The sequence below is a fragment of the Pararge aegeria genome, chromosome 8, assembly GCF_905163445.1.
Source record: "Pararge aegeria chromosome 8, ilParAegt1.1, whole genome shotgun sequence".
Lineage (NCBI taxonomy): Eukaryota > Metazoa > Arthropoda > Insecta > Lepidoptera > Nymphalidae > Pararge > Pararge aegeria.
The window spans coordinates 15479354-15623532 of NC_053187.1; the positions used below are offsets into that span (position 1 = coordinate 15479354).

A 144179-nucleotide genomic window follows, 5' to 3' on the forward strand; every position below is an offset into this window, starting at 1 on the left:
CTAAACAATCTATAGTATAGGTGTCCAACAATTGAGATATATTGGTATATTCCGTTCATAGTAAGACTAATAATAATAATTGTTTATTACTCTATAAAATAGGTAAGCTTATATATAATAGTGTTCAATTAATGATTTTAAACTAAGATATTCGTGGTTAATCAACATTCCCGTCGTGACCAAGATCCATGCAACTGGGTCGAAATATCGACTAATCCAGAAATATTATCGTAGTATGTACCCGTTGAACTATATTTAAGAAAATTTGTGTTCTATAATTTGTAATCTGGATATCATATCCATGTTATCATACCCATAAGCTTCTGAAGCGAGCTCGGCTGGCTGGAGTGATCCAGCTGGGAGCCGCATCAGTGGCCATACGTACAACGGACGGTCCCAGACCAACCAAGTGCGGAAAAGACCCAGGAACAGAAGAAGAAGAAGATCATACCCATCGAGAGCATGGACGTCGGTTTCGGCTGTGATTTCCATGCAAAATTCCGAGTTTCGCTTTTTGGAAGTAATGTAACATTAAATATGGCTTATTGGACACCCAGAAACTGTCTAAAACAAATAAAAAATGCTAAACAGATAAACAGACTTTACAAATTCAGTATAACTTGAATTCACATTCGTTTAGAAAGTAGACCTTGTCGTGATATTACAGTATTCATGTCGTGCATGTGTAATAGCATATTATTTATTTATTATTTACCTTTATTTCATTAATTGCGTTAGCCTGCGAACTCGTGTTTTAGCGTGTTCATTACAAATGCTACAATTTCTATTTGCTAGAACCAATAAAATATAATAATGTGGACTATAATTAACTGAATACTTCAAAATTAAATGTACCAATTTAATAGGTATATTATTTTTGCTCTTAGTTAGTTATAGACCACTCGTAAATATATTATGACGCGTACTAGTGTAAAGCTAAAGCCAAACCAAGGTGTCCAACTCGCGTCCGGCGGCGTGCAAATTACGACCAACTACAACTTGCGCCTGTTTGAGCAAGAACTTTGCGATCGGTCGTGCAATCAGGACGCAAATTCGCCCGCATTGGTTTAGCCTTGCCTTATGGAGCCCTGAATTGTAGCCTTCATATTTCATAATATTACGAATACATTAAATTTGCTATGCTAAAGAAGATTTCGCAAGCTAAGTTTTTTTAGCAACAACTTTATAGCTACGGGATAGGGTCTGGTCTGCAAACACAGCCCGACTCGACTAGCACGTAGTCTTGCCCCGTCAGTGTCACCGGACCCAATGGCAGGACCAGGAACAAATAAGGCACGTACGTTTGTGTACACGAACCGCGTACCACAGAACACTCGCTTGACCTAGAAATAATAAAAAAGAAATGTTTTATTTATGGTAAGATATCTTGCTCTATACATCATCATCTTTATATTAATAAACCAAAGGGCATCCTGTGTTTTAGCCATTGACTGCAAGCTTTCCTGGTGGTAAGTGTTGAAGCAATCTAACTTGGCAGGTATATTACACAACCCCCCCCCCCCCCCCCCCATCGGTTTCCACGCGTCTGGTAACATCTTCAAAAGATCTTCGACTGCATCATCGCTTTGACCAGGTAAGATAGCAGTCAAATGCTAAAGTTTTAGTGGAATAAAAAAAACCTGTAACCAATCACACGGCGCTTCCTCGAACGCGCTCTTGTGATTGGTCGATCGCTAGACGCAAACTTGAAAGCCGCTAAAGAAGCGAGTTCGACGCCACCAATGACCTTGATTTAGAGCTTTATGATAAACAAATACCTAGGTTAATGTGTGTACATCCAGACGGAAAGAAAAAAAAGAAATGCCACATTTTTTAAAATAGGAACATATTTCGTTTTCAGAATATTATATGAGAAACCGTAGTGGTTTAGTAGTAGTATAGCTTTCTGTGGCAAACCTCGGCCGGGTAAGGTCTACCGCCCGCTATGCTTATTTTTGCTACATGGCAGCATTGTTGCAATGCTGTATTTCGGTCTTAAGGACGTGGTTGCTAGGAATTAGTGTGCGTCATAACCGCGGGTAATAAGTATTGAAATCAAATTAAACATGATCTACCTATGCAAAATATTTAGTAGTTCAACGTAACAAAAATAAGGCTGAAAATAAAGTGCACCGCCAATCTGACGGCAGGTTGGCGGGTGGCATCTAGATTTTAGAAGTCTTTTGATACCTGAAAGAATTAACATTCAATCTTATCATTAAGACTGAAAGATACTAAAGTTTAATTTGTGTAATCGGAATTCCTTATGTTGAACAACTAAATATTTTTCCATAGGTATATAATACAACTAGAGCACTTCTTAATAATAGATCATGTTTTATTTCATTTCATTTCACTACTCAGGTACCTCCCGCGATTATGAAGTACGGAATTACGGCCACTAGGGCTTAACGCCTAGGTTGATTAACACAGGGCGGCACTTTGTAGGACGTAGATATTCCTGATGCCCTACTTGATATTTTTGACTTTGACTTTGACTTTGAAGTTTTACTCTGTTCACACGAACTGTCAGGTGAGCTATCTGCTATGTCCTTCAATTCAAACTATAAAAGAAAAAAAGATACGGTTCGGAACGTTTCTTGAAACACATTACGAGACACATTATGAGAGTATAAACAGCGTGCACTGGCAGCGCCTTGAAAGTATACAGCGCGCTTTTACTTGGTACCTGGCTTTTGATGTCAGTGGCCTTTCACACAAACAGCCATAAAATCAGCTATTGGCTGTGTTCAAAATGACATCTCTTCGACATAGGCGGGATATTCTTGATCTGTGTTTTTTACTTACAATATTAAAAAACAAAAATAAATGTACATTTATATGCAATGTGTATGTATGTAACCACTTTCTCAATAAAAATATCTTTGTCTGTCCCGCAACGGTACACAAGAAGTTTCAAATCCACTAAATTCTTTCTATAGTAGATACTATAATAGTGTACGATATCTCTGAAAACAAGCGCCTATTATACGTTAGATTATAATATGTGAGAAATACATCGAGTTATCCAAAAAGATACCGGGCATCGATATCTTTCATGACTCATCCACGCAAATCACCAAAAACTTATCAGTGAGTTTTTCTCCAAAATAGCAGTATTTATTAATACAGTTATTTAAGTACGTTACTTATTTGCTCTAGGCTTTCTTCAAAAGCATGCTTCTGAAGAAAGTTTAAACGTTAATATTATACCTATCGTATCGTAATGTGTTATATTTGTTTTTTTTTTTCTAATTTTTTTTTTTGTCAAATTAAGTTAACATGCTTTGTCAATGCAATGTGCACGTATGCTATATTTACAAACGTGTAATATATATGTTGTTAGTGCTCTTAATGAATAAATTTAAATAAAATTTAAAAAAAAAATTACACTTACTCGCAAACTTCGAACACGACCTGCTGCAGGAGGTCAGGGAACTTCTGCACAATGGTGACCGGCTGACCCGACGTCAGCGACACCCCGTACATAGGCGCCGTGGTGTTGTAGCGCGTGCGACACAACCGGGTCCCGCCGCATGAATTGGTATTGCCCGGAGTCAACCCTGGGAGGTTTGCTGAAGCGCGTGCTGGGAAACAATTGAAGGTTTTAGCGTAAATTCAACAAGCGGCAATAGCGACTTCGACTTTGCTTTCGAGGGTCGATTTGACATCGACGGAACCTGCATGTCTGATAGTTCTTCGCAACGTTCTAAAAGTGAAGTCTAATATAATCTGCAATTAGCCAGCGTGGTGGACTTCGGCCTTAAACCTTTCTCATTGTGGAAGAGGTCTCCTTCTGACCTCTACTGGATTGGTGATAAGTTGATATGCAGCACCTCAATGCAGATTAAACTCCTGTGCCTAACCACACAGCACAGATATGATTTGGAGTTGACACCGCGTGGTGATAGATTTTATTGAATTCAAGTACAGTCACGTTGTGAAAAGATTCGTCGATTTTCGAATTGATTCGTTCAACATATCACTTTTGTAAACTATTTCATCATTGCAAAATATCATAATTTCTCCTAAATAACTATTTTATAATGCCAAGACCTTTAAGTGAAGAAAGAGCAGCAATTATTTCCGAACATGAAGCTGGCTACCACATATCAGAGATATCACGACGCCTAAATGTGACCAGAGAGATTCTGGATAAGAAGACATGGCGAAGAAGGTGCACTAGTCGATCATCGACACAATAATTCTTGTTGACTTTGACGTTTGTCACTTAGCAGGTTCAACTACGGGTCACGAGGTACTAGGCTCGTCTCCTGGTTCGCTTCAAAAATTGTTAGGTATTGTGTTTTTCTCTTAAAGAATTTTCGGTAGCAGCACGCGTTAGGAAATTGGCGGGGTCAACCTTGCCTGAGACACGGTATCGGCATCGTCCGTCTCTCTAATGAGAGATGAGAGTTTATATTTTATTTGCTCGAATTAAAATCGCACATAACTCAGGAAAGAAAGGGAAGCGGAAGCCTTATGCTCTTAACTATCACTGCTAGTATGGTTATTACAAAAGAATCTAAAGCAATAAAAACGGTTGCCACGTAAAGTGAAGTAAATGCAGCTGCAATGAAATGAGGAACTTTAACGACACACATATTCCCGGCTTGTCGGGGTAATGATCCTCGGGTCTCCATTCTCCGAGCCGGTTTGAAATCAGCGGAACGTGGCTACTTAGTCCGTCAACAGAGGAACATGACGTTATGTAGAGACACTTTATTAAATACTGGCTAGAGACTTCGTCCAGTCGTCTTTATCGTTTTTTAATACCTCTGAATGTTTTCCTATGTTCAATAAGTATAAAGTATTCGATCTCTTTCTTTAGGATGTAGGTAAGTTTAAAAAAAATATATTTTTAAATGTCAAGCACAAGAGCGATCTTGAGAAAATATTCACACCTATATATAACTTACATCCTGGAGATAGACATCGCATAAGTTTTTTAAAACCCTAAACTAACGCAGACGAAGTTGCGGTCATCAGCTATTATTATATATATGATGTTCTATAAGGTTATGTTTTGAATTAATTTGACGATTGAAAAAAACAGAGCCAATAAATAGAATTATAACTTACCAGTTCTATTATTGCTGGGCGCTTTGACGACACCTTCGGAATACCCCGCGTGCGCGTCCAGCAGAGCCCTTCGCATCAGAGCGGGGTCAAGGGTCCGGGCCGCCCTGCCCTGTCGCGTCTGACCCCATGATGACTTCAGCACCCGGTTCACCAGGTGTCTAAAAAACAAGGACATCCTTGGTATCGCAAAATATCAAAATATTAATCTATCAAAATTCAGCTTCAATTAGTTAGTATCCATAAAATTCAAGAAGTACTTGAAATTGGCGTGTCATTTATACGACGGATAATTACGTGTTTTAAATATAATTTGTATGCCAAGTGAACAGAAATTAAACGATTTCATCCACATTTGTATTTTCCAATTTCATGATCATCATCCTCCGCCGATTCATAGAAACAACGATTCATAAAAAGAAATAAAATAAAAAGCCTTTTATTATTCCTTGATTGAAAATATAAACAATAAATATAAAAATAGATAAGAAGTATAATAAAATAAAAATAGATAGAAAATAGATATAAGCTTTTGCAAAATTTTTACGTTAAATAAAAAATAAAAAAATACCAATGATTTAACGTTAGTAACGTATAAATAAGGAACGGACCTCTTCTCTTTTAGAACGGGGGACTCCGGGGAGGATAGGGGTTTGGTTTTCCACATCATGGCCTTGACAATGGCTCAAGGCATGCCATAATAAATTACAAAGTAGCCCTTACGTACAAATGATAGTATCACGTAGTAGTAATACAAAATACAATATTAGAAATCAAAACAAAAAGGTCATTTTAGAATTAAAAATAAACAACGTATAACGGAATTACGAAATACCGTTGAAGGAAGGGAAATCAAAAGAAGCATATTTATTTTTCCATTTAAACTAATTCAAAACATTCTAAGTGTATACTTATAATAATCCTTTTGAAGATAAAATACCGGCACGTGCATAGTACCAACGCTACGCGACGCGTACCTAACAAAGTGACAGGAGTCACTTGATTTTACTTTTACATGTGATGTTAGGGCTGTATCTGATTTCTTTCAGTAAAAACTATGGCAATGGTTTACTGTAAAACTATTAGCGTTTCGGTTTCACAGATAAGTTTCAGAGACAATTTCGGTTTTCATTGACACGTTGTATTTTTCGTTTTTATGATATTGTATGAGTTTTTTCCGGGCTGTTTATTGTTTTACTATGATAAATATCTTTTCACAACCTACCTATGCCAAAACTACTAAATTTGCATCGAGTAAGAAAATTATGTGCTTTCCTACTACTCAGTCCCTTTTCTGACATTCCATAATCGGTGGGTAACTGTCATCGTCATACAAAACTTCCGATGAGTTTGTATGATGATGATGTTGTGATGATGAACTACCTATGTGAGGAAGACCGGTGTTGGTATATTTGCTGAAGGGGCAAGCTGTACCTACGAAGAAGACTAGTTGCCAACTATAAATTACACAATACAGGCACCAAATAAGGCTTGTTAAAGCCTAATTTTGTTAAAAATGCAGTTAACATTTCAACGCTGATGGACAATTTTCTGTAATCGCATATAGATGGCATAATGCTCTTCCCACGGTCGAACAATGGCGGCACAGAGATAATTTTGATATCACATTAAGTTAAAGTACTCGTGAGCGTAAAATAATCTACCCAAAGCAATACAAGATAACGGTGCAATGAGAACTTTTCTTAGGTACCTGTGAGACAGTGAATATTTCCGTGGAGGTTAACGGGATAAAATAGCTTTATAACCGAACTTATTAACAGATTACACGTTTTCACTAACGACGAACAAGTCGATGCCTAAGTAAATAACGCCTAATCAAAGAAGATTCCTAGGCGTACATTCACCAATGGATTTCACTAAGCAACTCATATAACTTGACTTGTCTATGATTCTTGCAACGATGTTGTATTTTGTGTTTGTGTTTATCATATTTTCCATTTTTCGTTTGGATTTAAGGTTTAAAAACTAATTTAATTTTTTTTGTCTATGAAGTTTATGAGTCCCCTAAATATTACGATCGGCAAAATCGGCGTAATTGCCGTAGCTTTAAACGGCGCCTAATATGTATCTGCCGCCAAGCAGCATGTGTTCCGGTCTGAAGGACGTGGGTTCCGGTGTGGCTAAAGGCAAATGAGGCTTAAAACCTACGCCTCGTGTTAATGGACACAGGGCAGCCCGATGCAGGATTCCGTGTTCCGTGTTCCGTTCCGAGTTCCTTGCATGCCCTCCGAAATTACCATCAGGCGGGAAGCTGCTTTGTCAGTCAATTGTTACCTGGTTTTGGTATCTCGTAATCAATCATGGTTGCTATCATTTAGTCGAGGGTTTGGGGCATTTTAGTTTAACGTATACTTAAAATTTTTTGGGCATAGACAAGATTTATTTTTTAAATTTATTCCTGCACAAGTTAGCACTAGATAACAATTTTAACTGGTTTTAAGTGTTGATGCAGTGTGAGCTGATAGCGGTGGACACTTACCTTTTTGGGGTTATGGCATTCATATCGTACCTTAACGCTAAATCGCTTGCACGTCTTTGTCGGTAGTAACTAGTCACGGCCGAAACCTCCCACTAGACCACACAAGAGAGCATTCAGAAATTATAAATTCCCAAATTGCCTCTGCTGGATTCAGACGACCTCCCTGACGCCGTGGTGAGCGCTTTAGTCTTAAGTGGAAGGTCCTTGGTTCGTCCCTCGGCAGAGACAATCAGTGGCGTGCACTTCATACATGCAGAAAAGCACTGCATACCCTAACATTTTCATATAATTTGCAATGGAGGAGGATTTTGCCATTTTATGCCATTTTACTTCTTTATGGTCTTCTTTTACCCTGGTCCAAATTTCTGATCACGCCACTGGGGGCAATATGGGAATTTATAATTTCTGAACTTTCTCTAGTCTGGTCTGGTGGGAAACTTTGGTCGTGGCTAGTTACCACTCTACCGACAAAAACCGAAATATAGGTATACAGGTTTAATATACCTGCCACACCAATAACAGGTTAGCCCGTTACTATCTTAGACTGACTCATCACATATCATCAGGTGAGATTGCAGTCAAGGGCGAAATTTTAATGAAATTACATGAAAAAAAAACCAGTGGGCGTATCAATACAAATGCGTAAAAGATAGGTATATCAAATGCGTGACCACATCGTGTGTATATCATCGTGATATAGACACGATATTGTGGTCACGCATTTGTATTGACGGTTAGGTCTACTGCGCTTCTCACGCATATTGCATTATACAATTTACCGATACTCGCGAAAATCTAAACCCATTTCAAGACCACATGGTAAAAGGCATGGTAAAAGCGCGTTAGCAATTTTAAAGTTGGTCCTACTTTATAATTGCAATAGCGCTTTTACTACAACCAATAAAATGATTTTTTTCTTAATTGTCTTATTTATGATTGTAAGCTTCAGTGGGGTACCCATATAGATACACTAGCAGGTAAACTAAGCTCGGCTGCCTACGCCGTCAGGAAAATTAGACAGATTACTGACGTAGAAACAGCAAGACTTGTTTACTTCGCGTACTTTCATAGTGTGATGTCTTACGGGATCTTATTATGGGGCAAAGCTGCTGATATTGAAACTATATTCATATTGCAGAAAAGAGCTGTACGGTCAATATATAAACTTAAATCACGTGAATCCCTCCGTGAAAAATTTAAAGAAATTGGTATACTTACGGTAGCCTCACAATACATTTATAACAATATAGTATTTGTAAGACAACATATTAGTCTTTATAAACAAAAAGTGGATATAAACAGTCGACTTACAAGAAATGGTCATAAATTAGTGACATCTGCATATCGTCTGCGAAAGGTGCAGAAGTCATTTGTGGGATTGAGTATACGCTTTTATAATATGATTCCTAAGGTAATTTTGGACCTACCAATCCATAAGTTTAAAGAATGTGTTAAAACCACATTTATTGCAGCGAGGTTATTATACAATTGATGAGTTTCTTAATGACAAGGTTGCTTGGAAGCATCCGGCTCCGCTTTCATCTCTCACAAGATAGAAAAATGAATGTTAAAATATAAAATGTAAATTTTTGATGTTGGAAAAGAGCAACTGCTGAGTTTCTTGCCGGCTTCTTCTCGGTAGAATCTGCCTTCCGAACCGGTGGTAGAGTCACTACACACGGACAGACTTGACGTTTCAAAAGTGCTTGTATTAGGCCAACTTGAAATAAATGAATTTTGAATTTTGAATTTTTTGAATTTTATGAGTGTAAAGTTTATGTTATAAAATAAATATAAAATAGTACCTAAAGTTTAAAGTAGGACCCTAATTTAAAATTGCAAACGCGCTTTTACTTTTTACGCTTTTAACCAATAAAATGATTTTTTTCTTAGTTGTCTTAGTTTAGAGTATAAATTATATGTTATAAAAATAAATATAAAATAGTACCTAAAGTTTAAAGTATGCATAAACAAAGCAAAATCACTTTTTATTTTATTTCTATAAATGTTTTTTACAATAAGTATAAACACAAAAATGTATCTAATAAAAAGATTGTTGACAACACAAATTATATATAAGTCAGTATATAATCTACCAATCTGCACTGGGGCCAGCGTGATGGATTACCGCCTTAACCCCTTCTCATTGTGGAAGGAGACCCATGCCCTGTAGTGGGCCGGTAATAGGTTGATATGAAGATGATGATGATGAAGTACAAAAAAAAAAATAGTACAGTAAAATAAAAGCTGTACTTAAAGTCACCATAACATAAAATCGTTATAGTCAAGCCTATCTATGTAGGTCAATAAAGAAGAAATAAATCTTTTTTGGTTTTTATTATTGTATTCCCAAATCGCAATCCACCATTTAAAGTCTCTCTGCGAATAATAGTTAATTAATAGTTCTGAATTGTTCATCATTCGAAGATATTGTAATTGGCATTAAACTCCAAAACTAAAAGAAACATCACTTCTTTATAAAGTTCTGTGGAACTATAAATAATATCCCTTTATTCTGAAAGCTCTGGTTCATAAATATCATTAGCTTTTCCGTCACAGAGGCCATTGTCAGCATTGTCCGGCTCTGATTTGATAAAGCTACAAGATGGTATGAGAGATTCTTCCAACATTAGTTGCTCAGAATTTTTCCCCGATTCCTTCTCTTCTAGAGCTAATTTTAAATCAGTTTCAGTGTGAAGATGGTTGTACTCAATTCTAGTCATGAATGTTGCCACACCTCTCTTTGGATTATAACCAAAAACGGCCTCGCTGGGCGTTCTCCGGAGATTAATATTGAATGTACTGTTTAAAACATATTGGACATACTTAACTCCTTGATACCATTTCATTGAACCATTTTCTTTTAGCCAATCGCCTAGCATTCTTAGTATATCTTCATTATTTTGTCCTTTGTAACTCGTTGTACTCTCCTTACGATCTGCACTGACCACTTTTATTTCTGGGAAAGCGGTATACATTCGTCGACAAATTTGTTTCGTTACAGATATACCATTTTTTGATTGTAAAACATTTGGCGCGCCAAAGACGAGGAATATTTCTAATAGAGCTTCGACAGTTTCGTCAACATTAATACTTTTCAAAGGCTTCAGGTGGATGTACTTTGTAACGAGATCTCTATACACCATTAGATATTTATAAGATTCTCCTTTTGCTGCTGTAACATCAAGTATGTCCATTTGGCCGCGGGAGTACAGTTCTGGATATAACTTGTCGTCTTCGTCAAAGCTTCCTCGTAGGTCACAATTTGATATGTCATCTCTGACACTATTTCCCAGGGGATCAATTTTTAGCTCTATTTTAAAAATATTCCCTGTTTCAGACGAATTAAACACTTCTTCCGTTCCTTGTTTATCGCTTCGCATAATCTTGCTGCGTTTAGGTACTTTATTTTTGCAACCTTCGCAAAGGGAGAGATAAAGCATGACGATGGCAGTTGTAATGTTTTTATACTTCAACTTAATTGCGTTCATTAACCGCGTTCTGCCTGCGTGGTTCAATCTCAAGTGGTAATCGCGTATGATGTCATAAATTTCCTCTAATTTGACAAAAACCATTTGAGATTTATGGCCAGGGGTTCGCGCCGTAACAAGTCTCTCGCCGTTAGACGAGTCGACGATATCGTATCTTTTGATTCGACGGTAGTCGGCTGGTGTCTTCTTTATTTTCGTTTTAGCGTTTTTCACCTGCTCAATGAGTCGCGTGTACTTTGCCGCTGTGAGTAGGAACGTGTTCGGCGCAGTCACGCTAAGAAGCGTCTCGTTAACTCGCTGATAGAATAAATCTCGATCAACGTCCTCCGACATCGTGATAAAGCGATAATCAAGTTATTCAACTATGCGAACATAACTATAAATTATTCGTGTTTTTACACTATAACACAGTTTTTAGCCACTGATAATATATTAATAATCTTTCCACATGAAAAACACTCGTTACGTTATTACGCGTAATAACCTTAGCGAGCGGGGACTACACAGCTCTGTCGACTCGGCAGTCGCTATCGTGACATTGTTGAGTGAAAACGAGAATACCCGATATCGCACGAACTGGCGGGCCGGGCGCGCCGGATAAAGACGCATATTGCCAGTCAAAGCGTCTCTCTCGCCCGTATCTCAGCTTGAACGCGTTCTATCCATTGAACTATCGAACCGGTTGACGCAATGTTGACTGTGTAGCGAAACGGCAAGATGACTCTTATTTGTATACAGGTAAGTCAGAGAATGGTATTAGTGAAAACGGTCAAACCAATTAAACTGATTAAACGCTATTAATTGTGGAGTGTGCTATCCATTTTGTACGCGTAAAGGTGAACCGTGAATTTAGAGTATTCTTCTTCTGACCTCATCAACATCATCATCATCATCACATCAGCCCATTACTGGCCCACTACAGAGCACGGGCTCCTCCCACAAGAGAAGGGGTTAAAACCGTAGTCCACCACGCTGGCCCAGTGCGAGTTGGTGGACTCTACACACCTTTGAGAACATTATGAAGAACTCTCAGGCATGCATGTTTCCCCACGATGACACCAATTGTCATCTTGGAGATGTCTCTTAAAAAGTTCAAAGTTTGTATTAAACGTAAGCTTATAGAAAAGTCCTATTATAGTATAAAGGACTACGTAATCGATAAAAAAGCTTGGCTGTAAATTATTGCTCTAACCAGGTTGCTCTTCTAATAATTTAAAATGACATTGTGAGATGGTGATAACGAAAAAAATAAAAATAAGACAACCGGCTAAGTTTGTTGTGGGCTTCTTCTTAGACCAGGACGCATTTGGAACCCTCGTAGCTTTAGTTTTAAGTTTACGAATGTGGTTATCGCCATCATCTCACTACCGTGTAATTCTTATGTACGCATCAAAAGTGCCACCTATGGGCCTACTTGAATAAAGATATTTTTGACTTTGACTTTTGACTTTGATGTTTTTCTTCACCGTTGAAGCAAGTGATATTTTAATTACTTAAAACGCACATAACTCAGAAAAGTAAGAGGTGCGTGCTGGGATTCCAGCTCGGCCCCCAAGAAGTGAAGTCAAGCGCTACCAAATGCGCTATCACCGCTTATGACATATACATACATAAAATTTTACACTGATGATTATGGTAAGTGATGATGCAGTCTAAGATTGTAGCCAGATTGTAGCGAACTAACCTAATTGGGGTATGGCAGTATACAAAAACCGATACCCAAAATCGGTTTTTTTCTTATTACGCTCTTATTATGATAATTCGAGCGAGCTGACGCAACGGACGATTGGGGGAGTGGGGAGCGACCCTTTCTGAGTCCAAGGCCGTGGGTTCGATTCCCACAACTGGAAAATGAAAATGTTTGTGTGATGGATATGAATGTTCTTCAGTGTTTTTATATATACTATAAGTATTTATGTACCTATACATATAATTCATAAAAATATTTATGAGTCATTTTACTACACATAACACAAGCAACGCTTACTTTGGGGCTAGATGTGTGTACTGTCGAAGAATATTTATTTATGTGTCTTATGTGTTCCAGATGCATTGAAGCAGAGTGGAAGCTAAGCTTTGGCCATACTTCAGTGTACCTCAACGCTTTATCCCCTGGGCCCTGACTGGAGTTTAAAATAAGCCAAAAATTCTAATTAATTAAGTGAAGTAAGTAAGTTTTTAAGTTTTGAAGGGATAGATCGTCAAGATTGTTTCGCAACAGACCAATCTTCCTCTGTATAGGGCGCATAAAGATAAGACTAAATAAATACCTAGGGTATGGCGTTCCATCTGGTCCCGGACAATCGGTACCTTGAAGTGCGTCTCCCCAGGCGTACTTGAGTCGTGGCCCGCAGTCGCCGACAACGCAAACCGTTACCGCAGCCTGGAAACAAACGAAAGAGTACTTTATAACACAGTATATAGAAAAGATGCAGTAGTTTGATGCCTTTAAGCATTGATATAATTGTAGTCGTTGGTAAAGAGGAGATAAACACAGTGTTTTTTGTCGCCGAACAACGATAGCCCCTAGATCAAATAAGTAATATTCAAAGTATTCAGTTTAGGCTTTGCATTATAAAATTAAATTTCTGGTGCATGAAACGACCGAAGTTGATTGAATTCTCACCGCTGCCGCACCACGTCGCTTATACTCGACATAGGTAGGATGCTTCTTAGACACCAATTTATTTTATCAGAAATATAATTATATTTTTCTAAGTAGCATAGTAATTTTTTTTTAAAGTAGGTATTTGTGATATGTTGCATTAGATGCAGAAATTCATTTATTTCAAGTAACCCTAGTTTGAAGCACGACATCAAATGTCATGTTAATACATAATTATCTTTATTTACCCAACCCCTTTCGATGTTAGAAGTAAATCTTTTAAATATAGGTGTGCAATCAATCCGTACTAGTTATACCTATATCCTAACACAGCTTTTCTAATTGTTAATAAACAATCAAATCGTAAACGTTGGGCACGCGAAGCGACACGGACGATCGTGACCAAGCTAAAATACGTACCTACCTACTACTAGTTGGATATGTGAGGTGGCCCAGTGGCACACTTAATAGGCACAGCTAGCCCTTGACTACAATATCTCACCTACCATCTTCACTTACTCCATAGAGTAAGTGATGATGGTAGCGGGTTAACCAGTTAGGGGTATGGCAGTTTTATTCAATCCATCTAATTGGTCTCTACACGGCATCGTATCTGAACGCTTATTCTTTACGTGGCACGTCTTTGTCTTGTTATGGCGGTGACTAGACACGACTAAGCCCCCATCATACGAGAGAAAATTCAGAAATTATAAATTCCAAAATTGCTTCTATCGGGAATCAAACCCGGGACCTCGTGCGTATAAGACCGTAGCGCCCACCACAGCGCCAAGAAGGTCTTCAAACCTTGTGTTAGGTTAAGGTATGAAAGCAGATCGACATCATCATGATAGTAACAATAGATGGACGTCGACTGTGTTTCCTGTGATGATTTCTAAATGTTAAAGTCTTGTGTCGCTTCCGACTAGCCACTCTTGCCATTCCAGCACTTTGCTTAGATCCCAACGTCCATCTGTTCACTGATCTAAATAATAATAATACATTTTATTTTATTACTATTTAATTCATATCATAATTACGCTGAGATCTCCTTAATAAATTAATATAATTGTACCAGGAGCTTTTGTTTTCTCTAACAAAATGGTTAGGGAAAGTAATTGAATCCAACATTATATTTGCCCTGCCCATTTCCACTTCAGTTTCGCAAGTCGCTGATTAACTACGGGTCCCCTAATCTTTGATTTATTAACTGAGGGCCTTAATTATAAACGTGTCATAACACCGGAATAGCAGTGTTCTTCTCTAAATTGTGACACACTTAATCTAATGACAATGAATTACTGCATATTCATTAAACATTTATTTGATTAATATACTTTATTGTACACCAAAAATAATATAAAGTTTAACTAGGATAACATAACAAATATTACGTACAATAGGCGTCCTTATCGCTAACAAGCGATCTTTACTATACACGACATTGATCATTAGCAACCCTTCACTTGTCCACTACAAGGCACCACGGGTCTCCACTTAGAATTGCAGGGTTTTGGCCGTGATCAACCACACTGTCCAAATACGGATTGGTGGACCTAAACAATATTATTTACTCTGGTTTCTCACGATGTTTTCATTTACCGTTAAAGCAAGTATGATTTTAATTATTACTTTAATTAAAAATGCATACAGCTCAGAAAAGTCGGGGGTGCGTGCCCGCTCTTGAACTTGATCCCCGTAAAAGGGAGGCCAAAGCTCTAGCCACTAGGCTTTTACCGCTTCAGTTCTGACATTATGCCACCATAGAACGGCCAATTGGCGCAGTTTGCAGCGATCCTGCTTTCTGAGTCCAAGGCCGTGGGTTCGATTCCCACAACTGGAAAATGTTCGTGTGATGAGCATGAATGTTTATCAGTGTCTGGGTGTTTATATGTATATTCTAAGTATTTATGTATATTATTTATAAAAAATATTCAACAGTCATCGTAGTACCCATAACACAAGCTACGCTTACTTTGGGGCTAGATGGCGATGTGTGCATTGTCGTAATATATTTATTTATTTATAGAGACAAGGGGATCTCCGAGCACAGCCCTCTTCATCGCCCGTTGAGAAATTCTAGGCTTTCTTATCGTGCCCATAGTAAGCGACCACGTTTCGGAGCCATAAGTCGTAACGTTATTCACGCGAAGCAAAGCAGACGATTGCGGGCTAGCTGAGATATAAAGTGTGCCGTGACCCAGTGGCACACTTTGAAGTCAACAATACCAGACCTTTCATGGACCTTGTGTCTGGTCAGAAACCAGTCCGACACATAATGTGTATATTATCTATCTATCCAACCTAACCTTTTAATAATAAAGTCAAAGAGTTTTTTTTTATTTGTCTGTTTGTTTGTTCAAAGGCGCTCATGTCTGGCACAGTAAATAGGTTACATATTTAGGTACTGTGCCTCTGAGATCAGTGTAATTTTAAGCATTCGTTAGCCCAAAATCAAATCTTGTAGAAGGTTATTTAATTTAACATCGAGCCTGTCTGTCATTTTTAAATAACTGTTTGTAATAATTATTTTATTTTATTAGCCGAAATCACTATTTCTAAAAAGATTGAGGGAATTTTCACAAATAAAATAAGAATACTAATTTGCTTGCGACAAAACTTCCTTGTTTGCAAATGTGATAAGGCCTTAACCTCCGAAACTACATAATCAATTTATAAAATATGGCTTGTAAAAAGGTAGGTAGGTACTCTAGTCTCTATCGCTGATACCTGATAAATTAATAGTAAAGGCTTTTTCTTGATCGTTATAGATGCGTGTATAATGGTTAGCATAATTATTTGAATTGGTAGGCTTAGAAGGTTCAGTGATTTCACTTGAATACGTAATTTGAAAAAATACCACGAGGCGCGAAATAAAAAAAATATAATGAAATAGTGATGTGCGATGAATCGTAAAAAGCCTTCAAGAAGAAAGTGCCAACTGCCAGTGTAACATTTCTAGGTCAAGTGTACCTACATGACATGTCAATGAACTGTTGGAAACGCCAGATGGGTGTCAAGTGTGTACAGTGAATATATTCACGTTTCATGACTGTCACACTGGATTGTGATAAAAAAATAGTTTTAAAAAGGTTTTAATTTTAAGACTCGTCACTATGAACTTCATTGTCTGTTGCCTACATTTTCTACGCAGCTTTGTAGGGAGAAAAGAAATAAACATATAATACCTAGTAGCTTTTGCAACTTAGCTCACTATTGAGGCATAAATTAAAATGTAGGTACCGCCAGCAGCTTACCATTTTTTTTATTTATAGTCTGCAATGATTGAATTGAAAAAAAATGCGATTTCTATAAACCGAAATCAATACAAATTACCTAATAATCCATTACAATGCCAATAAGAATAGAGGATGGCATAAACCCTGTCAAGGGAATTAGTATCTCATCACTATTCTGATCAGATAGTCTTAACGCAATGAAGTTATCGATTAATACAAAAGTGAAAATACGTACGTAGGTACCTCCATAGTATATACAAATAAAATGCAGTGAAAGTGACTAGCGGTCTCTTAGGCAAATTATATGGAGGGCACGTACCATACCTGTACCAATAAGTATTTGTAGTCCTTCCAAATTATAAGATTATGCATTTCTCGCTTTTACAAGTGTCGCAATTTACAATAGTAGTATGAGAAACTAGCCGAAATGCGCAGGTTTTTAAATTCACTTGGTCATGGATGATAAATGATTATAATATACATTATAATAAACATTTAATTTTATCTTAATATTTGACTCATACATAGAGATTCTGAGATAAAATGATAAATTAATGGATTGATCTGGATGAACTGGAACTCATTGGAGTTACTGGTTAAGAAATGGTGAACGATTTTATTTATCTGGGCTAAAACATTAGTGACAAAGGTTGTTGAAAAGCAAAAGTCTTCAGTGCCAGCTTTCTAAATTAAGGGTAAATCGGTCTCAAGTCTCACCACGTTGGTACTAGAGCAGATACATGGTCGATAAAGGCTGCAACCGCTAGAGAACCGATGCTTTAAAGATGTGTTGCTCATAACAAATGCGGAGCATCCCCAACTCGGCTAGCATGGGCAGGAGGTAAACGGCGGTAAACTTCTCCCATGCCATGTTCCTGTGCTTAAGCAGGTGGACACGTTAATTATATCCCTTGTCAGGGGATATAATCGGGGGATATAATTTTTCTCCTGTCTATGTTTCATCAGACTTGCTAGGTCTGATCACAAAACCAACTTTACACCACCACCACCACTAAACACTATCTACAATTTGTCTGTGAAAAACACTCGAGTGCTTCGGTCATATGGCACTGGTGAAGAAAAGCTGATGCACACAGAAAATATCGAAAAAAAAGTGACCGTGCGGACGTAGCCCGAAGCCTTGGAAGAACAGGTGTAGAATGCACCCTATTGTCCCTGTATGCAAAATATGAGGAAGTGGATAGTTAAGCAAGTTATGTCCGTTAGGTGCCACAAACCTTGATTATTAGGGTAAGGTTCAGGAAGGGATTTAGAAATTAATTATTCAGGATAAATTGTTTTACACTCTTCAATGTATTGAAATATTTCGTATGATACACGTATGTGTTGATAATAATTTATTGAAGTTATTGCGGTGTAATCGGTGATAATAATCAACTTTGCAAAAATGTACTTAATTTATCTATCGTCTTGTAGTTATCTTTGTCTATATACTATGTTATTAAAATCAAAAGCGCGAGACACACCCAGGGTCTCGCAAAAACTCTTAAATGGTAGGTAAAAAAATAGGAGAAACCCAATGAATCAGCTGAAACGTAAAAAAAATAGAAATAGTGATTTTTATAGCAATTGCAACTTCGGATGGCGTTCAGATAAATATCCTTTTAAGAATTGATACAATCAAACAAATTTAGATTTTAAGGCAATGCGAAGTTTAAGAGAGATATGAAATTTTCTGTTGTTCTCGACTTTGAAAATCATCAATCTACTCAGATTACTTTTCACGTTTTAGACTTTGAAACAGTGAAAGTATCATCCGATCGATTTAGTTTACGTGACAAGTATGTGTAAATAAAAGATTTCTCGGTTTTCCTGTGTAATACGAATTGCATTATCCTGTTATATTACCCGCATGGTGTGTAACATTCATTGATAACTACCGAATTTCAATTTGTGAATTTCGGTCAGCCACTTTAGAAGTTACTGCTAACGTGCGTGTCAAATTAGAGCACGTGTTAAAAATATAATAAAACCTGAAAATTTTGTCTGCCAAGCAAGTGATTGGTCTATGCCCTTTTAAGGTTTAAAAAGATTTATAAAAAGTATAGTTATATATTAATATGTATAATGTTTATTTTTGATACAATCACCTTTGTGGATCTTCCAAGTATACCTTCGTGACATTGGCGAAACACAGCGTGCCGATTTGGCTTAAAAGCCAAAAAAAGCAAAAGAAGAAGAAGAAATCTCCTTACCTTATCTGTTCAATTAGTGCATTGTGTTCCTATATTTTAAATTGAAGAATTATTTACTTGTGTGAACTAGTGAATAATTATTTAACTTACTTGGTACATAATAAGTTTATCGGTTTACAATAGGTACGTAGGTAGGTACTTTATGAAAGCGCTTATCTCACGAACTTTATTTTTGGGATAGATAGCCTGGTTTATAAAAATTTTAAACGTACAAAAGATACTAATTAAGAACTTTCACCAATATAAAATGTGGTAAAATAAATACATTCCGCAGATTTGAGAAGAATGGCAAGATATTATGATACCCAGGTACATAAAACTTGCGATTTATCAGGTATCGGTCAGCCACCTTTGACTAATGACATGTTAATGCGCTAAGAAAACGAAGAGCTTGTTCGTAACAGTAAACCGATGATAACTTCGCCCATAGTTTCATATTTTTTACCTATCTCCCTGAACGGTCCGCTCCGAATGCATGGGCAATGAGTCAGTCGACCATGTAGTAGGTATAATAGGTATTAAACTTAGATAGGTAGCTACTTACAAGCGGTTTATAATTTAACTTGTTAATATCGAGCTTACATTTCTTGATTATAGGTTGTTTAATAAGAAGGAATAATGTTTGGCACACATTTAAAACGGATTCATTATTTTTAAATTAAAATCTAAACAAATAATGTTGGAATATGTCTACAGTACAAAAAAGTATTTTTTGTGTTACAGAAAGCTTTTTATTTATAAATAAGCTAATATCTTACATAAAATAAATATTTTATGTAAGATAGAAAGTGTGGTAAATAATCATTTTAAAAACACCCTAGAATAACTTTTTTATTTGCTGCCATTCCATTAAAAATACAGAATACCTCAAAATTTTTAATTAAAACTTTTGATGCCATAATTATGAATTAATTTATGACATAACATACGTAATTATTGTTTTATTATTTAGGAGTAGAGAAATATTAAATCCAAATAGGATCTTATTAGAATTTAATTTTCAGCATAACTTACCAAATAAATATAGACCGATATATTTTTAAGACACATTTTGTTTATTTATTAGTTGCACAGTTGGAAAAAATATTAATGTATTGTTTCGGCACACAGTTTTTATGCAAAAATTTGTACAAGTATGAAAATTATACATTCGCGTTAGTAGAAGGGCGTGCGATCGGCGCACTGCCCGCGCAGTCAACAAGTGGTGTTCATTATAACGGGAGTTCATGCCATGCCGGGCCGGGAGTCCTACGAGCGGGCGGTGGGCGCCTACTTAACGTAGTCTGCCGCAAGCTCTCTCTTTGAAATTTAAAATTAGCGCCATCTATTCAACCATGACGTAGTGCTTAAAACCTCCAGGCTTCTCCAGTTATACCGGTTTTGAGGTATACCGATTAAAATGACAGCTACTAGCACAAAGATAAACGTCAAACAAGTCATTGAAAAAACATGGCCGCATGGCTTGATGACAGCGGCTCTTCCGAAATCGCGACGCAAAACAATTTGGAAAGCTTACTGTCGGAAACTTTTACACCTGACGATAATAGTGATGAAGCATGTGACTCGTTAATTAAAGAATTCGGAAGTTTAACTCATCACTTTCACGTGAAAAACGAAGCGATAAGCGTGACGTCGGAAAGTAAAGTAATCCAGGATAGTACCGAAAATTTATGTGCAGGAGATTCGTAAGTAGATAAATTAAGTACACGCTCTTTAATCTAGTTCGGATAATGATGTTTATTCCGGATAGTTTTTAGTAATTTTTTATCAACAGAACAAGCAGTCAGCTGTTTGTCAATACAACTGTCTTTCTCTTTCACTCGTATAAACTTTCATATATGTGTCCTCTTTCCCTATTTGACTTTTGAACATTCTATTTTGGTACATTACCATCAACGATGCGGTTTGAATATACTAAATTTGTGTTCTGTTATGACTTGTGTACATTCTTAAATAATGATTCGAAGGTAACTGATACCTTAGAGCCTAAAGAGAAAAATATTTTTTGTAGCTACATAATGTTTGGCTTATAAATAATGCACTGACTACAGTACTTAGCAGCTTATGCTTATAACATTATTGCTTGCTTTTTGCATTACATTTTACATTACATGTTGTTCTTAGGTCTGATTATTAATCATACTAATATTGGAGTTGTATTAGTTAGTTTTTTGAATAGAGGGCTTTTACTCCTGGTTACACAAATTCATGCAGACAAAGTTATGAGTAAAAGCTAATATTTTGTAGAAAAACATGTAAGTTGCTGTATCTGTATAATGTTGATTATTTATTTCTTTACATATTTTGTTTCAAGCAACAGGCTTGACTGTTTCTGTAACTGTCTCTTTAAACACTTGACGTATTATGTTAATCCAAACTAATAAACAAATTATGACTAGTCTCCCAATTCTTAAATGTTAGGCAGGGCTCTAATTCAACACTTATCTTAAAAAACCTACCTTGAATAATTGTGGCAATAAAATGGTTTTTAATAGAATTAGCATTCATAGTATAGTAGTTATTGTGAATTTGATGTCTCCAAGCCCATTGGAACAATAAGGAGGGACTGCGCTCAAAACTTCATATATAAGAAGTTAGCTTGTGCTCTTTCTTGGGACATATTCATGGGCTGGGTATGAGTATGACAAGTAGAGCGGTACAACATTGATATTGCCATAATGGTGGTGCCATAATAAAATTAGTAAGACGCTTTAATAAGTTACATTAACAATTTTTAGTATTCAAAGGAATAATATTATGTTGACTTAAACCTATTTCAAATTAATGGAATACAGTTCTTGTTGCTTTATAGTTAGATTTGAATACAGAGCAGTGGATACTACCAGTAGTGACAGTTTTGTATATAAGCAGGACAGAATCGGATAGAAGCAGGCACAACCTACCACGATGCAATGCATATTTGCCTGGTTTTCGTAGTTTATATAAAAAGAAGTTCATTAATGTTTTGTTTGTGTAAGGAGGTTCAGCCACACATCAGGCAATGGTGAGAGCCATAGTTGGAGTATCATCAAATCAGAATCACATGATCAAATCAGAAATGAAGAGATCCATAGAAGAACCAGATCTTTTTTGACAATTGACTGCTTCCTCTAATGAAAACTATAGTTTTATTTGGCATGTGTGTACAATTATGCCATCTTGATGCTTGGGCTATGGCTAAATAAAAATACCTAAACAATTGACTATTTTGTAACTTAAGCTTAACACTGAACTCTACATGAAAGCAATTTGCAAGAGAGTTACAAGAGCTACCGAAATGGCTTAATAATTTGCAAAGCTGCAGGGCATATCGCTCATTGAACCCAGTGATTTTGGGTTCCAAGGGTGCTGAGTTGCTACTCCAACAACCCAAACAAGGTGATGCAGATGACATAAAACAAGTCGCAGGGGCTTGCTGGACACAAGCAGTACGGGCCCATAGTGTGTGGAGAGTTCTCACATATAACCTATCTACAACAGTGGACACGTTGTGGTAGAGATGATCATGATAGTTATATCTTAAATATTTTAGTGCACAGCCAATATAATTACAACTGTTTAAACATTTATTAAATAACATGTATATGCAAAATGTACCAACAAGGCACACTGTACTGGTAATGTACAGTAGTATTTTACTTTATATCCAATTTTTATCTTAAAACCTTTTGCCTTTTCTAGCAGTAGCAGTGAGAAATTCCAAGATGGTTCAAACCCTGATGTTGAATCAAAAGCAGCCAGTGATACTAACACAAGGAAAGGGGACTATAATAATTCCAGATATAACTGTGAATATGAAGGTTGCCAAAGGACATATAGCACATCGGGAAACTTACGCACCCACATGAAGACACATAAAGGTATGTTTTAAGCAGGCTAAAATAGGGATTGTTAGTTTTTCAAGTTACAGCAATGAAAACCTGCTGTTCGGGTAATCTATATTCCATACATATAGTATCAATATAATAAATAGTATCAATAATAAGTTCAATAGTGACTCTGATAACTTTTCATGCCTGAAATTATGATCTGGATATGATAAGGAGATAGATAGCATTCTAGGAAAGGGCATAGGATCATAGCCGGGGAAAACAGAATGTTAAAGCCTTAGGAATGTGAACCTCAAAAAAATCTTGGATGAAAATTAAATGTAACTTGTAACTTAGGTAGGGGATTACATCGCTTAAAGCAGTAAGTAGATCTTAACATCCTAAAATTAGGATTCTAAATCCAGCACATAATTTCAACAATATTAAAATAATACTGGTCCAATTGATCCTAGCTGGTAGTTAAATAACTGTATCCCGAATTGGTTTGTTATTGTATACAGTATTATTTGGTTTCCATGCAGGTCTTTTACAGGATATAATCTGGTGAGTGCATTCAGAACTTGATCAATAGTCTTGTTATAGCTATACAACAATAGCAATTTTTGCGGTTGATGATCAGTCCCTATGTTTTCACACATTTCTAATACGAACCGCGTAAATGGAATACTATTTCAACTTTACTTTAATGATATCGAAAACGCCTCCTCGATTGCGAGCGAGAAAATATTGTACTAAGGCTACTTATCTAATAGTTGGAAAATCCAAAAGTGCACGCCTCATAATCTCATTCATTACAATAAAATTGTGATTATTTGTACATTTTTAAAAGTATTTATTAAATAATAATTAAACTACATCTAATTATACCGTGAAAAGTAATTCTTCTATTCCTCAAAATACTGAAGCCTATAAAAAAAAAAACAACTTGATAAGTGAAGTATTTCGCTCGTTATCGTGACCACAAGATACGTGATCCGCACATACATTTTTTAAATTAGTTTAAATAATAGTAAAAAGAGTTTTAAAAATATCATGAGTGTTAAAAATGTGTTTTTTCTCAACATTTGTCTATATATAATCACTTATAAAAGCAATAAAGAAAAAAAAAGTAACATTTTGAGTTGGAGAATCACTCGGTGTGCGTAAACTGACAGTAATACCCACCTCAACGCTTCGCTTATGAGGCGTGCAAAAGTAATTCGTTAATGGCATGTTCGCTCGAACCTAGTAGTAGTACAGAATTTATTATGCAAATCCAAGCCAAGTATGGCTTTGTTTACTATACAGGGTGGCAACAAGAGCTGAAGCCTCTTACCTCTTACTAGATTGTTAGTTTTCAATTGAATCTACCTATTTTTTTTATTGATATAGTAGTAGTTGACGGACCCAGCAGATGAACCTGATGGTAAGTGAAAAACCATTGCCTATAAACGTCACGCCTGCAACATGACGCCCTGTGTCCATCAATTAGAGGCGCTGTTGTTAAGCCTCATGTGACTGTAATTACACCAGCAACCGTGCCCTTCATACCAGAACACAGCATTGCAACAAAGCATTGCAACAATGCTGCTGAAATAAACATGGCGACAGTAGGTACATCCCCCGACGAGGTCACAAAAAGCTCTACTCTACTATACTATAGATAGGGTTGAATGAAAAATTTCAGAAAGCTCTCGGACTTTTGTTCTACGACTTTCTGAAATTCAATATTAATTTATGTCATAAAAAAAAGAATCATGTTATTTATGTAAAGTGGCATTACTTACCCTGTGGAACCAAATACATGTGATTCGACAACTACGCGTAGTCAGGTCACTGAGTGCACGATACAGTCATGGATCGCGCGCTGTTGCCGATGTTACATTACAGAGCAGTAATAAATAGAGTTGTTTTATAATATTTTATATTTTACAAACTATCGAGTTGAAAAAAGCCGTAGAACAAAGGTTATTAGTTTTAACGTGAACAACTAGAGGCCAGGAGCTTTCAAGAATTTTTTATTTAACCCTGTACATGAGAATCATGTCATTCTACATATACACAAAAAGCATACAAACTAATAGATTTTAAAAACAAACTCTTATTGCGAGATTGTTTACTCGAGAATCTAAACTCAAGGTGAAGGTGACCCAATTTAGAAAATACAAATTGATAGCCAGGGTTTAATCCCAGAAACTTTTATTATTTCAGGTGAATACAGGTTCATATGCCCTATGGAATCGTGCGGCAAAGCGTTTCTCACATCATATAGTCTCAAAATACATGTGCGGGCACATACTAAGACGAAACCTTTTGCGTGTGATATTGCGCCGTGTAATAAAGCTTTCAATACACTTTATAGGTATGTATATATGTGTTTTAAATATTACTTAAGTTTATAGTTAACACAAGATTACAATAAATAAATAAATATACTACACACATCGCCATCTAGCCCCCAAAGTAAGCGTAGCTTGGTACCAAGATAACTGTTGAATAGTTTTATGAATAATATTCACAGACACTTATAGTATACATGTAGTGGCGTGCATAGAGGGTATGCGCAGATGATATAAAATGATGAAAATCTCTAGTTCGTGTTAAAAATACTTGTGGGTAGGCTTTTTATAACACAATGGCTATTCTTAAGTTTTTTATAATTTGTACTGGAGTTTTTTTTTCATTTTATATCATCTGCATACCCTGTGCATACCCTCTATGCACGTCACTGTATACATATAAACACCCAGTCACTGAACAACATTAATGTTCATCACACAAATATTTGCCAGTTCTGGGCAATACAGATGTTTTGTTACATAACTTAATGTTCTCACCACCATAACAACAACTAAGCTATGGAGCTTAGTTGTTGCCCTGATTTTTATTGTATACAAAATTTTAACGGTCGTTGAAATAACACAATAGTTCATCCATTTCTGATGAGCAAAATCCCCAACGAGGACAAGATCGGATCGCCATTTCTTAGGCCAATTAAATTTTAAATAGCTTTAATAATCAAATACTAAATTCTTATTATAGGATTTAAGCAAAACGAAAGAGCTTTTTAGAATATTTTACGTAGATTACAGAATAAAATATTTGCTTATTTTTCACTGTTATGACCTACTAAATTTGCTTTTGGAGTTAAGAGATATAAAAGTTGAATTTCTGCGTCGTGCTCAGAATAGATGCTGAAATAAAAAGGCCTCGCTGAGCTGAGTTGATCGCTAACTGTTGGCCTATAACAAAACTCAGTCAGTTAGGAAATGTCCGAAAAACAGTCAAATCGGAAATGAGGAGATGTATAAAAGAACCGACACAGCTCGATGAGTCGCACATGGCACGGTGAGCCGAGGCTCGTTGAAGTCCCAAAGTGCTGGATTGGACAATCCCCAACTCGGTGGGTGGAGAGACGACATCAAACGAGTCCCAAAGAGCGCAATACCGTGGAACCCTACTAAATACCTATTTCCAGCAGCGGATGTCCTGCGTTTGATATGGGCTCCGTCCATCTCTAGATTAGTGTACGCCACGCTATAACCTTGGGCTGGGTCAGTTTTCACTAATTTACTACAAAATAACAACCTGCCGCCCACGCGTCTAGAGTCATAAAAAAAATACTCCAAGGTCTGTACAGTGCACTTGACCTTTTTTTTTTTTCATTCATACACATTTTATTATGCAATACGTAAAGGCTGAATTGTTTCTAAAACCCAAATATCTAAACAGTACAACGTGTTTAAGTAACTATCTGATTTATGTGTGCCTGGAGATCTGCCAATACAAGTTTTCGACAGTGGCTTTAGAGTTGCCACTCGATTTTGAACTCTATGTTTATATCAGAGTAACTGTCTACTTTTTATTAATGTTTTTGTATATGTATTCGATTTCTGTTATAAAGAACTAGAGACTTATTACTTTCAATGTGAATAGCTATTTGGAAATTGTTTATCTATTTTTTGTGACTCTATTTTAGTTCAATATTCTATTATAGACACAACATATAAATTAGACGGATGTTCTCAGATTTTGTTTCATTTTAGGTACGATTGTTTTTCGGGTGTACGTATATTATAATATTTCACAATATTAATCACCCCTGTCGCGAAAGACGATCTTTATGACATTTATTTATGTCTTATGTCAGAACTCACAATATAGTTTGACACGTGCAACAGTTTTCACTTGTTCATTTTGGACAAAGGTTATTTTGGCAAATATTAGTCTTTGCCAATTTCTTAATGGCCGTTTGTGAAACTGTCAACTTTTTATTGAACGACCTACGTCTGACGAGCTCCTTAAAATTCATGTTTAAAGAATGATCCACTTACTTCTTGGTCTTCGGTTACGTAAATAGTATCATCTAGTTATTCAGTTGCTTTGGTAATGTTACTGAGGTATTCAGTAGACGAAACGTTTTGGCAATCGGTTATTTAGAAAATAATTTCTTCAAACTTCAAAAGTTTGTATCAGTCTTAATTTGGAGGTCCTATTCGAGATGCTTCAATTAACCAAATGTTTGAAATGTTTGTTTGATGAACCTATCTTTACAGTTCTAAGAGCACAGGTCAATAGGGCTCTACGATACATATCTAATAACTAGTCTGTAACTGACTTAGTATATGTTTTGGCTAGCTGTAAGTATACTAAGGATATTCATAAATAAAAAAATAAATAAATACCTTGAATTCTGCAAAGGTTTGACCTTGTTCATAAGTTGTATAATAAATAGGCTTTTTCATTGGACTAAACCTTAGAATTGTTGTCACCAGCCTTCATCTGGCTGGAGGTGACAAAGGGAATATAACACGAAACGGGCAGTGATTATGGGCGAATCCCTTGGAATAGGCCTTTAGTCCAGCAGTGGAAAATTATAGGCTTTTGAACCATGATGTAAAGTAAATGTTTCTGTTTCAGATTAAGAGCTCATCAAAGGTTACATAGCGGTGATACGTTTAATTGTAAAGAGGGCGGCTGCACGAAATTCTTTACTACACTTAGTGATCTGAAGAAACACATTCGCACTCATACACAAGAGAGGCCGTACAAGTGAGTTTTTCGCTTCCGCGCATCATTTTTAAGCTCCTCCTTAGATGGTCGTTTCATTCGCTAGCCATTCCAACCATTAAAAAATGGAAAAATGTTTTCCAATATCAGTAATTACTAGTTGACATCAGACAGGTCAGTTGTAAAAAATATGCCAAAAACAAAAGCTTAACATAACATAATGTCTCCTTCAAATCAAAAGACACTGCCTCAAGCTTAAAGAAGAAGGGGTGTTGGGCTGACCCCACATAATTGATAAAGGCAAAAAGAAAAATTTTGTGTAATATTTCGCTGATTGATTTTAATAAATGGCGCTGTTTGTCATATCTGTTGTGCCAGTAAAGAGTACAATTGTATTCTCATGTACCATTGTACAACTGTATTTGTATATGTAGTTACTCGTTTGAATGTTAGTATTGTATATGTTTTTGTTGCACAATAAACACTTACAAAACTTACATACACTACACTCTAGCTTTCTTTCTGTTCCTATAAAATTTGATGACAATCTGATATAGAACATTGAGAAGCGAACTCTTCAAAGGACAACCCATTTGGTTTTTATGTAGATTGGGTTCATATAACTGTAGACTGTAGTGTACTTATTCTCAACCCCACCTCATCCAAGGGTTCCTGTATTTATTGCCGATGATATGTACGATTTTTGTAGCAGCATCAGTGTACTACAGATTGCTTCATTAGTCTAGTGGTCTATTGGTCATGATCGATCGTGGATCACGAGGTACTGGGTCTGATTTCCCAAATTTGGGCCAAATTTTTAGGTATTGCCTTTTTAACGCCAAAACATGGTCAGTACCAGCTCAAAGCTAGGACATTGGCGTTGTCCTGTGCCCCGAAGGACACGAAAGGGCGGAATAAGTTTATTCCCAACATGCAATATTAATCTATTATTATTATTAGAGCAGCGTGGTAGTTTCAGCAGTGGAACGTTAATAGCCTGCAGGTGATGATAACTTTTCCAGATGCATCACAGATGGGTGCGGTAAATCGTTCACTGCGTCCCATCACCTAAAAGCGCACGCACGCACACACTCTGGTTCGCGACCGCACGCGTGCGCTGCGTCCGGGTGCGGAAAACTTTTCTCCACAGCGACCAGTTTGCGGGCACACGTCCGAAAACATCAGGTAAGTGTACAAATAAATATCCGTACTTTTAAGGGCAGATATTTCAATATTTAAATAATAGTTGGTTCGGATTAGATCAAATGATCTGAACCCGACTTAAAATTGCATCGAAAAACTGTGCTCATAGTTCGGAGCGGCTGTCAATATTGATGGGCTAGTAACACCCATAAAAACTTGATACCGCAAATATCTTTAAAGTAACGTTCCATTATCATAATCATCATTATCAACAAATTACCGTCATTATTTGAGGATTTTATGGAGAACTCTCTGGCATGCAGATACCCTCAGGATGTTTTCTGTTTAAAACACAGATTACACGAAAAGTTATAGATGCGCGTAACTCAGTCCTCTCGAACGGTAAGCTGAAGTCTCACCCACTTAGATGTCACCGCTTTACGTATATTACTTCCACATTTGTTAACAAACAGATCTATTCCATTCTGAATATTTAGGGAAAAAAACCTTGCACACAAAAAACGCGGGAATAAATATGCTCGATGGCTAACTGGTGATCACATTTGTTAAATGTTGCGAAGGACACAATTGATACAATTGTCCTAACACTACATGTACTCACCCTCATATAAAAATGATACTTTGCAGATCGAAGCTGAGACACCGACTGTAGAGGTTATTGAGAATGAACCGACGAAACCCGTTAATGACGTCATGATCTGGGACAGCCTCCTCGAGTCATTTGGTAGGATCACCACAGAGTCCAACTCCACTGATGGCAGTTTAGAAGACATCACCAGTGTCAACCCACTCTCTAACAATAACATGGACATAACAGAATTGCTTTTCGATAACGCCACTAACAATACTAAATTCGATAACACTAACAACATAAATGTAGATTACGATTTGAGTAACCTTGAAGTTCTTTCACCCTTTAACGTGGATAAAATCGCTAAAAAGGACAATAACGATAATGCATGGGAGGTCGATAATGTTGAAAACATACAACCGATTCCATTGTCCACACCTAAGATGGAAATCGAGTCAAAAGCCATGCAATTAGCATTGGCCAATGAAATCGAAATAGAAGCACCTTGGATTGATGTCACTGCCCTTGCGTCTTCCATATTAGAAACGCCAGTAAGCATAAAAGAAAACGTCCCAGAAAGCATATTTACTCTCGCGACATTTGTACCGACACATATGCAAAGTTACATTGATTTAAACACCGAAGCTGTACCAACAGCTAATCTCATGACCCAAAGTTCTTTCCAACTAGATACACCGAATATTCTAGATGTAAGCGACAAAGTTTTCAACGACAGTGAACTTGTAACGAATCATGAAACGACTAAAATCGATTCAGATATTGATTTCCTAAAGAATACAGTCGAAATAATTGACGATAGATCATTAAATACACCGTCTCCGAGTAGAGTTCAGCAAAACATTGAAATCAATCCAGTTAATTCTGTTCTGTTTAACACAGATTTGGCTCTTGAAGACACCTTGCTATTTGATAACGAACCCCCCTCTGATATGTATGTTGTAAAAACCGAGAACGTTTTTGGTAAGAAGGCCAAAAATCCTCTAGAACAGTTGGCAGCAGATGCCGGTATATGCTCTTGCAACGATTGTAAATGTGGGCCGAATAGTGGCGAATGTAGAAATTGCCAAAATCACCAGCCTCCAGAACCTGTTGGCTGCGGAGACGACAAATGTTCCTGCGGCGCGGATTGCGAGTGCGATCACGCAGAGATGAAATGCGCTGTCGGCTGCGGACGTGCCACTGACACAAACCACAACACGTTCTTGCATTACCACAAAAGGCACAACAGCTCTAACCTCGAGGATTTCGGCGTTTATACCCACGAATGTGACGAGTCATTGCTCGGTATTATAGACAATATTAAATGTCCGTGCAGCGGTTCAGGCGATGGCAAATGTTCTTCGGAGTGTTCCGGCGACAAGAGCTGCTCGAAAGCAGACAGTCATAGTTCCCAGAAAAAATCTTGCTGCGTTACGATATGCTTCAAAAAATTGGACGCATTCAAACAGTTTTTGAACGACCCCAGTGTTATGAATGCCATAAAAGTTAAAAATTTTAATCTGACAACTAGCTTCTAGTGTCACTTGCCATTTTTTTTTGCATTTATACGAAGTGCCTGCCTGCTGATTTTTTGACTTCAATGCTGTTCCCACGCAAGTCAGTAGCCTAAAGCAGTATAATTTTAACACGACAGTTTTACATGACCTTTCCAAAAATAAGGATGATAAATTTGATACATAAGCGTCAACAGTTATATAATAATACTGCTTTAACGATGGTAGTAAGCCCCTACTTGTATAAGAAGCCAGGTTTGATTGCTAAACTTGTGGTATAACATGGGGACTTTCGCAATTGATTGGTTAAATTCAATCTCCTAGGAAAATCTGAGAAATGGGATACAGCATTACCTGGGCGACAAGACATTGTCTTGAACTTCATATTTAGGTTATAAGAAATTGTTAGAAGATTTTTGTCTTTATACCATCACAAGTAAATAAGAAATGAAATTTACGGGCAAAGAAGAATTAGCTAAAAGCACAATAATAAATAAAGGAGTATAAAATGCTCGTGAACGTAAGTTCATAAAACATCAGCATTTTCAAAGTTTCATCTTTTATATGCTTAGCATTCTCTACTCCAAATATGTTTTCTGAGCCATATCATTTAATGATTTTTCTATATTGTATTAAATACAAATAGTATTTCAAGAGTTATTATGCGTCCAGTGCATTATCCAAACAGCAAGGTGACGATTGTCTTTCTTAGCCTATTATTGTTTTTATTTTATTATAGTACCTATTGGAGCTTTTTGCCAACCAAGCCAAAATAGACAATAGTCAAAAGTGATATTACAAGCAACAAAACTGTTATAATTTTAATATAACATCAAGTTAATTTAGGTGTATTGTATTTTTTCTGTCGGATATAAACTTATGAATTTAAAAACCTAGTAACTTAAAATTTGCAAATATTGAGTTGATCTATATGTATTTCCTAAAGCCGAAAATTAAACTATAAGGTGAAAATTTATTTAAGAACTCTCCTATTTGAGGTGGTATTTAGTTACACTATATAATATAAATATTTCAAAATGATAGTTTCTTTTGTTATAGCTTGAAAGAAATGAATGTATGGGTAAAATGTCAGTTGTTTACAATGAAATGTGCCAGTACTTAGGAGAAGTGGTACCTTAAGGGTATGCGAGAGGGGCGACTTGCTTTTTCTACCCATACTATAGTACAAAGCATGTAAGTACTATTAAACATGTCAGTTCATTACAATGAAATATGCCAGTACCAAAACTAGTATAATATAGATATTTCAAAATACAGCGGTAACATGTGAGTTGTTATGAAATGTGCCAGTGCTTAGGAAAAGTGGTACCTTAGTGGCGTGCATAGTGGGTATGCACAGGGTATGCAGATGATATAAAATGAAGAAAATCTCCAGTACGAGTTACAAATACTTAAGGGTAGGCTTTTTTATAACTATTACAATGCCTATCCTGAAGTTTTTATAACTTACTGAAGATTTTCTTCATTTTATATCATCTTTATACCCTGTGCATACCCTCTATGCACGCCACTTTAAGCGTGAGGGGTGACTTGCTTTCTACCCATACTATAGTACAAAACATGTAAGTACTATAAGACGTGAAATTGTTCACAGTGAAATATGATGTGCTCAAATGAGCTAAAAGTGAGGAATCGCTTATTGATTAATGAATGATATGATATAAATTTGTTATTAATATAAATTTTTTTAACAACATGTTAACACTCAGTTGATTGTAAAGTTGTAAAATTATTTAATAATATTATTATCTATGAAATGTTCTTATAAATAATATTACCTACCAATACGATACAGTATGCCATATATTGTGCAATATTATTTTTTGTTGTAATTATAATAAAAAAATGTTATCTACATTCTATTGTATAGTTCGAGTCAAACTTTATTTAGATAGTAAACTGTACTGTCTCGCTTATTAGTTGATACTGTATATTTAATTCTGCACATCGAAACGCATGAAGTTTGGGAAATAATAAAGTTCGATTCGAATTATAGTTTTTTTTATACGTAATGATGATGTACAAAGATTCTCATAACTGTCAGAAAGAATCTGTGCCCATAGAATAAGTATTTTGATTATTGAGGTTCATTGTTAGTCTTTCTGTGTGGTTTCGTTTTTTTAACGGTTTTAATTACGAAGCCGCAACCGCATGGCAAAGATCGGCAACAAGCCTAGCTAAAAATATGGAACCCGCGAATGTTTTCTTGTTATAGTTGAGGGTTTTATAACAGGGCTCGTCATCGTCAAGGAAGTACTACAGCTATGATTATTGGAAATTTTCTGTTTCTACTTCGGAGAAAAAATTAAAGTCGAAACCATGCCTCATGGATCGGGATGGTCGCAATATGTTTGTCTATGCTTCAAGCATGGCCATGGATGTAAATAATAAAGACGATGTTGCCATAGTTGCCAGCCCAATCGTTAGGACTTGGGCTCCACTTACAGGTGGCCGAGTTGGAATCCCAGCACGCACCCCTAACTTTTTTATGTAATTAAAATATCTCTGCCTTTAACTGTGAAAGAAAACATTGAAAGGAACCTGCTTACCTGAGTATTCGCAAAGATGTGTGAATTCCACCAATCCGCAATGGGCCAGTGTGGTGGACTACGGCCTAAGTACTTCTCATTGTGGGAGGAGACCCGTGCTCTGTAGTGATGTATTCCTAGAAATCTACTTGGATTCGTTACTTATTAAAGCATTGCCTTGTTCGTCGTTTGTGAAAACGGGCTTAAACCTAACTTTCTTACAAGGTGGGATCAACTTACATTCTGGCAAAACTTTGATAGTCTAGATTTTATAGAATGTTATCCATGTTGAATATTAATATTTATTTACAAATAATACTTTGGTGCTATATTTTATAATCCCTAATTATTATTAATACAAAGAAAAAGTGCCTTAAGTGTCTGTAATTGTAGGTACTTTAGAATTTTTGAGCTTGTACAAAATGTTAAACAATGAGATTTTACTTATTTATATTGAGTACTACCTATCTACTATAATATTGTAATATTACGATAATAAAATGCTGTAATTTCTAGTCTGTGTAACAAATAAAAAAAGCTTTGTAGTTATTTATTTGTTCTTTATTGCGATCAGTTTCACCTTTTTACTTTAAGTTAGCATTAGCTTAACGCTATGTTGAGCGGTGAATTAACTAAAAAGTATAAGCACCGCAGTGGCTGGGCTTGAAAGTGGCTAAACCGTCTCATTGTTTGGGGACGGGAACGAGACCGAGAACGGATATATCAAACCGCTCTTTAACCGGTTTTCTGCAAGTGTGCAATGATCATAGAAGTTCAGAAAAATCGTTATTAAACGCTAGTGGTAAAGTGACTCAGCCAACGATCAAGGCCCCATGAGGAATCCGGTTAATAAGTTTGATCTCCAATCATCAATCCACCAGCATACAACGGTCCACTGCTGTGCTAAAGGCTTCGCCCAAGGGCAGGGTTTGCTCTTAATCACCACGCTGGGAAAACAGATTGTCGATCGTAGAGCAGAGAACACTGCTGCCCGTTTTGCGTTACATTCCCTTAATCGCCTCGTACGACACCCAGGGGAAGAGGGGTGACAACTGTATTCTGATCTGCCGTCAACACGGCGGATCTCCAATGCAGTTAGCAAATTATTGGCCAGTCAAAGCCAACGTTATAAGAACGCGATTAATTTTTATTAGCAAAATTTTCTTCACCCGATATGAAAAAATTTAGCGCTTTCCAAGCCCCGCCGCTGTGTTTACCGTGACACTAGTCAACTGCGTCGAATTTTTTACAGAGTTTTCGCCCTCATGCTAATATTTAAAAAGTTAGTCTGAGATCAGTTAAAAGGTGATATATTATATACTCGCGTAAGTAGCTAGTGGATTCTGTTTTCCTGGCAGAACTACATTTAATTTTCAAAATAAAAGACTTTTCATAGATGAATTGGTATGATTTATATTTTGCACCACCCCTGAAAAAATTGTAGATTGACAATCTTTAATAATGTTTAAGTTTTTATCATGATCCTGCGAAATGCAATAATCCAGTCCATCATCCTAATACATATCTGTAAAGGCCTTAACAAAGCCCCTAATACCATATTAATCTAGTCATTAATAGAATTACTTAGGGCATATTTCACCACCTTCGGACAAGTTTTGGACAGCCTAAACAAAAGTTTTGTCACTCTCTAATTTTATTTCAGGTAACAAGGATAAAATATGTGAATGAGCTATTCAACATTTAAAAGAAGGTGGTGAAACTGGCCCTAAGCGTACAAAATTCAAGATCATACATAATATACATAGAATAGAAGTAATATACATATCATTTGTATATATACATTATTTCCACATGGAATGGACAAAATATTTATCTTCTCCAGCCTCTCTCCAAGTATGCAAAATTAAACCTATGCAGGTTTAATATCTCCTTTTCCCTTTTACTACACTTTGGCAGGTGGACAAATAAATTTTATCCCTTGTCAGTGGATATAATCAAGTGTATCCTCCCTGCTAGCCATGCAGCTGAGAAGAGTTAACAATCCTAAAACAGCTGAATGATATAACAATCTGCATTCAAATCAGTCAATACATTTTACCAATACACAGACAGTAAAAGGTTGTCCTTATAATTAAGAATAGCAATAATACTTAATGTCATGTCTAATAATATTATAGCTAAGACAAAATTAAACTTAACTACAGAAGAGTATTAGATAGCAACTCAAATACATAATTAATAGGTTTTATAATTGCTACATTTAAAAATAATATTTAACTACAAAATACTGAGTGGAAGGATTTTAGGCAAGAACTCTGCACTTTTTTCATTGAAATGAGTGTAATATCACTTGGAACATAAGTATATTAATTATAGGATTTTTCACCTTTCATATTATCTCTACATGATAAATAATGATTGTTAAATTTTTAAATATTGGTGTTGGAAAAGAGCAACTGCTGAGTTATTTGCCTTCCAAAGTTGTAGTAGTTACTAACAGATTATTAAAAGTGTTTATAAAGTGTTTTTACTTGAAATAAATAATTAAAGTTGTTAATAAACAAATTTTCCTAAAATTTACTACAGCTCATCATGTTAAATGGATGATGTCTGTAATACATGTTGGAAATTTCAATCCTTGCTTGCAACTTAACGACGCTTCTTCTTATCATGTCTTCTAGCACGAGAGATAGTTGCTCTGTGGCCTGGTGATGACTGTTCTGAACTGCATTCATCACTATCAGTGTATGCCTGGAAACAGAAATATTAAGTCAAATTACCAATTCAATTAGTTATTTTTCTATATAACATTTAACATGTAAAATAAAAACAACATTGCTGTTGGATTTATAGTTAAGATATAAAAGTGACAAATGATTAGCTCAAATGCCAAATGGAAAAGGCTTCTAGCTCAAGGTAGTCCATACGCTAAACCAGCATTCTCTATTATATTAGCTTATTGTTATATAAGTAATAATAACCAGGCCTGCACAGCTAGCAGGATACATGTCTCCCCAGGGAAAGGATAAAAAATATCTTTTCCTAATTCAAAGGTTGCCTGGCAGAGATCGCTATTAAGCAATAAGGCCGCCTTTTGTATTCTACTTTTTTCTATATGTTTCTGTTTTTATTATATTTTGTATATGTTAATGTTGTGGTATACAAATAAAGAGTTTAATAATAATAATAATAATGATAAATATTTTTTCCTACAGCTTTAAGTAACTCTCCAAGCGTACTCGAGTGGAAATGATATCTACATAATATATGTGTTAAAATAAACAGGGGTAAACCGCTCCTATTCCCAATTGGTTTGCTTTTACAGATGGACATGTTAATTTTCCCTTGCCAGGGGGATATTATTCTTGCTTAAGCTAGCAGTACTGAGGGTGTAACATGTTCTCAGAAGCCTGGTGATAGGCAGCTCCAGCGTGTACTGAGAATTTCATGACAGAAAAACCGATACCTGAATACAGAGGTCTAACCCAGGAAATCTGCTTAATATGATTACACTACTAAAACTATTAGAAATATTAAACTATTAGAACAAACAAGGAGATTGGCTGAAGAGTTTGGTGGAACCATCGTAGCTTTAGTTTGAATCTAACATAATAACTTCACACAAATTCACAATAGTATGTATTACGATCCAAACGAGCATGTGAAAGCTTTTGAATCATTTTGGATAAAGGATTTTGAATTGATTGATTTGATAGTACCTTCTCATATGGATGTGACTCGCTCTGTTCATCCGTAAGAGTAATACAAGCTAGCAAGCACATTAATTGGAATGCAGCTCCAATATAAATGCCGTATCGGATCACAACACTCATCATATCTTCGGCAAAGATTTCATTCGGTATCATATTTAGAATTCAACCCCAAGTTTAATTGAACTCCGTTTTGAATTTTATGTTTTGACTTTAGGTTTTCCCTTTTATTTAACTAACAATCAATAACAACCCGGCCAAAAACAAAAAGATGTTTATTTTGATCACAGATTACATTAGTCTATGGATGCTATGATTGAGATTAATGTGCTACTTTTAACGGCTTTGGATTCTAGCTTTTTTGGTGTCAATCCTCATTGAGTTACTGTTTTAAGGACTACAGTTATGACCAAGACCTAAGAATAATGAATGTTTTACTGTAGATCAGATAACTCATAGTTTTCGTTATCCTTCTTCTTCTTCTTCCCCTTTTTTTGGCTTTTAGGTGTACCAATTCAGGACGTGTCTACTTCACCAATGTCACGTATACTTGGAAGATCCACAAAAACTTTATTGAGCTATAGCATGTTACCTATTCTCGTACATATACGTATCATGTCTCATTGCCGCTTCTTGGGGTCAAAGTTCTAAAGCTTAAACTGGCATTGGAATCTGTGGTTGTCATTGGTTTATAAACAGCCTAATGGACCGCCAATCTAATGTTATTATCAGAGCCTCAGAGAAAAGCCACTGAACTGTACTTATTTATAACTTAGGTACTGCGATACAATTGCGTCCAGAAATAATAATACCTTTCGCACTATTCCTTCATATTTTGTTCGGCTGGGTCAAAGCGTGATGTTAAATAGTCTGGAACCTACCAAATTAACGCATCAATGAACGACTGGGCCAGCGTGGTGGACTACGGACTACTAAACCCTTCTCATTGTTGGAGGAGACCCGTGCAAAGTCCGTGCCGGTAATGAGTTGATACGTATCATGTCTCATTGCCGCTTCTTGGGGTCAAAGTTCTAAAGCTTAAACTGGCATTGGAATCTGTGGTTGTCATTGGTTTATAAACAGCCTAATGGACCGCCAATCTAATGTTATTATCAGAGCCTCAGAGAAAAGCCACTGAACTGTACTTATTTATAACTTAGGTACTGCGATACAATTGCGTCCAGAAATAATAATACCTTTCGCACTATTCCTTCATATTTTGTTCGGCTGGGTCAAAGCGTGATGTTAAATAGTCTGGAACCTACCAAATTAACGCATCAATGAACGACTGGGCCAGCGTGGTGGACTACGGACTACTAAACCCTTCTCATTGTTGGAGGAGACCCGTGCAAAGTCCGTGCCGGTAATGAGTTGATATGATGATGATAATGATCTTTGTCTTAATGTTCTTCGTGGAAAAGGATAACATTATTTTTAGACCTGCTAAATAAGTTTCGAGAGTTATGTACTTCTTTATTAAGACAGATGTAAAGTTAAGACGCAGTGTAGAGTTTTTGATTTATAAGAGCTTATCTATTCTATTAAAAATTACTAATAAAATGGCATGAAAAGATAATTGGCTATTGGTCGCCGCTGATAGGAAATCTAAAATCAGTGAATAAAATAATGCGGAATTGGTTTGAATTGAAATTGTGATGAATTTTTTATTCATAAGTAAGATTTTATGCGTTTATTTATTATTTTTTTATAATAATAGTACTAGGCATACTTTCATTAATTTAATAATATATTTTAAGAGTTTTGTTATAAAAACTAAAACCGTCCCTTATGGTATCAGTAGCCCGCAAATTCGTCCACAATTAAGTTTTTGTTTGCCCGCCGACGCCTATCTCCAACAGAATTCCTGATTTCTTGTGAGTTTGAGAAGATCCCCGTTGATGCATATGGGCATAGATCAGTCAAGTCATCAGTAGTCATCAGTATTTATTTTATCCCGTATGCTGATCCTAATTTGACCCCCTTAAGTCACCCCTTTCTTTTCCTTTATCTATTGGGCCGGTTTCCGCATTTTAGGCTTCTCGTCTGTAATTGTGCGTGTATTCCTAACCTCTTAGCCCATTTTTAAATAATATTAACCTAAATGCAAATTTCGATGTCTCTTATTTCAAAAGCTTATATATACCTTGTTCCATGTCCAGGACCAAATCTATCTCCTTGCCAAGTTTCATTAGGTTCTGTCGTGTTGTGTCGTGAAAACAGGCTGACGGACAGAGTTCGCATTAATAATATTAGTATGGATATTTTGAACCTAATCGGAAACGTTACCCAGCACGGCTAGCATGGGCAGGGAGACAATTATATCCTCGGGGAAAGGATATAAATTTATCTTCTCCCAAAGCTTTATCAACTGTCAGAGCAATAAAAGGGGGTAGAAGGGGGGGGGGAGGGGGTTCCTAGAGGGTCTCCTATTCCATGTTCCAGGGATTTAGCAGGTGGGCACGTTAATTTTATCCCTTGTCAGGGTATATAATCGGGGGATATAATTTTTATCTCCCGCCCGTGCTAGACCTGCTGGTGCTTTTACAAGATAAAAAGTAACCTATGTCCATCTACAAGATGTAAGATATAAATAGTATAATACCTATTAGTGTAATTTTCTTACGTACGTACACAGCTTAGCTTTGTGTGCCTGGGAAGACATCCCCGTCAAATTTCTATTTGAACCATCCCAGGTTGTTGAGGACTTCCGGAATTGTTGAATGAGATTTTTAGATTATGCGTTATTTAAATAGTTATAATTGACGGAATAGGACGCACTGGTACGCCAGCGTGGTATGGCCTTAGCCCCTTCTCATTGTGGAGGAGACCCGTGCCCTGTATTTGGCCGGTGATGGATTGATATGATAAATTGACGGAGTTAGCAGATGGCCAACCTAAACGTGCAAAAACCATTACCTATACTCAGAGCGTCACTTCGCAGGGCTTGCAAGAACACGTCCCGCTACGTACGGCATGTTGCGGGACGTGTGACTGTGTCCATCAACCTGAGGCGTAGTTGTTAAGCCTCCTGTAACTAAAACGGTAATTGAATAAAGAACTATTTGAATTTGACTTGTTACAGTTTTCATAACTTTACTATGGACAGCCGACCTAATGGCCAGAAAACACAGAAAAGGGGCCAAGCGTGCAAAGAACGACTATTCGAACATTGATTTGAGGGGGAATTTGTCTAAAACTTTCTTTGTGGTAAAAAGTTATTCTTGACTGACTTCAAAAACTTCAAGGAGATCTCGATTTGGGTGTATTTCTTTTCGTTTGGTATATTATTACCTCCGTCATTTTTAAACCGATTAGGAACATAATTTTTTTGTTCGGAAGGATATAGCGACTTTCATACTAAATTAGTTCCTAATTTCCTCAAATTCAGTTTAGTGTTTAGCACTTGTTTTCTAATTATTTATTACTGTGTCAGTGCTTTTTTTTCTTATTTTTCTATTATGTTGTCCGTCTGTTTTTATGTCCGTCCGTGCGACAGTCACACTTATTTTTAACAGTTATATATAACAGTGGCCCAACACCATTGGAATAAAAAAAAACTAAATTTTTTTGTTTAATTAAAAAGGAAGTCCATAATAATTTAAATGGACATATACTCGTACATTCCAAAACAGATGTTTTTTTTTAATTGTATGCATAAAAACGTTTTATTTAACGTAATATCGAAAACAAACTTTTCCCGAACAAATAACGAAAAACTGCGAGACTAGATTCGATTGCTAATAATATTATGCATAATATATTGTATACTTACTTTTATTATATTTATAAATATGTAATGTATTCTATCACATTCTCTCATATACATTTATGGATTGCCTAAATCACATAGATTCTAAAGAAGTTTCACGAAACAAAAATATCTTTAAGTTTAATGTTTTTGTTTTTCCATTAAGACTAGTGCCCAAGTAGGAAAAAATACAGTATCTTCGCCATTATCAGCTTTAATGCCGCTAGCCAAGTTGGCACTAGGTGCTGAGGGTCTCGCCCGAGACGAATTGCTAGCAGCTATTGGTGTTTCCAAGGTGTTTAAGGTTTGTTTTAAAAAATTGCATCTCATACTCGTAATAAAATAATCTAATCCAAATTAGACTAGGCTATTTTTTCATCAACAACAATTCAGTAACGCCCAGGGCTTCAATTCTCATTGGAGGGTTTTTTGATCATAGACCTACTACCCTGATTCGATACGGGTGGGTGGTGTTTCTTTATATTTTTTGGAGAGATTTTTTTCCAGAGAAATAATTGTACAAAGTTTCCGTAAAAAATACCCAGGCAACCAGTCAAATGGGGTCAAAATAATAAAATAAAAAATATAATTTACACATACATGTACAATAAATTCAAGCAAAGTAGTTAGGGCTGTCAGTATTTTATTTCAGACGGCTGTCTGTATGTTACACACGACTTCGTCCGCGATAAAATTTTGATTTTCCCTGAAATTGAAAAAAATCATAATATCAGTAGTACGTATGCACCTTAAGGAGATTTAAGCGCATGCCTGCGACTTCGTCTGCATGGAATTCCTGAATTCATTATTTATGCCCTGGTGCAAATTTCCTTAGCTCAGATTTCTAGAGATCAGCTCACTTATATTTTGCATGATATAATTGGGACGGTGATAGCCTAGTGGGTAAGGCTTCGGCTTCACTTTCATCAGGGCTAAAACGGCGGGAGATAAAAATTATATCCCTCGATTATATCCCCCGACAAGAGATATAATTAACGTGCCTAAACGTGCTAAATCACTGGAATATGGAATAGGTGAAGGTAACCCCCGTTTTTTAATACACATATATTATTTGGATATTATTTCCACTTGTGCGCCAGTGCTCTGAGAGTTGATAAAGCTGTGGGAAATGATACATTTATATCATTTGGACATAATTGTCTCCTGCCCATGCTACCTGTGCAGGGTGGAAGACATCGGGGACAAGAGAGAATCCAGAAGGTAAAAATTCCCAAATTGCCTCTGCCGACGATTGAACCCTAGCCCTTTCATTTGTAACCACAGCGTCCAAAGCTGTACCAGGGAGGACGATTAAAATTTCTAGCCAGATCCCGCGTTGTGCTGTGATTGTTTAAAAAACTGCTATACCCTAGGTTAGCCCGTTGCCATCTTAGACTGAATCATCACTTAGCCTTAGGTGAGATTGCAGTTAAGGGCTAACTTGTAGTAGAAAAATAAGGTTTTTATAGGTGTTCAATATTCGTATTCGTTTCCAACCGCTCAAAACCGAACTGCAAAACTTACCTGGTGGGAGGTTGAATGTAGCAAGCAGACTCTACGTCTCCCAAAACGCTCAACTGCGCGGGCGGTATCTGGACCAGGTCGTGGAAATATTCAATTCCAGTGTGGTGCAACTTGACTTTGAATACCCCACGTACGCGGCGGACCAAATCAATTCATGGGTAAAGTAGTTGCTACAATATTTTTATTTTAAAGTATTTTTAAATCTTCGTGTAATATATTATCTTGTAATGATTTCTTTAATAACGTAATAGCTTTTGTAAATATTAATATGGTGTATTGACTTAAAACGGAAATAATTTTAGTATTTTTGTATAATTTAAGTCAAGTCAGTTAACCGCCAAATCCTAGCTCTCTTCCAATTGGTCAACGTGAGTTGGCGCGGCGGTGCGATTGCTGGGAAAGTCGTAAACGGGGAGGGGGGAAAGAAAAGGATAGGGCATTCTGAGAGTGGTTTGGCGGAGGAGGGTTGTCTGATATATTTAAAGTAATCTAGTAATACATAATAATGAAATAATAAAGAATTAACTTCTTTGTTCGTGAGCTGGTTTAATTTCATCATAATCTGTTACATGTCAAATGGTCTGTCAAATTCTCCACGCAAGCGATGTGACGTACCTATACATTATTTCATGTCCTTATGATTATGAACTGGATTTTTTTAGTAATAATAATAATCTTTATTTACAGATATTACTATTATAAACAAAGAATATCAAATTATATTAAAGTAATTGAAAATAGCATTAGTTAAAAAAGGGCCTATTACATTTATTAAAAAGTACTTTTATAAATAACTAGCTGTTGCCCGCGACTTCGTCTGCGTTTGATTTTGTTTTTTGATGTGGCATTCAATTTAGTTGTAGTTCTAAAAAAATTAAAGTATTCAGTATCGCTAAGCCATAAATGAGGGGTTTGCTGCTGTCCGCTGAGGAGTTCTGTCCTCTATCTCCAACCACATTCATCAGATCTACACAGTTTGGGCGAAATGAAATACATATTATAACCTCTATAGTACAAAAATAATTATTTAAATCGGTTATAATTTGTCGGAGTTATGGTGTAAAATCGTCAAACACTTTCAACAAAGGAACCGAGTTTAATGTCGGGATAAAAGTATCCTATATTATTTCTAACACTTCCAAGAATATGTGTACAAAGTTTCATGAGGATCGGTTAAGTAGTTTTTGCGTGAAAGCGTAACAAACAAACTTAAATTGACAATTATAATATTAGTATTGATAGGGATAGGGATTAAAAATTGCAGTAGTTATTAAATAACTATTAATTTATTAGCTATGTTAGTGTATCACAGAGTTAAGGACATACAGGAATTGTGTACACGAGTTACACGAATAATATTGGAGCATCAAAAACCACTTTAGTAATGTTTGTCGAACTGGCGGTTAGTCATTTCATACCATTTAGCAGTAATAAGTTTACCTCTAATGCTGTACACGTTAACCATAGAATGGAAAAATGATAAAAAACTCCTCGGTTGAGAGCGAGGATATCTTACAGGATTTGCTCGCTCTCAACCGAGGAGTCTAGAGGATTCTAATGTTGACTAATGACATGACAACGTAGTTCATTTATGGTCCTTGGCAGTTCATGAGTATTCTATAATTGACGATTATTTGTTCACTACTTTAATAAGTGAAAGGTAAGCCCTTTTAAAGGTAAGGATCACATTTATTTAATGTTTATTTAATTTAAGGTGTCATCGCAAACTAACTTCATGATCCGAGATATCGTTGCTCCTTCCGACATAGCTCCGTCAACTTCTTTGTTGATTGTCAACGCTGTATATTTTAGTGTACGTATGTATAACTTTAAAACGTTAATTCATTAAATTAATGTGTATCTTTGAAGTCCATAATGCTTGAAATAAATATCTTGATCTTGAATCAAATGGGCAAAACTAAAATGTAAAAAAAAATACTAAAAGATACTAAGAGGTCAATTTACTTTAATTTGGTTAAGTCGCTCTTTTAGTGGTATTCGCACATCGTTTCGACTCAACATCTATTAGACTCAGAGCATTCAAATGTTTGAAATATAATTTGTTCACGACTGCATCAAAAAAGATTTTTTTAATAATATTAATAATTTATTCACTAGAATGTAGGACGAGATTTTTTTTTCATTAACGATAGGCCAGCGTTTGACGACAGTCATGCCCGTTAGAAAGCAATGATGAGGTCTAGGCTGGAGCACGCTTGCCTAGAAAAAGCCTATTCACTCTAGCCTTGAAGGTACTCAAATTATACGTGGCAGGAAACACAGTTGCCGGGAGGGCGTTCCACATCTTAGCGGCACGTATCAGAAACGTGGATAAAAAACGTTTCATGCGTGTTGATGGAATATCAACCACATAAGGACACCACCGCTCACGGTGTCTCGCTGTTCTGTGGTAGAACGGGGAAGGAGGAACAAGATTGTGAAGTTCCTGAGCACACTCACCGAAGTATATACGGTAAAAAACCGATAAACAGGCAACATTGCGTCGGTGCTGGAGACTATGTAGTTTCGCCTGTGTTAACGAATTGTCGCCTATAATTCTCCTCGCGCGACGATCCACCGAATCTAAAGCTTCAAGCTGGTACTTGGCAGAGCCACCCCACAGGTGACTACATAATATTAAGTAGAATCCAGTACATATCACATTATCAAGAATGTTACAGTATTGAGACTAAATTAAGGACTTAACATTTTAGTATAATGCAATAGATTCAAATTTAATATAATTGTATATGTTTTTATAATTGTAATTATTTTATCTAGGGCTGTGAGATTCTTTATTCCTCTAAAACTTCTAATTGCCTGAAGAGATTTAGATGTATGAGCAATATATAGAGATCTTAGATCACCCCGGGTAACACTAGAATTAATTAAAAAAAATCAATAACGGCTGTATAAGGCCATTGACAAATGTGAATATTCATGTAGTCCTTATTTTTTTTAATTACATACTTGCTGCTCAGTCAATGTTGAGGATGTTGAGTCAGTATGGTGAAGCTGTGCGTTGACAGATAAGTGAGTCAGTCAGTTAGCCAGTCCTTTTCCTTTTCCACCGTTTTACAAATTAAACTGTGTATAACTTACGTTTGTCCCAAAAAAAATAATTATTATTATAAATCCAGGGCAGATGGAAAGAAGCTTTTGACCGAGTGGAGAACAAAACTTTCCATTGTCCACTGGGACGACAATCCGTACCGATGATGTCAAGAACGGGGGATTATAACTTTACAACAAGTGATGTCCTAAATGCTAATGTAAGTTAATTTTTTTTTTTCTGGTGAGAAAAAAAAAGAGGTGGAGTGGTGGAGAGGTTAGAGCGGTGAAAGCCCAAGCACAGTAGCACTTCGGCTTAGTTTTTGGGATGCCGAGTTTGAATCCAAGCTCACAAAACTGAAAACTGTAACTTTTCTAAGTTATGTGCGTTTTGATTACTAAGCTATTACTATCTTTAACGGTGTAGTTCACCATTTACATTTAGTAACATCGTGAGGAAACCTGCATGCCTTAGAGTTCTCCATAATGTAGTCGAAGGCATGTGGAGTCAAACAATCTGCACTTGGCCAGCGTGGTTGAATATGGCCTTAAGCCCTTCTCATTGTGGGAGGAGCCCGTGGCCTGTTGTGGGCCGGAAATGGGTTGATATGATGATGGTGATAAAGATCAACAGGTCCGCAATCTAATTACATCTAAATACTGTATACAGAACCCTTCGGTTTGGCCTGATGCGATGGCAAGAGACCGGATGGTATGACTCTCGTACCTTGGAGCCCGAAAATGTCGCTTGTTTGGGATGGCACTTGTGTCGAGATTCTGCATCTCATATTCAGGCGATCTCATCTATGGTGGGTGCGGCTGCTAGAAGTGCCGAGCGGCCAATAGGTGGAAATTTGAAAACTTTGTTAGCAGTTTCAATTTTTTTGGCTCTTGACGTATAGACTACGGGACCTTGGGGACCGGGACTCGAGCTCTTTTTGAACTGGAAAGAATTGTTAAAAAGAGTTTAAGAGTCTACCGCTGCTGGTCCTAAAGGTGGCACTTACCTTGGCCTAAGAATAAGTGTGGCCATTCAAAGGGGCAATGTTGACATCATCTCATGTACTAAACCTCGCTGTGGTATCAAAGACGTTTGAGATTTCATTTGTTTCATTTTAGATATAAATATTTTCTTGGTAATCTGCAATTCTAAAATAAATAAGCTTAAATTCATTCATACTTTAACATCCGCTCCAAAGGGAGGGATGTGTAAAATAAAAATCAGTAGGTACTGTTAAACGAGCGGAATATGATCCGTTTTACTTTGACATTATAGTGTTTCTGTACTCGAATACGACTGGTTCTACAGCTCAACTTATATTTTGTTCTCAGATAATCAAAATACCATACATGGGTGAAAAGGCATCATTTGTAATAGTTCTACCGAAAGCACGAGAAGGGTTGTCAATTTTATTAAGCCAGTTAAGGTTGGCTCCAGAATTGTTGGACTCGGCTATGTCTAACATGGTAGAGAAGAGAGTTGAGTTAACACTCCCTAAGTTCAGGATAGAGTCCCAATTGAATTTAAGGGAGTTGTATGAAGAGGTAGGTATTTTTAGGGGTTCGTACCAAAATGTTGTATAGGTACCTATGTCAAGAAATCCTAACCGTATTCCGTCACAGCGGCTGTCGGATTCCGGCTGAGCGTCGCTGGTGCGCTCTTAAATGACTCGCACAACCTGATATAGTGCGTCTGCATTCTCTACACGTCAACACACTGGCAATATAGTTATATGATACGGCCGCTGGTGGTCGGGCCTTTAGCTCATCGCGCTACAGTAACTATCAATGCTTACATCTATATGAAATTTTGGTTCTACTTCTTATTTTTTTTTAATCCAATTCAGGCTGGCGTAAAGCAAATTTTTAAGACAAAGAACTCTGGCCTTTCTAAAATTATAAGAAATGAACATTTATTCGTCTCATCCGCGAAACAGAAAGCTTTCATTGAGGTCCACCAATATGGTTCTGAAGCAGGTGCTTCTTCAGGTAAGCTGTTTTTCTAGAATAATGATTACCAGGTTCTATATGAAATAATTCTGAGCTGTTATTCCCCGTTCCTAGTGGGTCTAGCGGAAAGCATGTTCCGCTCACGGGGCTTGTTTCCGATAACCGGGTAGAATCAAAGATTGTCAAGTTGGCATTCGTTATAAAACATTTTTATTTTAATAAAAAAAAATATGCCGCGGTGATAGCCCAGTTGACTTCGACTGCACTTTCGGGGAGGTGAGTTCGAATCCCGGCACGCACCTCTAACTTTTCTTAGTTATGTGCGTTTTAAGCAATTCAAATATCACTTGCTTCAACGGTGAAGAAAAACAGCGTAACGAAATCAGCATACCTGAGAGTTCTCCATAATGTATTCAAAGGTCCACCAATCCGCACCGATTCAGCGTGGTGGACTACGGCCTTAACCCCTTCTCATTGTGGGAAGTAGACCCGTGCCCTGTACTGGGCCGGTAATGGATTGATACGATGACGATGAAAGAATATATATTAGTATCTAGTAGTTAGAAGTAATTAGGTACTTCTGTCAAAAACTTTTAGCTCCGAGTCTGAAATGGGCATTTTCCACCTCACCGCACGCTAAGCACCCGGTTCCGTTGTTTTATTCGTTCCTCTTAGAAACTTTGCGTTTATGGTGAGGATGGCGAGTTCGCAATTATGTATCTATTTAATTGTATGAATCTTTAACAACTAGACATACATACATTTACATTTAAACATTCTTTATCAAACAGTGGTAAAAGGTGATGGGCTTTTCACAACACCCATCTGATAACATGGGTGTTGTGAGAAGCTCACCAAACTGCATTGAAGCAACTTGCTCCGAGGAAACATTGTTAAGAGCGGTCAGTGAAGGGAGCGTGTGTCTAAATAAATATTGTCTACTTACTCTCATACGCATCGGGGAAAACGGAAAAAAGCATTGATTTAATATGTTACTAATGTAAGCTCTCTGGAAAAAGGAAAAGCATTTCATTTTCGCGGTATCTTTCATATTCATGTCCATCTATTGGCCCAGTGCTTCGATATTAATGTAATAGTACCATAACATATAAATATACGTATATTTTTATTCCAGCATTGAATATGGCGAAGTTGTCGCATGAAAAAGCTGAAACGTTTAACGCCGATCATCCTTTCCTGTTCTTTATTTTAATGAATAAGCATCAGCTGTTTTCTGGCACATTGGTATATCCACTATTAAATTAAGTGACTTTGTAATAATAAAAAATAATTATTTGTTAAATGGTTACTTAGTTTTTCTTTTTCATAGTCCTGTTCTCTTTCCCTCTCAACCTATCCTAGCCAGCGGCGTGCATAGAAGATAACCTCTTTTGATAATTTTATATATATTATTTTACTTAATTTTTCGTATGCCAAGTTCACTTCGCATGTACTTAAACTTTTCCCAGCAAATCCGTGACGCCAATCAAGGCTATACCTGAAACTCAGCGCTGCAGTAGTCAAATACTGCAGCATCATGCTGAGGTAGCAGCCTTTTCAGCTGAAGCACCTTTCGATAAGGCATTTAGTATGTAATATATAGTGTATAATTAGTTTTATACACTATATTACATACTAAATGCCTTTAGTTTAGTCTCATTGTCTGTCTGTCCGGGCATCACGTAAAAACTACTGAACAGATTTAAATAAAATTTGGTATAGTGGTAGCTGATATACCGGGTCAACATATAGGATACTTCTTATCCCGACAAACAACAAGTTTCCTCCGGAAAATGGGATAATTTTTTTTATCAATTTTACTACATAGCTCCGTTAAATTTCGACCAATTTTTATAATTCTTTTTTTATTTGAAAGTGTATACTATCAAGCATGTTCTGTCTAATTTTAATAAAGATCTGATTAATAATATCGGAGATAAAGGACATAACAGCAAATCGCGAGGCATATGGGACAACGATCATCCTACTAAATACTAATATTATAAATGCGAAAGAAATAAAGTAACATAAATATTAAGTTTAATTATACTGCAAGCAAGTTTGAAGTACCTGCAAATTCAGTTTTAAAATATTCAAATTGAACCTACCGCTTAGAAGTTGCGACGAGTATAGAATAACACGTACGGCCGCGAATAACGTAGTTTGGAAATAAAACAGGCCCACCTGTTAGGTAGCGCTGCAATCGCGGGTCAGCTATATATAAAATTTACAATCTCGAGTACGAGTTATAAAAAACTTGAGAATATGCATTGTAAGTATCACCGAAAACTCAGTGAGTAAAGCTGCATGCCTGAGGGTTCTCGGTATTGTTCTCAAAGGTACGTGAAATCCATCAATTTGCTTGGCTACCGCGGAGGACTGTGGCCTAAACCCTTTTCATTCTGAATGGAGACTCGTGCTCAGTTGTAAGCCGGAAATAGAAAACTAGAAAAAGAAAGAAAGAAAACTTTATTTGGATATGCACCCACTAGAATAAAAATACAACTTAATAGTCTACACAACAATTATAGGAACGGTGTGATCCCAAAATGGTCTTCACTCAGCATGTTTGCAGTGCCTGTTAAAGACACAGCGCTGATCTTCCGTGAAGCCAGACGTGACGTTTGGACGGTAGGCACTGACAAAGCGACGCTTAAAAGCTATGGCTAAAATAATACAATTTAAAAGTATTATATAATTAAAAAAAATAAGAGAAAAATGTGTAATAATAAACAAAAACAATATAAAAGATTGGTATACATATATAATATTTTGTTACGATCAAACCGATAAAAAAAAATAAAAAAAAAAGAATAAACACACGTTGGCACGTAGGCACCGTGTTCAAATGTTTTGTTGTTGGAAAAGATATTCTCTTAATTTATTTTTAAAAGATAGTTTAGACGTAATGGTGGAGGTAGTGGGTTAATAATGATGAGGCCTGAGGTGTGAGTCTAAGCTATTAATTTACCTGAAGCCTGAAAATGAATAAATAAACATTTTTTAACTTGACGAATGATAGATCCTACTGAAAACTAACATATCTCATCCATAGAATTAAAAACATACAAAAACCGTGTACCCTACTAACATTGAAGCATCAAACACTACTCCACTTTAGAAGTGTTTCTCGAACTGTTAGGTCCCTTCCTATCATTTAGCAGTTGACAGTTATTATTTTACCTCTTATGTTCCGAAAATTTACCATAAAATGCAAAAAAGCATTATTCCGCGGGTGTAAAGTGAGATGTGCGCGGGGCGTTTTCACTATTTTTGGACACAATGCACTGCATACAATAATTACTGAATGAGGATTCTGTATGTTCTCAATTCGATGCTCTAATCACCCCGTTAGTATTTTTCAGACAAAGGTAGAATATATTTATATGCAATCTCTCGCTATTACAAAATTGATTTGGCGATTTCGAGATTGATAGAACATGTTTTAATTAGAGTACCTATATTAGTATCCACAACTTCAGTATCCGTGTTTTGTTTTTTTAATCCGCATTTCGTCTCGCAACATTTGTTAACAAGACCATGAAATCACTGTTTCAATTAAAAGCAACTTCTTCGTCAAATGCAAAATTACTGATTACCGGCTTGTAGTTAACGAAGTTAAATTCAGTGATATAAAGAGATTATTGTTCGAAGAATAACCAAGATGAATTATTTATTATTCCAGCGTAAGATCACTTTGAATTAGTTTTACAACTTTTCTCTTACATTATACTGAAGTTGTGATAGCCTAGTGGTGTAAGTCTTCGGCTTCCTTTTCGGGGGACAAAGTTCGATTCCCGGCACGTAGCAATAATTTTTCGTTTTGAGCAATTAAATATCACTTGCTTCAACGGTGAAGGAAAACATCATGAGGAAACTTGCATGCCTGAGAGTTCTACATAATGTTCTCAAGGGCGTTAAATCAGTATGAGAATTTGAATGGATTTTGTTTTTAATTTGAATGGAAACACCTCAAGATGGCCGCCACTACAAAATGGCGGATTGCATTGTTCACAACTCCCTCAATATGGGTATCAAATGAAAGAGCTTGACTCAGTGGCTTGTATAGAGGGTATGCACAAGGGTATGCAGATGATACAAAATCTTGAAAATCTGCAATACAAGTTATAAATATAGGTTAGGTTATAAATAAAGGTTTTTTATAACTCGGTCTGGAGATTTTCTTCATTTTATATAATCTATATACCCTGTCCATACCCTCTTTGCACGCCACTGGCTAGTATTACAAGTCGGGGTTTTTCAAATTTTAATTTATGTTTTTACAGTTTATATTATGTTTATCTTTATGTCATTCCTGAGGGCTCAAAGACCCGGACACAGTAAAGAAGAGGATGATGAATATATGGATGTAATAGAGTACATTGACATGACGGGGAGTATCAGACAAAAAGGGGTAGAGGTACAGTTTAATCCTTTTTATTGCGTATTCTTTGACTCAAATCTGTTTGTTGTTACCTATATGTCAAATATTGGATAGAAGTTGGCGTTACTTTGCGGAATTCCATGATATATTATGTAAATTAAGCTTAATTTGCTTTATTCCTGGAAAAGCAGGAGAATCTGTATGGTGACTTTACAATGAATAATTGTTAAGATATATTGTAAAGTCAACATCTCCTGAGCAGTGGCCTGCACAGGGTTTTTACCAGGGTATGCATAAAGAAGCAAACTGGCATAAAATCCTGCCCCTTTATGAGTTATACAAAGAGTTTAGGGCATGCAGTACTTTTGTGCATGTACGAAGTGCACGCCACTGCTCCTGAGAATGCTAAACTAAACGTAGAGGGTACATTGCCGAAGATCTGTTTGGTGTGGAGTATGAGGATTGAAGAAATTATAAATTACACCATACAGATTCTCCTGCTTTGCGCGGAGTATAGCAAATTAAGTGAAAACCGCGGGCACCAGCTAGTTACACTTTAAAGTATTGGAAAAATTTGCATTATAACGTAGGTACTTTCCAATAAACGAATGAACTAAAGCTTTGTAGCAGCTAGCAGATACCGAACATTTAACTTTTATATTTTTTTTTTTCATCAAGTTCGGCAGAGAAATAATTTTGTATTACATAAATGACTTCGTCACTTCACCACTGGCAGATCTGATCGCGCTTAGCAAGCTGGCCCTTGGAGTAAAAGGCGATACACTTCACCAACTGCTAGAAGCTATCGGCGTTTCCCACCAATCTGAGGTTCAAAATTCATAAATACAATAAATTCTTTATTCATGTAGGCCTATCATAGGCACTTATGAATCGTTCATATATAAATGTTTACATAATTGAAAGGGGATGGTTATAACTTCGTTCGCCAACTTAAAGCTAAAGCTATGATGGTTCCGAACGCGCTCTGGTCTAAGAAGAGCCCACAACAAACTTAGCCGGGTATTTTTTTTGTTATAACCATCTCACTTCAAAAATAATATTAAGCTATGAAGTTAGAGCAATTCACACCTAAGCTTTTTTGTCGTTTAAGTAATCTTAAATATTATAATAGGATTTTTCTGTTTTTGAGTTTTATATAAACTTTGAACTTGTTGAGAGACATGTCAAGGATTTCATTCGGTAATTAGTTATAAAATAATATACAGTTGCCCTTGAATGAATTAGCAATTATATGTAGCCTAATAAACTGCACACCGAGTTTATTTTTGCTTTTAATATTTGTATAAGAATCAAACTAATTACAATAAATAACTAAAACTAATACTTAGATACTAACTACGTAGTTAATAAGTAACTATAAGTTGGAATATTCTTTGTTCTATTTTTACGCAAAAAGTATGGGGCGTTATAATTTTGACGTGCCTCTGTGTGTGTTTTTTGTGACATATTTCAAATCCAAGATGGCCGCAACCCCAAAATGGCAAAATATTTTTTTTTCGTAGCTCCCACAATATGTGTATCAATTTACGGTAACACTATTTTGTTTTTTTTTTTATTAAGGGTGATTTCGTTTTATTATATACATAGGTAGTTATTAAAGTAGGTGATGAGAAGTTTATCGGGTCATCAATCATTTCATTTTATTTATTTATTGTTGTTACGAAATTCGCCGGGTCAGCTAGACTTTAATATAAGAATTTATCTTAATAGATCGGTAACCATATCAAACCGCTCATAGAAGACTTGCGACAGCTACGGGTACCTGGCTTAAAGGTGGATATAGTAAGCAGATTGTGCATATCGAATACCTCCCAATTGGATGCAGAATTCGAGGAAAAATCTATTGCCATATTCAATTCCAGTGCCACGAAAATTGATTTCCAGAATTCTACACTTGTGGCAAAATATATTAACTCTTGGATATGTAGGTATAATATTTATATTTTTTTCTATAAGAGTGGAGCTACGTCGAACTCACGGTCTTCTTGACTGTGAACTATTAACCAATACCTTACGAGTAATTATCATCGGTCAAAAAACCCAATTAAATAATGAATCTGACGAATAATTTCATTGATTGATTTACAGGATATAGGATATATTCGTATATATATATAGGATCCATTTTGACATATTTTTGACAATCTCCCTGGCACAGTGGTAACTCCCTGTCTTATAACTGAGAGGTCCCGGGTTTGATTCCCGGCAGTATAATTTGGGATTTTAAAATGTCAGATTTTCCGTATAAAAAAATTTCAAAGTAGGTACTAGTTTTTTTAGATCCTTCGTACATTAATTTAACACGATTAAAATTGAGTAATAAACAATGTTGTTGATGATGGTATTACTTTAAAACCATTGCTAATCGTTAATGCTGTATTTGTTTGTGTAAGTAATTCATTCCTTTATATTACCTGCCATATCCATAGTTTAGCAAATGCATAAATAAATAAATAAATAAATAATATATGAATTCAGCATGTATAAATAATATACATACATACATATACTTCGACAATACACACATCCCCATCTAGCCCCAAAGTAAGCGTAGCTTGTGTTATGGGTACTGAGATAGCTGATGAATATTTTTTTATGAATGTAATACAAATAAATACTTATAATATACAGATAAACATATATAAATTAAGATATACTAACAAAACCCCAACTTTAATATAGTGTTTTTTTTCTTTATTAGTCAAGTGTGTTCTGTGAAAGTAACTTAAGTACACAAGCCTGGCAGTTACTATTATAGTTACAGCTATATCTGTCATACGACGTATCTTTTTAACCGCGTATGCTACAGAGCTAAGTCTGTTCGATAAAGACCCTGTTTTTTTTTTAGAGTTACTTTTTTCCTACCATCCCCCGCAGACGTGTCTCAGTAGCTTCAAGTCTAACGACCAAACGTTCAGAAAAGGAAGAGGTGACCTTGTCTTATTTCATAAACAAACAACGCAAAGGGCCATCCATGCTTGTGTAACAAAAATTAGGCGTCCATCATCATCGTCAACAGATTATCGGCTTCTCTTTGAATAAGAAGGTTTTAGACCCTACTCTACCACGCTGGCCATGTGTAAATTGGTGGACATCACACGCCGTTGTGAACAATATGTAGAACTTTCAGGCATGCAGGTTTCCTCACGATGGTTTCCTTCACCGTTAAATCAAGTGATATTAGATCGCGTCTCTGCGAAAGGAAGCCACTGGGCTGTCACCATTGCAATATAGTTTTCTTCAAAATTATAGCTTTTCTCGTGGGAGGCTTTGGCCGTGGCTAGTTACCAACCTACCGACAAAGACGTGCCGCTAAGCGATTTAGTTCCGGTGCGATGTCGCGTAGAAACCGTTTAGGGGTATGACTACCATACTCCCTAACAGGTTAGCCCGCTACCATCTTAGACTGCATCATCACAGGGGATGAAATTGCTTGACGATTTTACACCATAACTCCGACAAATTATAACCGATTTAAATAATTATTTTTGTACTATAGAGGTTATAATATGTGTTTAATTTTGCCCAAACTGTGGTTGGAGATAGAGAACATAACTTCTCAGCGGACAGCAGCAAACCCCTCATTTATGTATGATATAACTTTATATGACAAAACTGCATATGATATCATGAGTGACCAGTGCATGGTGGTGTACAGAAACAATAGTATCTTTAAATATATACAATAATACACTTACATAATTATGTACATATTTACATAAATATATTGTAACATATATAATATAATATAGTAGTATAGTACATTTAATGCAGTAAAATTTTAATGCACATTAAATTAAATTAATAAATGACCCGATGAACTCCGTATCACCTATACGTGTAAATAGGTAAGGTTTGTATAAAAAATTTCCATTGTTTATTTTTGAAGATTCTACCCCAAGTCTGCTAAATAAGGAATTAAACTTTGTATGAAAACATGTTTTATGTTATGTCTACGAAACTTGTTACTTTACACTTTACACTTACTTATCCATACGTACATGCGTAAGTATAGACATACATTCACATATATATTACATAATTAGGATAAAATAAATAAAATGGGCGCAGCATACTGTTTATATAGTGATTTGTTGGTTTGTTGATCTTCCAGCACCGACATCGCTTTTACACCATCTTTTGTTCGAAAAGTTTCCAGTCTTTAAGCCCTTACGTTCCCGTTGTTTCTTGACGCCAAGAAGGCTAAAAGCCTGTAAGCTTTTTAGCCCTCGAGCCTAGTTTTACATTCATGTAGAAACTACGTGTCGCGAAGTTTTTTTTGTGTACGTCTCTTAAATGTGTGGCAAATAACCCCTAGGATTAAGGAATTCGTGTTAAATTTTCAGCATCTGATTCGTAGCAAATAAAATTAATACTGTAATAGTAAATAAATAAATAAATATACTACGACAATACACACATCGCCATCTAGCCCCAAATAAGCGTATCTTTTTATATTGCTGAAAAACATTAATGTTCATCACACAAAAATTTTCCAGTTCCAGTATTAGGTATATTGCTTTTAATAAGCGGTAAGACACGGAACTAGTAGAACACGTAAGGAAAAAGCGTTATGCTCCCTCCATGAGTATCGTTCGGTTCCGTCCGGCGTGGTACAGATATTAACGTCATGCGCTAGCCGCTATCACCACTTCAACCGATGCGCGTTCATTGCTGGACATAGGTCTTCTGTAGAAAACTCCAAAACCCACGGTCCTAGGCCGCTGGTGTCCAGCGGCTCCCAGCGACTCGCTTTATGTCGTCTGTCCACGGTCACGTTTTCCGTTGCGGAGTCGCCATTCCAGTACCTTGGGACCCCAACGTCCATCCGTTCTCTGAACTACTTAAGCTTCGCGACTGGTTAACCAATGTCGGCATAGCTCCCAGCAGAACTGGCCGCCATACTTGTTTAGATCATGATGTGTTATTTACACTTATATAATATTGTTTGCAAAACATCTAGTGAAAGTTAGAAAACGTATCAGATTGTGTACGCTGATGGAGGCGTATAGTAAATCTATTGTAAACTTTTGTCAAACAAGGCAGGCGTAATTTTCCAAGAAGATAGCCTGCAGCATATAATAAAAGATAAATACTCGCAAGTCGCTTATAGCCGCACAAGAACGTTCATAAGGGGCCATCGACTTGGTATTAATTCAGCCAGACCATCAATATCTTCAGGTAAGTGGAGGACCAATACAAATCTTGTTGGGCTACATACAATCTCTTTGCAATTCTTATCCTGAATAATATTATAAATACGAATGTGTGTTTGTTTGTTTGTCCTTTCTTCACGCTCTAGCTAAGCAACCAGTCAACTATATTTTTGGCATTGAGTTAGTTGAAAAGACGGAGAGTAACATAGGGTACGTTGAACGACAAGGCTGCTTGGAAATTTATATTATCTAATAGATTAATTATATGCTTACATTTCAAAATATAATAGTTGGCCAAAATAAAAAAATATATATAACTATACTACGGCAATACACACATCGCCATCTAGCCCCAAAGGAAGCGTAGCTTGGGCTACGGGTACAGAGTTGACTGATGAATTATTTTTATGAATAATACACATGAATACTTATAAAATACAGATAAACACCCAGACACTGAAAAACATTCATCTTCATCACACAAACATTTTCCAGTTGTGGGAGTCGAACCCACGACCTTGAACTCAGAAAGCAGGGTCGCTGCACACTGCTCCAAACGGCCGTCTAAAAATGAATAACTAACGCAAATTTTTTTTACTTACAGATGAAACACCAGGAATTAAAGTTACTATCGATAGACCTTTCATCTTTATTGTGTTAATGCACGGGCAACAGCTTATGAGTGGATACGTTACGGACCCCAGATGACTCTGGGTGACATCTAATATTAACACTATATAATAAAATGTATTGTGTTTCATTTCATTATTATTTTTTTTTATTTATTCTTACGCATGATTAATAGGTTTATTGTGTATTACATGGTTTAACGGTTCAGAAAGTTATTTGTTTAATCAACATGTAACAAAATGATACTAAATTATGTATTAAATTACAACCTACTTACTGCGCCTAAAGTACCTTTTCAAACGTGCTTCTCAAACTTTGTTTGTCGATGGCTTGCGTGGAACTTGCGAGTTTTAGCGCATGCGTGGAAAACTTTCTCGGTTTGTTTTCATTCACCCTTCAACCCCAATCCCCAGTTGGATTTCAACGGGCGTGGAGTGAACACCTTGTTTAGCACAAATTGCATCGACGAAAACTTTTACGCCTCTATTTACGAGATCGTCGATAATAAATTGTGAATGGTGATATTAAACGAACAATGGTGTAAATGCTATTAAATGTTGCTGAACTGAAAAGAGATGTAAATTAAATCAAATGTAAAATCGCAAAAAAATAGTTATGGAACAAAATGGCATCGATGCCAAAATTATTGGTTCAATAATTTGTTTGAGATCAAACCAGTGTATAAATGGATGTGCATTACTGGACCTGTTTTCTGATTCTTCTAATACATTTGTTATTTTGTGTGAAGGGAGAGGACGGTGCACAAAGTAAGTTTTGTTTTTCTGTGTTTCTATTAACTTCGAACTGTTTCCGTGTCTCGTAGAGTACGTTAGCTGTCATCACTAACATGTAATAATATTAATCATTGATGCCCATCAATCCGTATTGGAAGCTTGTGTCCGGCAATGGAACATTATAATGCTGTGGAAGATTAACCGTATTCCGTGAAGTCTCATGTAAAAATATTTTATAGGCTAGTGTAGCGAGGTTTTGCCGTCCTAAGTCATCGGAAAATTTGGACAGTGCATTTTTTTCCTATCAGCGTTTAATTGCCATTAAAAGGGGCATGGTTGCGTGATAACAACAGCTGACCTTACCTTAATGATAAGTTTGCAAACTTGTATTAAAAAGTTCTTAGTTAGTTCTTCCTACACAGTATTTAAGACTGAAGTTTATGCGTACCGTCACTTAGCCCGCAATGATCAGTTTAAAGTAGGAAATAATAAAAAAATAGAAAAAAAAATTTATTAATAAATTATGCAACACATATACATTAGCTTAGGAGCAAATTACGTTACAATCAGGGCAACCCTTAAGCTACACACGCAGCGCTTAAATCACTCTGTAGATATTTTCTAGTGGAGGTCCTATGAAGTAGTTGTAGAAGTGTGAAGTGGTTTATTTAAGAGATAACGTATGGGTTTTAGCAATATTAACTTTTTCTAGCATTGGAGTCGAGTGCATCTCGGCATCTTCGATCCTACCGGTTTAGTTGAAGCAACAAATATTTAAATAAATGGCAAGCGTTTTGTATAAAAATGATTAAACCACAAATATTACTATTTAGTATTATAAGATGGGTTTGATCAAAATGAAAGGGCTAGGGCCCGTGTATCATTTTACGACGCATGCCCTGCGAACTGTGGATCTGTTTCTAGGTGTTGTTATTCTACTTAGCATGGGTAGAAGACATTTCCTTCGCTATAGGAACAAATATTTATCCTCTCCCACAGTTTTATACGCTCTTCAAACATGGCCGCACGCATGGGTAAAAATAATAATATAATATATCGAATAATAAACAGAGGTAAACTTCTCCATATCCCTGTTGTTATACTTCGGCAGGTGGACTAGTAAATTTAACTGCTTATGGTCTGCGAAAGGTGCAGAACTCCTTTGCGGGATTGAGTATTCGTTTTTACGACATGAGTTAAATTGATAATGCATACATTTAAACAATGTGTAAAAACACGTTTAGTACAGCGAGATTACTATACATTTGATGAATTTCTTAATGAGTAGGTAGGTTGAAAGCAATCAGTTTCGCTCGCATCGCGAGATAGAAAAATTACAAATTATTCTGACATATATAAACCTTTATATATTTCTAATTACACTAATTAGAAACCTTAGTCAGAGATCATGTATTTGTGTTAATTATAAGGGTCAATCTGTTTCTAAATGCAATGCCTAATGGCTATGTTAAAGCATGGATGCAAGTAAAATGAATAAACAAATGGTTGTAAATGTTGATGTTGAAGAAGAGCAACTACTGAGTTTCTTGCCGGCTCTTCTCGGTATAATCTGCTTTCCGAACCGATGATAGAGTCACTACAAACAGACGTATTTGACGTTTCCAAAGTGCTTATAAAGAAGGCCTACTAATAATATAATACATATATAGAAATACATGTTTTTTTTTATCCATTGACAGTGGATATCGTTTTTGTCCCCTGCTTATGCTAGCCGCGCAGGTAGTAGGCCATAGCTAATGATGTCAGACACTATGATGTTTTTCTATCAATGTCACATAAGGCGGTAAATTATAATTCATTCTATAACTTTAAATAATGCAATAAAAAAGAATTGCGTAGTTCAGTTTCAAACGTTGAAATATATTTTAGGTACGCACCATCGGACAGATGATAGTTTGGTCGAAACTGACTACAAGGATGACAGCAAAAAACCACTAGATTTTTTGATGAATGTGAACAATGAAGCCAAAGATTATTTCCTACCACCCGTATTTCCTAGCAACGAAGAAGAAGAAGAAGATGACGAAGAGGAAGATGAGCAAACATATTTAGATTACGATTATGAAAACAAAGAAACAAATTATAAAGATTCACCCGACGTAGTTACAGCTAAAAGTAATACACATGATGTATTGCCCATAGATGATAAAATAACATTGCATACTACAAAAGATAATTTACCTGTTTTTCTATTGGAACCAGAAAATACTTATGTTGTTAAAAATAAACCAGCTACGCTAAAGTGTCGCGCTGCAAATGCACTAGAAGTAAGTTTTATTTTCTTAGATGTTTGCGTTTGGGGTTCGTTGTGGTGTAGAAATTCAAAGAGGAACTTCTATATATTTCCACGAGAGCTGATATCCTGGTAATTGACAAACTAAAGATCAAAAAATCATACGATTCCTCCAGGATTAAAAAAATAACAAAAGCGAAAGAAGTAGCGGGAAACAGCATGCTTATATTAAAACATAATAGAATTTTAAGCAGATTACACTGATACTAACATAAGAATTCTCCATACAAATGTATTCTACTATTTCCTTCCTCGATAATATATCGAGAGCAAAAAAAAAAAAATTATTATTCTTTTTTCGTAAAATCAAAGTCTAGTAGAGACAAATTTGCATTGAAAAATCTGACATCGCATTTTTATCGCTATAAGAGAATATAAGATAAACCTAGACAAAAATACATCAGCTCAGCTTTAGACGAGAAGACGTGGGAATACTGAAAATCGATCTTGTTAATAATACTAGCTATTATATATGTACACGGGGTTTTCTACGTTTGAATCCTTTCCTCCGTGGGCTCCCTTCGTTTTTACCAGATAAAAAAAATTCTACATCTCAGTTCGTCTCCAGGATGCAAACTGCAACTTATCCCAATATCGTTTACACTGGATTAAAAAAAATTGCCTGAATGCCATGTTATCTATTCACAGCTCAAAGTTAAACTGGTGCGAAATTTACTTTTGACTATAGAAATTGATTAATTATGAAAATGAAGCTTAATTTTCTGAATTATTTATTTGCTTTCCGCGGAGTATAGCAAATTAAGCTTAATTTTTATAACATATCATGAAATTCCGTAAAGGAATGCCTGGTTCTATCCAATATTTAAAGAAATTGAGATATGATACTTTTCATCCCGGTAGAACAAAAATTTACCGCTGGCTTTCAGAAACGAAAGAAACGCGAACAGATATTACACTTTAAAAATTAACATAAGTTATTATTATAGGTTTACTTTAAATGCAATGGGATAAAAACACAAGCGTCAAACTTCGAATTTGTCGATCCGCAAACCGGCGTTAGAATTATTGAGGGAGAGTATAAAGTTACGAGAGAACAAGTTGAGGAGTATTTTGGCACTGAGAAATACCAATGTTCCTGTTTTGCTTGGACGAGCAGAGGACAGATAAGAAGTCAACCAGCTACTGTTGAGCTTGCTTGTAAGTAGAGTAAATATATACCTACACCGGTAATACAATTAGCAAGCTAGTTTTTAAGTACACAAGTAAAGCAATTAGACGAAAGTACGTGTCTTAATCCTGTTAGAAGGAATCTATAGGATTACTTTTTTAAAGGAAAATTGAAATTTAGTTTAGGCTATGTTATGAAAATTTAGGTTAATTTGTCATACTCCGCGAAAAGCAAGAAAATATGCATGGTGTAATTTATAATTTCTTCAATCCGTATATTCCACATCTCAGATATTCAACAATGCACTCTCTACGCACGTTTCGCTCCGACGCCGGATTATCCTCAGGAGATTTTGACTTTACAATTAATAATTGTTAAGTCAAGTAACACCTGCTTCTGTCCAATATTTAGTTGACGCAGCAAAATAATTATCAAGACTATTATAAAAAGGGATACTACCTTTATTCAATAGTACTAATGACCTAGGGCATGGTAGGGTATAGCTTGATCTGAGTTTACGCAACTAATCTTGTCACCACGACGACAATTTGTTGTTTTCATGATTTTGTAGTGTGTGTATCTTAGTTGTTTTTATTTATATCCTTAGTATACTTACAGCTAGCCAAAACGTATACTAAGTCAGTTACAGATGTACATTACAAAAATATTAGTTAATTTGTCTGAATCTGAATAATTTAGGAACTTAGCTAAACTTATATTAAATACTCGTATGTCAATTTGTTGGTGTTGAGCAATCATATTATTAAGAAACGAGAGCGCGCGAAATGTTGGAGCATTTCGAGCATAGTGGTAATCTTCCGCTGCATGTTCGTACTGTTTTACTCGCACAGCTAACGAGCATTTGCTAAGTGCGTCTGGATTCTCAACCTTATTGTTAAGAAGTAGTAAATGTGGTCATTATTGATTGAATAAATAACAAATAAAACTAAATGATTGGCATGCGACTCTAACTTAACGGAATAATGAGCATTTTTAACTTAAGCAATTAAAATTTCATTTTGCATTTACGGTAAAGGAAAGCATAGTGAAAAAACCTGCATACCTGAAATTTCTCTATAATGTTGTCAAATGTGTGTGAAGTCTACCAATCCGCTCTAGGCTAGCGTTGACGTAGGCTACGGTCGTCGCGGATGTGTGCGAAGGCGTTCTCGTGGGCCGGCCACCAGCCGACTGGACGGAACACAGGTTTTAGTCGGTACAAGTCCGACATAATCACCGTGTCTCCTCGTGGCGCGGTGATATCCATGAGGGTTTCTCCACAACAGGACAAAAAAAAGAAGGCTACAGCCTACTGTCCTGTCCTTTCAAATTAATAAGGCCATAATAATTAACCAGCTCGTGTCACGTGTGATTTGGTTTATTATTTCGGTTTATTGATCATTTATATTTATACATTAATACATCCTAATATGTACAATATGCCTCTAGATATAAAGAAGCATTTCTCAGTAGCTCCACAATCGCAGTTAGCGAAACAATACACGCCAGTGACGTTTAGATGTGAACCACCCCAAGCTGCTCCCTTTGCTCAACTATATTGGCTAAAGAACGGAGCTCCAGTTGTGGTAGACGATAACGTCCAAGTTTCTAAGGAAGGCGATTTGGCTATCAAACAGGCGTCCTTGCAAGTAAGTGTACTAATATCGCTCGTTAATTTTTTTATGTGAATCGTTAGAAGTACATAAAGGTTTTTCAACAGATATGATTGATTTTGAATTTTGTTGTTTCAGTAATAGGATTTAACATTGAATGATTTTAATGCCGATTACCTAGCTTAGAATTTTATAAGAAGTTTACTCGTTTCGATGTTATAAAATATGTGGATAAATTGAGCAATATTTGTCAGCTTACAACTTTCGAGTTACTTTAGTTGTTTGTATAAATATTCAGTCTTATAAAAGGAAACAATCTTTATTGCTTTAAGCAAGTTTCTCTATGAATCTGATTTGATTACTTAAGTCTTTGTATTTGGAAATGCTATCTTTACATATAAATTGAAAACACAACTCTGACTGACTGACTGAATTTCTTCAAATAACATCATTTAATTTTTGTAAAATGGAGAGAAGATATGTTTGTATACTATTATTATTTGGTTAAACCTAGTCGAGTAACGTAGATGTCTAGACCAATGTAATTTCCAGGACATGGCAAACTACACCTGCGTCGCGGAGAATTTAGCCGGCAAAAGGATGTCTGAACCGGCGCTCCTCACTGTATTTGGTAAGCTGGAAATTTAATATTCAATTTTTTCTACCCACCTACCCTTTAGTAGTTTATATGGGAATAAAGAATGGCTCATCAATTATTTATATCTGGTAAGAGAAAAGTGTACCTACTAAAGTTATAACTTAACTAGTTTGTTGTACTATGTCTAAGGGGCCATCCACACGTTCGAGCTTCTTGTTTGGTGTTCGCTGATTGGAGTTGTTTGCCAAGCGTATGGAGACACCTTAAAGTCTTCTTAAATATGTACACATATTATTATACTACCTGGTATACGTGATGCAAAGAATACAGAACATTTTGTATTTTTAAAAGCTATGTTATTACATTCAAGGTGTTTTATTTTATTAACTATAATCTTCAGTTATTTTCTACAATAACCATTGTACAGATCTACAGAAGCTTGGATCTGTTGAGCTCTTGAAAATTATAAAATACTATTAATAAATGAATACACTTATATTGTACACCACAGAAAAAAACAGAAGACAACTCAACGTTTGGAAAATGTAATCTTAAACTTTTACTCCATAGTCTGTACAATTAAATGTGGTTTAACGTCGTAATAGTTATTCAGTATTTTGTCACACTTTAACTGAGATCATTTTTCGAATGTCAGAACGGGACAAAACAATATTAAATGCAACGTTATTTGTAGGGCCCAAAGCGTACATCAAATATCACAGTGTTGGACCTAGACTGTGACTGTTGGTGTAATCTTGGTGTCCTACTTTAGCCTCAACTCTAAGGCTATGACATAAAAGGTGTTTTGCAGTAAATGGAGGATGGACGGCTTGGTCCACATGGGCAGACTGTTTCTGCGTGGGACAAGTTCGAGAACATCCGGAGGGCCGCGGTAGAAGACGAATACGGACGTGTACTGCTCCACGTCCTTTAAATGGGGGGCAACCTTGCATAGGACCCAGTGTGCAAAAGACCCAAGATTGTCTTGATTGTGATTTGGGTTAGTAGGATATATATACCCATTACTTGAATTCCAATGTTGATCATACTAAGTTATTAAGATCATTGTAAAGCAAACCAAGAGATCTACATTTTGTCTTTGTATACCTATTTGATAAAGTACTTATTTTAAAAATCTAACTTCTTTAAAATGATAACTTATTTAATTAATATACTCTTTATTATTTTCCTCCCACAGCATTTAAGACAAAAAGTGTTTCACTAGGACTTCATAACGCGTTTTCATTTTCTTTATCATTTTCGTTACCAAAAATTACGTCTTTATTTACGTATTTACGTAATTAGTCTTCATAGACTAGAAGTGTTATTATCAAAATTATGATGATATTACTCTGCGATGCCTAAAAGCAAGCTAGAAATAAAATATAATTTGGCCCGTACTCTAGATATTGCAGACACGTCCTGCATCGTTGAAGAGAAAAGCGTGTTCACGCATGCAATCTCCAATACCACATACTTTTCCTACCTTTATTCATTATTCATGCACGTCTGAAGATCTCCGTTTTACACGTAGCTTAAACATATGCTAGGTATTTATTTCTTTAAAAAAAACTGCTCATGGCTAGCATCTGATATAGTAGGTTTATTAACTATTACCTATTAGCTATCCAAACGTTGCGGGCAACATAAATCTACGACTGCTAGGTTTTATTACTTTCTCCAAGTAGATTTTATTGTAATAACAATTTTACTGTATTTTGACGCGAAGGATTTGAAACCTCAATTTAAACCTTACGAACGTGGCTAAGAAGTTGTTGGTATATTATAGCCGTAACGTTAACAACACAATCCTGTAAAATCTTTGGTCGAGTATTTTACGAAACCTTTCGTTTTTATTTTATTTGTAATCAAACAATAGTGTATTATTTATTTCTGGATCATTTTTATGTTCATACTGCAATTTCCATTGTAATTATGAATGTATTTCAGACGCGTACGTGGATAGTTTGGACGAGTTGGCCGACGAATCATCCGGTATAATCTTGGGTATGCACTTTACACTCTAGCTACACTTTAACATTACTTAAACGTACGTAAAAGTTTTCAAAACTTGACATCGACGACTTCTATTTAAACTTCCATTTTACTGGCGTTTTGTCTTTTGCTCAATATATTTTATTACGAGTAACTTTATTTCTTTCATAATAGACTTTTGCTGTGAAGTATATTAGTAATTAATATTTACAATGATATTGAAGCGATTGACTATAAGCCTATATCTGGATAAACGATAAAATCTTTAATTATTTGGAAAGGAAATATCGAAAAGCGTCTGTAAGGAATTTTAACTAAGAATTTACTGCTTGAGCTTCAAAGTATACAATTAGATAAGTTTGTTGTGCATAACAAATATACTGGGCACTTATCTTGCAAAAAATCGAAATACCAAACTCAAACACATTTAATAAAATAATTAGCCCATATTTTCTAGATCATATGTACCGAGAAACATAGTTCACCGGACTGATAGCAATTCAGATTTTAAATCTTTTATTGAAATTTGATTGTTATCTGTAGAGTTTTAAATAAAAAACAATGTTCGTAGGTCGTTGGTCGCAATGGTCTGAATGGTCCCGGTGCGACTCCGACTGCCTGCATACAAGAAGAAGACGATGTATAACAAGTACTGCTTGTCTCGGCAAAGATTATCAGGTTGCACAATGTCCTTTATGTGTTAGAACATCTAAATCTGATATTATATACGACGGTAAGTCCGCGCTTCTTTGTTATAACCCTTTTTCTGCCGTGTCCCGTGTGGTGATGGCAGATCAGAATACATTCATCTCTCTTTCCGTGGGTTTCGTACTCTACGACTCATCCCCTGTACTAATAACATCAACTACGATCACCAAACCAGCGTGGTGATTGTGAGCGAACTCTTCCTTTCGTTTAGCAATGGGCTGTTATAGGTTATTGATATTTGGTTTTGAATTATCGTAGAATTAGTTGAGTTATAAAACGTGTAAATGAAAATCTAATTATTACTTCACATGCTTTAGAGACGCATTATTCACTGTCTGCAATCAGATACAGTTATCTGTGTATTTGTATACAATATACATTTTTGGTATTTATGTATATTGTATACCTATATAAAAACACTCTTGGCACTGTCCTGTTCTCTTGCTGTAAGTCCTTTCTACAAAGGTTGCCTGTAAGAGATTGCTGGCAGCAATAAGGCCGCCTTTGCATACTCCTTAATGTTTCTTTTCCTGTGTGTTTACGTGCAATAAAGTGTTTCTTCTTCTTCTTCTAGAGCCCTAACAACACATGCAAAATTAAATTCAAGTGATACCTGTCACTTTATTAGGTACGCGTGCATAGCTTAGTTATTATGCGCGTTTCGGTCTTTTATCGTCAATAGGTTTGTTATAAGTAAAAATTTTGAATGTTTTAAATTAGTTTGTAAAAAAAATAGGTTCCTTTTGAATAAATATTTTTACAGGGTGATTCCTTATGAAATCTACAGTATTTCGTTATTTGGTTACACGTTGTTATACTACAAAGACATAAAGTGTGATTATAAAATACATCTTAAATTTTCGGGGCCGCGATAACCTCTAAATTGTTTTAATGTTTTAAAATGAAATGATTTTAATAAAATTACATTTTTATCTGTTGTCATTTTGATAACTGTATTTTTAAAACGTAATAATATAAGGTGCACTGTGTTGATAATAATTTGGCTTCGAAATTAAGTAATTATTTTATTTCAGGATCTTCATATTGGCCACTTTTGATAGCATTATCAATAGCATTCCTAATATTTATTGTCGTTGTTATATTGGGAATAAAATATATGAAGATAAAAATGGCTGAAAACTCTCCATATACGAAACCACCACCAGGTAAATAAAATATGGTACCAAACTTAAATGACTTAAATGTTTCTAAAAACTAAAGTCCAGTAGCGACCTTGACAACTCTATATATAGGCTCTATCTACTGGGTCGTAAACAGTAAATTAAGATACTTTTACCTATACCACAATCAAAAGTTTACAATTCTAAATGTCTTAATAATGAAGTGAAATTTTTTAAAGGTACAAATTACTTTGGAAACGTCATAAAAAGGACACTAACAAACCAGCCTGACTTGACAATTCATGAAGAGTTTCATACAGTAGACTCGAGACGGACGCACAGACAAACAAGTACGTCTACAAACCCTCGCCACGAACATTTTTATGAAGTGCCTCAGTTGGCAAACAGGTAAGTAATCCGATTGGTTATTTTTTATGAAATTGTGTTAAAAACCGTAATTATATCGACTTGTATCATTTATTTCATTGAATTTTAGTTATCATCTTCATATAAACCAATTAACGGCCCACTACAGGGCACGGGTCTCCTCCCACAGTGAGAAGGGCTCAGGCCGTAGTCTCTACATGCCTTTGAGAACATTATGGAGAACTCAAAGGCATGCAGGTTTCCTCACGATGTTTTCCTTCAGCGTTGAAGCAAGTGTTGTTTTATTTGCTCAAAACGAAGCAAAGCGAATGGAAATCTGATAACCTAGTAGTTATGACTTCGGCTACACTTTCGAATCCCTGCACATACCTCTAACTTTTCTAAGTTATGTGCGTTTTGAGCAATTAAGTTTCAGTGCAATGTTGAAAATAATATTATCTCTAGATCTGGACTAGCTTAAAAATTGCTTTTAATAATATAATAACTTCAAAGCCCGATTCTAACGCATTTATTCTGCACGTTAGATGATGTCAGTTGCAGAAGGTAAACCATATAAGTGTGTATGGTTTTATGTTTATAACGCTTACTTTTTTATTAATCCTACACATATGTATTCTGCCTACACATTATTCGAAAATTATTCAATAATAGTGTGGTCAAAGCATGATACTGATTTAAACTTAAATTTTGCATCATTAAAGCTATTATACTAATTAAAATGCAGGTTATCAAACATATTTAACATATAAATAGATTTGAGCGCTGATATCGGAAGCTGACGATATTTTATCAATTCGATATTGTGCAGCTTTGCTGAAATTACAGATAATTAAGCAAATAACTTCCGCAATCGCTTTTAAAATGTACAAAATTTGCTTGAATTACGATTTCGCTAACCGCAATAATTACACTGTTTTGTAACGCCATTTTTGATTAATTTTGAACGCTCTATTTAATTATAAGAAATTCAAATTGTAAGTCGTTCTTTATATTAAAAATATGTGACAGAAATGTTGAACAAATGAAGGTTCAAACTTGATGCAATCCAAGGTGGTAACGGGCTGACTTGTTATGGGGTATGGCTGTTTAAATTATTAAACCTGCCATACGGTTTCTACGCGACATCGTATCGGGGCGCTAAATCGTTTGGCGGTACGTCTTTTTCTGTCTTTTTTTTTAGACATGACAAGAGCCTCACCCCAAACATACGGAATTATGAGATTTATTTTTACAGCATTTATTTTTATATTGTCGTTAAGTTCAAAATATTTAAGTATTTATGGTATGTTGAAATTTGTACTTATTAGTATATTTTTTATTAATATTTATCAATACTATTGTTGTATTTGTGTAGTCTGGTTTATGTATTAGTATGTAGTTATTCGTATGTATGTTCTAAATAGTGTACCCCACCTATTCGCTTTTTAGTTTTCCTAATCCTAAGGATGCCTGGAAGAGATCGCTACTTAGCGATAAGGCCGCCTTTTGTATTCTGCTTCATTCTTCATGTGTTTGTTCTTTTTTTTTCTCGTTTTTCTGAGTTGTGTACAAATGAAGAGTATAAATAAATAAATAAAATATTAACTAACTAATTCTTTTAACGCTAAGTATATTTACAACAAAATTCACCGATATTTTCTCTTGCAGCTACATCACCCCAATAGATCACGACAGAGAGGTAAGAGCTCTTGGCGCAGAGAGTTTTGCTTGCAAGGACAAGGAGTCAGACCGTTCTGACTCCAGCTGCTTTTTGAGCTGTGAGTTCACTGATCATGCACCATGTTTTATAGGAAGACTTAAAGGCGACTATCAAATGGTCATTTTGTTTAAAATTACCCTTGTACTTTTTTCTAAACTGTGTTTCATTTGCAATATTTATAGTATTTTATTCAACCAATAGTTATTGCCAGAGTTTTTCGTCCGCGTTTATTTCGGTTTGTTACAAATCTCGTGGAAATTGTTCCTTTTTGTGATAAAAAGTAGCCTATGTTACTCTCTGTCTTTTCAAGTAACTCTATGCCAAAAATAAAGTTGGTTGGTTGCTAACAAAGGGCGTAAAGGAAAGACAAATCAATAAACAAAAACACATTCGCATTTATAATATTAGTAGGATAACTTATTTAAAAAAAAAGCCAGCTTTCTTCATTAAATTAATTAAATAATTTTCAATCATGTAAATTTTCAAGAAATATATTAAATTGTATAGGTTCGTCATGTCTTATTAACATAAATTCGCCGTTCAGTCTGCCTAATTCCACAGCTTAGCACAAATCGAAATTGTCCACTAATATAATCTAGACTTTCACTTACAGCAGGTTCATCATACGGGAATCAGAGTGTAGAGATGTCGCCATCGCTTAAAAACAATGCTTCTGTAGATTCAAAATTCCTTAACTCCCAATATTTGGAAACTGCTACGTCTAAAATCGTTAATAGCGACGGTGATTGGCTTAATTTGGACAAATGTGGAGTTAGACTTTTTGTACCCGATGGCGTGGTTGAGAAAGGAGAAGAACTTTTCTCCATTGAAGTCACAGATGAGGAATGGAATAAGCCTCTCTTACATGAAGGTACTAGTTAGAGTATTATGTTTAACGATTTATATAGCTTTTATTCTTAAAAGTTTCATTAGCTGCACCGTAAGCCACTGCCACTTGCAGTTTTTATAATTTCATCTGCGGTATGATGCTGAGTAGATAGCCCTGGTAAACCTGCTGCACGCCAGGCATCATCCATACATACAGCCTTTGGTATTAAATTTTAGTGGAGCTAGGCTAAACTATAAATAGTTTGCAGTCTGCAGCTCGCATTATGTATTAACTTGACCTTCAATCTATTTGTGTCAGTTCCGATCTGGTTTTTATTGATTTTTGCAAACGTCTGTTTAAAATAAAGTTCTCAATACATTTTTTTCGATAACTTAAATCAAGCTAAACTTATAGATTACAAAAGTGATGAAATAATATGTAATTTTGTTTTTCTTTAGGTGAAACACAGCTAAGTCCTGTAATTAGATGTGGACCAAAAAACTTCCACTTTTGTAAAGGAGTTGTTCTAACATTTCCACATTGTGCAGCATTAAAGAATTCTGGATGGGTGCTCTCTATTCTCCAGAAACCTGAAGAAATAAACTCAAGAGAGTGGAGGAAAGTTCTGACTCTTGATCAAGAGACTCCTGGAACTCCTCTTTTCGCACAAGTCGATCCTGCAAAAGTGTATCTTGTTTGTGAATTTTTAAGTGACTATGTTCTTATTGGTAGAAGCTTTAACGCATTGGATGCCAAATTGTTGAAATTAGCTCTATTTTTTAGTAAACGAATCGATGGATATTATAATCTTCATTTACATGCTTTTAATGATACACCTTACGCTTTCTATGAATGTTTTGAAAGTGAAAAGCGCACAGGTGGCTTTCTGCTTTGTGATCCAAAAACAATTTACTTTCATGAGAATTCGTCGGATTTATGCGTCAATATTAGGGATGTAGGAGTGGGTTGGAAGATTCAATCCGGAGGAAAATATCAAGAACTATCCTTCAGCCACTTGTGGAACATGAACGTCAGCTCTTTACATTGTAGCTTCCTTCTGCAACAGATAGACGCAATAAATAGCCTAGATTTAAACATCACGGTTTATCAGAAGCACAAACAATCCAGTTCAGTCAACTTTAATTTAAAAGCTAATGATATCAATTCGAATTTCAATTGTAATAAACGCTTCAGCTACTCGGGTGTTGATATGGGTTACAGTGTTAATATTCTCGAGAATCCATTCAACTATTTATCATTATCAAAAAAAGAGGGACGGTTAGATTTCGTGTACAAAAATAATGGTATGCGAAGGAGTAGTCTTACCGTGGACAATAACTACTATAGATCTAATATTTTAACAAAATCTGATCGAGTTATTCTTTGTAAGCTACTGGATTGTCAGACTTCGAAAGGAAACGATTGGAGATTGCTCGCCGAGAAGTTAAAACTTTCGTCTTTTTACTATTATTTCTCTAATACTTGCTCTCCAACTGAGAATATTTTAAATCTTTGGATATGTAGGAACAACGATGTAAGTATGTTAGTGAGTTTATCGAGAATATTTAGGGAGATGTCTAGGATTGATTGCGCCACAGTTGTTGAGAGACGCTGTTTTCCTAATTAGACTGAACTTTTTTGAAAGTCTATTTTTTCACTCTAGTCATTGTATACGTTTTTTTTCTACAATTATTATAATACGCTTGGCAATTATGTGTCTTAGCCAGTTATTTAGCTACAACACAGGCCTCAGGCAACATATTTTTCAGTAATGGAAATGCCATTGAAGTGAGCAGAAACTATACACTGAGTACATTGAATAAGTATAAAATTTGTGCTAATATCGTCATCCACAGTTTATTTGGTGCATTTAACACGTACTGATGGGCACGCGCATTTTAATACTTTAATATTGCGTTTCACATTTTTTTCTTCTGTAAGTAGGAAAACTACAGAGTTACTTAAATATACAAGGAGCAGCAATTGTAATATACACATAACAAAAAAACTTTGAATAGCTCGTTAAGCAAATTAATTAGAAGAGAACTGATGTTGAAAGATAATATTTTTAGGCTAGATTACGTGTTGGTTTTGTAACGAAAATTGTTGTATTACTTATAATATAGCAGAATTAATATAACTTGATTATGATTTATCGATGAATAAACAAAAAACAGTATTATCTGACTAGATATTCTTATACCTACTAAAGAATATAAAATAAACACGTCACACACGAGATAAAAAACATCTATGTTCAAGTGCTTCAACCGCAATTTTTTACGGGAATTCTATGACATCTAAAGCACTTTGATTGACTTTGACTTTGACTTTGCACATTGACACTTGACTACAAAACGTCATTACTAAAATAAAATCTTATGACATAACTACTCGTATTTTATGCAATAGAAGTAGAACTCGATACATGTTGTGTTCTAGAACATAGTCAAGAAAGCTAGGCGAGCATAATGTTCGGCACCATGTCATTAATAATAGTAACAAATTAAATCAATGCATTTATACAGCCAGCAACTATGTGTTGAAGAGTTGTTTGCGTAGATACCTCCTTCCCTGTTCTCTGACCGCACCTCAAGTCGTAGAAATAAATTCCACCCTCATCATCTGGATGCCTGGTATTCTTCTACTGTTCGAAATACCAGATCATTTCTACCGCGCACTTGCAAACTGTGGAACAATCTCCCATCTGTGTTTCCTCAAAAATTCAATCTAGGGTTATTCAAGGGGCGGATAAACAAATTCCTTAAAAGCCGACAACGCATCGGTGGCCATCGTTTGCCCGCTATTAATATAAAAAAAAAAAGAAAAATATTTAAAACAGCTTCAATGGTAATGGTACTATCAAACTTATAAAATCAATGATTATAACTATGTGTAGGTAAATAATATTGTTGTCAGATAGTATTTAAAGTTCGGAACCCTGGTTCTATGACGTAGAAATCCGTATATATCTCGTACTAATAAAATCTCGTACATAATATGCATGATATATTTTTGACGTCAAATTTGATATCTCTAACGTCTTACTTTGTTTATCGTATATGTCTGTTTGCAGATTTAAATGGCATAGCATATAGGGAGATGTGTTCACACTAGATAAATGTATATGAATATTTTTTTGTGTTTTTTTCGGTGATTCATGAAATAACAGAATATACTCACCCCTAAGAAGGGCCAACTTCATCAAATTCTAAAAATAATTGTTGGATAGCATAACGGAAGTTTTGACACATTTTTACTTTATGTAAGGTTTAAAAGACAAAATTTGCGAATAAGCTATCGCTATTTGGTTACAAACTGATAAGCAGTTTGTAACCAAATATTTAAATTATTTATGTTGAATAAAATTAAATGTATTATGATTTTTTTTTTGTGGTACCTCTAATATTTATCCCGTAGTAGTCACATCTACTGTTCTACTTGAATTATATAATACATTTTTTTTATTAATTCAATTGCAATTCTTTAATTAATTAATTGTATTAATTAAAGAATTGTTATTGAATTAATTTAAAAGTTGTACTAATTAAATACTCCGACACACTGGAAAATTATGGGGTACAATAAAACTATCAAATCAGTCAAGGATATCAGACACTTGTTCATACTATTTATTATGTATTGTGTTTATGATTGTGATCGTTTAAGAATAAGTTTTATCGTCAACTTTTCTAATATCAGAGTATTGTTGCATTTGTAAAAAAAAATGAAAATTTTTAACTAAGTAATCAATTTTTTTAGTTTTGTATAATTTGGTTTGTTTTCATAGCTTGATAGTGTAAACACACACTTATAACACAATTATCTAGAGTGTTAATATCGCAAGAGAATGTTTACAAAACATCATTAGTTGTGTATAGTTATATATGAACCAAATAGTAATTATAATGTATTGTTCAGTTAGGGATATTGAAAATGATTTTAGTAGTGATTTTAAATTTTTGAAGTAAATATTTTAATGACGGTTGTTGTTTTTCATTTATATACCGCGGACGCGTACAAAGCGCTTCGCATCTTCATTTCTGATCCGCACCGCTAGGATCTGGAATGCCCTTCCAGCTTCCATTTTCCCCAGTACCTACAATATGAGTACCTTCAAATCAAGAGTGAATAGGCATCTTCTACGCAAGCGCGCTCCACCTTAGGCTGCATCATCGCTTACCATCAGGTGTGATTGGAGTCAAGCGCTCGTCTATAAACATAAATAAAAAAATCCTTCGTGGGGACGGGTATATGCTTTTATAGCATGATACCGAAGGTAATATTAGATCTACCTTTACCTAAGTATAAACAATATATTAAAACACATTTAACTAATCGTGGTTACTACACGATTGATGAATTGCTTAACGACAAGGTTTCTTGGAAGCAGGCCACTCCGCTCTCATCATTCACAAAACAGAAAAATTCTAAAGATTGTTGAACTGTACATTGTTGTTGGATAACACCAATCTGCTTAGTTTCTTGCCGGCTCTTCTCAGTGGAATCTGCCTTCCAAACCGGTGGGAGAGTCATTACAAACGGCCTGTCTTGATGAAAAGGGCTTATAACTATCCCTACTTGAAATAAATGAATTTTAAATTTGAATCTGAGGCATTAGGTGTGCCACAGATCTTCATCTTCACCGTAAAACCATGTGATGTTTTTGCTTAAATTAAAAACGCACGTAACTCCGAAAAGTCAGTTCCAGGGATCGAACACTTCGGAAAAATCCTTAAAATATCATTGGAAACACAGAGTTAAGAACATTCAGAAACCGTGTACACGACTAAGCATCAAAACCAATCAACTTTAGTAGTGTTTCTCGAACAGGCGGTTAGTCTCTTCTTTCCATTTAGCAGTTGACACTTATTATTTTACCTCTTGTGTTCAAAACGTTCACCAATAAGTGGGGAAAATGGGAAAAGTTTGTGAGCTAGCAACATTCCGCAGGTGTGAAGTGAGGCAAGGCGTTTGCACTGATTTTGGACACAATGTACTTCATCCAAAAATAGCTGATTGAGGGTACTGTACGTTCTTAGTTCTGTGGCTGGAACCTACCTAAAGATCCACACGATGGACATGATGGGTAAATAATTTGTACGGAACCTACATATGCCGTTTGCATGTATGTCCGTGACCCAGATAGTAGCTATTCAAGTATTAACGCTATAGGGTTGAAGCTCGCGATTGCATTGTTTAATAATTGAGGACCTCCAGGCATTACTCTGTATTGGGGTGTGTTGTAAAGCATAAGCGAGAGCGGAAATTTATAAAATTCAAATATTGTTTGGCCTCCCAAAGATATCATAATGCAGACAGTACTACGATATTAAAACAATGGTTTCAAATAACAAAAATATATCGTAAGAAACTATTTCTTATAACAAGAGGAGAATATCAAAAGATATTTTAAAGATATGGAAATCATCATAAAATTTAAATCAGTAGAACTGCTTATAACTTAATGTCATTAAAAGAAAGTCATCAAAGCTGTATTGAAAATGTACCCCATATCTCCGACCTCTCCAATCGAATAAACTGCTGCAAAAGAAAAATAAACATAACCGCTGCCACTGTAAATTTGGCCCACTGCACACAGTTTCACGGAGTTCCTTTCCGTTCTATTAAAGAAATCCCTTAACAAACATACGGCGTAACTCGTTCCCGAATACACGCCAGCCTTCGTAGAGGAAGGTTATATGATTTTGTGTAAGTATTAAGTAGATCGATTTTTATTTGAAGGCTTTTATTAAGAACCGATTCTTCACCAACCTATATTTAAATAATGATATGTCTGTTATACGACTGTTCATTTTCGATTTTAATTATTATTGTTATTTTATAAAATTTATTTATTTTTTAATCGAGTGTTTACAATCCTGTTATTTTAGTCTCTCAATTTTGTATATAGGTCTCCAGCTTAAAATAAAATGATTTTATTTTTTATTTATTTGAAAACTGAAGTTTGAACGGTCGTATAGGAAATCTGCGAAATGTATTCCTCTAAAGACTTAACTTCCAATATGTGTGAAGATAAAAGACTTCATCATCAGCATCAAATCCACTAATAGATATTTACTGGGCATCAGTATATTTGAAGGAGTTCCAAATTCCAATCCCTAATAAATTTATGGAGAATCAAATTCACAGCCTGCCAATTGTTACATTTTAACTACTCTGCTATGTGAGTATTTCTGAATTACTGCTACAGAGCTATTCTGAACATAGGTACCTATGTATCTATCGTCCGCAGGGTGACAGAAATTGTTTACTTAATTATAAAATATCCTGTTGCTTAGTATAGTAATCTGGCCCAACTGGGTTAGAAACGTAATGAACAATGTTTAAGTCTTTTGTAATATTTAACGAGTGTCTCAATGACTTATCTATAATTTATCTTGAATTATGTATATTTTATGAGAAACCTTATTTTTAGTAAAGGCCGGTCTGTATGGAAATATTCCCGTCGAATTATTTACATCTCCATACGTCACAAACTTTTATTTATTCAAATAGTTTTATCGCATACAAACGAATAAAAGTACAGGACAAAATAAAAATAATTTCCAAGAAAAATGCAACTTAGGGCTAGGATACGCGCCACGAGAGACTTATGTCTACTTATTATCTCTTCAATTTCTATAGACAAAAATACGAGTAACGTGTAGAGATAACTATCTCGTGGTGCGCATGCTAACCCTGCTTATCAGTTATAGTGATCTCTTCGTGGCAACCTTTGCGAACGGAGCCAGTGAGGCACATGAGTGGCTGGAGATAGAAATAGTACAAATTAATATATACACATTACACACTATTAACCAACATGACATAACATCCCAGATGTTATATAAATAATTAAAAAGATAAACATAATACATATGGCATAAACCCCTGAATCAATACAGGCGGGTTTGGTAATTTCTGCTGCAGGAGACTAATTAATGAATTTATTACTGGTTTTACCAAGAATCCTATCGAAGTTAATTGTGAATACGAGTCTCCTTTGCCAACAGGATTTCCTGTCGAAGAATGTTGGATCAAAGATGTGGTACAAACACAAATACATTAATTCGTGGACAGAAAAAACGGCTTTATAGTCTTCGTTATACAGATTGAAGTCCAAAGAAGATGTAATTTTACTTAAAGTATATATGCGATGAACTGTACGCTTAATGCCATGAAGAGCAGTGATCTGTATAATGAGCGAATGAAATATGTTGAGAAATTCTTTTATACTTTCAATAGAGTCTGATGATTTGCTGACTATAATGTCTGTAATGGCCTTTTTAACTTCTGGAAACGTTTTGGGAATGACATTGATAGAATGCACAAGGTAAAAAAATTTTTTATTTCACTCAATAAATAAATTATTATATATTTATTACTTAATGTATATTATTCAGTATAAATTATTTACATTTTTACGATCAGGTTCAAAACATACTTTCTCTTTCGTCTAAGTTTGAAATAATCACTTATAATACCACAAGAGCTTCAAAATTATCGGGTATTTCCCGATAGGTTCGTTGCAAACAAATGAAGGATTCAAGTTCTTCAGGTTAAAAAATCACGAGCGCGAAGCGCGAGTGATTTTTCCTGAAAAACTTGACGACTTTATTTGTTTGCAGGGAACCTTGAGGGAAATGCCAGATAATTTTGAAGCTCGTGTGGTATTCGGGGGATTATTTTTCCGTCCCAAATGTCGGCCAATAGAATTGCACCATGAGACGAAATGTACAGTTAACAAATAAGAATTTCATAATGAATAAATATAGCAAAATATATATAGCAACTACCAGAGAAAATTTTCAAAAAATTATCAGTATAATAAATACCATGTAGGTTGTACCACGTGACGTCGAATGGTGCAATTCTATTGGTCGATATTTGGGTCGGAAAAATAATCAATAAATATTTTTCATTATGTGTGTCAAATCCTGTGTTTTCAATATACTGTTGAAATTTTTTCTTTTGTGTTTGCCTATGTTTTCCCTGGCCCCTAATACGATTATGCAAAAAAAATTGCCGATAGAAAAACCAAAACAAATCTAGTTCAGGGGACCCATACAATCCGAAGTGGTGATATTCCAGTCGGTAGGATTTCGTTTTCCTTTTCGGGGGACCGAGTTCGAATACCAGAACGCACCTCTAACTTTTCTAAGTGGTGTGCGTTTCAAGCAATTAAAATATCACTGGATTCGACGGTGAAGGAAAACATCATGAGAAAATCTGCATGCCTGAGAGCTCTCCATAATGTTTTTAAAGGTGTGTGGAGTCCACCAATCCACACTGGGCCAGCGTGGTGGATTACGCCCAAACCCCTTCTCATTGTGGGAGGAGACTCGTGCCCTGTTTGTACTAATGGGTTAAAATGATGATGATGCATTTTCCGGGATAACAAGGAGCCTATGTGCTATTCTAGACTATAATATATCTCTGTGTTTCAACCAGATGAATTCAGCTAGGCGTGATTGAGTAATGAACATCAATCAAACTAATCTATACTTACTAATATAACATTTATAAATAAAAAAAATGGAATCTAGAAATTAAACACACTTATGATTTTTGAATTTTACCTCAGTTTAACAATTAAGTAGTCTCTACGAATTCTTGTTCTAAAAACTCCCCATACCGACAATTATTTCAGTTGACTGAGCAAACTACGCTACTAGGAACGCATGTCTTAACTTGACAGATCCAACCCTTTAGACGGCGCATCTAAACACTTTTGCTAGTGAGCATGGGAGCACGGTACAAGGGCTGCACCTAATTGGAGAGCGCTTACCTCACGAGTCCTTCAACGTGTCTTATAAAGGACCTGCGGTTTGCACTGACTTCACGTACCTTGAAAGGATGTTTGCATTTTGCTTTGAAATTACCTCTATTAGGAACCTAGTAGATGTCTGCAGTTTCCGCTTAAACTACCAAAGCTAATTAATTGACCTTTTGTATTCTAAGTACCTACTTCTATTAGCACTAAGTATATAATGTTTATTAGCCCAGTACGAGGTGAAAGCGCAGTGGGTAAGACTTATACTTCATTTTGGGGGGGGCAAGTTTGAATCCCAGCATGCACCTCCCAATTAAAATATCACTCGCTTAAACAATGAAGGAAAACATCGCGAAGAAACCTGCATGCCTGTGAGTTCTCCACAATGTTCTCAAATGTGTTTGGAGTCCACCAATCACACTGGGCCAGCGTGGTGTACAACGGCCTTAACCCTTTCTCATTGTGGGGGGGAGACTCGTGCCTTGTAGTGGGCCGATAATGGGTTGATATTATGATGATGATGAATGTTGATTAGTTTAAACACTAGTCGAGGTTGTCTCTGTCATCTGTCTAATGGATATAAAAAGCGTTAACTGGGCAGAAGTTACTCAATGTGTTAAACTATATATTCATTAATCTGCAAAATCTTATTTTATGTTTCCGGTCTTGCAATATACGTTCATTTCTGCAAAGTTTTTTCGAATTTATGTTATTCCCTCATAATGATTAAAAATACCAAATATTTAAAGTATTAAACAAACATATCTATGTTTGTTGAAACATATCTATGTAATGCTTTATGTATTTGGTTAAAAATAAAAAAGTCAAAAACAGCAAAGTTGATAAAAGTTAAGAAAGTCTAAATCCAACTTGACCATGAAATTTGTAGTTTTCATTTGTTTTTATTTTATAAATATGAAAAAAAAAACTAGAAATCACTACCCCATAATGACGTTGATCTCTATTGCAATAAGGAAAATGCAAAGACACAAAAATGTAATGGTTCAACAATGGCATAAAACGTCTGTGCCATAAGTAGTGAATTTATTCAAAAACGTTTCTTGAGAAAATAATTTACTGAACTATAAAAGGTTTAAAACATTTTTATTTTGAAATTAATTTGGCTGATTTACTTGTTATTTTTGCAGCATAGATGCGCAAAGTTGATTTATAGAAGCATTACTCTAAGACAAATACGCTGAACGAGTTTGCGAACAAAACATAAAAGATAACAAATCGGGCTTTTAACACACTCGTTCGCTCCGAGTAGGTGCTCGTACGTTCGTTGGATGATTTATGAACTCTCATCAGATCGCCAGAGCGTGAATTATGCGAAGTGACGGTGGAAACTGAACGTTAGGTACAGCTTCGGAACGCTATAATGTGTTTCGACGGCCGATTGGCGCAGTGGGCAGCGACCCTACCTTCTGAGTCCATGACCGTGATTTCAATTCCCACAACTGGAAGTTATTTATGTGATAAACACGAATAATAAATTAATGACTCAATATAAACTGTACCTAGGTACTATCTACAGGGTTTTTTTATATAACATTAATAACCTATAACAGACTACTGCTGGACTAAAGGCCTCCCCCAACGGGTTTTAGGAGTATTGGTGGACTTCACACACCTTTGAGAACATTATAGAGAACTCTCAGGCATGCAGGTTACCTCGCGATGTTTTCCTTTACTGCGCTATCACCGCTATACGCTTGTGTACCTAATAACAATAAATAAATAAGTTATATTTAATTGCAAAAATGCAATACTATGTTTCCACAGTTATAACTGACTATAATACGTTTAATTCAGATAAAAATCCATAGCTACAACAATAACAATTATCTTATTTACTAAATTATAAACTAAAATTGGCCAAACGTATGAATAATAAATAATTAGGAATCTCCTAAGTAAGGTAAGTAAACTCTTGAGCACTTGGTGTGTGAGTGTGTACCAGTGCTCCATAAAGGGATATTCCCATTAACTGGTTAATATTTTCAAAATATTGTTTGAGCTTCAACGCATTCTGCTCATCATTGATGCAGATCCTTTTCTCATGATTGCGTAGAAGTCATCAACGTGATTCTCAAATATTATACATATTATACATCGCTAAAAGGTATGTATGTTTACCGAGGCACTAGTTGTTTCTACAAGCCCACACAGAGCTTTTGCTGAAAGGTTTGATTGCAATCTCACCTATTGATGCAGACTAAGATGATAGGATATTAACTAGTTACCCACTTTATAAAATTAAAGAAATACAATAAAACAAAATTTGCTACCAATTCAATTGAAACTACACAATGATGCATACGCCAGGTCCATCTCTATGCAAATTTAACCCTTAACTTCCTACACTCGGTCGATTTAATCGCCAAATTTCCCAACTTGAGGAAACTTCAGATCGAAGGGTGAATAAATTTAAAAACCTCTTAACAGAATACTTAGTGGGTGCCGAAAAGTTTATGTTTAAAGCTGAGGCATATTTTGGTTTTTAATCTAGCTGAGTGGTTCGGACTTTTTGGGCTATGTATTGTATTTATTGCATCGTGGTTTTGAAGCTACAATCCCTAACTGCTAAACGCACGTGCTCCGTAGTGGGACATAAATTGGACGAATACGATCATGACGGCAGATCCGAGAAGTTTATGTTTAAAGCTGAGGCATATTTTGGCCTTTTATCTAGTTGAGTGGTTGGGACGTTTTTAAGGCTATGTACTGTATTTATTGCATTGTTTTTGAAGCTACAAGTACGTGCTAACGGCCCTTATAAGCACGTGCTCCGTAGTGGGACATAAATTGGACTACGATGATGACGGCAGATCATAATACAGTTGTCACCTCTCATATCATTAGGGTTAATCAGCTACACCTAATCCAAAAAAAAGAAAAAAAAGTTGTCACCTCCTCCTTTGCTATAGAACAAGGAAGCTCACTAAAGCTGTAATTTGTCTATGAAGTCACGAGTGCGGCCATGACAAGCGTTTTCGCGGGAAATCTTTTTTTAAATATTATAAATTCTGCAAAAATAAGATTTATATAAATATAGTATATTTATAAGATCATAGGGCAGATTTTCAAAATTAGTCATCATGGATTATCAGACCTTTTAAAATTAGTCATCATGTCTTATCAGACAATGCCACGCGTCGGATGCTTACTGTATGATCTACGGCAGTGCTAAATAAAAAGCAACAAACAACTTCTTCATACAGACATCACAGCAGATGTACAACTTTTGGTTTCATTTCGTGGCTCGCTGGCCCAACACGATTCCGCACTTTACACTCCCCCAGTAAACACTGATTGACGAGTGATTTCACTAAAACCGTCCGAACAGATGCAATTGATACAGCCGCTTCGCGCCGTGTCTGAGTGTACGCTTTTATTTCTTTTGACTGTTCCTGCTTAGTAAACGCAGTCACTTTGATAGCTAGACATAAACCGTGTACGTCGTGTACACGGTTTACGATTGATATGAATAATATTGCAGCATCAAAAACTAGTGCACTTTTATAATGTTTTTCCATTATTCACTTCATTCCATTTAGCAGTTGTCTGTAATTATTTTACCTCTAATGTTGTACCGAAAATGTGGAAAATGGGTTAAGTTATGAGCAAGTAACTTTCCGCGAGTGTGGAGTAAGACGTGTGGGTGTAAGTTCGACATATCTGTCTATAAAATAGGAAACGAAAGGTTAAGTGTATTCTATCTCTATTTCTCCAATACATTTATTTTATTTTAATTATTTATTTGGTATCTATGACCCATCACTACACACTACACTATAAAATAAATAGAATAATTAAAAACTAAACTAAATAAAAAAAAAAAACTTACATTAAATATTAATATGCAATATAAAAAAAAAGGTAAAAATTAAAATTACTGCGTCCAGGCAGCCCTACGTGGAGTTTAATATACAACTTGTAAATTGGAGAATCGTATCGATTTATTAGAATGCCGTTACTGTGTGCCGTTGTTTTTTTATGAGTCTGTTTTTTTATCTAAATATAAAATAGGAAACAAAATGGTGTCATACTTTCTGTCTGTGACATAATACCGTTCGGAATGGTGCTAAAGTGTACGCTTACTAAAAACATTCTAAGAAAAAAGTGTTTTTTGTTGTCACGCATTTTCGTTTTATCGAGTTTGAAATCGCAATGATTCTAAAGAAGTTTCACTTATAAAAAACAAATTCAGCTATCAAAGCGTGGTGTATTTGTTCCAGGGCTAGCACAGGCTGGAGACAAAAATTCTATCCCCCGATATCCCCTGACAGGGGATATAATTAACATGTCCACCTGTTAAAACACGGGAACAGGGAATAGGAGACGTTTACCCCCGTTTATTATGACACATAATATTTTATTTGGATATTATTTCCACGTGTTCACCAATGCTCCGAGAGTTGATAAAGCTTTAGAAGAAATTGCCCGGGGAAAAAAATTATCTTTTGCCCATGCTAGCCGTGCAGGGGTAATAACATATCACTGCATGCTACATGAAATACGATTGAGCGAACATAACGACGTGAACGACTGCCGTTTCAAAGACAAAGGGGACAATAAGGGAAGATTGACAGACGGAGACATGCTTCACGTATTCCTTTCTTGGGGGTATTCCCATCTCTATATGAATCTATAGCGTGATATTGTCGGGTACGATTTCAGAACGACGCAAACTAAAATGCGAACTAAAACTGCTACTAGAGATTTTAGTGACGGAGCTCCTCCAGGAAACTAGGTACACTAATGTTTTTTATTATTCCACTACAATTTATCCCTTGACTTGACGTTACCCTGAGGGTAACTTATAATTCAGTCTGAGAAGGTGGCGGGCTAACCTGTTAAAGAGTATGGCAGTTATATCAAACCTCTGATCAGTTTCTACGCGACACCGTACAGGAAAGCAGATTCTACCGAGAAGAGCTGGCAAGAAACTCAGTAGTTGCTTTTTTCCAACAGCAACATTTACAATCATTTTTCTATCTTGCGGGAGATGAGAGCGTGGCTGGCTGCTTCCAATCTACCTTGTCGTTAAGGAATTTATCAAATGTATAGTAACCTCGCTGTAATCAGATGTGTTTTTATACATTTTTTAAATGTATGTATTGGTAGGTCAAGAATTACCTTAGGAATCATGTTGCAAAAGCGTATACTCAACCCCACAAAGCAGTTCTGCACCTTTCGCAGACGATATGCAGATATCACTAATCCGTTTCTGGTAAGTCGATTGTTAATATCGACTTTTTGTTTATAAAGAGTAATATTGTGTCTCACAAAGACTATTATTATTATAAATATATTGCGAAGCTATTGTCAGTATACCTATTTGTTAAAATTTTTCACGAAGCGATTCGCGTGATCAAGTTTATATATTGATCGTATAGCTCTATCTATCTATAAAAAAGTTTTACCGCCATGCTCATTTGTGAATCCATGCAGCATTGTTGCAATCTGTGTTTCAATGTGAAGGGCGTATCGTTGTGTTTACAGGCTTATTAGGTTTAATAACAACGCCGCAGGTTGATGTACATATACGGGTAACACGGGTCACGGGACGTGTTTCGTGCATACCCTGTGAAGTGTTGCCCTGTTTATAGGCGGTGGATCTAGGTCTAAGTAAAGGTAAAAGTCTAGCTAACCATCTCAGCACTAGCGAGTAAAAGAAAAAAATTAAAGAAATATTTTTTTCGAGTTAAGAAGCGTTTTCAAATCTGTGATTTCTGATCAAGACTGGAAAAAGTTCTTTAAAGAATAATTAATAATAAGTTAATGGAGAATATTTTGAAAAGATGTAGATTTAAAAGTTCGGTATTTAGGGTGAATACATTTTTCATATCTCAAAACTAGCTGTTGCTTAATTTATGATTAAGTTTGGGCTCTTCTTAGACCAGGGCGCGTTTGGAACCCTCCTAGCTTTAGTTTTAAGTTAACAAATGCAGTAATCACCATCACTAACATTAGTGTTACATGTCAAATGTATGAACGCTTCATAAGTGCCTGTAATAAGGTCTACATGAATAAATATATTTTTGAATAGAATTTGAATGGAATTAACAATTCTACGTCCATTCAAATAACTCTATGCCAAAACTCAAGTTGTTTGCTTACTTAGAGCGTTAAGAAAGGATAAACACATTTGACGGCCGAGTGGCGCAGTGGGCAGCATCCCTGCTTTCTGAGTCCAAGGTCGTGGGTTCGATTCCCACAATTGGAAAATGTTTGTGTGATGAACATGAATGTTTTTCAGTATCTGGGTGTTTATCTGTATATTATAAGTATTTATGTGTATTATATTCATAAAAAAATATACATCAGCTATCTTAGTATCCATAACACAAGCTACGCTTACTTTGGGACTAGATGGCGATGTGTATATTGTCGTAGAATATTTATTTATTATTTAAACAAAAAAACAGAGACAATTTCGCATTTATAATATATATTATTTTTTATTTAGTGACTTATACTATCAAGACACATATACACACACACACACAACTAAATGTTGATATTGTTTACCGTTCTTCGATAGTTTGACATCAGCATTTTCCCTTTGATAATAAAGTCTGTTCATTGTCGAAGTCTTATCTGGTAAGTTTTATTTGAACGAGCCAAATGAGATTCTGTCTGACTCTGCTTTTAAATAACTTATAAAATGAGGAGGTATAAGAATTGCTCCAGTCCAAATAAAATACCAATCTCATACACCAAACATATATTTCATCAATTACGGTATCAACATACTTCTTATATTTTCCATTTTAAACTCATAAGATAATTACTCTTTTACTGTTATAAACTTCTCCCTATTTCCTTCTCCTCTTTCTTTTCAGAAAATCCCCAAAAAAATCCCAAAAGGCCCGTTGACCCCCGCGTTGCTTTAGTCGCCAGTCCATCCAACTTTCGTGCCAGTACCGTCTTATCCAAGAAGAATACTACTCAAATTTTGTCGAACATGGAAGGATTGATGACTAAGGTCTTTTATAATTTAGAGATACATTTTATTGATTTGCACATCATTTAGAATGGCATTTTACCTTGACGAAAATGCAAGTAACCTTACAGAGGTACTCGTAACATCGACATGATCTTCTCTCATCCCTCTTATCGTCAAAAGAAATACACCGTTAATTCGTTGAAATTCCATTGACACGTTCTACGCGCTATTTTCTAATCATCGTCATCATCATCACAGACACCGATTAACGTCCATTGCTGGACATAGGTCTTGTAGGGGTTTCAAAGTCCACAGTCCCGGACCGCTTGCTCCCAGCGGCTCCCAGCGACTTGACGACATCAAGCGAGTCGCTCGGGTTTTTTCTATACGCACCGCATATATCTGAAACGTCGTTGAAATCCCATTGACACGTTATACGCGCTTCTTTCTAATCATCATTATCAGTTATCATTATCACTTCAACCTATTAACGTCCACTGCTGGACGCCACTCCAGCCGCTCCTAGTGACTCGCTTGATATCGTCTGTTCACCTCGTTGGGGGAGACCTACGCTGCGGACCAATGCAGGATCGCCACTCCAGCACCTTGAGACTCCAACGTCCATCGGTTCGCTGAACTATGTGCCCCGCCTATTGCCACTTCAGCTTCGCGACTCGCTGAGCTATGTCGTTCACTGTGTTCTTCTACGATCGTAGAGATACTCCTAGCGTAGCTCTCTCCATCGTCGCTGAGTGATTATGAGCCTTGTTTTGAAGCCCTTAGTAAAATACCACGTTTCAGATCTGTAAGTCATCACTGGCAACACGCACAGTTCGAAGACTTTCTTACATTCTAGGACTTCAGGCACTGAGAGATTTTGAATGAGAAGTCGACACGAAGTTTCACCTTTTGAGGTAAATTGGACTTACCTAACTGGATTGTGGGTGTCCTAGGTAAGATGTACTCGTCTACAATTTCGAGTGCAGAGCTCCTGACAATTACCGGGTGGAGCGGAACACTGGTGACCGTTGGACATAATTTTTGTCTAGCTCATGTTCATACGAAGGCCCACCTGTTGAGAAACTCTGCTTAGGTCATTGAGCATCGCATTAAGGTCTAAGGTAAAGTGGGAGACTTTAATAGTTTGCGTTCAATAAAGTGTTCCTTCTATATCAAAACGAGATCAGGTTGAAAAAGTTTACTGCTAAGTAAAAAGTGCGTTTTATTGCAATATAGAGAGAAAACTTTGAAACTACGTAGTCATGTTTTTTCCGCCGATTCTTTCCGAAACATAAAATCCATGACGATAAATGATAATTATTTTATTGTTCAAGTATTTTAATGTAGCTGAATAAAATATAGACTTTATTATTGTTGGGTCCAAGTGATAAGCACTTGAAAGAATTATGAGGTTAGATTTTTTTATCTAGAAAATACTAGATATTTTGATATATCGGGGTCCAAAAGTTTACAAAGCTCCACTTAATAATTTTGACATTTTACTTGTCAACGTTGTTGCTTTATATTTGATCTAGGAGTTTGTATGTTCGATTGCAGATCACCAGGACCTGAGATCGATTCGAAAGGCTTTCTTTTTATTCATTTATAAATTTTACACTTTATTCTTCTTGTGGTGTAAAACAAATTACTACACTTTATTTTACACCAGAACATAGTAAAATTTTAACAAGAATAAAATTACAAATATTAGGCAGGTACAAAGAGCGGGCTTATCGCTAAGAATCGTTCTCTATCAGGCAACCTATCACGGGACAAGAGAAAAGTTACAGTAAAGGGTGAGGTTGTACAAAAGAATAAGTAAGGAAAAGAAATACGAAAAGAAAACACAAATAACAATAAATTCATTCATTCATTTATTGCTTTATGAATAGCACACAATACTATAATACTATGCACATTGTTGGTGCACGAAAAGAGCACGTTAATTTGTACCGGAACCTGTCGGTTAGTAAAAAATAATTGTATATTTAGGCAAATATTATTATTTCCTGAATAATATATATTCTTTAAAAAGACATTTGAATTCAAAATTCGAACAGCCCACTAACCAAAAAGCATTGCAAACGTCACGTTGCCGCTGTTATCCTACGACAAGCGATCCCCTGAATAATTGTTACTTGAACCACGCGATAGCCCGTCTGCACGCTCCAATGAGCACAGAGTAGACAGGGGCAAGGGGGAATATTCCGAGGGGATCCCGGGGAGTTTTGGACACTTTAATGCGAGTTTTGATGTTTTATGCTAATATCAAGGCAAGTTCGCCCAATAGTCACTGAATCGTGGTCGTTAGAAGGTCTAACTTCTATGCCGAACTGATCCGATAAACGTAATAAGTGTTGTTCAATGAATAAATAATTTCGTCGGTAGCAGCCAGCATCAGCGGTCGAATTGTTTATTGGTTCTCGAAGTTTTGAACGGTTATTATTGTTGAATTTTGTAGAGTGAGCTATATAGCTATTACCTTTGCCAGCAGTTTAGTATCTTGTACCTTTTGTGCAACTAACTGCTACTTACAATGTTGTAAATTAGGATAAGGATTGGGGCGTGTTTATTTATGCTCTGAAACTATACTTCATATAAAGAATGAGCCCTTTGCCCCAGCTGTGGAACTTTATAAGTATATTATTATAATACGAAAGTTGCTGCGTCAAAGACCAATAAACTAGCATTCGCAATTGTAATGTAATACGTATACTCAATTTTTTCGAGGATGTCTCAAAATGTACAATAATACATATTACTATTTAATGTAAAATAATTTTTAAAATAAAAATGTTATTCAAAAAGCACAACTCACTCTAATTTATTTTATTCAACTCGATTAGTTTTTTTTAATGTTTTTGTTTTGCAACGCTTATAGTTACAAACGCGTACGCGTTTGTTGACTTGTATACACCTATGGGTCACAAACGCGTTTGATAATAAGTATAGGTACGAGTTTGTGTAGTTATTTGAATTTCCGTTCTGATCACATAGGGTTTACTAGCTGCGACTGAATTTCTAGGTTCGTCTGCGCGTCTTTGCGCGTAAAAGATACACCATGTGCATTGGCTATACACCTTTTAGGTCTTCAAAAAATTCAGTCACGCTTTGGTATAAATATTAACGTGTATTTAGAGTGGTTAAAATGTATAAATTGGGTTACAATTAAAGTAAAGACTAAAGACTTCCTTAGATTATTATTATAAAGAAACTTACTTAGAATCTTATTCTCGATCGAAAACGTTATCAATATAAATAAGTTAAAATATGTACGTTATTTTTAGCAATTAAGTTTTATGATGTCTCGTATCCATCTAGGTAGTAAATGCTGCTAAATTGAAGACATATTTCCAGTTTTCGGAGGGTTGACATCAAAAGCATAAAAATTTATGTGCCCTCATCTGAATTTCATTTCATCACATGGCTCATACATAATAAACGGTCCTGTCTTTGCCAAAAGATGGTTATAAACAGGATGAGGTATTGAGACGGATATAATATGGAAGTAAGACGGATATAATCCCCGAAATACATCCAGAACTTTTCAAATGTATGAGAACTGCCTAAACCTATAACCCCTCCAGATCGATACGATGTTCACAAAACCTGACCTCTATTATAGTATAGTAAAGGACAGTGTACTAGAATCACCGAAGTCGTCATAACCTTTGTTTAGTTTTCTTAAACATCTCATAGTTTCTTAAATATAAATAATATAAAAGTTAAATCACTTCCCATCTCTTATTGACCGGACTGGATGCTACAGGATTGCGACGAGAAGCTCTAGCGAGACTAAGGGGAGGCCTACGCCGTAGAGGCTACTTTAACGTAAACGATTTTAAAATTAGTATGTAAGATAAGTATTAATTACTATATATTAAGATATGTACACGTTTAAGAAATAAACGCTCATTTAGTTTCTTCTATTAAATATAATAACTTAACAAAATGGTAAACAGCAAATTGACATAATGCTTGGTGCTGATTTTAAGTATCCAACTGAAATAGAACCGCGCCGCCGTTTCGTTATTCATTGCACTTTTTAATTCAAGAAATATTATTTTGTAGGAAATAATAATTTAATAAAATATATAATATGAAATAGCGCTTTTTTAAATTAATTTAACAATAACGAGAAATTAAAAAAAAAATGTAAATAAATGATAAAATAGAATCTTAAAAAAACACACACACTAGATCTATATATCATTAAATGTTAGAAATAAATGAAATTTGTATATCTGCCTATGATATCAAAAAACGCTTTCATAACGATATTTTAACGTTAACATAACGCAATCACCGTTATTTCAAATTTGTGTTTGTCTGTCTGCCTGTTTTAACTACTCTTTGTAATGTGTAAGACAGACAGGCAGGTAGTAGAGTGATATATGCTAACATAAATATAAACACCCAAATATACAAAGAAACTTTCGAAGCAGGAATCGGTATTCATTTAAACAAACAAAAAAATAGCAAACAAATACCGCACTGCGAAAATCCGCCAATTTTGAAATATCGAAACTAAAATACTTAGTCATCTTTTATTTTACTCATTGACCCAAATTCAGGGACAAATTAAAACAATGGGTCCCAATGAATGGGAACATTTCTTTTTCTCAGAAACATTTAATATTAAAACAAGGAAAATATTGTGCGCATGTTGTGACATCAGCTATTTAAAAAGAATTCTTAAGAATGATTAAGTTTTATTTATTTAAGATTAATGATTACTTAAATGCGTATATATTTATTTAAGCAAAACATATTTACGTTACTGTGAGGAAACTATTTAGACAATGGTTTAATCCTACAACAGCTTGATCAGTAAAAATTACTTTGGAATCTTATTTATAGCATAAATGTGAATGCATTATTTCTATGGATGCATTATAGAAAATATCTATAGTTTGAACAAGTTATCCGAAAACTAGCCCACAGAAACTTTTAATAGTAAAAAAAAACCCGATGCGTTTGCGATATTGAGCTGAATCAGTCTATAAAACTTCTGATCCTTTTTGTATGTTCTATTTTTAATTTTCTGTTAAAACGTCGCTGTAATATTTATAATATATATTTGTTACTTCGTTGGAAAGCCTTTCGTTTTACACGGAATTGAATCCACCTACATACGGCTCCTCTTATATTTCTGCGCCCAAAAATTTTGGTTTAAACGGATTTATATACCGTTTCGTTGGTAATTAATTTATGTTAAGCTTGAGGATTATCAGCTAGAATAGAAAATTTAGCCATATTATTAGTAATCCGACATTTCAATATTATAGGAACCATGGCTTTATGCAAACCAAGTAACAAGATAGTTCGTTGGTTACCCACTTATTTGAAAATATTTCGTAATGAGTGTGAGCAGGAGATGATAAAACAAGGATGTATGTGGTCACAGATTATTCACATCGTTAGGTTTTGCAAGTTTTAATTTCATTCCAAAACCGTTACATTGTTTCTCGTTCCTTTTTTGGTTTAATTTTTAATTTATGTTACTGTATTCTCAATCCGCAAATCCCGCATAAATCGAGTCGGCGCCACGTCGCGTCGCCGCAACGCCTTGCATTCCGGGATACGGGATGCTCTCGGGATTTATTACAATGCGATCCCGGGCTAAAAGCGTGGGCGGCAACACCGGCCCGAGATTAATATGCGTTTCTATTTGATAAGAAGTTTACGATGCCGCTATGCGTTCCTGGTAGCTGGAACTTTTTTCTGGCATTTCTTATCAATGTAACTTGTGGTTTAACCTCTATGTAGTAGTTTGAAATTTTAAGTCGTACGTTTCTGTTTCGTTTATTTAGCAACTCAGCATTCTGTAACTTTGCAGTGCTTGAGGAGGTCAAATTTAATGAAATTTCATCAGACTAGATTGCTTAACATGTCTGCCTGGACTTGTTACGCTAAATGTGGAAGAAAACAGTAGATAAAGTACTTGAATCTTTTGCACATAATCATAAAACTTTTAACTGCACTAAGCACTATAGTATTGCTGTCCTTATCCACGGGAAACAGTGTGAAAAGAACAGCGCTAGTTTTACACCTGTCAATTTAGTTAAGCGTAGACGTGCGAACAACATAATTGCCACAATAATCCGAATGTTTTTTAACATAATCTTGTCGTATTATTTCGTTTTAAGTGTCTGTAGTAACCTGCCTTTTTCACTTTTATTACCTACAAGCTGTAGTCTGCGACGTCACCCGTATAAGATTTTTGATTTATTGTGACACTTTGTACAACATGTTTCTTGCATTCCCAAAGTTTATACGATCAAATAATGAATAGTAACTTTAAAGCAAAAACATCCTCCCCTTGGTTTATAATGTAATTTACTGATACTTATGAAAAATCCGACTGTACTCTTTACCTGTATGTGATGAGATTGTGATGATTAGTCACAGATTGAGTGAGTGAGAATTTTCCGTTTTACATATAATATTCTGGAATAGAATCTAAAGACGGAAAAAAAGGACGACATGCATTAACATCTTATTTTTTCTACCGTCTTGTCGTGTCCCCTAAAGACTATAATCCATTAAGTTGTCAGTCGGGATTGATAACGAAGTCAGTATCCCGTTACGTGGGTGCATCGCTAACTATCTCTTTGAAAAAGTTCAGTATTATAATATGGAAACGACATTAAACATTGTTTATATACTAGCTCTCGAGAAGTAACAAGAAAAAAAAAACATTTTTAAAATACTCACTTGTCGGCAAAACCTGCGTTGATAGAGTATTTCGTAAGACTTAAATTCTGAGTGCTACCTACGCCGTAGAGGTAGCTTTGATTTACGTAAAGGGATTTAATTTTATCGTTTTTGAAGCTTTTTTATTACTTAATTTATTTACTAGATGAAGAAGAAGAAGAAACACTTTATTGCACGCATTACATATATGAAACGAAACCGTAAGAAGCTTACAGTAAAACACATTGTCGACATACAAAGGCAACCTTATCAGATTCCAAACGTAAAGTTTTTTTAATAGTTCTGTAAGTGCCAAATATACAAACCTATGATATTAAGTGCAGATAGTATTTCAAAATATTTCAACGAACGATTGAGGTGTGGGCGAATTATATACCTATCTGTCTTTGCTCTTGGAGGTTTAGTCAAACAAAATTTGAAATTTCATCGCTTCACATTTGACGGAGTTATTGACGTTAGGTCGGTGTTAAACCCGAAAACTTAAGAGCACACGGCCGCGCAAAGGATTCCTTTTTTATAATAACATCAAATATACTAAATAAGTTAAGTTTTATGATTTGGCATAACTCCCGTTCCACTTGCGTGCACTCGTTGAAATGTTACTTGGCAAACAAACAGACCGCAATCAAGGGAAAACATATAAATCTTGCACGGATTGTAAACCCGTAAGTGGCGTTCAACCGTGTGTTAAAACATAATGGTCGGATGTCATCCTTTCATGTCAGATACATTTGTTTGTTTAGTCTATGGTATAGATGAGCAGGCAAAGAGTATACGAACTACTTAAGTCAGGCAGCGGTAACTTACCTCTATAATCGAGCCAAATATCTGAGGGATGTTTGTACATTTACTATTTTAGTTTGAAGAAATAATAATACATATAAAAACGTGTTTTAATCATAAAATACGTGAGATTTCCAGCAGATTATAGAAAATGGGGCCTTGTTATAAGCTAAAAACACCAGCCTTAAACTAGACTTATGGAATATGGAAAAATTTAACGATGAAGCCAGCTTGTTTGTAATCGAAATTATTTTTGCGATGAGAGTCAGATTAGAAAACATATTAATTATACACACACCACACGCACACAGGTCATAAGTACAAAGTGAGTTCATAATATTTTTACGTCATCATATCCTGGGGTGCTCCGGTATCAAACTGAGCAGAAAACATCTGCATGATGATGTCTAAGAAATAAAAACATATCTATTATTATATATTTTTGTATATGCCTGATACAAAAAATATATTATAATACTGATAAAGAAAAATTATGCATGAATCATCCCGGTACTATTCCTGGATAAATCCCTGTATCCATCTCAAGTTTGCAAGCTATATCGGTGCGAAATTTCACCAAGATCGGTGCAGTGGTTGAGCTGCAGATACGTAACGAACAAACAAACAAATAAACTTTGTAATACACATTAGTTTGCCTGTTCTTTGACCGACGCGAACCGATTGGGTATTTCAAACGTCCAATTCAGTCCCATAAAAATGGTATTAATTTCGGTTATGTTGTTAAGTTTTTAAATAAATATAATTGTAAAAAATATGTCGTTCGAGTAAATAAATTTGCGTAATTTTGTTTAATCCTTATATAATTATTATTCGTACAATTAAGTCGGTTTTATATTTGTTCAAACTCTATTATGTTCGGTATCGATTAAAAATCATCCGAACCTATATTAATTAAGCTTTAAAATGGGCAAAAGATTTTTACAATGATATAATAATAACCGTCCGCGGACAGGACGTGACGCTGGTAAATTGAGCCAATCCCCAGCACCTTTGTGTGACTCCGACGCGCGAATTGGATCCAATATTTGCAGCTACGGTAGATTCCACGTTTGCAATAATGACGTAACTTTTATGACACAAGTCTTTTTAGCGGGGGATGTGTGGAAACTTGAGCTATTTTTAATATTCGACGCTAAAAGAATGGTAAAGCGGTGATAACGTAGTGGGTAATAATTCGGCTTCCCTTTCAGCGGAACAGAGTTCAATCCCTGGCACCCTTGGATTTCCTTTTCGGAATATAGTGGGTTTTTTTAGTAAAATGTCACTTGCTGTGTAATTATTGCTTGTACCGTGTGGTGACGGCAGGACAGTTTACAGTTTTCAGCAAACCGCCTGTACCCGGCGACTAAGGAATTATAACGGAGACCGGGCATAATCTTCTGTGCTACTTCTACCATCTACTGTAATTCCTCTCGTTGCGAGAGGAATTTAGTCTACTGTTAAACTGCCATATGCTATAGATGATGATGATGTTGTATGATGATTTATCACAGATCTTAATAATGAGAATAGTGAGAAATAGAGAATTCAAAAAAAAGTTCTTAGCTATGGTTGGTTTCTTGGCTTAGCTGTGGTTGGAATATAATTTGATGGTTGTCATAAAAAGTGTGTGTACTTATGTACACGCGTTAGAAGTTATACTTACAAGATAATAATCTATCTACATTGAAAATAAAGTTTATTTAAATATCACAAAAAATATTTCTACATAATCACTGACGTACTTTAGTGTACATAATTAAAGAAATGGTCATAATGAACATAATTAAATTTGGAATACTAATAGACTCATTTAGATTTATGCACAATTAAATGACCGGAATGAGCCAACTTTTCGGTTCGGTTCGGTTCGGCCAACTTCGGTTTTTTGTGACGGTGTGCGCGCGCATCGTAAAAATTACATCATATATTATTTCCCTCACAAGCCAAAATAAGTATAACTTCAAAAATTAAATTAAATTAATACATAATAATATAAATACATCATACTTTAAATCTCTTTCGTTCAGAAGATACACCAGTGATTTTTTCGTTCGTTGCCAGTTTCACATTGTAACATAAAAAATGCGAAATACCAATCAGGCAGAGCATTTTGGGCATCAAAACGTTCCTTTTCACGTGTTTTGTATAAAAAATGTGGCAAGTGAGTGAAAAATGAAAACATCACAAACACAATACCTCTCCTCTCCCGCCTCTTCCCGCGACACCCCTCGCTCGCCCCGCGGCACATTGTCGCACTACCCACCCGCGGAGCGGAAAAATGACAACTTGCAAAGAAGAATTTACAGATGCGACAAATACATTGAACGTCTGTGCGTAGCTTTCGTGTGTTTTTGTATTAACTGTGTATATGTGTCTTAGTATCTGTGTTTTTATGTATCTGTGAAAGTTTGCCCATTCATTCATTTTTATCCTTTAAAACAGGTATAGTATACTACAAAAGGTCTCCAGGGTCGGTCACTTTATACAAATGCCGATTTATGTTACCGTTGTCAGCACAATTGACTGATGAAACTTATCAAAACTAGCCCGCCTAGCCGGATTGAAGTGGTATAATGGATCTAATCACCATTGATTTAAGATTCTATTATGAGAGAAGAAGATTGTGCCTAGCAGTGGGCCATATATAAAGCGGATAATGCAACGCATTAGTAATACGCATAGAATGTTCAAATACTTTTTGCCTGGTGGCTTTGGCCATGGCTAGTTACCACCCTACCGACAAAGGCTACGTGGCGCTAAGAGATTTAGTGTTCCTGATTGAAACTGATTAGGGGTATCACTACCATACTCCTTAACTAAACTGTTAGTCTGCCTTAGACTTTATCATCACTTACCTCCAGGTAATATTGCTGTCAAGGGCTAACTTGTAGAGGAATAAAAAAAAGTAAAAAGTGTGTGCGTGTAACCTTTACGCCTGATTAAAGTAAAACTTTTATAATTATTTATTGATGAAAGAGTAAAATGTTCCTGGGACTCCGCCATTCCATTTAATATTCACTATTTCATTTTATATTCTATTTAAATTTCATTAATATCACTTTCACTTTGTAAAAATATTTTCATTTGTTAAATAGAATAATTGTAGCCTGCTTCATTCTTCATGTCTTTGTTCTTTTTTTTTTGTCTCGTTTTTAGTGGTGTATAAATAAAGAGTATAAATAAATAGAAAAAAAAAATAATTGAGAGTAAAAATTGATGGTTAGACCGGCACTTGTCAATATAAACTTGTCATTGAATATTATAGAATGTCAGTGTTGAATATTATGAATATAATTTTTTTTATAATTTATTTATTTTCAAAGTAATAAATCAACAAGTATATTTAGAGATGTTCAAAAAACTTAATTTATTTAAATGCAATTTAATTTTTTTTTTTAACTGTTGAATTTATTATTCACTATGCTATTCACAATTGATCTGTTTGAAAATATTGGAAATAAATAATCTTAATTGATTATAATATTTGCCACTAGCTGGCGTATTATTCAAATTACGTGGAGTATATGACATATACGTACGACCATTCCAAATTATTATTTTTAAATAGCGGGAACTACACAGACGTAAGTGTTACTTCCGTCAGAAAAATCTGAGTTACTGAGTCGCGACTAAAGAAGTTTTACTTCAAAATAAATAATAAGTTTGTTTATTTACATAGTCGGTTTTACTTTAGTAACTCTACAAAGGAGATGATATTACAACATTTCAATCGTAGGCACCGTGCTTAATAAAAATTCACTTCGGTAACAAAATAGGCATAAACACAATGCGTGTGATGTTTACGATCAGCCTCTATCTTTGGCAGCTCACAAAGGCCGGATATGGCGGAAATTTTTCAAAAGTTCGCCGTCACTGCTTGTTGATTGTATGCATCCAAGTGAAAGAGCGATTTTTTGTGTCCCGGCTCAAAGAATCAGCAGATACAAATGTATGCAAGATTGTCAAATAATATAAAACAAACATCTCATCTCATCTCATACTTAAATATTACAGCAGAATTTATCGTTTGCTTTTTTTTTTTTTTATCGTTTCCTTTTCGAAATGAAACTATTTAAGCGGCGGTATTTTGATACAATTTTTAGCGGATTGAGATTGAGTTTTTAGGGATGGCACATGAGAGCGGTAGAGAGAAGCAGAAAGAGAGCTCTTATTTATAATTCGATTCGAAGCAACATTGTGCAAATTATTTTTGTAGATCACAGATTTCTAACAATTAGAAACATGATAACGACTAAGACACCGTGAGGTATCTTTGCATCATTCGAGTCAATTTAGGACAGACTTTTGTACAGACAGCAACATAGTGCAGACAAAATAATGCTGTCGTATTTTTATCAAAATACCCATAAACTCAATGTCATGAACATTGGTTGTTAATCAAATATAATTTTATTTATTTATTGTTATTAGGTACACAATACAGGTAGATCTACTCGTAAAATAATTAAAGGTAGATTAAATATGAGTTTTGTTCTAAGCTAAAACCTAAAATATGTGTACACAACTTTGAATTAAATTAATCAAAAAGTAGAAATAAAACTAAGTTGAAACAAAAAATAACCACTTAAAAAATAATAAGTGTAAATGTATATATATAATTTATAATCCCTTAAGTTGTGTATAGTTCTCAAAAGTATATTTATTTACCCACTTTATAAATTCACTGTTACAAACATTAAAAAAAGTTATTGAATATTGGCCAACGCACACAGGGACATTTTTGTTTTCATCCTCCTTTTCATTTCATGTAAATTCATTCGTAACTAGTAGTGAGAAGATATCAATTTTAATATATATTGATTACACATATTGATTGACACGGCAAATCCACTTTAATGTATTCGTATCGATATCTAAACATCGGAATCTGAATTTTGTAACCACGATTTAGAAAGCACGTCCATCGGTTTGAAATCTCTCTGAAGAATTACACAAAACTTTTGTTGGTGGAAAGGCGCCTTATTTGTGGCGCCGTTAAAAGGATATCCAAAGAATTTTATCGTCCGTGGTCTCCCATATAAACTTCTCGTCGTTCTACAAGACCGTTCTGTTCTCCACGTCTTTTATTGTCAATTAAAATCGAATAAAAATCTTTTATTGCTTTCAAGTTGACTTTAACAGTACTCGTGATGTTATTATTTTAAAACGACTTGAAAACCTATTACTGTGCATAGTAGGGACTATTTTGAAGGAAACGCACATTTGTTCGTCTGATCTTCATATAATTGAAATTCAAATGAGTGTATTACATGTATTACATGGTAGCCACAATCTATACTTATAATAAATCTGTAACTGGAAGATTTCTGTACATTTAATATATTTTGAAAATTTTGACCGGGGGATGCTTTATAATCGATACTGAGTGCAAAACTTATTTTTATTTATTTTTTGTCAGTCTGTCTGTCTGTCTATCTGTCCGGGCATCACGTGAAATGTACTGAATGGATTCAAATAAAATTTGGTATAGTTGTAGCTGATATTCCGGATCAACATATAGGATACTTTTTACCCCGATCAACAATAAGTTTTCTCGGGAAACGGAATGAAAATTTTTATCAACTTCCCTTCATAGCTCCGTTAAATTTGAACCGATTTTAATATATTTTTTTTTTATTTGAAAGTGTATACTATTAAGCATGTATTGTCTAATTTTAATGAAGATTTGATAAATAAGGTCGGAGATAAAGGTCATCACTCTTCACAGATAACATCACGTCATATAACAGCAAGGCATATGGGACAACGATGGAATGCATGCGTAGAATATTAGTAGGATTACTAATATTGTAAATGCGAAAGAAATAAAATAATATAAATATTAAGTTTGATTATATACCTGCAAATTCATTTTTAAATTATTCAAATTGAACCTATCGCTTGGAAGTTGCGACGGGTATAGAATAACACGTACGGCGACGATGGGCCGCGATTAATATAGTTTGGAAATAAAACTGGACCTGGTAGGTAGCGCTACTATTAGTTTCTAGGTTTTTTTAAGATATTAAAACGATTTGGTGCAGACGAAGTTGCGCGAGCCAGGTATCGATTGATAAAATAATAATATAAAGATAGAATTCTTTTACACGCCTTTGAGGCGGAATTTGGTCTCGTCCGTGGAAGTATAACCGCCATGCTTATTTCTGCCTCCAGTAGCATTGCTATGTTCTGATTTGAAGGTGCAGCGGTGAGCGCCACCGTACTGAGCATCGTGGCAATATGGGAATTAAAATTTCAGAATTTTCTGTAGTCTGGTCTGTGTTCTGGCTTTGGTCAGGGCTGGTTCAGGCCCCCCCCCCCCCCCCCCCCGACTATCGACATAGCCACCAAATGATTTAGCGTTCCAGTACGAGTCTTCAATGCGAATCTGCGGGCTATGATGGTTATTTATTATCATACATAGTTACTTTACCCGGGACCGACGTCACGAAGGCTAAACGTTTTCTTCGAGGCACAAGGTTGAAACTATGAAACTACTAACTTTTGTACTGCTATTTTATGGACAAAAAAATCTCATTGACATATTAATCATTATAGACCTTGACTCAGAAATTGCTACAATATCAATCAGATACTCACACATGCAAAAGCTATCAAGTTTTAGTATTTACTAGCTGACCCGTGCAACTTCGTTGCACCAAATCGGTTTTTACCGGAAAACACAAATAAAATGACATTTTCTAAAAATGAATCCTAGGTAGATCGATTTATCGAAACCCCCCGTTATACTAAATTTCATGAAAATCGTTGGAGTCGATTCCGAGATTCCAATTATATATAAACAAGAATTGCTCGTTTAAAAATATGAGATGATGTAAGTCGTTCTGCTTGTTTTGATAGGAATGTAAATAAATAAAATAATAATAAGTATATTACGATAATACACTAATCGCTACCTAGGCCCAAAGTTAACGTGGGCTAAGTTATGGGTACCAAAATGAATAATTTGTGAATAATACACATAAATACTTATAATGTTAACATAACCACCCAGACACGGAAAACATTCATATTCATCAAACTGACATTATCCAGTTGTAAAATTGAACCCACGTCCTTGGACTCAGAAAGCAGGGTAAAGGACATTGCCCACTGCGCCAGTCGGCAGTCGAATTTTTAAGGAGTTTAAGTCTAAAACAGCTTTTAACATCAGTTAAGATAATTCATACCTTTTTTTCTCCTTAAAATAATTAAATTCCTTAAGGCGAGGGTGCAGGTCCTGTTAAGTTCTCCTCGAGACTTGATTAGCAACCGAGATCAAAGCTTTACCTAAATCTCTTAAATTAATTGTTGAGATGTAAGAACTTCGTAATTTCGTAATGTGCACCTTATTACGTGAAGCGGTGATAGCACCGCCCCTCGAAACAACCTACTGGGGTAGGAGGTCGACTTTACTTTGGGGGGCCGAGTTCGATTATCAACCACTGCCTCGTTGGTATAGTGGTGAGCATGTTTGATTGCGGATTATAAAGTCCTTGGTTCGGCGTGGCACTTAGGGCGGCAGGACGTGGCGGTCGGATTTTCTGCGAAGTGTTGCTCTGTTTATAGACAATGGATTTACTTACCAGGTGAGCCATCGAAAGGTATTTATTTATTTATTTATTTATTCATAAGAAACACCAGCAATTAATTGTAAATACATTCATAAAAAAAATATATGTGTTAGATGTTAGCATAAACGATAATAAAGTTAGTTACGTATTGTTGCTAGAAGACTTCTAGCTACAATCTGCCTTCTACAAGCATCTACTTCCTAAGTGTTTTATGTAAACTATGGTACAGAAAAATCTCAGTCGATTTACATCGTCCCAGTTTAGTTTACATTAAACCAAAACCAAAACGTTTGAAGCACCATTCTGTACTCCCAATGAAAGTTTTGGTTTTGTGCGCCAGATAATAAAGTCTACTTTCAAATACATAATTATTAATGCATGTGGTGATATGATTTTAGCCGCCACGGATTCGTAATGTCCCTCCAGTCCCATCGATCACCAGTTCTAATTGAGTAATGGCCGTTATGACTGGGACTGATTGATCGGCCGCTAAATATGACGTATCGGTGTGTGATCATGAACTCCGACTACTTATATAGATTGTTTGATGTAATGACAAGACATAATGAGTACCTGACATTGCTTTCTTAATTATATGCACATCGTTGTATGGTGAGGTACGGTTAAAACACAGTAAGATTTCAACTCACTTTCAGAGAGGATTCCTAAATATATGGACATCGTTGTTTCATTGTTATAACCGAGTGACAGCCTTGGAACTGAAATTAAATTAAATTTTTGATTTGAAACTTGTCATAGTGCATAATAATGTTCTAGTCAAGCCATTTCTTTTGTTACTCATATTGGAGGAGTTGTGAAAAAATATGTAGATAATCTGGCATTTTGTGGCGGCGACCTTCTTGGACCTATTTTTATCAAAAACAGCTAAGTAAACTTCCGACGAATTTACCTTACAACCAAAAAAAAAACAAATCCAAATCCGTTCATGCGCTCGAGAGCACACACAACCAGACACGTCAAACTTATAACATCCCGTCATATCTGTGTTGGAGTTTAAAAACACAGGGGTTTTTTTTTATGATTTTTGAAGTCTTGTTCGTTTCTTTGTTTCTCATTTCCGACTTCAGCCTTGTTGAAAATATTTTTTATTAGTACCTACTGTAAGAGTTAGAGAGAGATGCGATGCATCATTACCGTAGTTGCTTTCTAATTGTTTCCTGCGGCGCGGAGACATATCAATTTGCACGTAATTTCACTCCTTACCCCACGGTAAGGTAAGCCTCTGTGGCCGAGATAATAATATCCCTTTGTGGAGGGTCCCTTTCCTGTAACATTACATTTCTTTTGTACTTGAAAAGATTTGACGATATATTGAGAAACTCTTTAAAAGAGCTTGTGATAAGAAAGTCTTAAGTGTAAAACTTATAATTGTACTATATTATTTCAGTCATTAAATAAATATAATATAAATAAATATAAATATACTACGACAAAAAACACATCGCCCCAAACATGTAGCCCCAAAGTAAGCGTAGCTTGTGTTATGGGTACTAAGATAGCTGACGAATATTTTTATGAATATAATACACATAACAACTTATAATAGACAGATAAACAACCAGACACTGAAAAACATTCATGTTCATCACACAAACATTTTACCAGCTATGGGAATCGAACTATGCTCGTTGATTTCTACGATATTAGATCAAAAATGAATTTCGTATAAGTACCAGAGCTACCCTTATAGTTTAAAAAAGTTGGTAAGTTGATGTGTCAACACTCAAGGCACATAACTAGAAGAACCCATCAAAAGTAAGGGTTCCATGAATATATTTTCCCCTGATACAGGGAAGACGCAAGTGATGTCATAATAGCCTAAAACGCACATTACTTAGGAAAGTTAGAGGTCGGGATTGCTGGGATTCGAACTCGGCCCCCCGAAAGTGATAGAAAGAAGAAACTCGTGAAGTCAAAGTCACACACTGGGCTATCTATCGTTTATTTATATATTCTATATCATGAGTGATAAAAGACAATTCTTTAAATAAATTACCCGGGTTACTATTTTCTAATGTAGCACAGACGTTGTAAAAAGCACGCCAGTAATTGGTCCCTGTGGGGCTTTGCTGTGACGCTGTCTCCTGTCTGGAAGGCTAAGTCTACGGGCAAAGTATGCTGTAACTCTTGTATAACTTTCTGAATAATTGTGAGGAATAGTGTCCAATACTCCCATCTCACTATCATGGATAATTTTTTAATATAATGTGATAGCCTAGTAGTTATGGCATTGACTTTACTTTCGAGAGCAAGCATTTAAATATTACTTAATTTAATGGTGATAGAAAACATCGTAAGGAAACCTGCCTGCCTGAGAGCTCTCGATAATGTTCTCAAAAGCGTGTGAAGTCCACCAATAAGCAATGATAATCAATGACAATACTTTTTGCGAAATACCTGTACAAAGTGTCATGAAAATTACGCCGTGACAACCACAGCATCAGCTGTTTTTACATTTAAGATCAAGTGGCAGCAACCAGGTTAGATCAATATTACAATAGTAGCAACCAGGTTAGACAAGATATTATGAAAATAGTATTTCAAAAACACATTGGGGCTTCCTTTAGTAGGTAAGAGTCCAACATCACCAATGCGCCCTGTGGTGAAGGTATTCGAAAGAATTTTACTATTAATATCACTTTCACAAAAAAGAAAAATAAAACTTGTCCTCCTTGTGTTTCCTTACCTTACCTAGAATTAGAACAAATTATGGTAAAAAAATCCCTTAACTTTGAAGTCGCCAAATTTTATAATAAAATACCTATACTTATAAAAAATGTAAACTCATTCCATGTATTCAAAACTAAATACATATTAAGTAATACCAATAAATTTAAAGACGAATACATTGAATGAGTAGATAATAGTAAAATTGAATTTAGTTTAGTCTAATGGCGAAGCGTATTAATTTATTATAGAAAATTTAGTTTCCTATGTAAGTGACTTAGGTCTTTTTATGGGTATAAATGTCTTTAAACCTAAACCAATTTTCCCGCGAAAAATACTAGGGATTAGTCCAAACACTGGAACCGTACATCGTAGTTTCTAGGAGTGGAGTTTTCTGTGTCAGAGCTCGTCCGGATAAGTACCTATTACTACCATACTGGCAATGTAATTGCAGGCATATGAGGCTTAACACCTACGCCTCAGATTGATGGACGTAGGACAGCAACTTGTAGAACGTGTTATTTGCATGCCCTATAAAATTTTGCTTTTTTATAGGCGACTAGCTGTTGCCCGCGACTTCGTCTGCGTTTGATTTTGTTTTTTGATGTGGCATTAAATTTAGTTGTAGTTCTAAAAAAAGGTTTCAGTATCGCTAAGCCTTAAATGAGGGGTTTGCTGCTGGCCGCTGAGGAGTTCTGTCCTCTATCTCCAACCACATTTGATTGGGCAAAATTAAACACATGTTATAACCTCTATAGTACAAAAATAATTATTTAAATCGGTTATAATTTGTCGGAGTTTTGTAAAATCGTCAAACACTTTCATCCCCTCTCCCAAAGGAACCGAGCTTAATGTCGGGATAAAAAGTATCCATTATTACTTCTAACACTTCCAAGAATATGTGTACAAAGTTTCATGAGGATCGGTTAAGTAGTTTGTGCGTGAAAGCGTAACAAACAAACTTACATTGACATTTATAATATTAGTAGGGATGGTTTATCCATTCGCTTGGTCCATCAATTAGTACTATTTGTGTATTATTAGTACAACGACCTCCTTGGGGCAACGGAGAACGCTGTGAATTTAACAAAGAGGTCTCAGATTCGATTCATAATTTCTAAATATTCTCTGTCTGGTAGTAGGCTAGTCAGGCTTTGGCCGAGGCTAGTTACCACCCTAACGACAAAGGCGTGCTGCTAAGCGATTTAGTGTTCCAGTGCGATGTCGCGTAGAAACCGATTCGGGTTATGACGTCTATGCTTCCTAACAGGTTAGCCCGCTACCATCTTAGACTGCATCATCACTTACTAGGTGAGATTGCAGTCAAGGGCTAACTTGTAGTGGAATAAAAAAAACTATACAAGAAAACCCGTAACCGTTGATACCCAAGTCCGCTTGTCATTATAAAACAGGGACCTGCCTGTTTCTAGACGTTGGATATTAATTACGAATGACTGATGATGACTCATGACTGTTTCCAATATTTACGTCGAGTAAAACTTACAAACAGTCGTAAATTGTCACCTGCCACGTTCATCTTATCTCATTTTGACGTCCCGTCAAGACAGTCTCAACTTTGGTCCCATAGTACTAAGACGCTGTAAGCCTAAGACTGGTCATATATTATGCAAGATAGCGGAAACTCAAAATTCAAATTGAGAATTCTTTATTTGGAAAAAAAAAGTAGGTACTAAACACATATATGGGTGTTAACATTTTGTGTTCCACACATATTTTGTCCAAATATTGGGGTAAATTGAAAAGCATAATATTAAGTATGAAGTCAGAATAGGTAATTAGGTATATAAGTCAAATATTTTTGTGAATTAAAAATACCTTGACTGAATAAAATGAATTTTGTAAAAGCCATTTCTTCACATCTGGTTTGAATATGCATCATAATATTGGGTGAAAATCCGCTATTTCTTACTATATAAGCCCATTTTATTATGGGTTTAATATAACTGCTATACCTCTAAGAGAGTAAGAAGTTACCCCGCTACCACCTTAGATTGCATCATCAATTACCACTAGATGAGATTACAGTCAATTGCATATTTTTAATTAGGTATACTATAAAGTACACCTTGCCTGCAATCTTTGTAAGGTATCATGTCAGTTATATCCTAATTGGTTTGAACTACACTACATCGTACCGGAACGTTAGATCGTTTGGCGTCACCTCTTTGTTGGTAGGTTGTATAGGTTGGTAACTAACCACGGCCGAACTCTCCCACCAGATCAGACTCGAGAAAATTTAGTAATAATTAATTCCCAAATTGCAACTGCCGGAAAACGAACCCATCTTAATTAAAACCACAGCGCCCCGCTGCGCCAGAGGAGTCGTAATCCTTGTCTTTACTAATATTACTAATGCAAAAGTGTGTTCGTTTGTTTGTCCTTCTTTCACGCCTTAATTAAGAAACGATTCAACTAGATGTTTGGCATAGAGTTAGTTAAAAGAATGGAGTATAAAATAGGCTACATTTCATCCCAGGAATAAAAATGCTTACTACGGGATTTGCATGAAAACGTTATAGCTTCTAGTCTATAACTTCTAGCACCTACCTACTTAAATCCATATATATAAAAATGTTATGTTGGTTTTTGTACGCTTCAGAAACTCAAAAAGTTCTGCACCGATCGAGTTGAAATTTTAACATGATATTATAATACGCATCAAGGATTGTTTTAAACTATTTTTCTGCATCACTCAATCACAATGTGCCACAGCGAAGCGTGGCAAAGTACAGCTAGTAAATTATAGTTTGAAAAACCCGCTCGCCATTCCACCATGAATTCCACCTTAACCGGCTGAGAGAATCTCGGCAAAGTAAATATTTGCCAGAGTAATTAGTGAGTTGAAGGAGTTAGTTGTCTAAGTAGTCAGAGGCAGGATTTGCAAATTGTCTGAGCGCATCCTTTTAAATAGGTAACACGCTTCGGCATACACATCAGCCTACAACCATGCCACAAGTGGGCACAGGCCTTCTCTTTCATAGGAAAGATGGTAAATTAATGAATACAGTTTTATTGCACACCAAAATGCTATTGTTGATTGCTTTCTGAGTCCAAGGCCGTGGGTTCGATTCCCACTACTGGACAATGTTGGTGTGATGAGCATGAATGTTTTTCAGTGTCTGGGTATTTATATGTATATTCTAAGTAGTTATGTATGTTATTCATAATAATATTCATCAGTCATCCCATAAAACAAGCTACGCTTACTTTGGGGCTAGATGGCGAAGTGTGTATTGACGTAGTATATTTATTTTATTTATTTTATTTTATTGTAGAATAAAGTACATTTATTACCTTGCTTATTAATGACGACTTTTAGTACCTAGTTTATTTTTATTTTTATTATGTATGTGTTCTTAAGTATTTATGTATATATTATGATTGAGTAGGTCTACCGGAACCTTCTGTCCGTTTTAGAATGAAACAAAGGAATAAATTTTTTCATACTTTGGATAAACTTTATTGAATAATATAATTGCCAGCGTAATGGCAATTGAACCAGTGATTCTCTAATATCATCTTCGTTCTTGAATTTTTTGCCTCGCAAGAAATTTTGTAAGAACAGAAACAAGTGATAATCAGATGGTGGCTAGGTCCGAGGAGTATGGTGGATACGACAGAATTTCCTCTAACATAATCTTGACAGTATCTTCGTGGATCAAAAATGGTCGCCCAGAGCGTGGCTTATCAGAAAGGTCGAAATCACCTACATTAAATTTTTTGTATCCAAAACCATCTTTTGCATGTTCTATCAGAAACTGTACTGTACTGTTCAATAAATTTCGATACGCTTCTGTAGCATTTCTTCCTTGTTGGAATTCATACAAAATACAGTGGCGTAAATGAACTTTGTCGGTAGCCATGGGTGAGACATGAGTGAGACGCGATTTTGTGATCGCGTCTCACTAAATACTAACAAGATCTTAGTTTTAGTTCATCTGCGACGAAAATGTGTATACATTGTTAGCGATCAAAAGAGAGAGCCAAATATTAGTCCTAGGAATATGTGCATACTTCTTGAAAATGTAGGTAACCAGAGCAGACAGAAATTTCCGGTAGACCTATTATTAGTTTATTATTTTAAATTTATTTATTATATTTTTCTTATCTGTGCAATTTTGTTTATGTATTTGTATTTATCTATTTGAATGTAGGTTTATAATAATTTTACACCACCTGTCCGTTCTCGCTCATGTTGTCCAAATCCTAAGGTTGCCTAGCGGAAATCGCTACTAAGCGATAAGGCCGCCTTTTGTATTCTACTTCCGTCTTTATATTTCCATTATTCTTTCATTTCCCTAACTTCATAGTGGTGTGCAAATAAGAAGTTAAATAATAATAAAGTAAGCTCATAGTTTTTACTGTTGAAAATTAAAAAAAAGTATATAAATAAATGATAAAATTCAAAATAATATATTGCATTCCGGAAAACCTACATATCTAACTTCACTGGCACAAATTTCACAGGCATTTAGTTCTTAACTTTTATTCCTATATTGATATAACACCCTTTGTAACGTAATATATTAATTGCAATTTTAATTACAAAATAATAATATGAATAATTAATATGTATAACAACCGAGGTGGTATGCGAGGAAAAGTTTCCACAAAGCAAAAATTTGAAACGCGCCGTCGCGTCGGTATCGAGCGTATTATTTTGGAAATTTGTCAACTGCTATGTTAAAAATTTCTTATATGATATCCAAAATAAGTAGCGAAACTCATTTTAAACAATTTATTATATTAAAAGAAGTTTCAACGCTTATCATGTGTGAATTATCTGTTGAACAATATGTTAAAATATGTTGAAAATAGCTTTAGGCAAGAACTTGTTTTATTATAATCCTGAGTTAGTATCTAAGAATGCGCTTACCTTAGAAATTAGTGGTAGAGGTTTAATTTTTTTAAATAAATGATGAGTAATAATAGTTTATTTACTTATTTAGAAATATTCAATATTTACACTTACTTCTCAAATTATAAAGTTAGTATATAGACTTCCTAATCTTAGCCACGAGTAAAGAATTCAAAACTTTTTTGCGTTGTGTTTTCAACATTATCATCATAGCCCTCCTGTAATGTCCCACAAATGGGCACAGGCCATCTCTCATGCCAGTGAGGGTTAGAATAGAATAGAATAGAAAAACTTTATTGCAACACAACACAATAGGAAAAATACAAGGAAAACAGTAATAGTACTTAGTGCTAGGGTGCAAAGGCGGCCTTATCACTAAAAGTGATCTTTTAAAGGCAACCTGTGGGTTGTAGATCAAAGGCTCACCACGCTGCTCCAATTCGGACTGGCGGGCTTCAACCAATATTATCACATGTTAATGGTAATAACCGGGCCCGCCGTCTTACCATACTCCTCTAAACACGGTAAATCCGGTACCTACCTGATATGTACTGTTTTTTTTTATACAAAATCCGACAATAGGTTCGTATTTCTATTTATACGAGTATGTTATGCTATACAAGATTTGTTGAATTTTGTCCCAAATATACTTAAGAAAACTACAGTTAGTTTAGTAGGCCAGCGTTTTTGGAAAACATAATACCTAACAATGTGTTAATCTAAACTGGGAATCAAACTAAGGACATTATGAACATAAGCTAAACATTTTTTTTCATATTTCACTACAAGTTGTCCCTTGACTGCAAGCGCACCTGGTCTAAAGTAGCGGGCTAACCTGTTACGGAGTATGGTAGTCATACCTCTAATCGGTTTCTACGGAACATCGCACTGGAACATTAAATCGCTTAGCAGCACGTCTTCGTCAGTAGGGTGGTAACTACGGCCAAAGCCTCCCACCAGACCAGACCAGAGAAAATTCAGAAATTATAAATTCTCAAATTGGTCCTGCCGGGAATCGAACCCGCGACCTCCTACTTAAATTCACAGCGCTCACCGTTGCGCCAGGGAGGTCGTCAAAACATGCTAGCCACTATACCAACGAGACGGCTACAACGTCCCACATATTAACTTTAGGGTCCCTAATCCCAAAGCGGCAATATATTTAACAAAACCAAGATTGTATCGAAAGGACAGCGCGTGTCCAAGATGGCGAGATTGCAAATATCTAATTGAAGGTCCAAGAGAACAACAGCAAAATAAGGGGTGTCGTGGAAATGCTTACTAGACTACGGCCGCTTGTCTTGATAAGTTGATATTATAACTTTATTTTCTTACCATAAATCTATGAATGAATGAATACACTTTTATTGTACACCAAAGAAAAAAAAAGTCGTTACAAAGATATAAATAAAGAGAGTACTATTTGGTATCTATCTATCTATCACTCGCTCCATTAATATTATAATATTTATATGGACCATCAATCGATTCGGATCTCTACTACCAACAACTGATGAGATAAAATCAAGAAGTTGATATTAAACGGCCGGAATCGATCAATAGAAAGGGTGTGGCCAACCTCTCTTAAGTTTTGCATCCGCCATAGAGCGCTAACCTGCGCCTTTAGATTTCCACCTATTTCGGCTTTTACAGAATACTTTGGGCTGTGTCAGGTTAACATCAAGAAAGCACTGGAAAATCTTCTGGTCGCTTTTCTTGATGAGAATTCCCAAAATTTCTACAGCAACGGGATCACGTCACAATCTTCAATATGGCACTGCGTCATCGAACAAAATGACACATATACACTGTAATTAAATGTAAATAAACGTTGGACTTCGCTTTCACTTTCGAGGGCCAAGTTCGAACACCTCTAACTTTTCTAAGTAATGTGCAAGTTGAGCATTAATTATCACTTGCTTCAACGGTGAAGGAAAATATCGTGAGGAAACCTGCATGCCTGAGAGTTCTCCATAATGTTCTTAATGGTATGTAGAGTCCACCAATCCGCAATAAGCTAGCGTGGTGGACTACGGCCTTAACCCCTTCTCACTGTGGGAGGCGACCCGTAACTTGCAGTGGGCTGGTAATTGGTTGATACGATGATGATGGTGATGAAGAAAAAATGTAACATATTTCTTTGATAAAAAATAACTGACTTTGTAAAGCGTGTAAAAAGTATGAAATAGATATTTTCTGCTACATTTTGAAGTCTAATTATTTAGACTTTTAAGTTATTTATGCTCGTCACCATGTTTTTAAAACTTATTATTGTATAGTTTCGGTGTCCATCCTTGGTCATCATCAGTTCCACTGGTGCATAATTAGCGGAGTAATCGCGTGAGAAATATACATAAAAAAATACAGTCGAATTGAGAACACCTCTTTTTTTAGATCGGTTGAAAAAATAGGACTTGAGTTTTCATCTGAAATACGAAGAAGCTTTTTCTCCAACCTATTATTTACTGTGTATTTGTGGAAGTGTCTTGCTTGCCAAATGCTCACCATACGGCAGGGAGGCCGTTAAACTATTCAAGCGATTCAATTCGTAATAACGAAAGTTCACACGTTCAAATTATAGTTTCAAGATTGGTGCGTGACCAAAACGCAAGTTAACAAATTTCTAATTGAAATACGCCTGCCCAGTAGCAAAGAGGGTCACACTCCGATAGTTGCAAGGGGTTAGTTGTTGTTTAATTACTTCTCTTACAAAATATACATGTATTGGGGTTGATTTAGGGAAATATCAGATTGCTTACCGAGTAAATTATTATTTACATATCATTAGATAAGACCCAAACATAGAAAGTAAAGGAGTGCTTTCACGGCAACTATTGTAATATACTATGTACCGATTTGCATTGTTATATAACGTATTGGGTTTACTCAGATACCCTAATACCATTAGGGAATACTTCAGGCAGTGTCAGGTTTACATCAAGAGAGCACTGGCAAATCTACTTGTCGCGTTTCTTTTCAAAATTTCTACAGAAACGGGATCATGTCACAATCTTTAATATGGCATAAAGTCATCGAATAAAATTAGATATAGACATCGTAATTAAATGTATATAAACGTTGGACTTCACCTTGACTTTCGAGGGGCCGAGTTCGAAACCCAGCACGCACTTCTAACTTTTCTAAGTTATGTGCGTTTTAAGCAATAAAAATATCACTTGCTTCAACGGTAAAGAAAAAAAAAAACGAACCTGCACGCGTAAGATTTCTACAAAATAATTTTAAAAAGCATGTGCAGTCTACGAAACCGCACTTGGCTAGTGTAGTGCATTATTTATACATATCATAGATAAACGCCAAACATGGGAAGTGAAATAGAAAGGCTACTATTTTAAGGCAATATATGCCGATTTTTATCGTAAATATCGTTTTGTTTTTTTTTTAAATCTAAGTAGTTATTTATTTTTTTACTAGGGAAATAATAATTACAAACTAAAATTAATATTTACAATAAATATAAGCCGTCTAACTGTTTTCATAAGGGCCCCCTTGAATTGTTAGACTTTTTTTTATTTAGCCGTTGGGCTAAATAAGCGCCAGCTCTTGGGTCACCAGACGTAAGGACCAATTTTTGGGATACGATGTTAATAAAATGTTTCGTGTCCATGGGCCCAGAGTCTCAAACGCAATCGCCGCAATAACGTAGTCATTACATATAACGGAGTATTTACGGCGCTTAAGCATTTAAGCAGATTCGGCAGCTGCTGCCGCTTTTTGGGACGTACTCGGCAAGTGAGAAGCTGCCAACGTATCAACGTTTTGGTTGTATATCTTATTAGTAATATAAACTATTGCTTTATCTCTTAAGGAAGAAAAAATCTGCAGATTCTATAGCCTTGGATTTCTCCATAAAAAGCATTCTTCACGTTAGCATTGGAAGTCTACCAATCTTATGCTTTATTTATTTGTAATCAATGGAATCTACAGGTTTCCTCCTTAAGTGATAAAGCTATAGTATACATTCAAATCTTTAGCCGTGGATTTCTTCATAAAAAATCATTCTCGATGTTAGCGTGGGATGTCTATCAAACCGCACTTGGCCAGCGTGGTGGACTACGGCCCATCTCATTTACAGGAGACCCTGTAGTGTGTCGGTTATGGGTTATTAATGATTGATGTTTAATATTTTGGATTATAAACCTAAATGCGATGTTATCCACGTTTAAAGTGCGTAGGTATTACTTAATTATTCATCTGTGGCATCGGACAGGTTTAGATTTAATCGACGGCCGATTGGCGCAGTGGGCAGCGACCCTGCTTTCTGAGCCCAAGACCGTGGGTTCGATTCCCAGAACTGGAAAATGTTTGTGTGATAAACTTGAATGTTTTTCAGTGTTTGGGTGTTTATCTTTATAATATAAGTATTTCTTATGTATTTTATTCATAAAAATATTCATCAATCATCTTAGTACCCATAACACAAGCTACGCTTACTTTGGGGCTAGATGGCGATGTGTGTATTGTCGTAGCATATTTATTTATTTATTTATTATTATTATTTATTATGTACAGATTTAATTTTTTTGGCAGTTGGAAGCATGTCTGTGAGCACACAGGGTCCCCCTGAAAATGAACATTAAGGTTTTCATTGTCTGGTTGTTTATCTGTGTATTATTAGTCTTTTTATATTTTATTCATAAAAATATTCATCAGTCATCTTAGTACTCATAACACAAGCTACGCTTACTTTGACGCTAGATGGCGATGTGTGTATTGTCGTAGTATATTTATTAATTTGTTTATTTAATTGTGACCCGTAAAGCAATAATGGCGAACCACTAGTTTAACAAATAAACTGCAACCAATAGGGTACAAAGTAGGGGCTAGTAAAGGGTGAAGCGCGAACCGCAATTAGTAGTTTAACGACGCGTGCTACTAATGACTTCGCTAAACTTTCGCTGACCGCGGCCGACTGAACTTACCGTTTACAAATTACCAGTCTAATCAATTTTGTTTTACCGAATGAAAGACGTTTAACGGTTTGGGTTAAAATTTGTTACCGAGTCATTTGTAGTTCTATTAAATTACAGCAACTTTACTAAATGCCTTGTGAACTGTGTATTCAAACCAAAAATCAACTGAAAGTTGCCATACATAAACATTCGGTGGCGTGCATAGAGGGTATGCACAGGGTATGCAGATGATATAAAATGAAGACAATCTCCAGTAAAAGTTATAAAAAACTTAAGTATAGGCATTGTAAGAGTTAAGAAGCCTACCCTTAAGTATTTATAACTCGTACTGGATACTTATTTCATTTTTTATCATCTGCAAACCCTGTGAATACCCTCTATGCACGCAATGGCAGTGTGTTAGTAAGCAATTTGGTTTTGAACTATCAGAACTTTAAAATACTTAGTGGCTTTTAATAATAAGTTAAGTGGAAATATACAGAAAACAAAACTGCCGACAAACAGTAAAGATATACTTTGTTTTGACTTGAGTAATGCTCTAGTTACATTAAAAAATGATATGAGTGTGACATTTGGAGAACTGCCTAAATTTTTCCAAGATCCTTCAAATAGATCTTCACCAAATTGAAATGGGACCATCTCAGAGCTTTGACATACCAACAAAAAGAATCATTGGCAGAATAATCGCGTAACAATTATACAGAGAAAAATACCTTTTATGTAAAAAAACATAAAGTTGCAATTTTCAAGGCCTTGCCTCGCGATCTCTGTTGTAGAACACGCTAACCGGTAAACAAACGAAGTCAGTACTAAAATATCACATACGTAAGTATTAATGTTTCTTATATGCTCTGAGAAAATAAAATAACCCACTCCGTTTCCCCCAAACAATAGAAGCTTGTAAAGACACAATATTAATGCTCCATTGAATGCCGCGAAACGACTCATTCATGTTTCCGGTATTGCTGGTTTCATTCCTTCGTATAGATTCGTAATGGTCGTATTATGGCGGCATATATTAGTATCACGTAAGATGGAGGCAAGGATGTAGGCAAACAAGAAATGGCGCCGATCAGACGGTGTGCTGTGATTAAAAAATACGTGCCACGGTATATAATCTCTATCCCTACTAATATTATAAATGTCAATGTAAGTTTGTTTGTTACGCTTTCACGCAAAAACTACTTAACCGATTCTCATGAAACTTAGTACACATATTTTTGGAAGTGTTAGAAATAATATAGGATACTTTTATCCTGACATAAAGCTCGGTTTCTTTGGGAGAGGGGTTGAAAGTGTTTGATGATTTCACGCCATAACTCCGACAAATTATAACCTATTTAAATAATTATTTTTATACTATAGAGGTTATAATATGTGTTTAATTTTGCTAACCGTGGTTGGAGATAGAGGACAGAACACCTCAGCGGACCGCAGCAAACCTCTCATTTAAAGTTTAGCGATACTGAATACTTTAAATTTTTTTAGAACTACAACTAAATTTAATGCCACATCAAAAAACCAAATCAAACGCAGACGAAGTCGCGGGAAAAAACTAGTAAACTTATATATTACAGCTTTATATTTACTGTGGTTGTGCTTTTCATTTTCAGGAATATTGGAGCTTTTTGTGATAGGTCTCTTGCTCGGAAGGTACAGGCGCGTGATGCTCACCTGCACTTCAAGTTGATGGACACAGGGCGATTCTTTAAAGGACCTGATCCTTGGGTGCCCTGTAAAGTGTTACAAACTATTTTTTTAAGCAAAGCAATTAAAATCAATAACCATTAGGTGGACCATTTGCGATCATTACAGTAAATTAAAGTATTTCTAAATCATTTACAGTCATTTATTTATTTTACACCTTGTTACGGCAAGTTGTAAAATAAATAAATGACTGTAAATGATCTATCTACTATGATGATCTATCGGCAAGGCCACTTAAAAAACAAACAATTTATTATAAAACTTATTACTAAACTAATTCTGTAATGGTCATACCCGCGTGGAAGGGTGCCAAGTATGCTGGCTGCATTTCCGCATTGAGCAGCCAGGCTGATTCTTTGCGCAAAAAATGAGACAGCCCCTCTCACCAGATGAGGCAATCCGCGGTGTAATATCTCGCAAGAATTTTTTAACACTTAGACTCCATGGCCCCAGAGTTTCCACGGCAAACTGAACAAATATCTAACTCTCTATAAGAGAGGCACACTTACGCCTTTTGCCGTTTTCAGCCATCTAAGCTACGGCTCCCGGCTATGTATCTCCCTGAAATAAGAGACAAATGTGTCAGCGCAATTTCAGGCTTTATGATTATAAACCCTCTACTGACCTCTTATATAGAAGACGCTATTATTATTAAAGCAATCTACTTTCTATTCAGGACCGTACTATATTTCTAGTGGGTCGTACAGAGGGCGTCTCTAACGTTACCATGGACACTGGCTGACTTTGTGGTTAGTTTAGCTCTGTAAATTTTATAATTCGTACCGTATTTTATTTGACGTGTTTGACTGCCGACTGGCGCAGTGGGCAGCGACCCTGCTTTCTGAGTCCAAGGCTGTGGGTTCGATTCTCACCACTGGAAAATGTTTGTGTGATGAACATGAATGCTTTTCAGTGTTTGGGTGTTTATCTGTATATTATAAGTATTTCTTATGTATTTTATTCATAAAAATATTTATCAATCATCTACCCATAACACAAGCTACGCTTACTTTCGGGCTAGATGGCGATGTGTGTTTTGTCGTAGTAATATTTATTTATTTATTTATTATTAATATTTATTATGTATAGATTTAATTATTTTTGGCAGTTGGAAGCACGTCTGTGAGCACACAGGGTCCCCCTGAAAACCAGCGCCGCAGCTCGCTACGGCTTCGTGCTGAGGCGGAACCCTATTTGTCCACATGCTTACTGTTCGTATTTTTGTTAGTTTTATCTTTGTATACAATTGCAAGCAATTATTTGGGCAAATACAAAATTTCTTTCTTTCTATAAAGATTGCAACTCTTTACCTGTTACGGTTCATGAGATATAACCTGCTGTCAGATAGAGGAACAGACGTACAGGACTGGCTTATTAATAGGTTCCCGCCCGCTCGGGTACGGAACACTAAAGAAATCATAAGTCAAGGAAAAAAGGCGGAGTTGCTACCAAACAGTTTCCTTGAAACTTCGGTTACCCGCAAAAAGTTATATGTCCATTGAAATTGTTATCAGTATTGACACTGCGATGCATCTGGTGATTGATATTAATGGAGGGTGCGAGGCCTTATCTCTTTGTGTTGGGGCATAAATCGACCGCGGACGCCCTTTGAAAAATTAGGACGGATCTGGTCCTTCGGAAAAGGTCGGAAAAATTAAGTAAGACGTTTTATACCTAAATAGAGCTTCTTCTCTTTTATTAAGATATGGATTCGAAACTCTTTTTTTATGCAACGCTAGCTGGAACACTCCATTGGATAAGTACCCCTAAGCTAAGCCGATGAGGTATTATGGTATTCTTAAAATCGATTTTTCATTTGTAACTTTTATGTTATTTGGATCATTTTTATGTTACATTAACCTAAATTTATATAATTCTTCTGTACGTGTATTTCTCAACTAACTCCTCCTAAACGGCTGGACCGAGTTCCTTGGTAATTTGAAATACAATTACCAACAACATTTTTTTTCCGGGAAAGGCAGTCTTTGCTAAAGGCGGGTTTGCTAATCACATTGAAAATATTAAAAATAAGTTGACGACCGATTGGCGCACTGGGCAGCGTCTCTGCTTTACAGTGTCTGGATTTGTTTCATTGCCGGTAGCATCTGCTTTCTGAACCGGTGGTAGAGTCACTACAAACATAAAGTCAAAGTTAAAGTCAAATATTTCTTTATTCAAATAGGCACATAGATGGCACTTTTGATGCGTACATTATATGTAAAATATTACATAGGAGTGAGGTGATGGCAATAAAAAAAATCGTCAAATTAAAACTAAAGCTACGAGGGTTCCAAACGCGCCCTGGTCTAAGAAGAAGCCCACAACAAACTTAGCCGGTTGTTATTTTTTTTTTCGTTATCACCATCTCACATTGTCATTTAAAAACTATTATTATACATACAAACTTGACGTTTCAAAAGTGTTTATAAAGTAGGCCTACTTGAAATAAATGGGTTTTGAATTTGGAATTAAATATTCTTCAGTCATCTTAGCACCCATAACACAAGCTACGCTTACTTTTGGACTAGATGGCGATGTGTGTATTGTCGTAGCATATTTATTTGTTTACCTATTTTTTTTGGATTTTATACAATTCCAATGCGGTACAAGGGTAGTTTTCATAACATTGAGTTGATTGGTTTAACTTTTCATCTCTATGTAACTCAATTTCAAACCTCAGCCAGTAAATTTCATATTTTAATGGGATGGCAATCAAATGATAGTACTGTCAATTATATTAAAACTCAGCGTGCGGAAAGCTAATAAAATTTTACGACAGCCTATACATCCAATAGTACGTACAAGTTTAACAAATGAATCTGGACTCCTAGCCTGTATTGGGGAAATACAATCACTATTTCTGATAACCCACTACCGGTCCAGTACAAGGCCGGGTCACCTCCCAGAATGAGAAGGGTTCAAAATTTCAAAATTCAAAATTCAAAATTCATTTATTTCAAGTAGGCCTAATATAAGCACTTTTGAAACGTCAAGTCTGTCTGTTTGTAGTGATTCTACCACCGGTTCGGAAGGCAGATTCTACCGAGAAGAAGCCGGCAAGAAACTCAGCAGTTGCTCTTTTCCAACATCAACAATTTACATTTTGCATTTTAACATTCATTTTTCTATCTTGTGAGAGCTGAAAGCGGAGCCGGATGCTTCCAAGCAACCTTGTCATTAAAAAATTCATCAATTGTATAGTAACCTCGCTGTAATAAATGTGTTTTAACAAATTCTTTAAACTTGTGCATTGGCAGGTCCAAAATCACCTTAGGAATCATATTATAAAAGTGTATACTCAATCCCACAAATGATCCCTGTACCTTACGCAGACGATATGCAGATGACACTAATTTATGACCATTTCTTGTAAGTCGACTGTTTATGTCCACTTTTTGTTTATAAAGACTAATATGTTGTCTTACAAATACTATATTGTTATAAATATATTGTGAAGCTACAGTAAGTATGCCTATTTCTTTAAACTTCTCACGGAGGGATTCGCGTGACTTAAGTTTATATATTGACCGTACAGCTCTTTTCTGCAATATAAATATAGTTTCGATATCAGCTGCTTTACCCCATAACAAGATTCCATAGGACATAACACTATGAAAGTACGCAAAATAAACTAGCCTAGCTATTTCAACGTCAGTAATCTGTCTAATTTTTCTGACTGCGTAGGCAGCCGAGCTTAGTTTACCCGCTAGTGAATCTATATGGGCACCCCACTGTAGCTTATTATCCAAGGTCACGCCCAGAAAAACTGTGGAAGTCTCTATTTTTAGTGATTCACCATTTATCATTCTGGCCGAAGGCCACGCTGGCCAATTGCGGATTGGTAGACTTCACACATTTGTGAGAACTTTATCGAGAACTCTCAGGTGTGCAGGTTTCCGCACAATTTTTTCCTTCACCGTTAAAGCAAGCGATAAATTAAAAACACATATATCTGAAAAGTTACAGAAGCCCTAACCACAATTCTACCACCGCTTATAACAAATCCCTTACTACGGTAAATCTGTGAACATTACTTTGTAAGAAATGTTATCTTCACAGAATCTGGGGTTTCCTTGGAATAGATTCAATGGTCTATAATCTGCACGCACTCACTATTGTGTGATTTATTGCGCGTATAAAGACACATAGCTGAGAGAGAAGTACCTTCTGGTATTTTCAGATTTTCGTTATCGTATACCGAATCACTTTCTCCGAGTATTAGAAAAATACTCATTCTAACTAACTGGCTTAGTGTTAGTGGTTAGATGCTCTAATGAGTCTAATAATTATAGTTTTTACAGTTCCTCAGTTTCTAATAATAAATATTATAATTAAAATATTTTAGAACATTTTTTATTTTTTATTTGTTTAATTTATTATTGTAATAATAATAAATTAAACAAATATTTTAGGGCTAGTCAACTTTGTTAAAAATCATTTTATGCTTGTTATTTGAGAACGCGTATCAAAAATCAATTCACAATAAAAGGATGGGATATTCTTAGGAGGTAAAATGTCGCTATATATAATGCTATTCAAAATAATACAAATCTGTTAACGCTAATAAATGTTATGGTGGAATAAATAGGCTCATGTACACGTAAACATGCAGACCAATTGAGATCCTCCTCCTTTATTTAAGTCGGTTATGATAATAATTCAAGACAGAAATTATTACGTGTAGTGGAATGAAAAAACTTACCTTTTTTAGCATCGTCCGATAAGAATAATCATCACCTAAGGACGTAGTCCACCACGCTGGCCCAGTGTGGATTGGTGGACTTCACACACCTTTGAGAGCATTATGAAGAACTCTCAGGTAACAGGTTTCCTCACGATTTTTTCCTTCACTTCATAAAACGCACATAACTTCGAAATACCAACCCAACCCAATGTTACCACTTCCAGAATAAAACAAGACAAAAATTATAAATATTGATGCTCGTAATACTCTACGTATCGTGCGAAATGCAATTATATTTGCAATCAAATACACATTACGGACGGCCACATCGTTGTATTTATCATTAATCTGGAATCTAACAGTTGCACTCGCTTGAAATATTGCGAGTCCATGCAAATTTAAACCATAATCTAGATAAGAACCGGAGGTTAAACGTTAATCACTATCAAGATTTGTTTTACCCTTTTGTAATGGTGGAGTTAGGTGTTAGGTAACTTGAGGCTTAGGATTTTTTGTTATATATCGAAGCCAATATTACTTGCCAAGACCAAAGTTGATTGTAGGAGGTATACGCTCTTGTACCATAATAACTCATCATCATTATTATCATATCAACCAATTACCAGCTTACTACAGCGCACAGGTCTCCTTCTACGATAAGAAGGGTTTTGGCGGTGGTCCACCACGCTGGCCCAGTGCGGTGGACTCTACATGCCTTTGAAAACATTATGGAGAACTCTCAGGCATTCAGGTAACGATGTTTTCCTTCACCGTAAAATATCATTAGCTTCACTAATGCTATTTGAATTACTTTATACTCACATGACTTAAAAAAGTTAGAGGTGTGTGCTGGGATTCAAACTCGGCCTCCCAAAAGTAAAGCCAAAGTCCTAACTAGTAACCTAGTCCACTGAGCTGTCACCACTACACCATTATAGTGTAACCAATAAATGAATTCCAAAAAAAAAAACATTAAAAATAATAAAGGTGTACAATTATTAAGAAGAAACATTGGCTCACACACTTGGCTCTGATACTTTTTAGAATTGAAACTCTATTTCGACAGTTACGTGTATAACAAAAAGCAATCCGAGCTATTAACGTTTATAACCCAGAACCCAGCAGCCCGATTCACTAACTTTTCCAACAATTTCAAAGCCGTGCCTACGCTACACGTGTAATCCCCATAAAAATATGCAATGAGTTGACAACTGTCGCTAATAAATTATGCGTTTTGCATAACGACGGCGAGTTGACAATTTGAAAAAGTTAGCGAATCTGGCAGTACAGTGATTTAATGCCTTTTTAAATTATAATGATAAATTAAACATCTTTATTATAACAAGCAATACAAATTCATTTATACATATTAATTTTCATTCTTCCTAAATCTTATGACAAGAAATACTAAGTCACGAGTGTCATGAATTTAGTGTGTCCTGTGATCACTGAACTCTAATACAAAAACGAATGTATTGCAAAGAATTTTCGACATTCAAAAATTGTCTACCATCCAAAAACAAATTAGGCACAAGGATTTACAAATGTCCGCGTACACTCGCCTGCATTGCGGGACTGTTTGTCTGTTTGTCCCACATCGTCGATTCTGTTAGCCGAGTGCGGATTTGTGTTGCTGATTAGTTGCCAGATGCCGTTACTATCCGTTGTTTTGTTGATTCATTTACTAATGGATGTACGCGTGTTGGCCGTAATCGTGGTTTGTTTGTATGTTGACTGTGTATAATTAATAATGGTGGTACGATAGGTTTCTAAGTGTTTAGTCGGGTTATTACTGATACTTTACACTGTATTTTACGGTACATGTCTCGTGTTGCGCAATCTTAGTTACGGAATATATTTAAAAATATTTCAACTTTTCCCTACGACAGTAACTACCCAATAAATAGCCTTTAAAATTTGTTACGTCATTTAATGAACCAGGTATATTTACTTACAGAATGGATCGATTAATTAATAGAAAAATGAATACATAAAAATGAATGAATACACAGAAATGGGGTGATAATGTTGATAGTGAATAACAAAGTGCTCCATCCACGTTCGAGTGCACAGTTTAAATGTGGCAAGTGATGCGTTTGTATTACTCATTGTTCCTAGTATGTGATAAATTCGTCACATAAGTCATGTGATACTTGTCATTTACAATCGATTGAATCCCGATAGTTATAAGATAAAGTTCGCTGGTTAAAAAATACTATTAATTTTTTACTATATTTAAGTCTTAAAAGCCGTATTTCTTACACTGCAAATGTGAATATATTATGAAACAGTAAATAACAAAGTTTTCCGACAACGTTCGAGTGTACAGTTTAAGCGTGACAAGTGATGCGATCAAATCCTGACATTTGTCGCGTGGCTCTGCGAGTCTAGCGCCGTGAAGCGTTCGACATTATCTGTAGACTAGCGGACTCGCGCGACTTCGTCCGAGAATGAGTCAACTTCAAAAAGTAGTCGTATGGCAGCATACAGCAGACTGTTTTATAGAACTTTAAAGAAACAATTCCGATATACTTACTAAATATTTCCGTCGTTTGGCGTAACGTTTACCGTTCACGCATCGCACGCATTGGGATCTCTCAAAAAGGATATTTTTTCCAGTTTTTCAGCCTTCATTGATACTACCATTCCAAAAAAAAAACGTGATGCCCGGACAGACAGACAGAAAGACAAAAATTCAATAAAAATCTGTTTCGGACTCAGTATCGATTATAAAGCATCCCCTGGTCAAAGTTTTCAAAATATATTAAATGTACAGAAATCTTCCAGTTACAGATTTATTATAAGTATAGATTTTGTCCAGGATGAATCCTAAAATGTATACGAAGATAGAGATTTCTTATTAAAAAAGCATATTAGTGATAGCTTGGATTCTTCAATTGCCTTAGGGTAAAGTAGCCCTTTGTCTAACACTGCAGATTTGAATAAATGATAAAAGTTTTCCGTCAACGTTCGAGTGCACAGTTTGAGTATGACAAGTGATGCGATCAATTCGTGACATTTGTCACGTGGCTCTGCGAGCCGTGCCCGTGTGACGCTTGACATTCACAGTCGATTGCATCCTGGATTAATACAAAAATGTATGGGTAAATAAAGTTGGGTTAGTTATTCTAAACTAATATGTACATCTACAGTAATATTATAAATAGGAAAGGATTTTTTTGTTTGTTTATATGTACCGAAAAGTGTCCGAAAGTACTGGACCGATTTTAATCACATCTTTACCAAAATATTGATAACTATCTCGAAGTAACATAGGCTATAATTTATTTTTAAAAAGAATAAAGAGTAACCCAATGTAGCGAAATTCTGCCTATAAAATTGCTTACATAACGTGCGCTGAGAAAAATATTGGTTATACATAAAAATTATGTACTACATGATTTTTGGATTTATTATTACTTAAAAGTAAGTCCAAGGGAGAATATATATATCTAGGTAGGTATATAAGCTATCATAGTTTAGTCGCAATAGCATCTTTTGTGGTTTTGAATTTTATAACATCGTCGGAACACGAAACTAGAGTGCGTTACATTTGTATCGCAGTATTAATTCTAGTCAAAAAAAATAGTTTTATCATCAAGGATATTTTTGTCGCAGCAGAATACTTTTTGATTCATCGAAATTGGACATTTAATTTAGAAGTTATAGCGATTTCAAACACTGTAAGCACAACACCTAAGCGATAGAGTTATGTTTTGAGATACACTTCATTGAAACAATATGATTCTGGATTATCCTTATAATGTATCGATATCCAAACTTGATATTATAAATTCGAGAGTATCTATGTTGGTTTGTTTGTACGACCGATGCACCAATCTTGATTAAACACACTTGAAAAATTACCTGTAACTCATATACTTTTTTCTGGTAACCTTTTTAACGCTAGACCAATGATGTAAAAACGACTAGAGATATCAGCCGGAAAACCCATATTACCCATACATTTCATATTTAAAAGTATAAAAAAAAATATAAGCTTAATAAAGTTAGAAGCGGTGATACCGCATTTGGTAGGAGCTTGACTTCACTATCGGGGGGCCGAGGTCGAATCCTAGCACGCACCTCTAACTTTCCTAAGTTATGTGCGTAATTAATTAAAATATAGGAAAACATCGTGAGGAAACCTGCATGCCTGAGAGTTCTACATAATTTTCTCATAGGTGGAGTCCACCAATCGGCACTGGGCCAGCGTGGTGGATAATGGCTATAACCCCTTCTCATACAGCCGACTACGATGTTATCCACCATGATGATGGATCAAGCTAAAAAAACATTCCTTTTAAACTAAAAAAAATAATAAATATAAATAATAATTAATTACAATATTCCCAGAAAGCTATTACATCTATGTTAAATATTGGTGTTTGATAAAAAAATAAAAAAACGCGGTCTTTATTATACTAACATTACATATTTATAGTACGGAAATATAGCTTGGTGGTACACGCTCGTGTCATAATTAATCCAGTTAATTCTAAACCTTTTGAACTATATCACCAGTATTCATATTTTCCCCGCCAATGATCGGGAAAATTACTGCAATATTACTCGCGGGACGCGGGTTACATTTCATCAGAATATAAACCGAAATAATAATATGGTGACGAGATATTATAATACAAACACTGAAATTGACTACGATGTAGTAGGTAGTAATACTAAAGTAATAATGTAGGTTTAATATTGCAGAAAATTGTATCATTCAAGTATATTTGGCTACCGTTATAACTGTCTCTTGTATTTTAAGAAAAAGGTATTAAATATCGCTTGATTTGACGGTGAGAAACATCGAAAGGAAACCTGCTTGCCTGAGAGTTCTCCATAATGTTCTAAAGGGAGTGTGAAGCCTACCAATCCGCACGTAGCCAGCGTGGTGTACTATGACGCTCGTCATAGAGAAGACCCATAAGACCCAAAGCCGGCAACGCATCGGTGACTCCTCCGGTGCTGCAGATGTTTATGGTGGTGATCATAACGTCAGGTCACTTGCTCGTTTGCCCGCAATTGAAAAAAAAAAATTAAAAAAAAAAAAATGGGTTGATAATGATGTTGATGATGATGATAACTTTTGTAGCATTGGAGCACGAAGCCCTGGATTAAATTCTCAGGTCGATTAAAGATTGTTCTTACTTATTTAATTTTTCCAAAAAACTGTCAATAAAATTCCGGAATTAGCGCTACTCTAAGCGGAGGAAATATACGCAAATAATTGCCAGCTGTGTTTTTGTGGGCTTCAGGTCGCTAAATTATACTTTCCATGTATAATTCAGAAGGAATACCTACTATATACAGAATACTGTTACTATTTTTTTTTTCTAAATTTGTTTATTTATTCTTTAAAATAATTGTTTTATAAATATAACCTAAAATAAACTATTTAAAACTAAATAAAATCTAAAACGTCTTTGAAACCACCGCAGCGAGGCACAGTTCTGAAGAGGCTTGCAGCATTGCCCCTTTGGATGGCCAAACGAATTCGTTGGCCAACGTAACTGCCCGCTCTAGGATCACCGGTAGACTCGATAACCCTTTTCGATAATTCTTTGAAAAGAGCTAGTGCTTCCTGACCCCACGGCCCCAAAGTCTCTACTCCAAAAGGCACAAAAATGAAGCTGCAATCCAGGTTTTCATATTTACGCCTTTTCTAAATTATACTTTCGTCTTTATAAATTATACATGAATGTAGAAGTGAGCTTTAAAACCCTTCCACGCTGCTCTATATAAACATTTTATTCTCTTTTATTTTAATAATCAACTTAAAGGAGGAAGCAAGAGAATAATAATGAATCCTATAAGACATCGTTTTCGATTTATAAACCGCTTTGCAAAAGTTCGTTTGCGTTACAAAAAATACTTTAAAAAGTAAAATGTGCTACTCATGTAGGTACCTACTACATGTGTAATTTTTAATCCCTAAAGGCTGAAGCCCCATGATGTTTCGAGGGCAGGTAATTAACGAATAAGAAGAAATGTAACATTTTATATCCCCCTTTGAAACATCACCCACACTTCAAATTAGTCTTTCAGTGCTATTAAGTGATACCTCGTGCGAAATAAAATCGCTCTCAAGATATTTAATTTCACATCAAGTTTCACGGTTTGAAAAATAAATTAGTTTACATACGTTTTTATTTTGGAAGACTGTATCATCAAAATGCACGCAGAACATACATTTTCTTGTTGTTGACACTCCCAACTTGCGCAAAAGTGAAAAAGAATATAATAGAAAAACTTTATTGCAACACAACACAATAAAAAAAAACACAAGGAAATTACTTTTGCTAATAGTAATAAGTGCTAGGGTGCAAAGGCGGCCTTATCACTAAAAGTGATATTTTAAAGGCAACCTGAGCGTGCGAAGCTGATAAAAAGTGGCAAGTGGATAATGCATTCTAAAAAAAAAAAGCTACATGAACACCCATACTATATTTATATAATAAATACAAAAATACCAGCATAAATGTATATATACTAGAATAGTTAATTTTAATATATATTAATGCTATTATAAACTTACATAATTAAGTAATAATTGTTACATAGATAAGTAATAATTTCTTAAAAGATAGATTACATAGATTTAAAGGGGCCCCAATAAGTACTACAGTTTTATTTATTGATCTTATAAAGTGAACACGAAAATAATATGTTACACTATTGTATTACGGGTGCCCATTTAATTTGTGTACTACTACTTACTAATTTGCTCGTTCACCGCAAGTTTTTTACATTGTATTATTTAAGAAATAGCGTACATTGCTGATTGGAAAAATGCTTCACAAACTACTTTGACTACTTGTTGCACATAATATTTTAATAATAATAATATTTTTTTTTTTTTCATTTGAATTTTTTACTGTTGATCGATAAGACACAGTAGCAATAAGCAAACTTTAAAAAAACTTAATAAAGGCCTATGCCGTTATTAAACTTAATTCAAAATTCATTTATTTCAAGTACCGGTTTATTTCTACCACCGGTTCGGAAGGCAGATTCTACAGAGAAGAAGCCGGCAGGAAACTCAGAAGTTGCTCTTTTCCAACATCAACAATTTACATTTTGTATTTAAAATTTAAATTGTTGATGTTGTTATATAGGTTTTATGTCTATAGGCACAATGCCTTCCGACCTGTTGGTAAAGTCACGACAAACAGACGAATCGACGCTACAAAATAAATGAATTTTGCATTTGAATTTTTCTAATTTTGATTGAGAAAATTGCTTATGTGCCAGGGGATAGTCAATTACTAAATCAGGGAATTATGTTCTGTAGGTGAGATACAACCTACCAGGCAGATTTTTAGTAAGGGAAAATCTTTGTTCGTGGGAAACTAAAAACTCAACAGAAGTGAAGAGGGTGAAATGTCGGGCATTCGTTGAAAGTATAGAATTGGTAATTGGGAAAAAGTGCATTTTGTTCTTTTTACCCCATGACAGATGCATTCACACGTCACCGGCTCAAAGATCACAGGGGCTCATTAGACGACGCGTGTCACACGCGGCGTGTGCGTTCTGCCTAATTGATTATAATAACGCTCGATTGTATCCTGCTTTATAGTCGCAGAGCTGTTGGCAGGATTTGAGGAATTAGTATTGTTTTTAGGATTATTATAATTTCTACTTTTCTTATAAGCGGTGATGGCTTACATCATTGTTATGGTGGACAGTTATACAGGTTTCGGGTTCCTTACGAGAGAGTTGACATCAATCTCCGGCACGCATGTCCTTGACGGCCGATTAGCGCAGTGGGAAGGGACCCTGCTTTCTGAACCAAGGCCGTGGGTTCGATACCCACAACTGGACAATGTTTTTGTGATGAACGTGAATGTTTTTCAGTGTCTGGGTGTTTATCTATATATTATAAGTATTTATGTATATTATTCATATAATTATTCATCAGTCATCTTAGTACCCATTACACAAGCTATGCTTACTTTGGGGCTAGATGGCGATGTGTGTATTGTCGTAGTATATTAATTTTATTTATTTTTTATTTATTAACTCTTCGGAGTTATGTGCGTTTTTATTTTAAGCAATTAAAATATTACTTGCTTTAACGGCGGACGAAAACATCGAGAGGCAACTTGCATGCCTGGGAGTTCTCCATAACGATCTCTAAGCCGTGTGAAACTACCAATCCGCAGTTGGCCAGAATGGTGGACTACGGCCTTAACCTTTCTCATTCTAAGAGGAGACCCGTGCGCTGTAGTGGACCAGTAATAAGTTGATAATTATATTATCCTATGAGTTACATTATATAATCAATTGCTCTATTCCTTCCAGCACAGGCAGAAGATAAAATTTTTATTCCACCTTAAACTAACATAATGAGGATAAAATTTATTTGTCCACCTGCCTAAGCGTTAAATACTACGCATAAATCATTTGTATTATTTCCACTTAAGCAGCAACGCTTTCAGAGTGGATAAAACTGTAGAAGATAAAAATGTATCCTTTCCCCGTGGAAATAAACCTAGCCGTGCTGGATTCCATCATTGTTCTTACTATCCAGGTAAGATCGCACCTGTCCCTCTCGCTTATCTTGTCCTAATCCAAAGGTTGCCTGACAGATATCACTACTAAGCGATAAGGCTGCCTTCTGTCTTTGTATTTCAATTGTTATTTTTTTATTTAACTAACTTCATAGTGGTGTACAAATAAAGAGTTAAATAATCGCAGTCAAGCCTAATAAATTACTGTTGGATATTATATTAACTTTTCCAGAATAGCAATTTAGGAACATTATTTAAATATTACTTATGAACTGTTCCTTATGGTTTCACCTGCATCCATTATAAGCAACCGTTAGTTTTACATAGTAAAAACCATCTCAATTTCCCAAGCACCACCTCTTGTACAGTAATCTATAAGGGGTGGCAATAATGGCGGAGAACTATTGTTTTTTACAGAATGAATAAAATGCTTTTGTGTTTTTGAAAATTGCTTTCTAATACATCTGCCATTGTTGAAGCTAATGAACGTAAAACTTAATTGAGATCGGGCCACTTTAATATGTTTTACCTAAATAGTTCGTGTATTGACTAACTCTCACTAAATATTTATGGCAAATTAATCGATTGTTGCGGTGAGCGCCGTGGTTTTAAGTTGGAGGTACCGAGTTCGATTCCTGGCACGGGAGATTTGGAAAGTTATTATTTCCGAATTTTCCCTTATCTGGTCTGGAGGCTTCGGCCGTGGCTAGTTACCACCATACCGAAAAAGACGTGCCGCAAAGCGATTTAGCGTTCAGGTATGATGTCGTGTAGAAACCGAATAGGAGTATGGGTTAAAAACAGTAGGTTAGCCCACTACCATCTTAGACTGCATCATAACTTACCACCAGGTTAGATTGCAGTGTATTAAAAAACTGATAACGTAGTGCAATAAAAAATTAAAAAAAAATTCATTCACATATAATATTTTGTAACATTTTGCTTGTATTATAATTTCATATGGTCGTATTAACCGAGGTTCTCAATTCGTTCGTTAATTTTTATGTTTGGTAGCGCAGAACTCTGTTATTTACAAACCATATAGAAAATTACTGTTACTTTCCTTACTACTATGTCAAATGTAATAAATACGAAGTATGTGATCTACGCATAGTAACTCTCTATAATTAATCGATAACTAACTCGACCTTAAAATGTTGTAGTTTTTTTATAAAAATTCCCAATTTTAAGAGGTTTATCGTAACTAAAAATAAAAAAATTAATATTTAGCAAGCAAGCAACGGTTTGTTGCGGCCGTAAATATTACTTTCGGCCGGACAATAATTCAACATTAGACAAACCAAAGATAAAAGATCTGTATGCACAATGCTCAAGGCGTTAATGAGTCAGTCCTTGGGTGAATCAGAACTTATTTTTTCTACAAGGTGGTATAAACAGATAATGTAAATCGTAGGCGTATAAATAATTTATAGACGTAAGACTGTTTCCACATTTCGCGGACCGCAGCAATCCTACCGTAGGAAATAGGATTTTCATCATCCTCGAATCTGGCTAGCCATCTGTGCCCAAATCTGATTTGGGACACACTGCCACGCTGTATAATAAAGCAAATATTAACGAAGGCTTATTTCTTTTTGTTTATGTATTTCTTAATAGCTGTTGCCCGCGTTAATTGCGGTTTTTAACAAATCACGTCGGAACCGATGGAATGTAGCCTTTGTTATTTTCAAAATTCAAGTTGACTGAGCGTTAAAGAAAGACAAAAAAACAAACAAGCAGAATATCGAATATTTAATTAATCAATTTATTTACAGGTAAAGAAAGATATTATCTTATTGAAACAGAAATAACTAGCTAAATGTAGCTTGGAAGCACACCGCTTCGCTTTCCTCTTTCGCTAGATTGAAATAATTATGATCTTTAAAATATGTACAGTATTAACGTAGGCTTATTTATTTATGTCTTTAAAATAGCTATTGCCCGCGTCTATTATGGTTTGTAACAAACCACGTCCCTACGTGGTTTGTTTTTCTTTGGAATGTATGTAGCCTTTGTTACTTTCAAAATTCAAGCAATTCATTCAATATGATTGAGCGTAAGAGAAACACAAAAAAACAAACAAACACATTATCGAATCTATTATACTAGGGATAATAAATCTGTTTATTTACAGATAATAATAGCTAAAAGTTGTTTGGAAGCAAACCGCTTCGCTTTCATCTCTCGCAAAGTTGTAATAAGTATGATCTTGAAAACGAGCAACTGCTGAGTGTGTTTCCGGCATTTTCTCAGTAGTATCTGCTTTCCGATCCGGTAGTAGAGTCACTAACTCACTACCAACAAATATACTTCACATATCAAAATGTCAAATATCGTAAGTATGGTACAAAGGTTGAGTTGAACGTAGCCACCCTTTCTCAGTTATAATATTAACAGTATGGCTTTTAAGAGTCAACATTATATTCGGACTGATCGTAGCGTCCGTGTGTCCAGAGCATTATAGAGGTCGTTAAAATTCAATTGTTAGTGGCCACCCCGCGGGGTCCATCGGCTACCCCCTGTAGATGTAATAACTCCATTGAGACTGCATAATTGCAAATCATTTGTGGGTTTTTTGTCCTTAAGAGGGGGCAACTTAGGGGTAAAGGATGGCGTGAAATTCCGAAATTGAAACCTCAATGAGAGTAATATTGTTTAAACCTTTGGGGGTTTGTAATAGTAGCAGATAAGGAACAGAGATTATAAAATAATATTTAAGACGATTTGTTTATTTACAATGAAATATACTCAGATTTCAGCTGGTAGTAAGTAATGATGCAATCTAAGATGGTAGCTGGCTAACCCTTTAGAGGTATTATTACAACTGCAATACCTCTATCGGGTGATACCCGTAGACTATACTTATAATAAAACTGTAACTGGAACATTTCTGATCATTTAATATATCTCGAATTAATTGTCTGTCTGTCTGTCTGTCTGTCTGTCCGGTACTTTTTATTCCGATAAACAATAAGCTCCTCCGGGGAAATGGGATAATTTTTTTTATCAATTTTACTTGATAACTCCGTTAAATTTGAATCAATTTTGATAATTCTTTTTTTATTTGAAAGTGTATACTATCAAGCATGTGTTGTGTAATTTTAATGAAGATATGATAAAAATAAAATGACGAAGTTCGCGGGTCAGTTAGTTTTCAATATAGTCAATATAACTATATTGAAAACTACATAATTAGTTTCTTAAAATCAAATTCCAATTCAAAATTGTTTTATTCATCGACCGTCGACCTTATCACAGACACTTATGAAGCGTTCATACATATAACATGTTACCACTAATGTTAGGTGATGGTGATAACTACATTCATTAACTTAAAACTAAAGCTAAGAGGGTTCCAAATGCGCACCAGTCTAAGAAGAGCTCACAACAAAGTTAGCCAGGTTAAAATCGTAGCGAAACGCGTTAATAGGTACACTAAGCCAAACCCTCCCACCAAAGACAAATCAAAAATTATAAATTGCTCTGGCCGGCGATCAAACCAGGGACCTCCCACTTATAAGACCACTGCACCAGGTAAATCGACAATAGCTCAAAAAAAGTATTTCAATCCGGCGGTGGTTTGCATGACGGGGTGTAATTTGAAACAGAAATTTCTCTTACTATACGTGTTTATTAAACGTACTTAAGTGGAATCGAATTTCTTTTTTTAATCAAGCGTAATCATAAATGGAATTTATAGTTACAATTTCCGTTGTTTATTTATTTTTGCTAGAAATTGTAGGTTGTTCTTCTTACCAAAAGCCTCTATCCATCTCTTGTCTTATTAAACCACTTACCCGTTATTAACAAACTTGGCATAACGTCGGAACCGTTTTGCAGTGTCAAAGTATGACAGCACAATTCAAATTTTGCAGAGCGTTAAAAAATACTGCATTACTTTTCCAATGTTATGCCCAGTTTCATTGACAAGGTTAGATTAATGTAGAGAATTATAACAATACAGTAATAACATACCGCAATATTAGATTAATCGAATCCTAAATATTTTTATTACCATGAATAACTCAAATGTATATTGTTATAGACAGCTATAAGATAATTATCTCAATCGTAGCCACCTCTGCTCGAATATTAAATTCGACAATATTCTCATTTCACTAGTAACATTGAACAATTTGCTATTAAGTTAGCCATATTGATCCGTTACCGTCTATTTGTAACTTCAAAGTATTAGGTTTTTATTTAATAAATAAATAAATAAATATACTACGACAATACACACATCGCCATCTAGCCCCAAAGTAAGCATAGCTTGTGTTATGACTGATGACTGATGAATAATTGTATGAAGAATATACATATATGCTTACAATATACAGATAAACACCCAATCATTCATGTTCATCACAGAAACATTTTCCAGTTGTGGGAATCGAACCCACGGCCTTGGACTCAGAAAGCAGGGTCGCTGCCCACTGCGCCAATCGGCCGTCGAATTGATCTTAATCTCATTTGCTTGGTCCGTCAACTACTAAACAGCACTAACTAACAGTAAAAAAATGCCATTTAGATCGATCATTTTAGCCATCCGTCTTAACTAAGATAAATGGTAACGCTAAACTTTTATGACTTGTTTATAATATTAAAAGAAATATTTATAAAAAAAAAAGCCTGTCCGTCTGTCTGTTGAGGCTATATACACGAAACGGCTGGGCAAATTTCGACGAGACTTTCATAGGCAAGTGGAGGATTACAGAGCGAGTAACACTGTCTAATCCTTGTTTCGTTTCGTTTCATCGGCGGTTTTATTATTTTATTTTAGAAAAAAAAAGTATTGGTTTGAATATGACTATAACGTCTACGTAAATTGGCTTTATATGGAAAATCTAAATTGTCGAATGTTAGTATTTAAGAAAACTGTATACATGCATTTATTGACTACTGAATAGAAATATTTATTTATTACTAGAGGGTCTGAAAGACGTTGCGTTCTACCTTGAGCTGAATACTGTCTAAGCCATCTAGGCATCAACTGAAACTCACTTTCGAAGTTTCATCAGAATCTAACCAGCTTTTTGGGAGAAGTTTGGTTACAAGCACAATACCGTATAATTTTATACATAAGATAATACTTTGAAAATTAAGCTTAATTTACTATAATCCCCGAAAAGCGGAAGAATCTGAACGGTGTAATTTATAACTTCTTCAATTTTTATACTCTGTGGAGTATAAAGATTGAACCAACGGATATGAGATACTTTATAACTTACGAGGTTATAGGGGTGTTTATTAATACTTTGTCAGAATAACATTTAATGCGCTCGTCGCTGCATGAATAATAATTAAAGTTTTTCAACATTTCCCAGAATGACAAAAACCTTTTTAAAAATTTTCTTCCATCTGACAGTTTTTCCGAAACTGAACTAATTTTCCACGTCCAAATGCCATAGAGTCGATGAGTCATTCCGTCCCTACACGGGTCAATGTCACTCAATACTTTAGTAGTAAATGTCGTATTGCACGTACCTTCGTAGAAAAATAGGCCTTCGCGCTAAGTGTTAAGAAATAAAATTGCGTGATTGAAAGCCGAAAATTTGGAAAGACTATAAGAATATCTAATGGGGTGGACATGGAACTATTCGTGGATTGAGGATGAGCACAGAGTACTTAAACTGCAGACATTGCTGTAATTTTTCTAATAAGTATGCAATATAGCTAGTACAACTTTAATGATTGAATAACACACTGACTAAAGATTGAACTGTTCATGGTTTTTCAGTGTTTCCAATTATGTAACATATTCCTAAAGTATTCGTAAAAAAGGAAGCATTTGCGCTGTTGCCAGTGTCCCTGTTTTCTGAATCCAAGACTGTAGGTTCGATTTCAATAACAGGAAACTGTTTGTGTGATGAACATGAATGTTTTGGGTTATTAGCTGTATATTACGAGTTACGCTTACTTTGGCGTACTGGCGATGCCTGTATCGTATCGTATCGTATCGATCATTTCTCTAGAACAATTATTCGTTAGATTGCTGCTAATCAATTTAGTAAACATTCATGGCGAATTAAATAACTTATTATAGAATGACGACCTCCGTGGCGCAATGGTGAGCGCTGTGAATTTAATTGTAGGAGGTCCGGGGTTCGATTCCCGTCAGGGGCAATTTGGGAATTTATATTTTCTGAATTTTCTCTGGTCTGGTCTGGTTGGAGGCTTTGGCCGTGGTAGTTACCACCCTACCGACAAAGACGTGCCGCTAAGCGATTCAGTGTTCCGCTACGATGTCGCTTGGAAACCAATTAGGGGTTTGACTACCATACTCTCTAACAGCCTAACAAGTTAGCCCGCAACAATCTTAGGCTGCATCATCATGTTAAGTACACCAGGTGAGATTGCAGTCATGGAATAAAAAAAATAAAGCAACATACAAATATGAAGAAAGAGAAAAGAACTACTTAAAAAATTTAAAACATCATTGTGGTAACTCGGTTACCTCTAAACCCACCTCTGCTATGGTGCTGCCAGCTCTGTAAAAATCACAAGATGTCAATAGCAAACAATCTGCGCATAAGTACCCTGTACTTGTGATAGACGGTTTGTGTAGACTACAGCTTTATTACGTGCGAATTGACATACCCTTGTAGCCGGCGGTATTTTAACCCGACACCAGTGACACGGTTACGTTTATTGTTGTTGACGCCTTCGTCGCTGGGAATTGCTTGAAAGAAAATTAGGTTTACGACTGACACCCTGTTCCCACTTGTTGGATGTAATAACCGGTAAAACTTCGGGTACTCTATTGGGGAAACGTGTTGTATCAAACTGATCACCCCTACACAACACCAGTTTTTAGCGGCTATTTATTATTACTGTATCTTACAAGTATTGTAACCGATTCCACATGCGATTGGTGAGAATAGAGGAAGGCACAGAAAGACGGATCCTGTAAGCGGAAGCTTTCAAACACGCTCTTGGACACTTGAATAAATGAAGGTGTTTCTATGCGGATGTCCATCATATGCAAGAAACGCTAAGCTTCTCGACACGTTGTCATTATTGTTGTTAGGTTTGGTTATACGGTTACGTCTGGAAGTACCTATTGGAAAAATAAACTCAAAAGATTTTAAAATTAACAAGATATACTTAATGATGAATAATATGATCAGACGTTTTATGGATGTTTTGTAGGTATCATTATTATATGTACGAGTATATAAACTCATAACCATATATGAGAAGGGTTAACGGCCGTAGTCCGTCACGCTGGGCCAGTGCGGATTGGTGGACTCCACACGCCTTAAGACCAAAATGGAGAACTCTTAGGCATGCAGGTGTTCCTTTCAATGTTTTTGTTCTTATTGAAACAAGTGTTATTTTAATTGGCTTGGGAATCGAATTTCGAACCGTGTGCACGGATCATCTGTGCAATTTATAGATAGTTAGTATTTTATGCTTTTTATTATGACCTAGCTGTTTGCAAACGAATGAAAAATAAAACAGTTTACGAAAGAAAAACGAAATAGTGCCTTTTACTAAATGAATAGAACGTCCCAGTGAGCTTAAAATTAAAATGAATCCGCGACTTGAATGAGGTTTTAGCTTACAATGAGCATTGTGAGGAGGGCTGCCTCTGGCGGGGAAATTTCATTTTTCATTTGCGATGTTTTTCCTGAGAAAGTGCAAATGACGCCTGAAGAGATTTGAGACGAAAGCAGGTCGTAGAGACAGTGACTGTGCGAGCAACAATGGGGGAGTGTAGACGAGCGTTTTAAGACCACAACAAGTTTTTTTTTTTTTTTTTACTAGCTTTGGTCCGCGTTAAACAAGACCCTTAGTATATAGAGGTAAAGAGAGATTCAGAGCTAGACTCTCACATCAAAGTTGTCAGGAAAATAAGGCTTCTCAAAAACGGCGTGGTTTTCCTACATAGGAAATAAAAAATGGATTATAATACTTATTATTAAGTATACTTTCTTATAGTCTCTGACTTTATTATAACACCCGCAATTTTCGTCCGCGTTTATAAAGGGGATTTTACTAATACCGTGTACCGCAATCTTTTGTATCAAAGTAGCCTATGTTACTTACTTACTCTTATGGCAATAATTAAATTGATTGGTTGCTAAGATGTGGCGTGAAGGAGGGACAAATAAATAAACACACTTTTGCATTTATGATATTAGTAAGGAAGTAAGGATTAGCTATATCAGCTTGATCACAGTCTAACCTGATGGAAAATGGCCTACGAGGGGATGCGCTATTCGGAGAAGGTAACTAACTATTCTTTTTATCTTGTTTTAAGTTAATGTAATAATTTTGACATTCGCCATTTATGGATCAAAAGCCGGAGCATCCTCAGGAGACGTTGACTCTACAATGAAAAATTGTTAAGTGACTTAACAATTTTTCATTGCAAAGCAAACATCTCCTGTGGATGCTTTGGTGTCGGAGCGAAACTTGCGTAGAGAGTACGTTACCGAAGATTTGTTTGGTGCGGAGTATAAGGTTTGAAGAAACTATACACTACACCCTACAGATTATCCTGCTTTTCGCGGAGTATAGCAAATTAAGCTTAAGTTTCATAATATGCTTAGGTAATGGATAAGAATTTCCTTTCAAAAATTTATTTCATATCAAATAGGTAGATAACTTTATGAGCACTTATAAAACGTGAAATAAACGAAAAAACGCCAGTCTTTATCAACAATGTATTCTCTAAGTTACAAGCATCCCTGTAACTTAGAGAATACATTTTTATAATTATAAATTTTCTTACTATCTTCTTTAAGGGAATAATAAAATTAAATATAATAATAAGAACACAAACGCTCGTATATCCCTTACAAACCAAAAAGAGAGATGTTTACAGCATCCGCGTCTACATTTAGCTATTCAGGTGCCGGATCATTGTTTAATTGTCCCTTTGTTTATCAGCCGGGATGATCCTAAAGCGGTTAGAGTAATACCATTATACCGTCGGGATTGTTTACAAAATATCCCGCTTTTGCTTTCAAATGTCTTTCGCTAAGACGTTTGTCGTTTTGAATTTATAATTTATTTGACAATAATAAGCACTGTAAATATTATTTTTGCAAATAATCCCCCGACGAAGCGGAATCTCAAAAGGTCGTTAATCTTTAACCACCAAAGAAGTGACCACGTGTCCGAGCATGAAATTTTCAAATCTGAACAACCATCTTTAATTACTGTTGGATTATATTACATTAAATAACAATAAGTATCTAATCTCATTTTATAAATGTAATTGAAATAATATCTATACTTTTAATAAAACTGTAACTGGAAGATTTCTGTACATTTAATATATTTTGAAAATTTGAACCTTTATAATTATTTATTTAATTTTTGTCTGTCTGTCTGTTTGTCTGTCTTTCTGTCCGGGCATCACGTAAAAACTACAGAACGGATTTAAATAAAATTTGGCATAGTGGTAGCTGGTATTACGGGTCAACATATAAGATACTTTTTATGCCGATAAACAATAAGTTTTCTCCGGGAAACGGGATGAAATTTTTTATCAATTTTACTTCATAGCTCCGCTAAATTTGAACCGATTCTAATGATTCTTTTATCAAAAAAGAATATAGCATGTATCAAGCATTATATAGCTTGAATATAGCATGTATCAAGCATTATATAGCTTGAATATAGCATGTATCAAGCATTATATAGCTTGAATATAGCATGTATCAAGCATTATATAGCTTGAATATAGCATGTATCAAGCATGTATCAAGCACTATCAAGTAAGTATTGTCCAATTTAATTTAGATCTGAATAATATTGTCGGAGATAAAGGACATAACTCTTACCAGATACCAGCAAGTGGCAAGGCATATGGGACAACGATCGAATGCATGCGTACCGTCCTACTAATATTATAAATGCGGATCATCAAAGTCTTGATATAAAAGTAAAAAAACAGCGTCATCTCCTTCAATGTCATGCTAGGACACTGACGTTTTACCTTTCCTGTATAGCAAGTTAATGTGGCTCATATATGCTACAAGTTCGTATCAAGCGATCAAGCCAACAAGTTGTTCCATTCTTCCACACCTATTTCCTATAATTACAAACTGTTAATGTGTTAATGCTGCTATCTACGGGACAATCACCAGTTTACGGGAAAATTACCGATGTCGGTAACAATAATTTATTATTAGCACTGGCTAGGCCCTAACCTTGACATATATATATATATATATATATATATATATATATATATATATATATATATATATATGTTCAGTATTCAAACCATAGTTATCCAATTTTTGCAACTGGTAATATTGAGTTCACTCCTGCTTACTATGGTTCCGTTCCGGCGATCGCTGATTGGCCGAATGCCCGGTGGCACTAGGCACCACCAGCGCTCCTAGCGGTCGGATAACGTATAGACTATCGATTATTGTTCGAAAAAACGTTCGTTCGTAACGACATCAAAAATAAAAACAGATCACAAAAGAATTGCTCTAGGCGTAGTTCAAGTCCTTTTCTTCATTAGTTTTGTGTTGTGCCGTGCTCAATCAACTGGACGAAGACTGCTGCGTAACCTGGACGTTCCAGTAACTGTGAGTAGTTCTTTTTATTGCTTGTTGCCGAATTTGTGTAACTATAGGTAAAACTGAACATATCTAGGTCCTTCGAGATAAAAATCCCTCATTTATATATGTGTTTAATGGTCATTTTTAGGCTTAAGGATGTCTATTTCATCGTTTAATTGCCCTACGTAGGGTTTGTGTTCGGAGGAAAGTTATACAACAGCAGATGTAACAACGGTCATTTTATTGCACCTTTGTACTTAGCCGCATGTACTATCTTTTAAAAGAGGTTGTAAACCAAGGGATCAAAGAAGAATCCCAAATGGTAAAAGAAACATATTTAGTAAAGTCTGTATGCGTGGGAACGTACGAGTAGGTATGGATTTGTGTCGTGGCAAATTATAAATAAATATACTACGACAATACACACATCGCCATCTAGCCCCAAAGTAAGCGTAGCTTGTGTTATGGGTACTGAGATAGCTGATGAATATTTTTTTATGAATATAATACATATAAATACTTATAATATGCAGATAAACACCCAGACACTGAAACATTTTCCAGTTTGATCACACAAACATTTTCCAGTTGTGGGAATCGAACCTACAACCTTGGACTCAGAAAGCAGGGTCGCTGCCCACTGCGCCACTCGGTCGTCAATGATTGAAACCGATGCGGGTTGAGGAAAACCAGGTAGAAAGGTGATAAAACCATGTAAGGACGAATGGGGAGTCCCAAACTAACCTTGATGTAGGACAGACCTCTGTATTTTTATCTGCTATCTTCGTATGAAAATAAATACACTTATATTTTAACAGTCTCGTGATTCATTTAATATTCAATAATATTCGTATTTTAACATCCGATACTACATTTATATTGAATTTATACCAAAAATTCAAGTACATAATCATTCATAGCCGTTTACAGTCCACTGCTGCACTAAAGGCGTCTCCCAAGGCGGGGAGGATTACATTATCTCCCCGCTGGTCAGATATTTTTGCGACCGCAGTAGACCGTAGTAGTAGCACAGAGGAAGCTGTGCCCGTTCTCTCTTATATTCCCTTAGTCGCTTCGTACTGTACCCACGGGATGAGAAAGGATGGCCTAAGTACATATTATGGTAGCATTATTGAAAACATCAATCATCACATATTATGTATTTATGTTATATATTTTATTTGTATTTATATGTTATATATTTATATGTATTAATGATATTTATATATATATTTTATTTATGTATTTGTATAATTTTAATCTTATTTATTGCACCGCCTACCTCTTCTCTATGTTTTTTCTTTTTACGCCATTGGTTGCCTGGAAGAAATCGCTATGTAGCGATAAGGCCATCAAATTGTACTCTCTTGATATGTATTTATATCTCTGTAACTACATTTTTTTCTTTTGTGTACAATAAAAGTGTATTCATTCATTCATTCATTCATCAAAATATTTGAAACGGTGGTAAGACTTCGACTTCACTTTCGGGACATCGAGCACGCACCTGTTACTTTTCTAAGTTATGTGCGTTTTAAGCAATAAAAATATAAAATATCTTGCTTCAACTGTGACGTAAAACATCGTGAGGAAACCTGCAGAGAGTTCTCCATAATGTTCTCAGCTGTGTAGAGACCACCAATCCGCATTGGGCCAGCGTGGTGGGTTACGGCCAGTGGGCCAGTAATCGGTTGATATGATGATGATGATGATTCAAAACACGAGTCCTAAATCATATCTTGCAAAATTTCGTCACCACATTATCAATATTGCTTACCCATATCCTATCGTCGTTTACCGTAGTTCAGTATCGAAATGCAAATTCAGTGGGCGACAGTATTAGGGAAAGCGTCCAGTGTGCAGTTTCACGACTTCAGTATCAGAACCATAAACCCCTTTCATGCGAGTTCACCGGCAATCTGAGCGGCGATGACGCGGCGTTTATACACGCAATGAAGCGTGATGGTGTGCCCACAGTGACAGCGGCTGTGGGATGATCGAAAAAAGCGAATGGCTACTTTTGAATTAAAGTGCCTAAAGAATCTACAAGATAGAGGATAGAAGTTACATATCATCACTTCGGTACTGACAGATATGTGTGATTTGGCCGTATATGCAAAAGTGCGGTTTCGCAGTTTTATATACTTATTACTACAAAAACAAAATTAACTCAATGCAGGCATATCGCTTCAAATGCAATATTATGAAAAATATAGCACTAGTTTTAGTATTGTTAATTTTTTTTCTATACTTTTCTAATAGCAACTGGACAAGTAACTTTAACTTTAACTTTTACTACAAACATTGGCAAGTTGAAGTTAACTGCTAATGTGGTGCACTTAAAAGCGGTAACTATTTAGAAAATCCGAATTAAGACTAAAATTATGAAGTGTATCTTATAAAATCATATATTTTTTTATAAAATAAATAGTTTAAATTATTACCATTTTAATGATCAGATTGCCAACCTGAACGTTTTTAGTGAAAAATAATCAAAGAACATGTTTATGATGAAACAAGTTAGTTTAAGTTAATAGATATGTCAATAAAAAAAAATGTTTTTTTTTGGAGATTAAATAAAATAAATAAAATCTTTTATTTGTTAATAAAACAACACATAGCAATTAACATATAAAGTAAGAGTTACACAAAAAAACTTGTCATTGACAACTTAACCTTTTTAAAAATAAAATTCACTGACATCAGAAGTAGGACTGACCGGGACAATGATACATCCCTGTTATACGCTGCAACACATACCCAACCTCATTCCTAACGAGCAAAAACCTTCCGTACTAAGCGGCGAATTACCCTGATTCCCATAATTACAGCAACCTATCCGAGCACTATGTCATCGTGACGCCATTAGCGGGAAGCAAAATTGTTAGCAGCATAAAGGCTCTGCTTTAATGTTGAACGAAAAACAGTAATTATGGTATTATTGCGTCCCACTTCTTCATACAAAGCTGTGACGAGTTGGTGAATACACGATGCTTTTTTCCCTTTTATAATGCGTCTTGTGTATAAAGGAGACTATAATAATTTCGCTTCTGGGTGATACAAGTTGAACGGTAGCGTTCCCATTGGAAATTAAGAAAATTAAAAACAAATTCTGGTTTATCATGTTTATTTCATATAGTTTGCTATTTATATAGTTACATGAGACTGTCAGAAACGTAATTATTTACTTCTTTTATTTATTGTTACACTAAAAGATTACACTATTATAATATTAAATAATAACATGTTAAACAAAATAGAATTATTAAATTGAATTTAAATAAAAATGTCAGTAATATTGGAGATAGGTACGAGTTTGTCAAAAGTTATTGTTAATCATCAGATTGTAAATATTTAATTTTATATAACACTTAAAGAATAATGGATATAATAAAGATAAATATTAGATATTCCCATCATTGGTGGTTAAATGTAAAACATTTTAAATTTTGATTTAATAAGTATACTTGAAAGATTAATTATGACCTAATAAGTATTCTTCTCGTTCTACGGGGGAGCATGAGTCCTTTGGGGCAAAGGGCAGTCCACAACACTTCTCCATTGCGATCTGTCGGTGGTCACGCGCTTAACATCAGGTAAGGTCAATCTTCTGCGCCTCTGTTATGATAGTTCACCGCCAAAGACCAAAACAAACCTTTGTTTTGGTCTTCCCTTTTTCGCTTCCCCTGTGGGTTCCTTTCTGGGAACGTGGCCTTGGTTCCTCCGTAGGGTGTGACCAATCCACTTAACTTATAACCTATCTAATATTTAATGGATTAAAAATGTCGCTGGATACAAACCGCAAAAACCCTAGCGAGTAGAAATCCATACAATAAACTTGCAATCAACTATTTTTAAATTCCGATAAATGAAGTGTTATATCCTCCACCAGGAAAAAATGTCCCAAAAAATTTCACTGTAATCTCTGAAGCAACACTCAAGCGTGTAAACCAGGTTCGTGATTTGGGTGTGATTCTGAATGATCAAGTAACTTTTAACTTGCATATAGATAAAATAATAAAGTGCTTTAAGAAACGTGTTTATTAACAGAATCACAAAACCATTCAGTAAAATTATAACATTAAAAAAATTATATTCTGCCTTTGTTTCGTTTTGTATAGACTTCGGTTGCATTATTTGGAGTCCTTTCCACGAATTTCATATCGACAAAGTCCAACGTACTCGTAAATTCATTAGTTATGTTTTTAAATTCATTAGTTAAACTTTCGGTGTAATCGCTACAACGACTCCTGTAACAATTCCTTAAAAAAACCATCGTATCTTCAAGCCTTACAACTGCAGAAAGCAATTCGGCATTGCACTCGTATATAAAATCATAAGAGTTCTAATTGATTGCCCCATGCTGATATCTAAATTTAACTTTTCATTACGATTAAAACTCCCTATTCGCCCCAATCGAAAACTAAATTT

General features: G+C 35.5%; 5 protein-coding genes across 5 annotated transcripts; 2 read left to right on the plus strand and 3 right to left on the minus strand.

Annotated features, from left to right (window-relative positions):
- Positions 1-239: 239 nt before the first annotated feature.
- LOC120625709 lies at positions 240-20311 on the minus strand. Its single transcript, XM_039892853.1, has 5 exons — positions 20142-20311; positions 13341-13453; positions 5083-5240; positions 3398-3587; positions 240-1343 (listed from the first exon to the last, which is right to left on the minus strand). The coding sequence occupies exons 1-5, from the start codon at positions 20175-20177 to the stop codon at positions 1190-1192; spliced, it is 651 nt and encodes a 216-aa protein (XP_039748787.1). The 5' UTR covers positions 20178-20311; the 3' UTR covers positions 240-1189.
- Positions 9955-11536, minus strand: LOC120625708 (KRAB-A domain-containing protein 2-like). Its single transcript, XM_039892852.1, has one exon. It carries the CDS (start codon positions 11401-11403, stop codon positions 10090-10092), a length of 1314 nt encoding a protein of 437 aa, XP_039748786.1. The 5' UTR covers positions 11404-11536; the 3' UTR covers positions 9955-10089.
- Positions 20312-20550: 239 nt separating the features above from the next.
- LOC120625706 lies at positions 20551-32577 on the plus strand. The gene is made up of 6 exons (XM_039892851.1): positions 20551-20812; positions 22809-22987; positions 25148-25298; positions 27857-27988; positions 28969-29131; positions 29738-32577. The coding sequence occupies exons 1-6, from the start codon at positions 20577-20579 to the stop codon at positions 31217-31219; spliced, it is 2343 nt and encodes a 780-aa protein (XP_039748785.1). The 5' UTR covers positions 20551-20576; the 3' UTR covers positions 31220-32577.
- Positions 32578-34421: 1844 nt separating this feature from the next.
- Positions 34422-72678, plus strand: LOC120626034 (netrin receptor UNC5B-like; the record flags this gene model as incomplete). The annotated part of the gene is made up of 21 exons (XM_039893314.1): positions 34422-34503; positions 40582-40622; positions 41330-41467; positions 42633-42845; positions 44402-44500; positions 45828-45959; positions 47071-47283; positions 47586-47727; positions 48824-48933; positions 60479-60901; positions 61875-62085; positions 63506-63705; positions 64222-64300; positions 65079-65267; positions 66218-66274; positions 66834-66995; positions 68005-68136; positions 68331-68499; positions 70126-70235; positions 70791-71048; positions 71465-72678. Coding segments are annotated over 21 exons (4329 nt in total), but the record flags the coding sequence as incomplete, so codon positions are not given.
- LOC120625717 (protein anon-73B1) lies at positions 34498-37658 on the minus strand. The gene is made up of 2 exons (XM_039892880.1): positions 37425-37658; positions 34498-36456 (listed from the first exon to the last, which is right to left on the minus strand). Exons 1-2 carry the CDS (start codon positions 37569-37571, stop codon positions 36355-36357), a joined length of 249 nt encoding a protein of 82 aa, XP_039748814.1. The 5' UTR covers positions 37572-37658; the 3' UTR covers positions 34498-36354.
- Positions 72679-144179: the final 71501 nt, after the last annotated feature.

What these genes read in the sequence shown, in the direction of transcription:
- LOC120625708 (XM_039892852.1), bottom strand. Translation starts at nt 11,403, where the DNA reads ATGTCGGAGGACGTTGATCGAGATTTATTCTATCAGCGAGTTAACGAG.
- LOC120625709 (XM_039892853.1), bottom strand. Translation starts at nt 20,177, where the DNA reads ATGTGTCTTAAAAATATATCGGTCTATATTTATTTG. An exon ending in TATCGGTCTATATTTATTTG is followed by an intron (nt 13,454 to 20,141) that starts GTAAGTTATGCT and finishes GTTTGTTTCCAG; the next exon opens with GCTGCGGTAACGGTTTGCGT. An exon ending in GCCCAGCAATAATAGAACTG is followed by an intron (nt 3,588 to 5,082) that starts GTAAGTTATAAT and finishes ATTGTTTCCCAG; the next exon opens with CACGCGCTTCAGCAAACCTC.
- LOC120625706 (XM_039892851.1), top strand. Translation starts at nt 20,577, where the DNA reads ATGGCCGCATGGCTTGATGACAGCGGCTCTTCCGAAATCGCGACGCAA. An exon ending in CCACATGAAGACACATAAAG is followed by an intron (nt 22,988 to 25,147) that starts GTATGTTTTAAG and finishes TTATTATTTCAG; the next exon opens with GTGAATACAGGTTCATATGC. An exon ending in ACACAAGAGAGGCCGTACAA is followed by an intron (nt 27,989 to 28,968) that starts GTGAGTTTTTCG and finishes TAACTTTTCCAG; the next exon opens with ATGCATCACAGATGGGTGCG.
- LOC120625717 (XM_039892880.1), bottom strand. Translation starts at nt 37,571, where the DNA reads ATGATACCGAATGAAATCTTTGCCGAAGATATGATGAGTGTTGTGATC. An exon ending in AGTCACATCCATATGAGAAG is followed by an intron (nt 36,457 to 37,424) that starts GTACTATCAAAT and finishes TTCTGTTTCCAG; the next exon opens with GCATACACTGATAGTGATGA.